At 46.0% G+C, this 122,500-nt stretch overlaps 2 protein-coding genes and 2 long non-coding RNA genes across 47 annotated transcripts in view; 1 reads left to right on the forward strand and 3 right to left on the reverse strand.

Moving 5' to 3' along the window:
* The window catches only part of LOC118389436 (dual specificity calcium/calmodulin-dependent 3',5'-cyclic nucleotide phosphodiesterase 1B-like), a 66,938-nt gene extending 17,989 nt beyond the window's left edge, over positions 1-48,949 (reverse strand). Inside the window, exons 1-6 of the mRNA XM_052526391.1 lie at positions 48,372-48,949; positions 11,166-11,279; positions 6,114-6,299; positions 4,275-4,341; positions 685-801; positions 210-350 (exon numbers count right to left, since the gene is read on the reverse strand). Of these exons, the coding sequence (XP_052382351.1) occupies positions 210-350; positions 685-801; positions 4,275-4,341; positions 6,114-6,299; positions 11,166-11,279; positions 48,372-48,424 (678 nt within the window). The 5' untranslated portion in view covers positions 48,425-48,949. The remainder of the gene's footprint in view (positions 1-209; positions 351-684; positions 802-4,274; positions 4,342-6,113; positions 6,300-11,165; positions 11,280-48,371) is intronic.
* LOC127932076 (uncharacterized) lies at positions 7,049-7,453 on the reverse strand. The gene is made up of 2 exons (XR_008143909.1): positions 7,250-7,453; positions 7,049-7,183 (listed from the first exon to the last, which is right to left on the reverse strand). It is a non-coding gene; the product is annotated as an uncharacterized LOC127932076 (long non-coding RNA).
* Positions 48,950-59,035: 10,086 nt separating the features above from the next.
* On the reverse strand, positions 59,036-117,716 carry nckap1l (NCK associated protein 1 like). The gene is given in 32 exon segments (XM_052526393.1): positions 59,036-59,252; positions 59,418-59,998; positions 60,278-60,370; positions 60,503-60,612; positions 64,999-65,115; positions 65,445-65,538; positions 68,695-68,775; positions 69,053-69,135; positions 69,475-69,568; positions 71,362-71,459; positions 72,620-72,750; positions 75,319-75,537; positions 77,564-77,695; positions 83,437-83,576; positions 84,257-84,376; positions 85,314-85,446; positions 90,226-90,371; positions 94,128-94,186; positions 94,370-94,451; positions 94,816-94,943; positions 96,424-96,544; positions 97,012-97,108; positions 97,352-97,408; positions 97,917-98,073; positions 98,179-98,227; positions 102,989-103,126; positions 104,284-104,374; positions 110,917-111,059; positions 111,376-111,432; positions 116,669-116,761; positions 116,866-116,976; positions 117,544-117,716. Coding segments are annotated over 31 exon segments (3,387 nt in total). The 5' UTR covers positions 117,640-117,716; the 3' UTR covers positions 59,036-59,252; positions 59,418-59,881.
* LOC127932077 (uncharacterized) lies at positions 60,619-62,338 on the forward strand. 44 transcript variants are annotated; one of them, XR_008143954.1, is made up of 6 exons: positions 60,619-60,966; positions 61,075-61,290; positions 61,345-61,506; positions 61,615-61,668; positions 61,723-61,938; positions 61,993-62,338. It is a non-coding gene; the product is annotated as an uncharacterized LOC127932077 (long non-coding RNA). The 44 variants fall into 44 exon arrangements; XR_008143959.1 differs by having other exon boundaries at positions 61,345-61,452; XR_008143931.1 differs by adding an exon at positions 61,032-61,074 and having other exon boundaries at positions 60,619-60,977; positions 61,129-61,398; positions 61,453-61,938.
* Positions 117,717-122,500: the final 4,784 nt, after the last annotated feature.

Below are 122,500 nucleotides of genomic sequence, written 5' to 3' on the forward strand. Positions count from 1 at the left end.
TAAGTCATTTACATTGGATTACAGTAAAAAAAAAATCACATAAATTGGCTTCCTTCATGTCCATCCACTACAGCTCGTGCCTTGACTTTTCCCCCACCACATCACCTGACCTGACAGGCCAACTATGGGCCTATAGACGGGTCAGGAAATGTCCATTTCAAATACAACATTACAGTGATGGTCTGAGTGAAAAAGGTGCTGTACTGTACCACTAGTCCTGTACGGAGGAGCAGACAGTGGAGGGTTTGTGTGACGTCGGCTGCGTGGACACTGCTGTGGTAGGGGTTGTTGTGTTTACTGTAGCCTTTCTCCAGCTTCTCCATGAAGGACATCAGACAGGAGATGGGGATCTGTAATAGGACGCCATATGACATCGAGAGTTCACATGGAGTCGGTCCATTGTGTCTGGTCCCATACTGTATCATCAACCTCTCAAAGTCATCTGTGTCGGAATCTGCTCCCGAGTCGTACTACTTGTGCAAGAATCTTAGAATAATTCCATTTACCTAGGAAAATATGTGTGCTTACTTCAACAGACAAACCATGTGTTTTTTTGGGGGGGCAGCGAGAGAAGTTTGAATTGTTAAAGGCTAATGAAGAATTAAATCTGTACAGAAACTGAAAGAGTTAGTTATGGTAAACTAGTCAAATATAGAGGATGTGCGAAGTGATTAGGGGGCAGACCTTGAATCTGCTGTTGAGTCCGTATCGTGTGACCAGCTCCAGGAACAGGGTCTGTAGTGCGCGGTCATGGCAGACAGTGTTCAGGGCAAACACATCAAAGTTCCACCGGTCGATGTCCTAAAGATGGAGAGGATCGAGACGAACAGAGTCTGATCTCATTATGTCCACGTTGACTTTTTCAAGAATTAGAGACAGTCTGATATTTAAAAAGAAGATGGCTACATTTATTTAACTAGGCAAGTCAATGAAGATCAAATTGTTGTTTTATTTAATTTATTTTACCTTTTATTTTATCTTTATTTTACCTTTATTTAACCAGGCAAGTCAGTTAAGAACACATTCTTATTTTCAATGACGGCCTAGGAACAGTGGGTTAACTGCCTGTTCAGGGGCAGAACGACAGATTTGTACCTTGTCAGCTCAGGGGTTTGAACTTGCAACCTTCCGGTCACAAGTCCAACGGTCTGACCACTAGGCTACCCTGCCGCCCCAATGATGGCCGACCAAGAGGCACAAGGTCTCCTGCTGTGGGATAGCCATTTTACTGCATCATATTGTAGTAAGGTTTGGGTTTCTTGTTCACATGACCAGGACCAGGACAAACTAGTCACATGGTCGGGGAAACTCCTAGCTCTGCTCCCTATGTGGTGCCATATGGGCTTGGGGAAACTCCTGGCTCTGCTCCCTATGTGGTGCCTTATGGGCTTGGGGAAACTCCTGGCTCTGCTCCCTATGTGGCGCCTTATGGGCTTGGGGAAACTCCTGGCTCTGCTCCCTATGTGGTGCCTTATGGGCTTGGGGAAACTCCTGGCTCTGCTCCCTATGTTACATTTACATTTAAGTCATTTAGCAGACGCTCTTATCCAGAGCGACTTACAGTCACATGGTCGGGGGAAACTCCTGGCTCTGCTCCCTATGTGGTGCCATATGGGCTTGGGGAAACTCCTGGCTCTGCTCCCTATGTGGTGCCTTATGGGCTTGGGGAAACTCCTGGCTCTGCTCCCTATGTGGTGCCTTATGGGCTTGGGGAAACTCCTGCCTCTGCTCCCTATGTGGTGCCTTATGTGCTTGGGGAAACTCCTGGCTCTGCTCCCTGTGTGGTGCCCTTGGGGAAACTCCTGGCTCTGCTCCTATGTGGTGCCTTATGGGCTTGGGGAAACTCCTGGCTCTGCTCCCTATGTGGTGCCTTATGGGCTTGGGGAAACTCCTGGCTCTGCTCCCTATGTGGTGCCTTATGGGCTTGGGGAAACTCCTGGCTCTGCTCCCTATGTGGTGCCTTATGGGCTTGGGGAAACTCCTGGCTCTGCTCCCCTATGTGGTGCCTTATGGGCTTGGGGAAACTCCTGGCTCTGCTCCCTATGTGGTGCCTTATGGGCTTGGGGAAACTCCTGGCTCTGCTCCTATGTGGTGTCTTATGGGCTTGGGGAAACTCCTGGCTCTGCTCCCTATGTGGTGCCTTATGGGCTTGGGGAAACTCCTGGCTCTGCTCCCTATGTGGTGCCTTATGGGCTTGGGTAAACTCCTGGCTCTGCTCCCTATGTGGTGTCTTATGGGTTTGGGGAAACTCCTGGCTCTGCTCCCTATGTGGTGCCATATGGGCTTGGGGAAACTCCTGGCTCTGCTCCCTATGTGGTGCCATATGGGCTTGGGGAAACTCCTGGCTCTGCTCCCTATGTGGTGCCTTATGGGCTTGGGGAAACTCCTGGCTCTGCTCCCTATGTGGTGCCTTATGGGCTTGGGGAAACTCCTGGCTCTGCTCCCTATGTAGTGCCTTATGGGCTTGGGGAAACTCCTGGCTCTGCTCCCTATGTTACATTTACATTTAAGTCATTTAGCAGACGCTCTTATCCAGAGCGACTTACAGTCACATGGTCGGGGAAACTCCTGGCTCTGCTCCCTATGTGGTGCCATATGGGCTTGGGGAAACTCCTGGCTCTGCTCCCTATGTGGTGCCTTATGGGCTTGGGGAAACTCCTGGCTCTGCTCCCTATGTGGTGCCTTATGGGCTTGGGGGTTAACTCCTGCCTCTGCTCCCTATGTGGTGCCTTATGTGCTTGGGGAAACTCCTGGCTCTGCTCCCTGTGTGGTGCCCTTGGGGAAACTCCTGGCTCTGCTCCCTATGTGGTGCCTTATGGGCTTGGGGAAACTCCTGGCTCTGCTCCCTATGTGGTGCCTTATGGGCTTGGGGAAACTCCTGGCTCTGCTCCCTATGTGGTGCCTTATGGGCTTGGGGAAACTCCTGGCTCTGCTCCCTATGTGGTGCCTTATGGGCTTGGGGAAACTCCTGGCTCTGCTCCCTATGTGGTGCCTTATGGGCTTGGGGAAACTCCTGGCTCTGCTCCCTATGTGGTGCCTTATGGGCTTGGGGAAACTCCTGGCTCTGCTCCCTATGTGGTGTCTTATGGGCTTGGGGAAACTCCTGGCTCTGCTCCCTATGTGGTGCCTTATGGGCTTGGGAAACTCCTGGCTCTTCTCCCTATGTGGTGCCTTATGGGCTTGGGTAAACTCCTGGCTCTGCTCCCTATGTGGTGTCTTATGGGTTTGGGGAAACTCCTGGCTCTGCTCCCTATGTGGTGCCTTATGGGCTTGGGGAAACTCCTGGCTCTGCTCCCTATGTGGTGCCATATGGGCTTGGGGAAACTCCTGGCTCTGCTCCCTATGTGGTGCCATATGGGCTTGGGGAAACTCCTGGCTCTGCTCCTATGTGGTGCCATATGGGCTTGGGGAAACTCCTGGCTCTGCTCCTATGTGGTGCCATATGGGCTTGGGGAAACTCCTGGCTCTGCTCCCTATGTGGTGCCTTATGGGCTTGGGGAAACTCCTGGCTCTGCTCCTATGTGGTGCCTTATGGGCTTGGGGAAACTCCTGGCTCTGCTCCCTATGTGGTGCCCTTGGGGAAACTCCTGGCTCTGCTCCCTATGTGGTGCCATATGGGCTTGGGAAACTCCTGGCTTTGCTCCCTATGTGGTGCCTTATGGGCTTGGGGAAACTCCTGGCTCTGCTCCCTATGTGGTGTCTTATGGGCTTGGGGAAACTCCTGGCTCTGCTCCCTATGTGGTGCCTTATGGGCTTGGGGAAACTCCTGGCTCTGCTCCCTATGTGGTGCCTTATGGGCTTGGGGAAACTCCTGGCTCTGCTCCCTATGTGGTGCCTTATGGGCTTGGGGAAACTCCTGGCTCTGCTCCCTATGTGGTGTCTTATGGGCTTGGGGAAACTCCTGGCTCTGCTCCCTATGTGGTGCCTTATGGGCTTGGGGAAACTCCTGGCTCTGCTCCCTATGTGGTGCCTTATGGGCTTGGGGAAACTCCTGGCTCTGCTCCCTATGTGGTGCCTTATGGGCTTGGGGAAACTCCTGGCTCTGCTCCCTATGTGATGCCATATGGGCTTGGGGAAAATCCTGGCTCTGCTCCCTATGTGGTGCCTTATGGGCTTGGGGAAACTCCTGGCTCTGCTCCCTATGTGGTGCCTAATTGGCTTAGGGAAACTGACTTGCCTAGTTTAAATAAAGGTTAAATGAAAAAAAAAATGTTTTTAAAAATGTGTTGCCCAATGAAAGACTTATAGACTGATAGTAGATGAGCCGTTGTTACCCGGAGACAGTTAACTACTGCTGCAGGTTGGTCAGGCATGGCAGCAGTGTAGGCCCTTCTGAACATCCTGAAACAACAACACAGTTAACTACTGCTGCAGGTTGGTCAGGCATGGCAGCAGTGTAGGCCCTTCTGAACATCCTGAAACAACAACACAGTTAAGTACCGCTGCAGGTTGGTCAGGCATGGCAGCAGTGTAGGCCCTTCTGAACATCCTGAAACAACAACACAGTTAACTACTGCTGCAGGTTGGTCAGGCATGGCAGCAGTGTAGGCCCTTCTGAACATCCTGAAACAACAACACAGTTAACTACTGCTGCAGGTTGGTCAGGCATGGCAGCAGTGTAGGCCCTTCTGAACATCCTGAAACAACAACACAGTTAACTACTGCTGCAGGTTGGTCAGGCATGGCAGCAGTGTAGGCCCTTCTGAACATCCTGAAACAACAACACAGTTAACTACTGCTGCAGGTTGGTCAGGCATGGCAGCAGTGTAGGCCCTTCTGAACATCCTGAAACAACAACACAGTTAACTACTGCTGCAGGTTGGTCAGGCATGGCAGCAGTGTAGGCCCTTCTGAACATCCTGAAACAACAACACAGTTAACTACTGCTGCAGGTTGGTCAGGCATGGCAGCAGTGTAGGCCCTTCTGAACATCCTGAAACAACAACACAGTTAACTACTGCTGCAGGTTGGTCAGGCATGGCAGCAGTGTAGGCCCTTCTGAACATCCTGAAACAACAACACAGTTAACTACTGCTGCAGGTTGGTCAGGCATGGCAGCAGTGTAGGCCCTTCTGAACATCCTGAAACAACAACACAGTTAACTACTGCTGCAGGTTGGTCAGGCATGGCAGCAGTGTAGGCCCTTCTGAACATCCTGAAACAACAACACAGTTAACTACTGCTGCAGGTTGGTCAGGCATGGCAGCAGTGTAGGCCCTTCTGAACATCCTGAAACAACAACACAGTTAAGTACCGCTGCAGGTTGGTCAGGCATGGCAGCAGTGTAGGCCCTTCTGAACATCCTGAAACAACAACACAGTTAACTACTGCTGCAGGTTGGTCAGGCATGGCAGCAGTGTAGGCCCTTCTGAACATCCTGAAACAACAACACAGTTAACTACTGCTGCAGGTTGGTCAGGCATGGCAGCAGTGTAGGCCCTTCTGAACATCCTGAAACAACAGCACACGGAATGTTTGGCATTGGACAATCTCAGAAGTGAATCTGTCATTTCCTTGTTTCAACCGAATGTGAATAATGCATTCCACTGCTAATGAACCTCGATGAACTTATCCTGACCCTGTGACACACTGTCACGCCCTGACCATAGTTTGCCTTGTACGTTTCTATGTTTTGTTTGGTCAGGGTGTGATCTGAGTGGGCATTCTATGTTGTGTGTCTAGTTTGTCTGTTTCTGTGTTTGGCCTGATATGGTTCTCAATCAGAGGCAGGTGTTAGTCATTGTCTCTGATTGGGAACCATATTTAGGTAGCCTGTTTTGTCATTGTGGGTGGTGGGTGATTGTCTATGTTAGTTGCTTGTGTCAGCACATTTTGGTATATAGCTTCACGGTCGTTTTTCGTTTATTGTTTGGTATTCAGTGTTCAAGTGCTTTCTTTAATTAAAATATCATTTTGGTCCGCTTCTTACTACGATCGTAACACACACACACTTTACAAACCCTATGCACAACTTTATTTAGGAGTTTATTTATTTATTTTCCTTTCTCAGATGAATGAGGAGGACCGTCCTCCTCGACCTCACTGGGTGAGCCTCCTTTGCAGTATATTATAAGTGAACGTCCTCATTGAGGATAATAATGTTTTCCATCTACCTCTCAACGAATATCCCAGCCTGCACTGCGTGGACGATGCTGCGGAACTTTGGTTTGTCGTCGGAGCGGCGGGCAGGGCGGCGGCGGGCCCTCTGAGTGAAGGTTGAAGCCAGCCAATCAGTAACCTCTGTGGGCACGCCATCAGAGTGCAGCTTCTGGAGGTCATCCTCTGCATCCAGACCCGGTCTGAGAGGAGAGAGAACAAATCAGACCCTGTCTGAGAGAGACAGAGAGAGAGAACAAATCAGACCCTGTCTGAGAGGAGACAGAGAGAGAGAACAAATCAGACCCTGTCTGAGAGGGGACAGAGAGAGAGAACAAATCAGACCCTGTCTGAGAGGAGACAGAGAGAGAGAACAAATCAGACCCTGTCTGAGAGGGGACAGAGAGAGAGAACAAATCAGACCCTGTCTGAGAGGGGACAGAGAGAGAGAACAAATCAGACCCTGTCTGAGAGGAGACAGAGAGAGAGAACAAATCAGACCCTGTCTGAGAGGGGACAGAGAGAGAGAACAAATCAGACCCTGTCTGAGAGGGGACAGAGAGAGAGAACAAATCAGACCCTGTCTGAGAGGAGACAGAGAGAGAGAACAAATCAGACCCTGTCTGAGACGGGAGGGAGAGAGAACAAATCAGACCCTGTCTGAGAGGGGACAGAGAGAGAGAACAAATCAGACCCTGTCTGAGACGGGAGGGAGAGAGAACAAATCAGACCCTGTCTGAGAGGGGACAGAGAGAGAGAACGAATCAGACCCTGTCTGAGAGGAGACAGAGAGAGAGAACAAATCAGACCCTGTCTGAGAGGAGACAGAGAGAGAGAACAAATCAGACCCTGTCTGAGAAGGGACAGAGAGAGAGAACAAATCAGACCCTGTCTGAGAGGAGACAGAGAGAGAGAACAAATCATTTATTTAACCAGGTAGGCTAGTTGAGAACACCTTTATTTAACCAGGTAGGCTAGTTGAGAACACCTTTATTTAACCAGGTAGGCTAGTTGAGATCACCTTTATTTAACCAGGTAGGCTAGTTGAGATCACCTTTATTTAACCAGGTAGGCTAGTTGAGATCACCTTTATTTAACCAGGTAGGCTAGTTGAGAACACCTTTATTTAACCAGGTAGGCTAGTTGAGAACACCTTTATTTAACCAGGTAGGCTAGTTGAGATCACCTTTATTTAACCAGGTAGGCTAGTTGAGATCACCTTTATTTAACCAGGTAGGCTAGTTGAGATCACCTTTATTTAACCAGGTAGGCTAGTTGAGAACACCTTTATTTAACCAGGTAGGCTAGTTGAGAACACCTTTATTTAACCAGGTAGGCTAGTTGAGAACACCTTTATTTAACCAGGTAGGCTAGTTGAGAACACCTTTATTTAACCAGGTAGGCTAGTTGAGAACAAGTTCTCATTTGCAACTGCGACCTGGCCAAGATAAACCATAGCAGTGTGAACAGACAACACAGAGTTACACATGGAGTAAACAATTAACAAGTCAATAACACAGTAGAAAAAAACGGGAGTCTATATACAATGTGTGCAAAAGGCATGAGGAGGTAGGCGAATAATTACAATTTTGCAGATTAACACTGGAGTGATAAATGATCAGGTACTATGTGCAGGTAGAGATATTGGTGTGCAAAAGAGCAGAAAAGTAAATAAATAAAAACAGTATGAGCATGAGGTAGGTAAAAATGGGTGGGCGATTTACCGATAGACTATGTACAGCTGCAGCGATCGGTTAGCAGCTCAGATAGCAGATGTTTGAAGTTGGTGAGGGAGATAAACGTCTCCAACTTCAGCGATTTTTGCCATTCGTCCCAGTCACAGGCAGCAGAGAACTGGAAGGAAAGGCGGCCAAATGAGGTGTTGGCTTTAGGGATGATCAGTGAGATACACCTGCTGGAGCGCGTGCTACGGATGGGTGTTGCCATCGTGACCAGTGAACTGAGATAAGGCGGAGCTTTACCTAGCATGGACTTGTAGATGACCTGGAGCCAGTGGGTCTGGCGACTAATATGTAGCGAGGGCCAGCCGACTAGAGCATACAAGTCGCAGTGGTGAGTGGTATAAGGTGCTTTAGTGACAAAACAGATGGCACTGTGATAAACTGCATCCAGTTTGCTGAGTAGAGTGTTGGAAGCAATTTTGTAGATGACATCGCCGAAGTCGAGGATCGGTAGGATAGTCAGTTTTACTAGGGTAAATTTGGCGGCTTGAGTGAAGGAGGCTTTGTTGCGGAATAGAAAGCCGACTCTTGATTTGATTTTCGATTGGAGATGTTTGATATGAGTCTGGAAGGAGAGTTTACAGTCTCGCCAGACACCTAGGTACTTATAGATGTCCACATATTCAAGGTCGGAACCATCCAGGGTGGTGATGCTGGTCAGGCGTGCGGGTGCAGGGAGCGGAATGATTGAAAAGCATGCATTTGGTTTTACTAGCGTTTAAGAGCAGTTGGAGGCCATGGAAGGAGTTTTGTATGGCATTGAAGCTCGTTTGGAGGTTAGATAGCACAGTGTCCAAGGACGGGCCGGAAGTATATAGAATGGTGTCGTCTGCGTAGAGGTGGATCAGGGAATCGCCCACAGCAAGAGCAACATCATTGATATATACAGAGAAAAGAGTCGGCCTGAGAATTGAACTCTGTGGCACCCCCATAGAGACTGCCAGAGGACTGGACAGCACCAGGGAATCAAGGAAGGAATTTGGCAGGTTATCCCAACAATGGGATGCCTTAAATCTGTGGAGACCACAAGGAACTCAAGAATTACGCAACCTTGTGAGCGGGTTTGGTAGCTCATTCTTTTATAATCGGGTAAGTCAGAGGTTTGTGTAGTAGAACTTACGTATCATGAGGTACAATCACACAAAAGTTGCCATGTCATGTAGCTACTATGATGTTGCCATGTTGTGTTGCTACCATGATGTTGTCATGTTGTGTTGCTACCATGCTGTTGTCATGTTGTGTTGCTACCATGCTGTTGTCATGTTGTGTTGCTACCATGTTGTTGTCGTCATGTTGTTGTCATGTTGTTGTCATGTTGTTGTCATGTTGTGTTGCTGCCATGCTGTTGTCATGTTGTTGTCATGTTGTTGTCATGTTGTGTTGTTGTCATGTTGTTGTCATGTTGTGTTGCTACCATGATGTTGTCATGTTTGTTGCTACCATGCTGTTGTCATGTTGTGTTGCTACCATGCTGTTGTCATGTTGTGTTGCTACCATGCTGTTGTCATGTTGTGTTGCTACCATGTTGTTGTCGTCATGTTGTTGTCATGTTGTTGTCATGTTGTTGTCATGTTGTGTTGCTGCCATGCTGTTGTCATGTTGTGTTGCTACCATGCTGTTGTCATGTTGTGTTGCTACCATGTTGTTGTCATGTTGTTGCCATGTTGTTGCCATGTTGTTGTCATGTTGTGTTGCTACCATGTTGTTGTCATGTTGTGTTGCTACCATGTTGTTGTCGTCATGTTGTTGTCATGTTGTTGTCATGTTGTTGTCATGTTGTGTTGCTGCCATGCTGTTGTCATGTTGTGTTGCTACCATGCTGTTGTCATGTTGTGTTGCTACCATGCTGTTGTCATGTTGTGTTGCTACCATGTTGTTGTCATGTTGTTGTCATGTTGTTGCCATGTTGTTGTCATGTTGTGTTGCTGCCATGCTGTTGCCATGTTGTTGCCATGTTGTGTTGCTACCATGTTGTTGTCGTCATGTTGTCGTCATGTTGTTGTCATGTTGTTGTCATGTTGTTGTCATGTTGTGTTGCTGCCATGCTGTTGTCATGTTGTGTTGCTACCATGCTGTTGTCATGTTGTGTTGCTACCATGTTGTTGTCGTCATGTTGTTGTCATGTTGTTGTGTTGCTACCATGTTGTTGTCATGTTGTGTTGCTACCATGTTGTTGTCATGTTGTGTTGCTACCATGCTGTTGTCATGTTGTGTTGCTACCATGTTGTTGTCATGTTGTTGTCATGTTGTTGTCATGTTGTGTTGCTACCATGTTGTTGTCGTCATGTTGTTGTCATGTTGTTGTCATGTTGTGTTGCTACCATGTTGTTGTCATGTTGTGTTGCTACCATGTTGTTGTCATGTTGTTGTCATGTTGTTGTCATGTTGTTGTCATGTTGTGTTGCTACCATGTTGTTGTCATGTTGTGTTGCTACCATGTTGTTGTCATGTTGTTGTCATGTTGTTGTCATGTTGTTGTCATGTTGTGTTGCTACCATGTTGTTGTCATGTTGTTGTCATGTTGTTGTCATGTTGTGTTGCTACCATGTTGTTGTCGTCATGTTGTTGTCATGTTGTTGTCATGTTGTGTTGCTACCATGTTGTTGTCATGTTGTGTTGCTACCATGTTGTTGTCATGTTGTGTTGCTACCATGCTGTTGTCATGTTGTGTTGCTACCATGTTGTTGTCGTCATGTTGTTGTCATGTTGTGTTGCTACCATGTTGTTGTCATGTTGTGTTGCTGCCATGCTGTGTTGTCATGTTGTGTTGCTACCCATGCTGTTGTCATGTTGTGTTGCTGCCATGCTGTGTTGCTGCCATGCTGTGTTGTCATGTTGTGTTGCTACCCATGTTGTTGCCATGTTGTGTTGCTGCCATGCTGTGTTGTCATGTTGTGTTGCTACCATGTTGTTGTCATGTTGTGTTGCTGCCATGCTGTGTTGTCATGTTGTGTTGCTGCCATGCTGTGTTGTCATGTTGTGTTGCTACCCATGTTGTGTTGCTGCCATGCTGTTGTCATGTTGTGTTGCTGCCCATGTTGTTGTCACGTTGGGTTTCTACCATGTTATTTCTACCATTTTGTTGTCATGTTGTGTTGCTGCCATGCTATGTTGTTGCCTTAGGTCTGTCTTTGTGTAGTGTTGTGGTGTCTCTCTGGTTGTGGTGTGTATTTTGTTTTTATTGTTTTTATTTTTCATCCCAGCTCCTGCAGGAGGCCTTTAACCTTTTGGAAGGCCGTCATTGATAAATAAGTATTTGTTCTTCACTGACTTGCCTAGTTAAATAAAGGTTAAATAAAAAATAAAAAATAAAAGTTCGTACTGTACCTGGTCCCATCAATGTAAACTGCCTCCAGTAAGGATGCTGTGTAGTCCAAGTTCTTCTTCAGATCTTCAAAGTTCACGTCTTTCTCCTCCAGTTGTTTGACCATACACCTCAGCCTGGAAAGAGAGTCCCACTTTGAACAAACAGTTTCCACAGTCTTCACAAGCACTTTATGCTATAGGCCTTACGAAGGATTTTGGTCTCATGAATAATACGCTTTTAGAGAATTTTAAATATTGCACACTGCACTTGCTTATTAGTATCAGCTTTGTATCAGCCCTTCGTCAGAGTTTTTAAGCCTTAAAAATGGTTTCATTTAGGAGGAGTGAAGGAAGTCGTTTTGGTGATGAATAACCTTGGTTCCTGTCATAACACAACAGTATTATCAGAAACAAGATCTTCAGCAAGACGGCACTGTGGTCAAAACACAGTCAGGTGTGTGATGGCAGCAATTACTAAGCAATTTCCCCCATAGTTGTATGTTGTGCTTCAATGTTATGAGCTGGCAACTCAGCGCAGATGTTCAGTGACTGCTTTGGCAACAGGCTGAAATGTCTGGGAAACTGCACGAGAGGGAAAACGAGATAGAGACAGAGAGAAAGGGAAAGACAGAAGGAGAGAGAGAGACAGAGAGAAATGGAAAGACAGAAGGAGAGAGAGAGACAGAGAGAAAGGGAAAGACAGAAGGAGAGAGAGAGACAGAGAGAAAGGGAAAGACAGAAGGAGAGAGAGAGACAGAGAGAAAGGGAAAGACAGAAGGAGAGAGAGAGACAGAGAGAAAGGGAAAGAGAAGGAGAGAGAGAGACAGAGAGAAAGGGAAAGACGGAAGGAGAGAGAGAGACAGAGAGAAAGGGAAAGACAGAAGGAGAGAGAGAGACAGAGAGAAAGGGAAAGACAGAAGGAGAGAGAGAGACAGAGAGAAAGGGAAAGACGGAAGGAGAGAGAGAGAGAGAGAGAGAGAGAGAGAGAGAGAGAGAGAGAGAGAGAGAGAGAGAGAGAGAAAGGGAAAGGGAAAAAGAGCGAGATAGTGAAAAAGATAAATCATTTGGAAGCGTTTTAATACAATAGCATGACGTGTGGAGAGGACCAGTGACAAGAGTGCGTAATTAGGCCCACATTTTCCATGACAGTGGTGAACTGCCCAAACTTCCCATCATTGGCGGATACAGCTCCCGCATCCTCTTAAAATGGCATGACCTGCAGAATTAGTTAATTCACTTCAAAGGGTTTAATCGCCCGATTGAGTGCTGATAGAACCCTGATAGAATGCTGATGGAACCCTGATGGAACCCTGATAGAATGCTGATGGAGCGCTCATAGAATGCTAATGGAACCCTGATGGAACCCTGATAGAATGCTGATAGAACCCTGATAGAATTCTGATGGAACCCTGATAGAACCCTGATGGAACCCTGATAGAACCCTGATGGAACCCTGATGGAACCCTGATGGAACCTGGATAGAATGCTGATGGAACCCTGATAAAATGCTGATGGAACCCTGATGGAGCCCTGATAGAATTCTGATGGAACCCTGATAGAACCCTGATGGAACCCTGATAGAACCCTGATGGAACCCTGATGGAACCCTGATGGAACCTGGATAGAATGCTGATGGAACCCTGATAAAATGCTGATGGAACCCTGATAGAATGCTGATGGAGCCCTGATAGAATGCTGATGGATCCCTGATAGAATGCTGATGGAACCCTAATAGACTGCTGATGGAATGGTCACAGAATGCTGATAGAACCCTGATAGAATGCTGATGGAATGCTCACAGAATGCTGATAGAACCCTGATAGAATGCTGTTAGTGCTTCACAGTGATACATAATCGTAAATCAAAACCTTTTCTCTGGTACCAGTTCCTTCACACAGATTCCTAACATGTCAAGTGTTGCACAACATTTCTGAATACAGCTGCTATAATTATGTTATACAGCTGCTATTTCAAGAGTATCAAAAAAACACATGTAGGCTACAGTGTACTGGGATCAAACACAACACAGCCCAGGCTAAAACTACAATCTCCCGAGGGCCTAATACTTTCACAGGAAATTAAATAGACAGGGAAAATCAACAACACTAACTCACATACTATTTCTCCGAGCTCATTTTCCAACCTTAGAACATAAAATACCCCAGAGTAAGCTACACTGCACTTCAAGGGTTCAAAAACCGCCCCTGACATTTGAAAATTGATTTAAAAAGATAGTGATTATCCATTTCTCATTTTTTTTAAAAATGTTTATGGAGGTTCAAGTCCTTGTGGTTAACCATTGAGCTGCCTGCTATACCTTGTAGTTATATATGTTCACCTATGTCTTGCATTATAGTACATTATGTACAGCTCACAAGGCATTATAGTACATTATGTACAGCTCACAAGGCATTATAGTACATTATGTACAGCTCACAAGGCATTATAGTACATTATGTACAGCTCACAAGGCATTATAGTACATTATGTACAGCTCACAAGGCATTATAGTACATTATGTACAGCTCACAAGGCATTATAGTACATTATGTACAGCTCACAAGGCATTATAGATGTACTTGAAATGCATAATGAAGAAGTTATTCACACCGGGACCACAATCATTTCATTTCTAAACACAGTTGTACTGTTAGATAACAAACGAAGATGGTGCCAACTCGATACGAGTGACATGAGTTTTTCAAGTCTTTATTGTCACACGTTGGCGTGGGGGTCTCTGAAAGCTGTAGAGTCATAAAAATAGCAGGAGTTGGAACGCTGTTGCAAAGGACACAACGCTTCCTTGTGAATTTAGAGTCCCGGTAATCTGTCTGATAACTTCTTTGTTATTCAAAGCAGGAAAGAAAATGGAAGAATGGAAGAATGTTTATTGCACCCTCTTTCAGTTTAATCTGTAGTATTCAGGGACCTAATGTCTAGTTGTTACACTAAAAATAACCACATTTTGTCCAACCCTCATTGTTTAAATACAATCAATTATGAATTATCATTATAAAAATGATTAGATATTCGAGGGAAATATTCCAGGGATTTAAGCACATGCCAGGGTTTGAAAGAGATGGTATACCACTGTGTTAACCCAATGACCCCTCTTGCCATTGGCTAACACCTCACCTGCCTCCAACGGATACTGTAAAGCCTGCCTATGTACCCTGATAGTGTAGTAATGCCTGCATTGTGCTGTTATGGTGCTGTTATGGTGCTGTTATGGTATGTTTAGTTAAAAAATAGATAAGTAAAAAAATATATATAATTAAAGAGCTGTTATGCTGTTGTTATGATGCTGTTATGATGCTGTTATGATGCTGTTATGATGCTGTTATGGTGCTGTTATGGTGCTGTTATGATGCTGTTATGATGCTGTTATGATGCTGTTACGATGCTGTTATGGTGCTGTTATGGTGCTGTTGTAGCTGTTATGATGCTGTTATGGTGCTGTTATGGTGCTGTTATTGTGCTGTTATGATGCTGTTATGATGCTGTTATGGTGCTGTTATGATGCTGTTATGATGCTGTTATGATGCTGTTATGGTGCTGTTATTGTGCTGTTATGATGCTGTTATGATGCTGTTATGGTGCTGTTATGATGCTGTTATGATGCTGTTATGATGCTGTTAAGGTGCTGTTATGGTGCTGTTATGATGCTGTTATGGCGCTGTTACGGCGCTGTTACGGTGCTGTTATGATGCTGTTAAACTGGGATATGCTTAACACCCCGGCAGTCCTACAATCTGCTGCGCCTTCTTCACGACGCTGTCAGTGTGAGTGGACCAATTCAGTTTGTCTGTGATGTGTATGCCGAGGAACTTAAAACTTGCTACCCTCTCCACTACTGTTCCATCGATGTGGATAGGGGGTGTTCCCTCTGCTGTTTCCTGAAGTCCACAATCATCTCCTTAGTTTTGTTGACGTTGAGTGTGAGGTTATTTTCCTGACACCACACTCCGAGGGCCCTCACCTCCTCCCTGTAGGCCGTCTCGTCGTTGTTGGTAATCAAGCCTACCACTGTTGTGTCGTCCGCAAACTTGATGATTGAGTTGGGCGTGCGTGGCCACGCAGTCGTGGGTGAACAGGGAGTACAGGAGAGGGCTCAGAATGCACCCTTGTGGGCCCCGTGTTGAGGATCAGCGGGGAGGAGATGTTGTTGCCTACCCTCACCACCTTGGGGCGGCCCGTCAGGAAGTCCAGTACCCAGTTGCACCGGGCGGGGTCGAGACCCAGGGTCTCGAGCTTGATGACGAGCTTGGAGGGTACTATGGTGTTGAATGCCGAGCTGTAGTCGATGAACAGCATTCTCACATAGGTATTCCTCTTGTCCAGGTGGGTTAGGGCAGTGTGCAGTGTGGTTGAGATTGCATCGTCTGTGGACCTATTTGGGCGGTAAGCAAATTGGAGTGGGTCTAGGGTGTCAGGTAGGGTGGAGGTGATATGGTCCTTGACTAGTCTCACAAAGCACTTCATGATGACGGAAGTGAGTGCTACGGGGGCGTTAGTCGTTTCGCTCAGTTACCTTAGCTTTCTTGGGAACAGGAACAATGGTGGCCCTCTTGAAGCATGTGGGAACAGCAGACTGGTATAGGGATTGATTGAATATGTCCGTAAACACACCGGCCAGCTGGTCTGCGCATGCTCTGAGGGCGCGGCTGGGGATGCCGTCTGGGCCTGCAGCCTTGCGAGGGTTAACACGTTTAAATGTCTTACTCACCTCGGCTGCAGTGAAGGAGAGACCGCATGTTTTCGTTGCAGGCCGTGTCAGTGGCACTGTATTGTCCTCAAAGCGGGCAAAAAAGTTATTTAGTACGTGATTGACTGTAGACCCTGCCACATGCCTCTTGTGTCTAAGCTATATTCTTATCGGCAGACTCAGTAGCCACGGTTTTTCTAATGACTGCCTTGCCTGGTTCACCAACTACTTTGCAGACAGAGTTCAGTGTGTCAAATCAGAGGGCATGTTGTCCGGTCCTCTGACAGTCTCTATGGGGGTGCCACAGGGTTCAATTCTCGGGTCGACTCTTTTCTCTGTATATATCAATGATGTTGCTCTTGCTGCGGGCGATTCCCTGATCCACCTCTACGCAGACGACACCATTCTGTATACTTCTGGCCCTTCCTTGGACACTGTGCTATCTAACCTCCAAACGAGCTTCAACGCCATACAACACTCCTTCCGTGGCCTCCAACTGCTCTTAAACGCTAGTAAAACCAAAAGCATGCTTTTCAACCGTTCGCTGCCTGCACCTGCACGCCCGACTAGCATCACCACCCTGGATGGTTCCTACCTAGAATATGTGGACATCTATAAGTACCTAGGTGTCTGGCTAGACTGTAAACTCTCCCTCCAGGCTCATATCAAACATCTCCAATCTAAAATCAAATCTAGAATCGGCTTTCTATTTCGCAAAAAAGCGTCCTTCACTCACGCCGCCAAACTTACCCTAGTAAAACTGACTATCCTACCGATCCTCGACTTCAGCGATGTCATCTACAAAATGGCTTCCCATACTCTACTCAGCAAACTGGATGCAGTTTATCACAGTGCCATCAGCTTTGTTACTAAAGCACCTTATACCACCCACCACTGCGACCTGTATGCTCTAATTGGCTGGCCCTCGCTACATATTCGTCGCCAGACCCACTGGCTCCAGGTCATCTACAAGTCCATGCTAGGTAAAGCTCCGCCTTATCTCAGTTCACTGGTTATGATGGCAACACCCACCCGTAGCACACACTCCAGCAGGTGTATCTCACTGATCATCCCTAAAGCCAACACCTCATTTGGCCGCCTTTCCTTCCAGTTCTCTGCTGCCTGTGACTGGAACGAAGTTGGAGACTTTTATCTCCCTCACCAACTTTAAACATCAACTATCTGAGCAGCTAACCGATCGCTGCAGCTGTACATAGTCCATCAGTAAATAGCCCACCCAATCTACCTACCTCATCCCCATACTGTTTCATTCATTTACTTTTCTGCTCTGTTGCACAACAGTATCTCTACCTGCACATGACCATCGGATCATTAATCACTCCAGTGTTAATCTGCTAAAATTGTAATTATCCACCTACCTCCTCATGCCTTTTGCACACAATGTATATAGACTCTATTTTTCTTTCCACTGTGTTATTGACTTGTTAATTGTTTACTCCGTGTGTAACTCTGTGTTGTTGTTTACTCCATGTGTAACTCTGTGTTGATGTCTGTTCACACTGCTATGCTTTATCATGGCCAGGTCGCAGTTGTAAATGAGAACATGTTCTCAACTAGCCTACCTGGTTAAATAAAGGTGTTCTCAACTAGCCTACCTGGTTAAATAAAGGTGTTCTCAACTAGCCTACCTGGTTAAATAAAGGTGTTCTCAACTAGCCTACCTGGTTAAATAAAGGTGTTCTCAACTAGCCTACCTGGTTAAATAAAGGTGTTCTCAACTAGCCTACCTGGTTAAATAAAGGTGTTCTCAACTAGCCTACCTGGTTAAATAAAGGTGTTCTCAACTAGCCTACCTGGTTAAATAACGGTGTTCTCAACTAGCCTACCTGGTTAAATAAAGGTGAACTAAATAAAAAAATAAAACGATGACATTGTGTTGGTGCTGTTATGATGCTGTTGTGATGCTGTTATGATGCTGTTGTGATGCTGTTATGGTGCTGTTATGATGCTGTTATAGTGCTGTTGTGATGCTGTTATGGTGCTGTTGTGATGCTGTTGTGATGCTGTTGTGATGCTGTTATGGTGCTGTTATGATGCTGTTATAGTGCTGTTGTGATGCTGTTATGGTGCTGTTGTGATGCTGTTGTGATGCTGTTGTGATGCTGTAATGATGCTGTTGTGGTGCTGTTGTGATGCTGTTGTGATGCTGTTGTGATGCTGTTATGGTGCTGTTATGATGCTGTTGGGATGCTGTTGTGATGCTGTTATGCCGTTATGATGCTGATATGATGCTGTCATGGCGTTGTTATGGTGTTTTTATGATGCTGTTACGATGCTTTTATGACTGGCAAGTGTGGACGATAACATCTCGGCCAACAGAGAGAGCTGATTGTGTTAGCGTATGGCCGCGGGCCAAGGACGTGATGGTCCACAGACACCGACGTAAGCACTTAACTCGATGTTTAATCAACGCTGAGTGCGGAGCAGTACGGAGCACTACAGAAAAGCGTGGCTCTAAACTAAACAATCCACATCAACCCTGGCTTTTCACCCAAGAGCATGCATACCGACTGTCAAAATAAACGTCTTACGATCACATTACGAAGTGCAGAACAACCAAGTGTGGAGCAAATAGACAGATGGACGAAGGAAACCAACAAGCAGACACAATTCATGAAACAAAAGCAGTATAGTGTTTCAGTGTTCATGACGTACAGCGAGAGATGTGTTCTCAGAACGAGACGCAACAAATATATTACAGTATGTATCGTAACCTCAGTATGTCACAGTAACCTCAGTATATCACAATAACCTCAGTACACACAGTAACCTCAGTACACACAGTAACCTCAGCATGTCACAGTAACCTCAGCATGTCACAGTAACCTCAGCATGTCACAGTAACCTCAGCATGTCACAGTAACCTCAGCATGTCACAGTAACCTCAGCATGTCACAGTAACCTCAGCATGTCACAGTAACCTCAGCATGTCACAGTAACCTCAGTATGTCACAGTAACCTCAGCATGTCACAGTAACCTCAGTATGTCACAGTAACCTCAGTATGTCACAGTAACCTCAGTACACACAGTAACCTCAGTGCACACAGTAACCTCAGTACACACAGTAACCTCAGTACACACAGTAACCTCAGTAGACACAGTAACCTCAGTACACACAGTAACCTCAGTGCACACAGTAACCTCAGTGCACACAGTAACCTCAGTACACACAGTAACCTCAGTATATCACAGTAACCTCAGTATATCACAGTAACCTCAGTATGTCACAGTAACCTCAGTATGTCACAGTAACCTCAGTACACACAGTAACCTCAGTACACACAGTAACCTCAGTACACACAGTAACCTCAGTACACACAGTAACCTCAGTACACACAGTAACCTCAGTACACACAGTAACCTCAGTATGTCACAGTAACCTCAGTACACACAGTAACCTCAGTATGTCACAGTAACCTCAGTACACACAGTAACCTCAGCATGTCACAGTAACCACAGTGTGTCACAGTAACCTCAGCACACACAGTAACCTCAGCACACACAGTAACCACAGTGTGTCACAGTAACCTCAATACACACAGTAACCTCAGTACACACAGTAACCTCAGTGCACACAGTAACCTCAGTGCACACAGTAACCTCAGTGCACACAGTATCCTCAATACACACAGTAATCTCAGTGCACACAGTAACCTCAGTGCACACAGTAACCTCAGTGCACACAGTAACCTCAGTACACACAATAACCTCAGAACACACAGTAACCTCAGCACACACAGTAACCTCAGTACACACAGTAACCACAGTGTGTCACAGTAACCTCAATACACACAGTAACCTCAGTGCACACAGTAACCTCAGTACACACAGTAACCTCAGTGCACACAGTAACCTCAGTGCACACAGTAACCTCAGTGCACACAGTAACCTCAGTGCACACAGTAACCTCAGTGCACACAGTAACCTCAGTGCACACAGTAACCTCAGTGCACACAGTAACCTCAGTGCACACAGTAACCTCAGTACACACAGTAACCTCAGTACACACAGTAACCTCAGTACACACAGTAACCTCAGTACACACAGTAACCTCAGAACACAGAGTAACCTCAGCACACACAGTAACCTCAGTACACACAGTAACCACAGTGTGTCACAGTAACCTCAATACACACAGTAACCTCAGTGCACACAGTAACCTCAGTGCACACAGTAACCTCAGTGCACACAGTAACCTCAGTGCACACAGTAACCTCAGTGCACACAGTAACCTCAGTGCACACAGTAACCTCAGTAGGTCACAGTAACCTCAGTGCACACAGTAACCTCAGTGCACACAGTAACCTCAGTGCACACAGTAACCTCAGTGCACACAGTAACCTCAGTGCACACAGTAACCTCAGTACACACAGTAACCTCAGTAGGTCACAGTAACCTCAGTAGGTCACAGTAACCACAGTGTGTCACAGTAACCTCAATACACACAGTAACCTCAGTACACAAAGTAACCTCAGAATATCACAGTAACCTCAGTACAATCAGTAACCACAGTGTGTCAAAGTAACCTCAGTGCACACAGTAACCTCAGTGCACACAGTAACCTCAGTAGGTCACAGTAACCTCAGTAGGTCACAGTAACCTCAGTACACACAGTCACCAGAGTGTGTCACAAAAACCTCAGTACACACAGTAACCTCAGTACACATAGTAACCTCAGTGCACACAGTAACCTCAGTACACACAGTAACCACAGTGTGTCAAAGTAACCTCAGTGCACACAGTAACCTCAGTGCACACAGTAACCTCAGTAGGTCACAGTAACCTCAGTAGGTCACAGTAACCTCAGTACACACAGTCACCAGAGTGTGTCACAAAAACCTCAGTACACACAGTAACCTCAGTACACATAGTAACCTCAGTGCACACAGTAACCTCAGTACACACAGTAACCTCAGTACACACAGTAACCACAGTGTGTCAAAGTAACCTCAGTGCACACAGTAACCTCAGTGCACACAGTAACCTCAGTGCACACAGTAACCTCAGTGCACACAGTAACCTCAGTGCACACAGTAACCTCAGTACACACAGTAACCTCAGTGCACACAGTAACCTCAGTACACACAGTAACCTCAGCATGTCACAGTAACCTCAGAATGTCACAGTAACCACAGTGTGTCAACGTAACCTCAGTACACACAGTAACCTCAGTACACATAGTAACCTCAGTGCACACAGTAACCTCAGTGCACACAGTAACCTCAGTGCACACAGTAACCTCAGTAGGTCACAGTAACCTCAGTAGGTCACAGTAACCTCAGTACACACAGTAACCTCAGTCCACATAGTAACCTCAGTGCACACAGTAACCTCAGTACACACAGTAACCACAGTGTGTCACAGTAACCTCAATACACACAGTAACCTTAGTACACACAGTAACCTCAGTACACACAGTAACCTCAGTACACACAGTAACCTCAGTACACACAGTAACCTCAGTACACACAGTAACCTCAGTACACACAGTAACCCCAGTGCACACAGTAACCTTAGTGCACACAGTAACCTGAGTCCACACAGTAACCTCAGTACACACAGTAACCTCAGTACACACAGTAACCTCAGTACACACAGTAACCTCAGTACACACAGTAACCTCAGTGCACACCGTATCCTCAATACACACAATAATCTCAGTGCACACAGTAACCTCAGTGCACACAGTAACCTCAGTGCACACAGTAACCTCAGTGCACACAGTAACCTCAGTACACACAGTAACCTCAGTACACACAGTAACCTCAGTACACACAGTAACCTCAGTATGTCACAGTAACCTCAGTACACACAGTAACCTCAATATCCACAGTAACCTCAGTACACACAGTAACCTCAGTACACACAGTAACCTCAGTGCACACAGTAACCTCAGTGCACACAGTAACCTCAGTGCACACAGTAACCTCAATACACACAGTAACCTAAGTACATACAATAATCTTAGTGCACACAGTAACCTGAGTACACACAGTAACCTCAGTACACACAGTAACCTCAGTACACACAGTAACCTCAATACACACAGTAACCTCAGTACACACAGTAATCACAGTGTGTCACAGTAACCTCAATACACACTGTAACCTCAGTACACACAGTAACCTCAGTACACACAGTAACCTCAGTATACACAGTAACCTCAGTACACACAGTAACCTCAGTATGTCACAGTAACCTCAGTACACACAGTAACCTCAATATCCACAGTAACCTCAGTACACACAGTAACCTCAGTACACACAGTAACCTCAGTATACACAGTAACCTCAGTACACACAGTAACCTCAGTATGTCACAGTAACCTCAGTACACACAGTAACCTCAATATCCACAGTAACCTCAGTACACATAGTAACCTCAGTGCACACAGTAACCTCAGTACACACAGTAACCTCAGTACACACAGTAACCACAGTGTGTCAAAGTAACCTCAGTGCACACAGTAACCTCAGTGCACACAGTAACCTCAGTGCACACAGTAACCTCAGTGCACACAGTAACCTCAGTGCACACAGTAACCTCAGTACACACAGTAACCTCAGCATGTCACAGTAACCTCAGAATGTCACAGTAACCACAGTGTGTCAACGTAACCTCAGTACACACAGTAACCTCAGTACACATAGTAACCTCAGTGCACACAGTAACCTCAGTGCACACAGTAACCTCAGTGCACACCGTATCCTCAGTACACACAGTAACCTCAGTACACACAGTAACCTCAGTGCACACAGTAACCTCAGTACACACAGTAACCACAGTGCACACAGTAACCTCAGTACACACAGTAACCACAGTGTGTCACAGTAACCTCAATACACACAGTAACCTTAGTACACACAGTAACCTCAGTACACACAGTAACCTCAGTACACACAGTAACCTCAGTACACACAGTAACCTCAGTACACGCAGTAACCTCAGTACACACAGTAACCCCAGTGCACACAGTAACCACAGTGTGTCAAAGTAACCTCAGTGCACACAGTAACCTCAGTGCACACAGTAACCTCAGTACACACAGTAACCTCAGTACACACAGTAACCTCAGTACACACAGTAACCTCAGTGCACACAGTAAACTCAGTGCACACCGTATCCTCAATACACACAATAATCTCAGTGCACACAGTAACCTCAGTGCACACAGTAACCTCAGTGCACACAGTAACCTCAGTGCACACAGTAACCTCAGTACACACAGTAACCTCAGTACACACAGTAACCTCAGTACACACAGTAACCTCAGTATGTCACAGTAAACTCAGTACACACAGTAACCTCAATATCCACAGTAACCTCAGTACACACAGTAACCTCAGTACACACAGTAACCTCAGTGCACACAGTAACCTCAGTGCACACAGTAACCTCAGTACACACAGTAACCTCAATACACACAGTAACCTAAGTACATACAATAATCTTAGTGCACACAGTAACCTGAGTACACACAGTAACCTCAGTACACACAGTAACCTCAGTACACACAGTAACCTCAATACACACAGTAACCTCAGTACACACAGTAATCACAGTGTGTCACAGTAACCTCAATACACACTGTAACCTCAGTACACACAGTAACCTCAGTACACACAGTAACCTCAGTATACACAGTAACCTCAGTACACACAGTAACCTCAGTATGTCACAGTAACCTCAGTACACACAGTAACCTCAATATCCACAGTAACCTCAGTACACACAGTAACCTCAGTACACACAGTAACCTCAGTGCACAAAGTAACCTCAGTGCACACAGTAACCTCAGTACACACAGTAGCCTCAGTACACACAGTAACCTCAGTACACACTGTAACCACAGTGTGTCACAGTAACCTCAATACACACAGTAACCTCAGTACACACAGTAACCTCAGTACACACAGTAAACACAGTATACACAGTAACCTTAGCACACACAGTAACCTCAGTACACACAGGAACCTCAGTATGTCCACAGTAACCTCAGTATGTCACAGTAACCTCAGAATGTCACAGTAACCTCAGAATGTCACAGTAACCTCAGAACACACAGTAACCTCAGTACACACAGTAACCAAAGTGTGTCAATGTAACCTCAGTGCACACAGTAACCTCAGTGCACACAGTAACCTCAATACACACAGTAACCTAAGTACACACAGTAACCTCAGTACACACAGTAACCACAGGGTGTCACAATAACCTCAGTACACACAGTAACCTCAGTACACACAGTAACCTCAGCACACACAGTAACCACAGTACACATAGTAACCTCAGTACACACAGTAAGTCACAGTAACCTCAATACACACAGTAACCTCAGTACACACAGTAACCTCAGTACACACAATAACCTCAGTACACACAGTAACCTCAGCATGTCACAGTAACCTCAGTGCACACAGTAACCTCAGTGCACACAGTAACCTCAGTACACACAGTAACCTCAGTACACACAGTAACCTCAGTACACACAGTAACCACAGTGTGTCAAAGTAACCTCAGTGCACACAGTAACCTCGGTGCACACAATGACCTCAGTACACACAGTAACCTCAGCATGTCACAGTAACCTCAGTGCACACAGTAACCTCAGTGCACACAGTAACCTCAGTACACACAGTAACCTCAGTACACACAGTAACCTCAGTACACACAGTAACCACAGTGTGTCAAAGTAACCTCAGTGCACACAGTAACCTCGGTGCACACAGTAACCTCAGTACACACAATAACCTCAGTACACACAGTAACCTCAGCATGTCACAGTAACCTCAGTGCACACAGTAACCTCAGTGCACACAGTAACCTCAGTACACACAGTAACCTCAGTACACACAGTAACCTCAGTACACACAGTAACCACAGTGTGTCAAAGTAACCTCAGTGCACACAGTAACCTCAGTGCACACAGTAACCTCAGTACACACAATAACCTCAGTACACACAGTAACCTCAGCATGTCACAGTAACCTCAGTGCACACAGTAACCTCAGTGCACACAGTAACCTCAGTACACACAGTAACCTCAGTACACACAGTAACCTCAGTACACACAGTAACCACAGTGTGTCAAAGTAACCTCAGTGCACACAGTAACCTGAGTCCACACAGTCACCCCAGTACACACAGTAACCTCAGCAAACACAGTAACCTCAGTACACATAGTAACCTCAGTACACATAGTAACAGTAACCTCAATACACACAGTAACCTCAGTACACACAGTAACCTCAGTATACACAGTAACCTCAGTACACACAGTAACCTCAGTACACACAGTAACCTCAGCATGTCACAGTAACCTCAGTGCACACAGTAACCTCAGTGCACACAGTAACCTCAGTGCACACAGTAACCTCAGAACACACAGTAACCTCAGAACACACAGTAACCTCAGTACACACAGTAAACACAGTGTGTCAGAGTAACCTCAGTACAAACAGTAACCTCAGTTCACACAGTACCCTCAGTACACACAGTAACCTCAGTACACACAGTAACCTCAGTACACACAGTAACCTCAGTACGCATAGTAACCTCAGTGCACACAGTAACCTCAGTGCACACCGTATCCTCAATACACACAATAATCTCAGTGCACACAGTAACCTCAGTGCACACAGTAACCTCAGTGCACACAGTAACCTCAGTGCACACAGTAACCTCAGTACACACAGTAACCTCAGTACGCATAGTAACCTCAGTGCACACAGTAACCTCAGTGCACACAGTAACCTCAGTACACACAGTAACCTCAGTACACACAGTAACCTCAGTACATACAGTAAACACAGTGTGTTAAAGTAACCTCAGTGCACACAGTAACCTCAGTACACACAGTAAACTCAGTGTGTCAGAGTAACCTCAGAACAAACAGTAACCTCAGTTCACAAAGTACCCTCAGTACACACAGTAACCTCAGTACATACAGTAAACACAGTGTGTTAAAGTAACCTCAGAACACACAGTAACCTCAGTACACACAGTAAACACAGTGTGTCAGAGTAACCTTAGTACAAACAGTAACCTCAGTTCACACAGTACCCTCAATACACACAATAATCTCAGTGCACACAGTAACCTCAGTACACACAGTAACCTCAGTACACACAGTAACCTCAGTACACACAGTAACCTCAGTACACACAATAATCTCAGTGCACACAGTAACCTCAGTGCACACAGTAACCTCAGTGCACACAGTAACCTCAGTGCACACAGTAACCTCAGTGCACACAGTAACCTCAGTGCACACAGTAACCTCAGTGCACACAGTAACCTCAGTGCACACAGTAACCTCAGTGCACACAGTAACCTCAGTGCACAAAGTAACCTCAGTGCACACAGTAACCTCAGTGCACACAGTAACCTCAGTGCACACAGTAAACTCAGTACACACAGTAACCTCAGTAGGTCACAGTAACCTCAGTAGGTCACAGTAACCTCAGTACACACAGTAACCTCAGTATGTCACAGTAACCTCAGTATGTCACAGTAACCTCAGAATGTCACATTAACCTTAGTATGTCACAGTAACCTCAGTACACACAGTAACCTCAGTACACACAGTAACCTCGGTGCACACAGTAACCTCAGTACACACAATAACCTCAGTACACACAGTAACCTCAGCATGTCACAGTAACCTCAGTGCACACAGTAACCTCAGTGCACACAGTAACCTCAGTACACACAGTAACCTCAGTACACACAGCAACCTCAGTACACACAGTAACCACAGTGTGTCAAAGTAACCTCAGTGCACACAGTAACCTCAGTGCACACAGTAACCTCAGTACACACAATAACCTCAGTACACACAGTAACCTCAGCATGTCACAGTAACCTCAGTGCACACAGTAACCTCAGTGCACACAGTAACCTCAGTACACACAGTAACCTCAGTACACACAGTAACCTCAGTACACACAGTAACCACAGTGTGTCAAAGTAACCTCAGTGCACACAGTAACCTGAGTCCACACAGTCACCTCAGTACACACAGTAACCTCAGCAAACACAGTAACCGCAGTACACATAGTAACCTCAGTACACATAGTAAGTCACAGTAACCTCAATACACACAGTAACCTCAGTACACACAGTAACCTCAGTACACACAGTAACCTCAGTACACACAATAACCTCAGTACACACAGTAACCTCAGCATGTCACAGTAACCTCAGTGCACACAGTAACCTCAGTACACACAGTAACCTCAGTACACACAGTAACCACAGTACACACAGTGTCACAATAACCTCAGTACACACAGTAACCTCAGTACACACAGTAACCTCAGCACACACAGTAACCACAGTCACATAGTAACCTCAGTACACACAGTAACCTAACAGTAACCTCAATACACACAGTAACCTCAGTACACACAGTAACCTCAGTACACACAATAACCTCAGTACACACAGTAACCTCAGCATGTCACAGTAACCTCAGTGCACACAGTAACCTCAGTGCACACAGTAACCTCAGTACACACAGTAACCACAGTGTGTCAAAGTAACCTCAGTGCACACAGTAACCTCAGTGCACACAATAACCTCAGTACACACAGTAACCTCAGCATGTCACAGTAACCTCAGTGCACACAGTAACCTCAGTGCACACAGTAACCTCAGTACACACAGTAACCTCAGTACACACAGTAACCTCAGTACACACAGTAACCACAGTGTGTCAAAGTAACCTCAGTGCACACAGTAACCTCGGTGCACACAGTAACCTCAGTACACACAGTAACCTCAGTACACACAGTAACCTCAGCATGTCACAGTAACCTCAGTGCACACAGTAACCTCAGTGCACACAGTAACCTCAGTACACACAGTAACCTCAGTACACACAGTAACCTCAGTACACACAGTAACCACAGTGTGTCAAAGTAACCTCAGTGCACACAGTAACCTCAGTGCACACAGTAACCTCAGTACACACAATAACCTCAGTACACAGTAACCTCAGCATGTCACAGTAACCTCAGTGCACACAGTAACCTCAGTGCACACAGTAACCTCAGTACACACAGTAACCTCAGTACACACAGTAACCTCAGTACACACAGTAACCACAGTGTGTCAAAGTAACCTCAGTGCACACAGTAACCTGAGTCCACACAGTCACCTCAGTACACACAGTAACCTCAGTACACACAGTAACCTCAGTACACACAGTAACCTCAGTACACACAGTAACCTCAGTACACACAGTAACCTCAGCATGTCACAGTAACCTCAGTGCACACAGTAACCTCAGTACACACAGTAACCTCAGTACACACAGTAACCACAGGGTGTCACAATAACCTCAGTACACACAGTAACCTCAGTACACACAGTAACCTACACAGTAACCTCAGTACACATAGTAAGTTACAGTAACCTCAATACACACAGTAACCTCAGTACACACAGTAACCTCAGTACACACAGTAACCTCAGTACACACAATAACCTCAGTACACACAGTAACCTCAGTGCACACAGTAACCTCAGTGCACACAGTAACCTCAGTACACACAGTAACCTCAGGACACAGTAACCACAGGGTGTCACACAGTAACCTCAGTACACACAGTAACCTCAGTACACACAGTAACCTCAGTGCACACAGTAACCACAGTACACATAGTAACCTCAGTACACACAGTAAGTCACAGTAACCTCAATACACACAGTAACCTCAGTACACAGTAACCTCAGTACACACAATAACCTCAGTACACACAGTAACCTCAGCATGTCACAGTAACCTCAGTCACAGTAACCTCAGTGCACACAGTAACCTCAGTGCACACAGTAACCTCAGTACACACAGTAACCTCAGTACACACAGTAACCTCAGTACACACAGTAACCTCAGTGTGTCACAGTAACCTCAGTGCACACAGTAACCTCAGTGCACACAATAACCTCAGTACACACAGTAACCTCAGCATGTCACAGTAACCTCAGTGCACACAGTAACCTCAGTGCACACAGTAACCTCAGTACACACAGTAACCTCAGTACACACAGTAACCTCAGTACACACAGTAACCACAGTGTGTCAAAGTAACCTCAGTGCACACAGTAACCTCAGTGCACACAGTAACCTCAGTACACACAATAACCTCAGTACACACAGTAACCTCAGCATGTCACAGTAACCTCAGTGCACACAGTAACCTCAGTGCACACAGTAACCTCAGTACACACAGTAACCTCAGTACACACAGTAACCTCAGTACACACAGTAACCACAGTGTGTCAAAGTAACCTCAGTGCACACAGTAACCTGAGTCCACACAGTCACCTCAGTACACACAGTAACCTCAGCAAACACAGTAACCGCAGTACACATAGTAACCTCAGTACACATAGTAAGTCACAGTAACCTCAATACACACAGTAACCTCAGTACACACAGTAACCTCAGTACACACAGTAACCTCAGTACACACAATAACCTCAGTACACACAGTAACCTCAGCATGTCACAGTAACCTCAGTGCACACAGTAACCTCAGTGCACACAGTAACCTCAGTGCACACAGTAACCTCAGTACACACAGTAACCTCAGTACACACAGTAACCTCAGTACATACAGTAAACACAGTGTGTTAAAGTAACCTCAGTGCACACAGTAACCTCAGAACACACAGTAACCTCAGAACACACAGTAACCTCAGTACACACAGTAAACACAGTGTGTCAGAGTAACCTCAGTACAAACAGTAACCTCAGTTCACACAGTACCCTCAGTACACACAGTAACCTCAGTACACACAGTAACCTCAGTACACACAGTAACCTCAGTACGCATAGTAACCTCAGTGCACACAGTAACCTCAGTGCACACCGTATCCTCAATACACACAATAATCTCAGTGCACACAGTAACCTCAGTGCACACAGTAACCTCAGTGCACACAGTAACCTCAGTGCACACAGTAACCTCAGTACACACAGTAACCTCAGTACGCATAGTAACCTCAGTGCACACAGTAACCTCAGTGCACACAGTAACCTCAGTGCACACAGTAACCTCAGTACACACAGTAACCTCAGTACACACAGTAACCTCAGTACATACAGTAAACACAGTGTGTTAAAGTAACCTCAGTGCACACAGTAACCTCAGTACACACAGTAAACTCAGTGTGTCAGAGTAACCTCAGAACAAACAGTAACCTCAGTTCACAAAGTACCCTCAGTACACACAGTAACCTCAGTACATACAGTAAACACAGTGTGTTAAAGTAACCTCAGAACACACAGTAACCTCAGTACACACAGTAAACACAGTGTGTCAGAGTAACTTTAGTACAAACAGTAACCTCAGTTCACACAGTACCCTCAGTACACACAGTAACCTCAGTACACACAGTAACCTCAGTACACACAGTAACCTCAGTACGCATAGTAACCTCAGTGCACACAGTAACCTCAGTACACACAGTAACCTCAGTACACACAGTAACCTCAGTACACACAGTAACCTCAGTACACACAATAATCTCAGTGCACACAGTAACCTCAGTGCACACAGTAACCTCAGTGCACACAGTAACCTCAGTGCACACAGTAACCTCAGTACACACAGTAACCTCAGTGCACACCGTATCCTCAATACACACAATAATCTCAGTGCACACAGTAACCTCAGTACACACAGTAACCTCAGTGCACAAAGTAACCTCAGTGCACACAGTAACCTCAGTGCACACAGTAACCTCAGTGCACACAGTAAACTCAGTACACACAGTAACCTCAGTAGGTCACAGTAACCTCAGTAGGTCACAGTAACCTCAGTACACACAGTAACCTCAGTATGTCACAGTAACCTCAGTATGTCACAGTAACCTCAGAATGTCACATTAACCTCAGTATGTCACAGTAACCTCAGTACACACAGTAACCTCAGTACACACAGTAACCTCAATATGTCACAGTAACCTCAGCATGTCACAGTAACCTCAGTACACACAGTAACCTCAGTACACACAGTAACCTCAGCATGTCACAGTAACCTCAGTGCACACAGTAACCTCAGTACACACAGTAACCTCAGTACACACAGTAACCTCAGTACACACAGTAACCTCAGTACACACAGTAACCACAGTGTGTCAAAGTAACCTCAGTGCACACAGTAACCTCAGTGCACACAGTAACCTCAGTACACACAATAACCTCAGTACACACAGTAACCTCAGCATGTCACAGTAACCTCAGTGCACACAGTAACCTCAGTGCACACAGTAACCTCAGTACACACAGTAACCTCAGTACACACAGTAACCTCAGTACACACAGTAACCACAGTGTGTCAAAGTAACCTCAGTGCACACAGTAACCTGAGTCCACACAGTCACCTCAGTACACACAGTAACCTCAGCAAACACAGTAACCGCAGTACACATAGTAACCTCAGTACACATAGTAAGTTACAGTAACCTCAGTGCACACAGTAACCTCAGTGCACACAGTAACCTCAGTGCACACAGTAACCTCAGTACACACAGTAACCTCAGTACACACAGTAACCTCAGTACACACAGTAACCTGTGTTAAAGTAACCTCAGTGCACACAGTAACCTCAGTACACACAGTAACCTCAGTACACACAGTAACCACAGTGTGTCACAGTAACCTCAGTACAAACAGTAACCTCAGTTCACACAGTACCCTCAGTACACACAGTAACCTCAGTACACACAGTAACCTCAGTACACACAGTAACCTCAGTACACACAGTAACCTCAGTGCACACAGTAACCTCAGTGCACACCGTAACCTCAGTCAATAACACACACAGTAACCTCAGTGCACACAGTAACCTCAGTGCACACAGTAACCTCAGTGCACACAGTAACCTCAGTACACACAGTAACCTCAGTAACATAGTAACTCAGTACACACAGTAACCTCAGTGCACACAGTAACCTCAGTGCACACAGTAACCTCAGTGCACAGAGTAACCTCAGTGCACACAGTAACCTCAGTACACACAGTAACCTCAGTACACACAGTAACCTCAGTACACACAGTAAACACAGTGTGTTAAAGTAACCTCAGTGCACACAGTAACCTCAGTACACACAGTAAACTCAGTGTGTCAGAGTAACCTCAGTACAAACAGTAACCTCAGTTCACACAGTACCCTCAGTACACAGTAACCTCAGTACACACAGTAACCTCAGTACGCACAGTACCCTCAGTACACAGTAACCTCAGAACAAACAGTAACCTCAGTTCACACAGTACCCTCAGTACACACAGTAACCTCAGTACATACAGTAAACACAGTGTGTTAAAGTAACCTCAGAACACACAGTAACCTCAGTACACACAGTAAACACAGTGTGTCAGAGTAACTTTAGTACAAACAGTAACCTCAGTTCACACAGTACCCTCAGTACACACAGTAACCTCAGTACACACATAACCTCAGTACACACAGTAACCTCAGTACGCATAGTAACATCAGTGCACACAGTAACCTCAGTACACACAGTAACCTCAGTACACACAGTAACCTCAGTACACACAGTAACCTCAGTACACACAGTAACCTCAGTACACACAACCTCAGTGCACACAGTAACCTCAGTGCACACAGTAACCTCAGTACACACAGTAACCTCAGTGCACACAGTAACCTCAGTGCACACAGTAAACTCAGTGCACACCGTATCCTCAATACGCACAATAATCTCAGTGCACACAGTAACCTCAGTGCACACAGTAACCTCAGTGCACACAGTAACCTCAGTGCACACAGTACCCTCAGTACACACAGTAACCTCAGTACACACAGTATCCTGAGTACACACAGTAACCTCAGTAGGTCACAGTAACCTCAGTAGGTCACAGTAACCTCAGTACACACAGTAACCTCAGTACACACAGTAACCTCAATATGTCACAGTAACCTCAGCATGTCACAGTAACCTCAGTACACACAGTAACCTCAGTACACACAGTAACCTCAGAACACACAGTAACCTCAGTACACACAGTAACCTCAGTACACACAGTAACCTCAGTACACACAGTAACCTCAGTATGTCACAGTAACCTCAGCATGTCACAGTAACCTCAGTTCACACAGTACCCTCAGTACACACAGTAACCTCAGTACACACAGTAACCCCAGTACACACAGTAACCCCAGTACACACAGTAACCTCAGTACACACAGTATCCTGAGTACACACAGTATCCTCAGTAGGTCACAGTAACCTCAGTAGGTCACAGTAACCTCAGTACACACAGTAACCTCAGTACACACAGTAACCTCAGTACGCATAGTAACCTCAGTGCACACAGTAACCTCGGTGAACACAGTAACCTCAGTACACACAGTAACCTCAGTACGCATAGTAACCTCAGTGCACACAGTAACCTCAGTGCACACAGTAACCTCAGTGCACACAGTAACCTCAGTACACACAGTAACCTCAGTACACACAGTAACCTCAGTACATACAGTAAACACAGTGTGTTAAAGTAACCTCAGTGCACACAGTAACCTCAGTACACACAGTAAACACAGTGTGTTAAAATAACCTCAGAACACACAGTAACCTCAGTACACACAGTAAACACAGTGTGTCAGAGTAACCTCAGTACAAACAGTAACCTCAGTTCACACAGTACCCTCAGTACACACAGTAACCTCAGTACACACAGTAACCTCAGTACACACAGTAACCTCAGTACGCATAGTAACCTCAGTGCACACAGTAACCTCAGTACACACAGTAACCTCAGTACACACAGTAACCTCAGTACACACAGTAACCTCAGTACACACAGTAATCAGTGCACACAGTAACCTCAGTGCACACAGTAACCTCAGTGCACACAGTAAACTCAGTACACACAGTAACCTCAGTGCACACCGTATCCTCAATACACACAATAATCTCAGTGCACACAGTAACCTCAGTGCACACAGTAACCTCAGTGCACACAGTAACCTCAGTGCACACAGTAACCTCAGTGCACACAGTAACCTCAGTAGGTCACAGTAACCTCAGTAGGTCACAGTAACCTCAGTATGTCACAGTAACCTCAGTATGTCACAGTAACCTCAGTACACACAGTAACCTCAGTACACACAGTAACCTCAGTATGTCACAGTAACGTCAGCATGTCACAGTAACCTCAGTACACACAGTAACCTCAGTACACACAGTAACCTCAGAACACACAGTAACCTCAGTACACACAGTAACCTCAGTACACACAGTAACCTCAGTACACACAGTAACCTCAGTATGTCACAGTAACCTCAGCATGTCACAGTAACCTCAGTTCACACAGTACCCTCAGTACACACAGTAACCTCAGTACACACAGTAACCCCAGTACACACAGTAACCCCAGTACACACAGTAACCTCAGTACACACAGTATCCTGAGTACACACAGTAACCTCAGTAGGTCACAGTAACCTCAGTAGGTCACAGTAACCTCAGTACACACAGTAACCTCAGTACACACAGTAACCTCAGTACACACAGTAACCACAGTGTGTCAGAGTAACCTCAATACACACAGTAACCTCAGTACACACAGTAACCTCAGTACACACAGTAACCTCAGTACACACAGTAACCTCAGTACACACAGTAACCTCAGTACACACAGTAACCTCAGTATGTCACAGTAACCTCAGTACACACAGTAACCTCAGTATGTCACAGTAACCTCAGCATGTCACAGTAACCTCAGTACACACAGTAACCTCAGAACACACAGTAACCTCAGTACACACAGTAAACACAGTGTGTCAGAGTAACCTCAGTACAAACAGTAACCTCAGTTCACACAGTACCCTCAGTACACACAGTAACCTCAGTACACACAGTATCCTGAGTACACACAGTAACCTCAGTAGGTCACAGTAACCTCAGTAGGTCACAGTAACCTCAGTACACACAGTAACCTCAGTACACACAGTAACCTTAGCATGGCACAGTAACCTCAGTACACACAGTGACCTCAATACACACAGTAACCTGAGTACACACAGTAACCTCAGTACACACAGTAACCTCAGTACACACAGTAACCTCAGCACACACAGTAACCTCAGCACACACAGTAACCTCAGTACACATAGTAACCTCAGTACACACAGTAACCACAGTGTGTCACAGTAACCTCAATACACACAGTAACCTCAGTACACACAGTAACCTCAGTACACACAGTAACCTCAGTACACACAATAACCTCAGTACACACAGTAACCTCAGTACACATAGTAACCTCAGTACACACAGTAACCACAGTGTGTCACAGTAACCTCAATACACACAGTAACCTCAGTACATACAATAACCTCAGTACACACAGTAACCAAAGTGTGTCACAGTAACCTCAATACACACAGTAACCTCAGTACACACAGTAACCTCAGTGCACACAGTAACCTCAATACACACAGTAACCTCAGTACACACAGTAACCTCAGTACACACAGTAACCTCAGTACACACAGTAACCTCAGTGCACACAGTAACCTCAGTGCACACAGTAAACTCAGTGCACACCGTATCCTCAATACGCACAATAATCTCAGTGCACACAGTAACCTCAGTGCACACAGTAACCTCAGTGCACACAGTAACCTCAGTGCACACAGTAACCTCAGTGCACACAGTAACCTCAGTACACACAGTAACCTCAGTACACACAGTAAACTCAGTACACACAGTAACCTCAGTAGGTCACAGTAACCTCAGTACACACAGTAACCTCAGTGCACACAGTAACCTCAGTGCACACAGTAACCTCAGTACACACAGTAACCTCAGTACACACAGTAAACTCAGTACACACAGTAACCTCAGTAGGTCACAGTAACCTCAGTACACACAGTAACCTCAGTGCACACAGTAACCTCAGTGCACACAGTAACCTCAGTACACACAGTAACCTCAGTACACACAGTAACCTCAGTACACACAGTAACCTCAGTACACACAGTAACCTCAGTACACACAGTAACCTCAGTACACACAGTAAACTCAGTGCACACAGTAACCTCAGTACACAGAGTAACCTCAGTGCACACAGTAACCTCAGTGCACACAGTAAACTCAGTACACACAGTAACCAGAGTGTGTCACAATAACCTCAGTACACACAGTAACCTCAGTACACACAGTAACCTCAGTACACACAGTAACCTCAGTACACACAGTAACCTCAATACACACAGTAACCTCAGTACACACAGTAACCTCAGTACACACAGTAACCTCAGTACACAGAGTAACCTCAGTGCACACAGTAACCTCAGTGCACACAGTAACCTCAGTGCACACAGTAACCTCAGTGCACACAGTAAACTCAGTACACACAGTAACCTCAGTAGGTCACAGTAACCTCAGTACACACAGTAACCTCAGTGCACACAGTAACCTCAGTGCACACAGTAACCTCAGTGCACACCGTATCCTCAATACGCACAATAATCTCAGTGCACACAGTAACCTCAGTGCACACAGTAACCTCAGTGCACACAGTAACCTCAGTGCACACAGTAACCTCAGTGCACACAGTAACCTCAGTACACACAGTAACCTCAGTACACACAGTAACCTCAGTACACACAGTAAACTCAGTACACACAGTAACCTCAGTAGGTCACAGTAACCTCAGTACACACAGTAACCTCAGTGCACACAGTAACCTCAGTGCACACAGTAACCTCAGTACACACAGTAACCTCAGTACACACAGTAACCTCAGCACACACAGTAACCTCAGTACACACAGTAACCTCAGTATGTCACAGTAACCTCAGTACACACAGTAACCTCAGCACTCACAGTAACCTCAGCACACACAGTAACCTCAGCACACACAGTAACCTCAGCACACACAGTAACCTCAGTATGTCATAGTAACCTCAGTATGTCACAGTAACCTCAGTACACACAGTAACCTCAGTACACACAGTAACCTCAGTACACACAGTAACCTCAGTACACACAGTAACCTCAGTACACACAGTAACCTCAGTAGCTCACAGTAACCTCAGTACACACAGTAACCTCAGTACACACAGTAACCTCAGTGCACACAGTAACCTCAGTGCACACAGTAACCTCAGTACACACAGTAACCTCAGTACACACAGTAAACTCAGTACACACAGTAACCTCAGTAGGTCACAGTAACCTCAGTACACACAGTAACCAGAGTGTGTCACAATAACCTCAGTATACACAGTAACCTCAGTACACACAGTAACCTCAGTACACACAGTAACCTCAGCATTCACAGTAACCTCAGCACACACAGTAACCTCAGCACACACAGTAACCTCAGTATGTCACAGTAACCTCAGTATGTCACAGTAACCTCAGTACACACAGTAACCTCAGTACACACAGTAACCTCAGGACACACAGTAACCTCAGTACACACAGTAACCTCAGTACACACAGTAACCTCAGCACACACAGTAACCTCAGCACACACAGTAACTTCAGCATGTCATAGTTACCTCAGTACACACAGTAACCTCAGTACACACAGTAACCTCAGTACACACAGTAACCTCAGTACACACAGTAACGTCAGTACACACAGTAACGTCAGTACACACATTAACCTCAGTACACACAGTAACCTCAGTACACACAGTAACTTCAGTACACACAGTAACCTCAGTACACACAGTAACCTCAGTACACACAGTAACCTCAGTACACACAGTAACGTCAGTACACACAGTAACGTCAGTACACACATTAACCTCAGTACACACAGTAATCTCAGTACACAAAGTAACCTCAGTGCACACAGTAACCTCAATACACACAGTAACCTAAGTACAAACAATAATCTTAGTACACACAGTAACCTGAGTACACACAGTAACCTCAGTACACACAATAACCTCAGTACACACAGTAACCTCAGTGCACACAGTAACCTCAGTGCACACAGTAACCTCAGTGCACACTGTAACCTCAGTAGGTCACAGTAACCTCAGTACACACAGTAACCTCAGTACACACAGTAACCTCAGTACACACAGTAACCTCAGTACACACAGTAACCTCAGTACATACACAGTAACCTCAGTGCACACAGTAACCTCAGTGCACACAGTAACCTCAGTGCACACTGTAACCTCAGTAGGTCACAGTAACCTCAGTACACACAGTAACCAGAGTGTGTCACAATAACCTCAGTATACACAGTAACCTTAGTACACACAGTAACCTCAGTACACACAGTAACCTCAGTACACACAGTAACCTCAGTACATACACAGTAACCTCAGCACTCATAGTAACCTCAGCACTCATAGTAACCTCAGCACTCATAGTAACCTCAGCACACACAGTAACCTCAGTACACACAGTAACCTCAGCACACACAGTAACCTCAGTATGTCACAGTAACCTCAGTATGTCACAGTAACCTCAGTACACAGTTACCTCAGTACACACAGTAACCACAGTACACACAGTAACCTCAGTACAGGTCACAGTAACCTCAGTACACACAGTAACCTCAGTACACACAGTAACCTCAGCACACACAGTAACCTCAGTATGTCACAGTAACCTCAGTATGTCACAGTAACCTCAGTACACAGTTACCTCAGTACACACAGTAACCACAGTACACACAGTAACCTCAGTATGTCACAGTAACCTCAGTATGTCACAGTACCCTCAGTATGTCACAGTAATCTCAGCACACACAGTAACCTTAGTACACACAGTAACCTCAGTACACACAGTAACCTCAGCAGGTCACAGCAAACTCAGTACACACAGTAACCTCAGTGTGTCACAGCAACCTCAGTACACACAGTAACCTCAGTACACACAGTAACCTCAGTACACACAGTAACCTCAGTACACACAGTAACCTCAATACACACAGTAACCTCAGTACACACAGTAACCTCAGTACACACAGTAACCTCAGTACACACAGTAACCTCAGTACACACAGTAACCTCAGTACACACAGTAACCTCACACACACAGTAACGTCAGTACACACATAACATCAGTACACACAGTAACCTCAGTACACACAGTAACCTCAGTACACACAGTAACCTCAGTACACACAGTAACCTCAGTACACACAGTAACCTCAGTACACACAGTAACCTCAGTACACACAGTAACCTCAGTACACACAGTAACCTCAGTACACACAGTAACCTCAGTACACACAGTAACCTCAGTACACACAGTAACCTCAGTACACACAGTAACCTCAGTACACACAGTAACCTCAGTACACACAGTAACCTCAGTACACACAGTAACCTCAGTACACACATTAACCTCAGTACACACAGTAACCTCAGTACACAAAGTAACCTCAGTAACACACAGTAACCTCAATACACACAGTAACCTAAGTACAAACAGTAATCTCAGTACACACAGTAACCTCAGTACACACAGTAACCTCAGTACACACAATAACCTCAGTACACACAGTAACCTCAGTGCACACAGTAACCTCAGTGCACACAGTAACCTCAGTGCACACTGTAACCTCAGTAGGTCACAGTAACCTCAGTACACACAGTAACCTCAGTACACACACAGTAACCTCAGTACACAGTAACCTCAGTACACACAGTAACCTCAGTATGTCACAGTAACCTCAGTATGTCACAGTAACCTCAGTACACAGTTACCTCAGTACACACAGTAACCACAGTACACACAGTAACCTCAGCACACACAGTAACCAGTGTGTCACACAGTAACCTCAGTACACACAGTAACCTCAGTACACACAGTAACCTCAGTACACACAGTAACCTCAGTACACACAGTAACCTCAGTACACACAGTAACCTCAGCACTCATAGTAACCTCAGCACTCACAGTAACCTCAGCACACACAGTAACCTCAGCACACACAGTAACCTCAGTACACACAGTAACCTCAGTACACACAGTAACCTCAGTACACACAGTAACCTCAGTACACACAGTAACCTCAGTACACAGTAACCTCAGTACACACAGTAACCTCAGTACACAGTAACCTCAGTACACACAGTAACCTCAGTACACACAGTAACCTCAGTACACACAGTAACCTCAGCATGTCACAGTAACCTCAGCATGTCACAGTAACCTCAGCATGTCACAGTAACCTCAGTACACAGTAACCTCAGTACACACAGTAACCTCAGTACACACAGTAACCTCAGTATGTCACAGTAACCTCAGTAACCCTCAGTATGTCACAGTAATCTCAGCACACACAGTAACCTCAGTACACACAGTAACCTCAGTACACACAGTGACCTCAGCAGGTCACAGCAAACTCAGTACACACAGTAACCTCAGTGTGTCACAGCAACCTCAGTACACACAGTAACCTCAGTGCACACAGTAACCTCAGTACACACAGTAACCTCAGTACACACAGTAACCTCAGTACACACAGTAACCTCAGTACACACAGTAACCTCAATACACACAGTAACCTCAGTACACACAGTAACCTCAGTACACAGTAACGTCAGTACACACAGTAACCTCAGTACACACATTAACATCAGTACACACAGTAACCTCAGTACACACAGTAACTTCAGTACACACAGTAACTTCAGTACACACAGTAACCTCAGTACACACAGTAACCTCAGTACACACAGTAACCTCAGTACACACAGTAACGTCAGTACACACATTAACCTCAGTACACACAGTAACCTCAGTACACACAGTAACCACAGTACACACAGTAACCACAGTGTGTCACAGTAACCTCAGCATGTCACAGTAACGTCAGTACACACAGTAACCTCAGTACACAGTAACCTCAGTACACACAGTAACCTCAGTACACACAGTAACCTCAGTACACACAGTAACCTCAGTACACACAGTAACCTCAGTACACACAGTAACCTCAGTACACACAGTAACCTCAGTACACACAGTAACCTCAGTACACACAGTAACCTCAGTACACACAGTAACCTCAGCATGTCACAGTAACCTCAGCATGTCACAGTAACCTCAGCATGTCACAGTAACCTCAGTACACACAGTAACCTCAGTACACACAGTAACCTCAGTACACACAGTAACCTCAGTACACAGTTACCTCAGCACACACAGTAACCACAGTACACACAGTAACCTCAGCATGTCACAGTAACCTCAGTGTGTCACAGTACCCTCAGTATGTCACAGTAACCTCAGTACACACAGTAACCTCAGTACACACAGTAACCTCAGTACACACAGTAACCTCAGTACAAACAGTAACCTCAGCACACACAGTAACCTCAGTACACACAGTAACCTCAGTACACACAGTAACCTCAGCATTTCACAGTGACCTCAGCATGTCACAGTGGCCTCAGCATGTCACAGTAACCTCAGTACACACAGTAACCTCAGTAGGTCACAGTAACCTCAGTACACACAGTAACCTCATACACACAGTAACCTCATACACACAGTAACCTCAGTACACACAGTAATCTCAGCATGTCACAGTAATCTCAGCATGTCACAGTAACCTCAGCATGTCACAGTAACCTCAGTACACACAGTAACCTCAGTACACACAGTAACCTCAGTACACACAGTAACCTCAGTACACACAGTAACCTCAGTACACACAGTAACGTCAGTACACACAGTAACGTCAGTACACACAGTAACGTCAGTACACACATTAACCTCAGTACACACAGTAACCTCAGTACACACATTCACCTCAGTACACACAGTAACTTCAGTACACACAGTAACCTCAGTACACACAGTAACCTCAGTACACACAGTAACGTCAGTACACACAGTAACGTCAGTACACACATTAACCTCAGTACACACAGTAACCTCAGTACACACAGTAACCTCAGTACACACAGTAACCTCAGTACACACATTCACCTCAGTACACACAGTAACCACAGTACACACAGTAACCTCAGCATGTCACAGTAACGTCAGTACACACAGTAACCTCAGTACACAGAGTAACCTCAGTACACACAGTAACCTCAGTACACACAGTAATCTCAGTACACACAGTAACCTCAGTACACACAGTAACCTCAGTACACACAGTAACCTCAGTACACACAGTAACCTCAGTACACACAGTAACCTCAGTACACACAGTAACCTCAGCATGTCACAGTAACCTCAGCATGTCACAGTAACCTCAGTACACACAGTTACCTCAGCATGTCACAGTAACCTCAGCATGTCACAGTAACCTCAGTACACACAGTAACCTCAGTACACACAGTAACCTCAGTACACACAGTAACCTCAGTACACAGTTACCTCAGTACACACAGTAACCACAGTACGCACAGTAACCTCAGTAAACACAGTAACCTCAGCATGTCATAGTAACCTCAGCATGTCACAGTAACCTCAGCATGTCACAGTAACCTCAGTACACACAGTTACCTCAGCACACACAGTAAACTCAGCATGTCAAAGTAAACTCAGCATGTCACAGTAACCTCAGTACACACAGTTACCTCAGCACACACAGTAAACTCAGCATGTCACAGTAAACTCAACATGTCACAGTAACCTCAGCACACACAGTAACCTCAGCACACACAGTAACCTCAGCATGTCACAGTAACCTCAGTACACACAGTAACCTCAGCACACACAGTAACCTCAGCACACACAGTAACCTCAGTACACACAGTAACCTCAACAGGTCACAGCAACCTCAGTACACACAGTAACCTCAGTGTGTCACAGCAACCTCAGTACACACAGTAACCTCAGTGCACACAGTAACCTCAGTACACACAGTAACCTCAGTACACACAGTAACCTCAGTACACACAGTAACCTCAGTACACAGTAACCTCAGTACACACAGTAACCTCAGTACACACAGTAACCTCAGTACACACAGTAACCTCAGCATGTCACAGTAACCTCAGTACACACAGTAACCTCAGTAGGTCACAGTAACCTCAGTACACACAGTAATCTCAGCATGTCACAGTAATCTCAGCATGTCACAGTAACCTCAGCATGTCACAGTAACCTCAGTACACAGAGTAACCTCAGTACACACAGTAACCTCAGTACACACAGTAACCTCAGTACACACATTAACCTCAGTACACACAGTAACCTCAGTACACACAGTAACCTCAGCATGTCACAGTAACCTCAGTACACACAGTAACCTCAGCATGTCACAGTAACCTCAGCATGTCACAGTAACCTCAGTACACACAGTAACCTCAGTACACACAGTAACCTCAGTACACACAGTAACCTCAGTACACACAGTGACCTTAGTACACACAGTAACCTCAGTACACACAGTAACCTCAGCATGTCACAGTAACCTCAGCATGTCACAGTAACCTCAGCATGTCACAGTAACCTCAGCACACACAGTAACCTCAGCACACACAGTAAACTCAGCATGTCACAGTAACCTCAGCACACACAGTAACCTCAGCACACACAGTAACCTCAGTACACACAGTAACCTCAGCAGGTCACAGCAACCTCAGTACACACAGTAACCTCAGTGTGTCACAGCAACCTCAGTACACACAGTAACCTCAGTGCACACAGTAACCTCAGTACACACAGTAACCTCAGTACACACAGTAACCTCACACACAGTAACCTCAGTACACACAGTAACCTCAGTACACACAGTAACCTCAGTACACACAGTAACCTCAGCAGGTCACAGCAACCTCAGTACACACAGTAACCTCAGTGTGTCACAGCAACCTCAGTACACACAGTAACCTCAGTGCACACAGTAACCTCAGTACACACAGTAACCTCAGTACACACAGTAACCTCAGTACACACAGTAACCTCAATACACACAGTAACCTCAGTACACACAGTAACCTCAGTACAAACAGTAACCTCAGTACACACAGTAACCTCAATACACACAGTAACCTCATACACACAGTAATCTCAGCATGTCACAGTAACCTCAGTAGGTCACAGTAACCTCAGTACACACAGTAACCTCAGTACACACAGTAACCTCAGTACACACAGTAACCTCAGTACACACAGTAACCTCAGTACACACAGTAACCTCATACACACAGTAACCTCATACACACAGTAACCTCATACACACAGTAACCTCATACACACAGTAACCTCATACACACAGTAACCTCATACACACAGTAACCTCAGTACACACAGTAACCTCAGTACACACAGTAACCTCAGTACACACAGTAACCTCAGCATGTCACAGTAACCTCAGCATGTCACAGTAACCTCAGTACACACAGTAACCTCAGTACACACAGTAACCTCAGTACACACAGTAACCTCAGTACACACATTAACCTCAGTACACACAGTAACCTCAGTACACACAGTAACCTCAGCATGTCACAGTAACCTCAGTACACACAGTAACCTCAGCATGTCACAGTAACCTCAGCATGTCACAGTAACCTCAGTACACACAGTAACCTCAGTACACACAGTAACCTCAGTACACACAGTAACCTCAGTACACACAGTAACCTCAGTACACACAGTAACCTCAGTACACACAGTAACCTCAGTACACACAGTAACCTCAGCATGTCACAGTAACCTCAGCATGTCACAGTAACCTCAGCATGTCACAGTAACCTCAGTACACACAGTTACCTCAGCACACACAGTAAACTCAGCATGTCACAGTAAACTCAGCATGTCACAGTAACCTCAGCACACACAGTAAACTCAGCATGTCACAGTAACCTCAGCATGTCACAGTAAACTCAGCATGTCACAGTAACCTCAGCACACACAGTAAACTCAGCATGTCACAGTAAACTCAGCATGTCACAGTAAACTCAGCATGTCACAGTAACCTCAGCACACACAGTAACCTCAGCACACACAGTAACCTCAGTACACACAGTAACCTCAGCAGGTCACAGCAACCTCAGTACACACAGTAACCTCAGTGTGTCACAGCAACCTCAGTACACACAGTAACCTCAGTGCACACAGTAACCTCAGTACACACAGTAACCTCAGTACACACAGTAACCTCAATACACACAGTAACCTCAGTACACACAGTAACCTCAGTACACACAGTAACCTCAGTACACACAGTAACCTCAGCAGGTCACAGCAACCTCAGTACACACAGTAACCTCAGTGTGTCACAGCAACCTCAGTACACACAGTAACCTCAGTGCACACAGTAACCTCAGTACACACAGTAACCTCAGTACACACAGTAACCTCAGTACACACAGTAACCTCAATACACACAGTAACCTCAGTACACACAGTAACCTCAGTACAAACAGTAACCTCAGTACACACAGTAACCTCAATACACACAGTAACCTCAGTACACACAGTAACCTCAGCATGTCACAGTAATCTCAGCATGTCACAGTAACCTCAGTACACACAGTAACCTCAGGACAAACAGTAACCTCAGTACACACAGTAACCTCAGCATTTCACAGTGACCTCAGTATGTCACAGTAACCTCAGTACACACAGTAACCTCAGTACACACAGTAACCTCAGCATGTCACAGTAACCTCAGCATGTCACAGTAACCTCAGTACACACAGTAACCTCAGCACACACAGTAACCTCAGTACACACAGTAACCTCAGTACACACAGTAACCTCAGCATGTCACAGTAACCTCAGCATGTCACAGTAACCTCAGTACACACAGTTACCTCAGCACACACAGTAAACTCAGCATGTCACAGTAAACTCAGCATGTCACAGTAACCTCAGCACACACAGTAAACTCAGCATGTCACAGTAAACTCAGCATGTCACAGTAACCTCAGCACACACAGTAACCTCAGCACACACAGTAACCTCAGTACACACAGTAACCTCAGCAGGTCACAGCAACCTCAGTACACACAGTAACCTCAGTGTGTCACAGCAACCTCAGTACACACAGTAACCTCAGTGCACACAGTAACCTCAGTACACACAGTAACCTCAGTACACACAGTAACCTCAGTACACACAGTAACCTCAATACACACAGTAACCTCAGTACACACAGTAACCTCAGTACACACAGTAACCTCAATACACACAGTAACCTCAGTACACACAGTAACCTCAGTACAAACAGTAACCTCAGTACACACAGTAACCTCAATACACACAGTAACCTCATACACACAGTAATCTCAGCATGTCACAGTGGCCTCAGTAGGTCACAGTAACCTCAGTACACACAGTAACCTCATACACACAGTAACCTCATACACACAGTAACCTCATACACACAGTAACCTCATACACACAGTAACCTCATACACACAGTAACCTCAGTACACACAGTAATCTCAGCATGTCACAGTAATCTCAGCATGTCACAGTAACCTCAGCATGTCACAGTAACCTCAGTACACAGAGTAACCTCAGTACACACAGTAACCTCAGTACACACAGTAACCTCAGTACACACAGTAACCTCAGCATGTCACAGTAACCTCAGCATGTCACAGTAACCTCAGTACACACAGTAACCTCAGTACACACAGTAACCTCAGTACACACAGTAACCTCAATACACACAGTAACCTCAGCATGTCACAGTAACCTCAGTACACACAGTAACCTCAGCATGTCACAGTAACCTCAGTACACACAGTAACCTCAGCATGTCACAGTAACCTCAGTACACACAGTAACCTCAGTAGGTCACAGTAACCTCAGTACACACAGTAACCTCATACACACAGTAACCTCATACACACAGTAACCTCAGTACACACAGTAATCTCAGCATGTCACAGTAATCTCAGCATGTCACAGTAACCTCAGCATGTCACAGTAACCTCAGTACACAGAGTAACCTCAGTACACACAGTAACCTCAGTACACACAGTAACCTCAGTACACACAGTAACCTCAGCATGTCACAGTAACCTCAGCATGTCACAGTAACCTCAGCATGTCACAGTAATCTCAGCATGTCACAGTAACCTCAGTACACACAGTAACCTCAGTACACACAGTAACCTCAGTACACACAGTAACCTCAGTACACACAGTAACCTCAGTACACACAGTAACCTCAGCATGTCACAGTAACCTCAGCATGTCACAGTAACCTCAGTACACACAGTAACCTCAGCATGTCACAGTAACCTCAGTACACACAGTAACCTCAGTACACACAGTAACCTCAGTACACACAGTAACCTCAGTACACACAGTAACCTCAGGACAAACAGTAACCTCAGTACACACAGTAACCTCAGCATTTCACAGTGACCTCAGTATGTCACAGTAACCTCGGTACACACAGTAACCTCAGTACACACAGTAACCTCAATACACACAGTAACCTCAGTACACACAGTAACCTCAGTACAAACAGTAACCTCAGTACACACAGTAACCTCAGCATTTCACAGTGACCTCAGCATGTCACAGTGGCCTCAGCATGTCACAGTAACCTCAGTACACACAGTAACCTCATACACACAGTAACCTCAGTACACACAGTAACCTCAGTACACACAGTAACTCAGCATGTCACAGTAATCTCAGCATGTCACAGTAACCTCAGCATGTCACAGTAACCTCAGTACACAGAGTAACCTCAGTACACACAGTAACCTCAGTACACACAGTAACCTCAGCATGTCACAGTAATCTCAGCATGTCACAGTAACCTCAGTACACACAGTAACCTCAGTACACACAGTAACCTCAGTACACACAGTAACCTCAGTACACACAGTAACCTCAGCATGTCACAGTAACCTCAGCATGTCACAGTAACCTCAGTACACACAGTAACCTCAGCATGTCACAGTAACCTCAGTACACACAGTAACCTCAGTACACACAGTAACCTCAGCATGTCACAGTAACCTCAGTACACACAGTAATCTCAGCATGTCACAGTAACCTCAGTACACACAGTAACCTCAGCATGTCACAGTAACCTCAGTACACACAGTAACCTCAGTACACACAGTAACCTCAGCATGTCACAGTAACCTCAGTACACACAGTAACCTCAGCATGTCACAGTAACCTCAGTACACACAGTAATCTCAGCATGTCACAGTAACCTCAGTACACACAGTAATCTCAGCATGTCACAGTAACCTCAGTACACACAGTAACCTCAGCATGTCACAGTAATCTCAGCATGTCACAGTAATCTCAGCATGTCACAGTAACCTCAGTAAACACAGTAACCTCAGCATGTCACAGTAACCTCAGCATGTCACAGTAACCTCAGCATGTCACAGTAACCTCAGTACACACAGTAACCTCAGCATGTCACAGTAATCTCAGCATGTCACAGTAATCTCAGCATGTCACAATACCCTCCTAAATCCTACCTTATCACAAACAGGAAATGTTTACACTTTTTAATGAAGTTTGGAAATTCATTACCACTTCTCCCATCCTGTTCCCATTTCCCAGAGTGCCTTTCTCTTACCTGGAGATAGGCATCTGGAGGTGTTTCTTCCTCACTCTCACCAGCTCAGCCATCCACCCCACGGTCACAGTAAGGCAAAACCCTTACAGACCCACAGTTTGACACTGCCTGCACAACCCAATGGTTCTGTCCTTTACAATCCTAAGCACTGAGCTCAGGCGTAGTGACACAAAGCACAGAGAGAGAGACAGAGAGAGAGACACAGAGAGATAGAGAGAGAGAGAGAGAGAGAGAGAGAGAGAGAGAGAGAGAGAGAGAGAGAGAGAGAGAGAGAGAGAGAGAGTACACTCTCCTGAGAATATCTAGATAGTAAAAAGTCTCTCAGATAGCCTACTGTTCAACGGAACCACCCAAAGTTCTCTGTCCCGAGAAACACTTCTGGTACACCCCAGCCTGCGTAGCACCCATCTGGGGGAACCTAACTGAACTGTGATAGGTCTAGGCCAACGTATGTAAGTTATGTGAAGGAAGCAGGGTTAGAGAGAGGGAGAGAGAGAGGGATGGGGGGAAGGAGAGAGAGAGAGCGCGAGAGAAAGAGATGGGGGAAGGAGAGAGAGTTGAGAGAGAGAGTTGAGAGAGCGAGTGGGAGAGAGAGAGAGAGCGAGATGGGGGGAAGGAGAGAGAGTTGAGATAGAGAGTTGAGAGAGCGAGTGGGAGAGAGAGAGAGAGCGAGATGGGGGGAAGGAGAGAGAGAGTAAAATAGAGAACCGAGCCAACTTCACTGATGGGGTGTTGACTGCTATGCTTTCAAGGCAGTGTGTGTACTCTAAATCCCAATGAGAATTTTCCACTGGCAGAGCACTGACCAAAGTCTTTTTCACTACAGGACCTGTAGTGACCAAACCAAAATAAACCAATATAAACTGTCCTCCAAAGCCACCCACAACAATTCAAACTGCTATTCGATTACCCGGAAAAACAATCGACCGTTACATGTCAAATGAAAACATACAACGATAACCTGAGGCTTCATGTTACATTACAACACAGTACAGCAGTTTCTTTGAATTCTGCACATTTCTCATAACAACGTCAACATCCCAGGTGTGGAGGCTGAAACTACTCTTCCAGTATAGTGGAATCTTCAAATCAAAGAGATTCTAGTCATTTACCGAGATCCGAAAATAAATTAAATTCACGTTTTTAAACTTGAGTGCTGCTGTGGAATACATACATCATGTATTTCTTCAATTAATGATAATTTTATAGCTGTGGGGATGTGAGAGCTACCGGGCAACGTCACCGGGGAAACATCCAGTCTGAGTGACTTCCCCTGGTTGCTTGTCTTTCTTGGTGGCTGGGTCACTCCCATGCTCCTTGACGTGCCTCTTCAATTCACAGTGCATGACTGCATTTAATGTTGAGGGTTGATTTCCTCAAGTCGATCACATTAAAAAGCTTTTTTTGGGTTGTTTTTCTATTGGAGAAATGACATTGTGACATACGATGCGTCTAAGGAAAGTGTGAAACACCAAAAATACACGTTGAAGTCGATTTACAGGTTTCAACATCTGTCTGGGATATTATATATCTATTTTTTTTTACTTTCAAAGCAATTTCAATTAGTTGTTTATTATACGTTTTGACGTGTAACCTAAAATGATTTACATGTTGGCATCAGGGTGGTCGGGAAATTATCACCATCGCAAAAGGGAAAAAGTTTTAAATACGATCATTCATCTTTATTTTCCCGCTGGATAAAATGACTTTAGTAGAAGTAGTAGCAACAACAACAAACGGCAGAGTGGGAGGAGTCTTCCAGTGTTGGTTAGCCAAGGCTTCTCAGTGTCTCAAGGCTTCTCAGGCTTCTCAAGGCTTCTCAGGCTTCTCAGGCTTCTCAGTGTCTCAAGGCTTCTCAGTGTCTCAAGGCTTCTCAGGCTTCTCAGGCTTCTCAGTGTCTCAAGGCTTCTCAGTGTCTCAAGGCTTCTCAGGCTTCTCAGGCTTCTCAGTGTCTCAAGGCTTCTCAGTGTCTCAAGGCTTCTCAGGCTTATCAGTGTCTCAAGGCTTCTCAGGCTTATCAGTGTCTCAAGGCTTCTCAGTGTCTCAAAGCTTCTCAGTGTCTCAAGGCTTCTCAGGCTTCTCAGTGTCTCAAGGCTTCTCGGTGTCTCAAGGCTTCTCAGGCTTCTCAGTGTCTCAAGGCTTCTCAGTGTCTCAAGGCTTCTCAGTGTCATCTGATTTCATTTAGAATGTTAGATCTGATTTCATAGCGGCTGCGTTACATCCTCCACACGTAGTCCAAATTAAACATGATTGATCTCACTTCATAATGATTGGCACGACATCCTCTTCATCTAGTCTGAAAGACTGTTGGATATCCTCCTCAACACGTTTGATTTAAACACGATTGATTTGATTTCATACTGACTGCATAGCATCCTCTTCCTCTAGTCTGAAATAAACATGTTAGTGAGGGCCTGTCCACTCCCTTCATCCCCCAGAGTGAGTGCCCCCCCTCTCAGAGCAGACATAATTCACTGATATTTACTTTTACTGGAGAGAGACTTGATTTCATATCTCTATAAATCCCAGAGGCATGGGAACATTTGTTCCAAGTTTTAAAATGTTATGAGGATTTAGCATTTCCAGTGATGCACTGGGCCGCACGCACTACCCTCTGTAGTGCCTTGCGGTCAGAGGCCGAGCAATTGCCATACCAGGCGGTGATGCAACCAGTCAGGATGCTCTCGATGTTGCAGCTGTAGAACGTTTTGAGGATCTCAGGACCCATGCCAAATCGTTTTAGTTTCCTGAGGGAGAATAGGCTTTGTCGTGCCCTCTTCACGACTGTCTTGGTGTGTTTGGACTAGAGGTCGACCGATTAATCGGAATGGCCGAGTAATTAGGGCCGATTTTAAGTTTTCATAAGAATCGGAAATCGATATTTTTGGACATCGATTTGGCCAATTTTTTTTTTTAGACCTTTATTCAACTAGGCAAGTCAACACATTCTTATTTTCAATGACAGCCAAGGAACAGTGGGTTAACTGCCTTGTTCAGGAGCAGAACAACAGACCAACGCCCTGCCACCTCCTCCCATTGCACTCCACGAGGAGCCTGCCTGTTACGTGAATGCAGTAAGAAGCCAAGGTAAGTTGCTAGCTAGCATTAGACTTATCTTATAAAAACAATCAATCAATCAATCATAATGACTAGTTAACTACACATGGTTGATGATATTACTAGTTTATCTAGCGTTGCATGTAATCAATGCAGTGCGCATTTGCCGGAAAAAGGAGTGTAGTTGCTCCGACGTGTAGCTAACCATAAACATCAATACACAGAGGTATATTTTTTTAAACCTGCATATTTAGCTAAAAGAAATCCAGGTTGGCAGGCAATATTAACCAGGTGAAATTGTGTCACTTTTCTTGCATTCATTGCACGCAGAGTCAGAGTATATACGATAATAATAAACGTTTTGTTTTCTAAATTATAGTTTCCGGATTTGACCATATTAATGACCAAAGGCTCGTATTTCTCTGTGTTATTATGTTATAATTAAGTCTATGTTTTGATAGAGCAGTCTGACTGAGCGATGGTAGGCAGCAGCAGGCTCGTAAGCATTAATTCAAACAGCACTTTCGTGCGTTTTGCCAGCAGCTCTTCATTGCGCTTCAAGCATTGCGCTGTTTATGACTTCAAGCCTATCAACTCCGGAGATTAGGCTGGTGTAACCGATGTGAAATGTCTAGCTAGTTAGCCGGGGGGGGGGGCGCGCTAATAGCGTTTTAAACGTCACTTGCTCTGAGACTTGGAGTAATTGTTCCACATACTCTGCATGGGTAACGCTGCTTCGAGGGTGGCTGTTGTCAATGTGTTCCTCGTTCGAGCCCAGGTAGGAGCGAGGAGAGGGACGGAAGCTATACTGTTACACTGGCAATACTAAAGTGCCTATAAGAACATCCAATAGTCAAAAGGTATATGAAATACCAATGGTATAGAGAGAAATATCCTATAAATACTATATTAACTACAACCTAAAACCTCTTACCTGAGAATATTGATGTCTCATGTTAAAAGGATCCACCAGCTTTCATATGTTCTCATGTTCTGAGCAAGGAATTTAAACGTAAAATTATTTTCATGGCACATATTGCACTTTTACTTTCTTCTCCAACACTTTGTTTTTGCATTATTTAAACCAAATTGAACATGTTTCATTATTTATTTGATGCTAAATTGATTTTTATTGATATATTATATTAAGTTCAAATAAGTGTTCATTCAGTATTGTTGTAATTGTCATAAAAAAATATATAGATATTTTTAATAATCGGACGTTTCGGCGTTGAAATATCATAATCGGTCGACCTCTAGTTTGGACCATTCTAGTTTGTTGGTGATGTGGACGCCAAGGAACTTGAAGCTCTCAACCTACTCCACTACAGCCTCGTCGATGAGAATGGGGGCGTGCCTGGTCCTCCTTTTCCTGTAGTCCACAATCATCTCCTTAGTCTTGGTTACGTTGAGGGATAGGTTGTTATTCTGGCACCACCTGGAAAGGTCTCTGACCTTCTCCCTATAGGCTGTCTGCAAACTTAATGATGGTGTCGGAGTCATGCCTGGCCATGCTGTCGTGGGTGAACAGGGAATACAGGAGGGGACTGAGCACGCACCCCTGGGGAGCTCCAGTGTTGAGGATCAGCGTGGCAGATATGTTGCTACCTACCCTCACCACCTGGGGGCGGCCCGTCAGGAAGTCCAGGATCCAGTTGCAGAGGGAGGTATTTAGTCCGAGGATCCTTAGCTTAGTGATGAACTTTGAGGGCACTATGGTGTTGAACGCTGAGCTGTAGTCAATGAATAGCATTCTCACATAGGTGTTCCTTTTGTCCAGGTGGGAAAGGGCAGTGTGGAGTCATCTGTGAAATCTGTTTGGGCGGTATGCAAATTGGAGAGGGTCTAGGGTTTCTGGGATAATGGTGATGATGTGAGCCATTACCAACCTTTCAAAGCACTTTATGGCTACGGACGTGAGTGTTACGGGTCTATAGTCATTTACGCAGGTTGCCTTTGTGTTCTTGGGCACAGTGGTCTGCATGAAACATGTTGGTATTACAGACTCAATCAGGGACATCTTGAAAATGTCAGTAAAGACACCTGGCAGTTGGCCAGCACATGCCCGTAGCACACATCCTAGTAATCCATCTGGCCCCGCAGCCTTGTGTATGTTGACCTGTTTAAATGTCTTACTCACGTCGGCTACGAAGAGCGTGATCACACAGTTGTCCGGAACAGATATGCTCTCATGCCTGCCTCAGTGTTGCTTGCCTCGAGGCGAGAGAAAGAGAAACTGTAATGTAGTTCTTTGTGGATCTATAGCACATTAAAGCTATTTCTATCTTTCTCTCTCTCTCTATTTAATATGTCAACTACCGCCTACGGTCTTTCTCTGCCCAGGAACTGACCTCAGAGCAGACATAATTCATTGAATATTTACTCTTACTGGAGAGAGACCTGATTTCATATTTTTTTTTATTTTTTATTTTTTATTTCATATCTCTATAAATCCCAGAGACATGGGAACATTTAGTCCCAGTATAAAAATGTTGTGAGGATTTTGCATTTTCAGGAGCATCTAAAAGTAACTTACTAAATTATCTCATCTTATATTTGAACATGATTCACCAACCGATTATAAATTAGGAACTTTTATTATCTTAGCTTACATTATCCAGTGTGAAACATACAACCTAGTCTCATGCAACCGTCAATGCTAGAAGCAAAGGTTAATTAACTTTCCACTGTAGTTATTTTACAACTACTACTCTGTCTACAACCGTGAAACTGTAACGTACTTCTATGTGGATCTATAGCACATTACTGGTGTGTATTCGGTTCTTACTGTTTGAACGTGGCCTTCCATGATGTCACCTCCTCCAGGAGGGGTGGCAGGGTAGCCTAGTGGTTAGAGCGTGTGTGTGTGTGTACACATAGGTCCAGTGGCTTGGAGATCTGCAGCTCTCAGCAGATTACCAACTCTGTCACCAACACTACAAGCTGTGGTCCTTTATGTAAGCCCATTGTCTCACCAGTACTTGTCATCAGTACCACTGTGGAGTACAGTAGGATGTTTCCTAAACAAGACACACAGGGAGCTGGGACGAGGCCTCAGGAGGGAGCTGGGACGAGGCCTCAGGAGGGAGCTGGGACGAGGCCTCAGGAGGGAGCTGGGACAAGGCCTGAGGACGAGGCATCAGAGATCTGGGAAAAGGCCTCAAGGTCATTCACCAACTGATCTTAGATTTGGAATATAAATCCAATAATAAATGGACCATCAGACCTAGACTAAAATATCAAGAGCCTAAGATGCTGATTTAAATGGTTTGAACATCCACATCTGTTCACACTTGACTGGTGTCCAGACACAATGAGTGAGCTTTGAAATATCTGTAATCTGATTGTGATCCGGTGATCTGATTGTGATCCGGTGATCTGATTGTGATCCTGTGATCTGATTGTGATCCTGTGATCTGATTGTGATCCTGTGATCTGATTGTGATCCTGTGATCTGATTGTGATCCGGTGATCTGATTGTGATCCGGTGATCTGATTGTGATCCGGTGATCTGATTGTGATCCTGTGATCTGATTGTGATCCGGTGATCTGATTGTGATCCGGTGACCTGATTGTGATCCGGTGATCTGATTGTGATCCGGTGATCTGATTGTGATCCGGTGATCTGATTGTGATCCTGTGATCTGATTGTGATCCGGTGATCTGATTGTGATCCGGTGATCTGATTGTGATCCTGTGATCTGATTGTGATCCGGTGATCTGATTGTGATCCTGTGATCTGATTGTGATCCGGTGATCTGATTGTGATCCTGTGATCTGATTGTGATCCGGTGATCTGATTGTGATCCTGTGATCTGATTGTGATCCGGTGATCTGATTGTGATCCTGTGATCTGATTGTGATCCTGTGATCTGATTGTGATCCTGTGATCTGATTGTGATCCGGTGATCTGATTGTGATCCTGTGATCTGATTGTGATCCTGTGATCTGATTGTGATCCGGTGATCTGATTGTGATCACAATCAGATCACAGATATTTCAATAATCTACACATGTGTAAAAATGTGGACGATTTCATGACAAAGGTTGAATGTTAGCACCAGGTATGAACAAGGCTAAAGTGGTATTATAATTGTGCAAAATAGTGAGGAGCTGTTCAGTCACTTAGTTCGCCATCTCTCACTGCACTCCATCACGTGAGGTGTTCCTATCTACAGAGGTGTTCCTATCTACCGAGGTATGAGGTGTTCCTATCTACAGAGGTGTTCCTATCTACTGAGGTGTGAGGTGTTCCTATCTACCGAGGTGTTCCTATCTACCGAGGTGTTCCTATCTACCGGGGTGTTCCTATCTACCGAGGTGTTCCTACCTACCGGGGTATGAGGTGTTCCTATCTACCGGGGTGTTCCTACCTACCGGGGTGTTCCTATCTACCGAGGTGTTCCTACCTACCGGGGTGTTCCTACCTACCGGGGTGTTCCTATCTACTGGGGTGTTCCTACCTACCGGGGTGTTCCTATCTACCGAGGTGTTCCTATCTACCGAGGTGTTCCTATCTACCGGGGTGTTCCTATCTACCGGGGTGTTCCTATCTACCGAGGTGTTCCTATCTACCGAGGTGTTCCTATCTACCGGGGTGTTCCTATCTACCGGGGTGTTCCTACCTACCGGGGTGTTCCTATCTACCGGGGTGTTCCTATCTACCGGGGTGTTCCTATCTACCGGGGTGTTCCTATCTACCGAGGTGTTCCTACCTACCGGGGTGTTCCTATCTACCGGGGTGTTCCTATCTACCGGGGTGTTCCTATCTACCGAGGTGTTCCTATCTACCGAGGTGTTCCTATCTACCGGGGTGTTCCTATCTACCGGGGTGTTCCTATCTACCGGGGTGTTCCTATCTACCGGGGTGTTCCTATCTACCGGGGTGTTCCTATCTACCGGGGTGTTCCTATCTACCGGGGTGTTCCTATCTACCGGGGTGTTCCTACCTACTGGGGTATGAGGTGTTCCTATCTACCGGGGTGTTCCTATCTACCGGGGTGTTCCTATCTACCGGGGTGTTCCTATCTACCGGGGTGTTCCTATCTACCGGGGTGTTCCTATCTACCGGGGTGTTCCTACCTACCGGGGTGTTCCTACCTACCGGGGTGTTCCTATCTACCGGGGTGTTCCTATCTACCGGGGTGTTCCTATCTACCGAGGTGTTCCTACCTACCGGGGTGTTCCTATCTACCGGGGTGTTCCTATCTACCGGGGTGTTCCTATCTACCGGGGTGTTCCTACCTACTGGGGTATGAGGTGTTCCTATCTACCGGGGTGTTCCTATCTACCGAGGTGTTCCTACCTACCGGGGTGTTCCTATCTACCGGGGTGTTCCTATCTACCGAGGTGTTCCTACCTACCGGGGTGTTCCTATCTACCGGGGTGTTCCTATCTACCGAGGTGTTCCTACCTACCGGGGTGTTCCTATCTACCGGGGTGTTCCTATCTACTGGGGTGTTCCTATCTACCGAGGTGTTCCTACCTACCGGGGTGTTCCTATCTACCGGGGTGTTCCTATCTACCGGGGTGTTCCTATCTACCGGGGTGTTCCTATCTACCGGGGTGTTCCTACCTACCGGGGTGTTCCTATCTACCGGGGTGTTCCTATCTACCGGGGTGTTCCTATCTACCGAGGTGTTCCTATCTACCGGGGTGTTCCTATCTACCGGGGTGTTCCTACCTACTGGGGTGTTCCTATCTACCGGGGTGTTCCTACCTACCGGGGTGTTCCTACCTACTGGGGTATGAGGTGTTCCTATCTACCGGGGTGTTCCTATCTACCGGGGTGTTCCTATCTACCGGGGTGTTCCTATCTACTGGGGTGTTCCTACCTACTGGGGTATGAGGTGTTCCTATCTACCGGGGTGTTCCTATCTACCGGGGTGTTCCTATCTACCGGGGTGTTCCTATCTACTGGGGTGTTCCTATCTACCGGGGTGTTCCTACCTACTGGGGTATGAGGTGTTCCTATCTACCGGGGTGTTCCTATCTACCGGGGTGTTCCTATCTACCGGGGTGTTCCTATCTACCGGGGTGTTCCTATCTACCGGGGTGTTCCTATCTACCGGGGTGTTCCTATCTACCGGGGTGTTCCTACCTACTGGGGTATGAGGTGTTCCTACCTACCGAGGTGTTCCTATCTACCGGGGTGTTCCTACCTACTGGGGTGTTCCTATCTACCGGGGTGTTCCTATCTACCGGGGTGTTCCTACCTACCGAGGTGTTCCTACCTACTGGGGTGTTCCTATCTACTGGGGTGTTCCTATCTACCGGGGTGTTCCTATCTACCGGGGTGTTCCTATCTACTGGGGTGTTCCTATCTACCGGGGTGTTCCTATCTACCGGGGTGTTCCTATCTACTGGGGTGTTCCTATCTACCGGGGTGTTCCTACCTACTGGGGTGTTCCTATCTACCGGGGTGTTCCTATCTACTGGGGTGTTCCTATCTACTGGGGTGTTCCTATCTACCGGGGTGTTCCTACCTACTGGGGTGTTCCTATCTACCGAGGTGTTCCTATCTACTGGGGTGTTCCTATCTACTGGGGTGTTCCTATCTACCGGGGTGTTCCTATCTACTGGGGTGTTCCTATCTACCGAGGTGTTCCTATCTACCGGGGTGTTCCTATCTACCGGGGTGTTCCTATCTACCGGGGTGTTCCTACCTACTGGGGTATGAGGTGTTCCTATCTACTGGGGTGTTCCTATCTACCGGGGTGTTCCTATCTACTGGGGTGTTCCTACCTACTGGGGTGTTCCTATCTACTGGGGTGTTCCTATCTACTGGGGTGTTCCTATCTACCGGGGTGTTCCTACCTACTGGGGTGTTCCTACCTACCGAGGTGTTCCTATCTACCGGGGTGTTCCTACCTACCGGGGTGTTCCTACCTACCGGGGTGTTCCTATCTACCGGGGTGTTCCTATCTACCGGGGTGTTCCTACCTACCGGGGTGTTCCTACCTACCGGGGTGTTCCTACCTACCGGGGTGTTCCTATCTACCGGGGTGTTCCTATCTACCGGGGTGTTCCTACCTACCGGGGTGTTCCTACCTACCGGGGTGTTCCTACCTACCGGGTGTTCCTACCTACCGGGGTGTTCCTATCTACCGGGGTGTTCCTATCTACCGGGGTGTTCCTATCTACCGAGGTGTTCCTATCTACCGGGGTGTTCCTATCTACCGAGGTGTTCCTACCTACTGGGGTGTTCCTATCTACCGGGGTGTTCCTATCTACCGGGGTGTTCCTACCTACCGGGGTGTTCCTACCTACCGGGGTGTTCCTACCTACCGGGGTGTTCCTACCTACCGGGGTGTTCCTACCTACCGGGGTGTTCCTATCTACCGGGGTGTTCCTATCTACCGGGGTGTTCCTATCTACCGGGGTGTTCCTACCTACTGGGGTGTTCCTATCTACCGGGGTGTTCCTACCTACCGGGGTGTTCCTACCTACTGGGGTGTTCCTATCTACCCAGGTGTGTGTAATGTGCATGTTGTTATTGTCTTTTACTGTAAACACACATTTAAATAAATATCCGTAAGCTGTATTCATAGACAATGGGAGTAAGTATTGTATTTTTTCCAAGATCTCTCCAAAAAAACGATTGGACATGTTCTTTCATAAACCCTTTAATAATGGCTAAATAAAGGTTATATTTTTTCTGAAGGTTTACAAAGCCACATATATTGTGTTAGCTGTGCATAAGTAACAAATCAATCAATCATTATTATTATTATTTATAAATCACATTTTACATCATCAGTTGTCACAAAATCCTTTTCACAGTAATCCAACGTTGACCCCACAGAGCTTTTACAGTAACACGACCTAGACCCTACAGAGCTTTTACAGTAACACGACCTAGACCCTACAGAGCTTTTACAGTAACACGACCTAGACCCCACAGAGCTTTTACAGTAACACGACCTAGACCCCACAGAGCTTTTACAGTAACACGACCTAGACCCCACAGAGCTTTTACAGTAACACGACCTAGACCCTACAGAGCAGAAGGCAGTGTTTGGCGACGTCAGAGACCAGAGCCTGGATTCAGTCTGAAACTGTGCTATATAGCAGGCCTGACGAACACGGTTAACATTGCCTTTGAAAGCCACACTGTCTACAAAAGCGAGCGGCTTGAATCCCAACCTAGAAGAGGTTTATATCGGATACTCAGTGCATCCGGCCCAGTGTAATGATAGAGGCCTTGTGGACCTCTCTGTAGACGTTCCTCAGCAGTGTGTGTGTGTGTGTGTGTGTGTGTGTGTGTGTGTGTGTGTGTGTGTGTGTGTGTGTGTGTGTGTGTGTGTGTGTGTGTGTGTGTGTGTGTGTGTGTGTGTGTGTGTGTGTGTGTGTGTGTGTGTGTGTGTGTGCGTGCGTGCGTGCGTGCGTGCGTGCGTGCGTGCGTGCGTGCGTGTGTGTGTGTGTGTGTGCGTGTGTGTGTGTGTGTGTGTGTGTTAGCCCAGTGTAATGATATAGTTCTTGTAGACCTCTCTGTAGGCGTTCCTCAGCAGGACATAAGGGAAACAGCTCTCCAACATGTCCTGGCTCAGGAACGGAGACGCCTCCACAATCTGTAGAGGAGGTAGGTGGCCAATCAGGTGAAGAGAATACATTATACATGTATCGAACATTTAAAAAAGGTTAAGTGTACAGTATACATGATTTTTGACCAGAGTCAGACGTTTTTCTCCTGACCATGTGACCTGACAGGGGAAAACGTCTGGGACCTTGTTATGAGTGGCTCCGTAATCCTTGTCAAAGCCAGAACAATCCACAAGGACCTAGTTATGGCCCCCTGACATTTTCAACATTACAATAAGTAGAAATACTGTAGGAAGACCTGAGCCTACCATGTGCAGGAGAAGGTAGATGGAGTCTCTGTTCTTGCCGTCCACCCTATTCTCTACATTCTGCCCCAGCTGGAGCAGGGTGGAAGACGCAACCTAGATGAACAAGATCACCTTTAGCAGTAGGAATAGATCTACAACTACAGGACAACTGTTTAAAAATCAGATGAAAATATCCTGTGTCAACATGACCTCTTTAGAGACATTGCATCCAGGTTGATCACGTACCAGAAGGAACTCCTTAAGGTGCTGCTCTATGTTCTTGCTCTCGACGGTGAACATGGCTGCGGACAGCTGGTTGACGGCCGTGGCCAGACAGTGGATGTTGTTGTGGTGCCCTGCGGTCAATCAATCAATGAATTAGTTGAGTGACGGCAGTGGCCAGACAGTGGATGTTGTTGTGGTTCCCTGCGGTCAATCAATCAAAGCAGAAACCAGAGCCACACAGAAGAATACCAAACTAAATGAAAAGACACCACTTTTTTAAAAATTACATTTACAGGAACAGTCAACTCCCTAGACCGTAGGAGGTGTCCTTTAGGTCCAGCACTGCCAATAACAGTCAACTCCCTAGACCGTAGGAGGTGTCCTTTAGGTCCAGCACTGACAATAACAGACAACTCCCTAGACCGTAGGAGGTGTCCTTTAGGTCCAGCACTGCCAATAACAGTCAACTCCCTAGACCGTAGGAGGTGTCCTTTAGGTCCAGCACTGCCAATAACAGTCAACGCCCTAGACCGTAGGAGGAGTCCTTTAGGTCCAGCACTGACAATAACAGTCAACTCCCTAGACCGTAGGAGGTGTCCTTTAGGTCCAGCACTGCCAATAACAGACAACTCCCTAGACCGTAGGAGGTGTCCTTTAGGTCCAGCACTGCCAATAACAGTCAACTCCCTAGACCGTAGGAGGTGTCCTTTAGGTCCAGCACTGCCAATAACAGACAACTCCCTAGACCGTAGGAGGTGTCCTTTAGGTCCAGCACTGCCAATAACAGTCAACTCCCTAGACCGTAGGAGGTGTCCTTTAGGTCCAGCACTGACAATAACAGTCAACTCCCTAGACCGTAGGAGGTGTCCTTTAGGTCCAGCACTGCCAATAACAGTCAACTCCCTAGACCGTAGGAGGTGTCCTTTAGGTCCAGCACTGACAATAACAGTCAACTCCCTAGACCGTAGGAGGTGTCCTTTAGGTCCAGCACTGCCAATAACAGTCAACTCCCTAGACCGTAGGAGGTGTCCTTTAGGTCCAGCACTGCCAATAACAGACAACTCCCTAGACCGTAGGAGGTGTCCTTTAGGTCCAGCACTGCCAATAACAGACAACTCCCTAGACCGTAGGAGGTGTCCTTTAGGTCCAGCACTGACAATAACAGTCAACTCCCTAGACCGTAGGAGGTGTCCTTTAGGTCCAGCACTGACAATAACAGACAACTCCCTAGACCGTAGGAGGTGTCCTTTAGGTCCAGCACTGCCAATAACAGTCAACTCCCTAGACCGTAGGAGGTGTCCTTTAGGTCCAGCACTGCCAATAACAGTCAACTCCCTAGACCGTAGGAGGTGTCCTTTAGGTCCAGCACTGCCAATAACAGACAACTCCCTAGACCGTAGGAGGTGTCCTTTAGGTCCAGCACTGCCAATAACAGTCAACTCCCTAGACCGTAGGAGGTGTCCTTTAGGTCCAGCACTGACAATAACAGACAACTCCCTAGACCGTAGGAGGTGTCCTTTAGGTCCAGCACTGACAATAACAGACAACTCCCTAGACCGTAGGAGGTGTCCTTTAGGTCCAGCACTGCCAATAACAGTCAACTCCCTAGACCGTAGGAGGTGTCCTTTAGGTCCAGCACTGCCAATAACAAAAGAAGGTGGCCACACGTTCTATAGCTCCGATGTAACAACAACAATGCTACTGACACTTTTGACGGAATCCTGTCTCCATCAGGGTTTCTGAATCCATTTTATTCCAGGTCCATGTTTAAAACGCAGACAGAGAAAAACCTGAACGCCATCTCTGATGTCACCATCTCTGATGTCACCATCTCTCTGACTTTGCTCCACGGTTGTTATTTGATGCTCTTAGGAGTTCTCCATCCGGCTCTGTGCCAACTCAATGAGACTCATTTTATGGAAAGTCTATGCTGTCTGACACAATCACTATGGGGCAGCAGGTGGCCTAGTGGTTAGAGCATTGGACTAGCAAACGTAAAGGTTGCAAGATCGAATCCCCCGAGCTGAGAAGGTACAAATCTGTTGTTCTGCCCTGAACAAGGCAGTTAACCGTTCCTAGGCCGTCAATGAAAATTAGAATTTGTTCTTAACTGACTTGCCTAATTAAATACAAGTAAAAAAATAAATAAAATAGAAACACGACAGCATCCCAAATAGCACCTTATTCCCTATATAGTGCACTTGGGACCTGGTCTAAAGTAGTGCACTTCCTTATGGGCTCTGGTCAAAAGTAGTGCACTTCCCCATGGGCCCTGGTCTAAAGTAGGGCACTTCCTTATGGGCTCTGGTCAAAAGTAGTGCACTTCCTTATGGGCTCTGGTCAAAAGTAGTGCACTTCCTTATGGGCTCTGGTCAAAAGTAGTGCACTTCCTTATGGGCCCTGGTCAAAAGTAGGGCACTTCCTTATGGGCTCTGGTCAAAAGTAGTGCACTTCCTTATGGGCCCTGGTCAAAAGTAGTGCACTTCCTTATGGGCCCTGGTCAAAAGTAGTGCACTTCCTTATGGGCTCTGGTCAAAAGTATCTTGGCCATGTTCTGTCATAATCTCCACCCGGCACAGCCAGAAGAGGACTGGCCACCCCACATAGCCCGGTTCCTCTCTAGGTTTCTTCCTAGGTTTTGGCCTTTCTAAGGAGTTTTTCCTAGCCACCGTGCTTCTACACCTGCATTGCTTGCTGTTTGGGGTTTTAGGCTGGGTTTCTGTACAGCACTTTGAGATATCAGCTGATGTACGAAGGGCTATATAAATAAATTTGATTTGATTTGATTTGATGTACGAAGGGCTATATAAATACATTTGATTTGATTTGATTTGATGTACGAAGGGCTATATAAATAAATTTGATTTGATTTGATTTGATGTGCGAAGGGCTATATAAATACATTTGATTTGATTTGAAAAGTAGTGCACTTCCCCATGGGCTCTGGTCAAAAGTAGTGCACTTCCTTGTGCGCTCTGGTCAAAAGTAGTGCACTATTGGGGATAGGGTGTAATTTGGGACGCTACCCAGAGTCCTTGGTAAAAAAACAAGTCTTTCATTCGTCAACCTGTCTGAGTTAAGGTCAATAGGGAATTAGAAGTATTCCAAGGTGTCACAGTGATGACTGTGATGATGTCACTGGTACACTGGCGTGACTAGTGTCCATGGAATGTCAACCACATTGAACCAGTTAGCATAACTGTGGCAAATTCCACTTGTGTCGAATTTCACTTTAGTCGTGCATTGACGTCGATGGGAGATGAGGTGGAAATGTTACTTGTGATTCACAACCTGAAAGATTCAAAAATGAGTCAGTGACTATTGTGTGTGTCTTTCCTAATCAGTTAGAAGTTAAGCATACAGCTGGATCTACACTAGTGCTGAGCGACTACAGCTTTTTGAGGTTGGATCAGTTTCGGTTTGAGTATTAAAAATGCTGGATTGAATGCTGTAAGTCCCATGATGGTAGTGACCGCCCATTACTGTTTATGACTTATTTTTAACCTTTATTTACTCACATCACGTTACTAAAATATTTTAGTTGTTGTGTATTTTACATTTGTTTTATTTGATGACTTTATTATTTCATTCCAAGTCATCATCTCGTCTCTATAGACCTGCTGCCTGACAAAAAAAAACACTATTTTAGTAGTTCTTCAAAGTAACTAAGGCATACTTTTATGACTGCTGAATACCAACTATCAATCCCTTAGATCATGTGTTTTCAGGTAGAGATACCTCACAAAGCTACAGCTGCTCTCTATGTCCCCTCATAATCACGCATTCATTTTGGTTAATCGCTTAGCACTAATCTACACACAACAGATGGCATGAGAAGGGGCAGCTGTTGCTATTGTAACATGGACCCAATGAGGATCCAGAAGAACACATGAACATGTAAATCAGACATGGACTCAACTCCACATTGGAGCAGATTTCGAGATCTGGAAAGAAAAACATTTTAAAATGCAGTTTTTTTTTTGTTGGAGTGAACATACAACCCTGCTTGAATAATTTCTCCAAGGGTTAAATGAAGCAATAAGGCACGAGGGGGTGTGGTATATGGCCAATATACCACGGCTAAGGGCTGTTCTAAATCGCAACGCATCTCAGAGTGCTGGATAGAGCCATTAGCCCTGGTATATTGGCCATATATCACAAACCCAAGAGGTGCCTTATTGCTATTTTAAACTGGTTACTAAAGTAATTAGAGCAGTAAAAAATACATGCTTTGTCATACCGATGGTATACGGTCTCATATACCGAGGCTGTCAGCCAATCAACAGTCAGGGCTGGAACCAAACAGTTTATAATACAGATTATTTGATGAAATTAACATCCTGTCGAATGTAGGAGGAGTTGGGGTCCAGGTTCAGAGAAGGCAGAGACACAATGTAATGTTGTTGGTTTTGCGCTGAACTAAATGTATCACTAGGGTTATTGTGACCGTATGTTCAACAGGGAGCGAAGAGGGACATCTATGTACATTTACCACAAGTCAATAACCCAGTCCTTACCACCATAATGTCTGCTGTAGTAGGAGTTGGGATCCAAAGCCAGGATGGGCAGAGACACGGCGATGTAAACCAGGAGAAGGCAGGTTAGCTTGTACTCCTCATCAACAGATGAGTTATCTGAAGAGTAGAACTCATTTTTAGCAAACTTTCCTTTAAAAAAAATGTCTTCTTCTAAACTCTAGAAAACGTTAATAGGAAAAAAACCAAAAGGAAAGTTGAAAGACATGCATTAATAGGTTAAATATATTTTCATTTGTTTAACTTTTTAGCCAATTGGAGTCCAGCTATATAAAGGGGAGGATAGGTTGTGGAATCCTTCTGTTTTGTCATAAAGATATATTGTACAAAACCAATAAAGTGGTCCTTCGAGCCGGATAGTGACAATTGTCTTGGAACATGACCAGTGTAATAAAACGGACATCCCCACCAGAGACTATTGTATTTACCTGCACGCATACTAGCGACGGCTGTCACCAAAGCAGGGTCGATGTCACAAGTCAGTCCTGCTGCAGACGCCAGCTCAAACACCGTCAGGGTTACCTGCATCAAGTAAAACAAGATGTCTTCAACCATTTTTAATCTTAAAGATGCCTTCATTTACTTATTTGGCTGATCAGTTCTTTTCAGCTTCTAGCTGAGCAACAAAAAAAAGCCTCCATTAAGTGAATATTTCTTAAACTGAAACTATAAAAGCATTGGTTAACTACGGTTCCCTCTTTCTGTAGCAAGGGGGGTCAGAATGTTTCCATTGAGGTGGTTATTTTAGTTGAGAGGTTGCAGACCAGACAGACATGATGTGTCTCTTTCAGGGAGGTCAGCTTGCCTCTGCTTGGTGCCTGGTGCTGCTGACGTCTTAGGGCTCATCCTGAACCAGGCTGTGGCATGTTATGTTTTCTCTGCACACGTGGGTTCAAATCATGTTTGAAATCTTTCAAATACTTTAAGTATTTGTTTTAGCCTGCTTGGAGTGCCAGGTTGGCATGGTTTGACTTCTCTATTGGTTTCCATAGCACTATACAAACTCAAACCAGCACAGATAAAGTATTTTTAAATGATTTCCAATAGTATTTACACCCGGGTCTGGGATGTCTGGTTTGTATGTCCTACTCTCACGCTCAGGGGAAAGACATAAGCAGGCCAGGGGGCTTTCCACAGTCAGAGACAACTCATAAAATACGCCTTCTCCTGTTCCACTGCTCTACTGCTCTCTACTCCTCTCTACTGCTCTCTACTCCTCTCTACTCCTCTCTACCCCTCTCTACCCCTCTCTACTGCTCTCTACCCCTCTCTACCCCTCTCTACTGCTCTCTACTCCTCTCTACTCCTCTCTACCCCTCTCTACTGCTCTCTACTCCTCTCTACTCCTCTCTACTCCTCTCTACCCCTCTCTACTGCTCTCTACCCCTCTCTACTGCTCTCTACCCCTCTCTACCCCTCTCTACCCTTCTCGACTCCTCTCTACCCCTCTCTACCCCTCTCTACTCCTCTCTACCCCTCTCTACTCCTCTTTACTGCTCTCTACTGCTCTCCACCGCTCTCTACTGCTCTCCACCGCTCTCTACCCCTCTCCACCGCTCTCTACCCGTCTCCACCGCTCTCTACCCCTCTCCACCGCTCTCTACCCCTCTCCACCGCTCTCTACCCCTCTCCACCGCTCTCTACCCCTCTCTACTGCTCTCTACCGCTCTCTACTGCTCTCTACCCCTCTCTACTGCTCTCTACCCCTCTCTACTGCTCTCTACCCCTCTCTACTCCTCTCTACCGCTCTCGACTGCTCTCTACTGCTCTCTACCCCTCTCGACTCCTCTCTACTCCTCTCTACTCCTTTCTACTGCTCTAAATAACACTGTAATTCAAGTTATCGTATGAACGGTTGTTTTTTTGGTAATGATCCTTTCCTACCCTATACTCTCCTACCCTACCCTATCCTACCCCATCCTATCCTATCATACCCTGTCCTGCCATTCCCTATTCTATCCTACCTGGTTTTCACCCTACCCTGTCATGCGATCCCTATCCTACCATATCCGATTCCACCCTATAACATACCCTATCATCCTACCCTATAATATCCTACCCTATCCTATTCCACCCTACCCTTTCCTATACTACCCTATAATGCCGTATCCTATCCAACCCTATTGTGTCTTATGCTACCCTATCCTATCCTTATTATACCCTACTCTATCCAACCTACTCTACCCTATACAACCCTACTGTGTCCTATCATACACCACCCTACCCTAACCTACTCTACCCTATACAACCCTACTGTATCCTATCATACACCACCCTACCCTAACCTACTCTACCCTATACAACCCTACTGTATCCTATCATACACCACCCTACCTTATACAACCCTACTGTATCCTATCATACACCACCCTACCCTATACAACCCTACTGTGTCCTATCATACACCACCCTACCCTAACCTACTCTACCCTATACAACCCTACTGTATCCTATCATACACCACCCTACCCTATACAACCCTACTGTGTCCTATCATACACCACCCTACCCTAACCTACTCTACCCTATACAACCCTACTGTGTCCTATCATACACCACCCTACCCTAACCTACTCTACCCTATACAACCCTACTGTATCCTATCATACGCCACCCTACCTTATACAACCCTACTGTATCCTATCATACGCCACCCTACCCTAACCTACTCTACCCTATTCTATCCTATCGGGCGCTACCCTATCCGAATCTACCCTATAATGTACCCTATCAATCCTACACTATCATACCCTATCCTACCCTATCATATCCAACCCTACCCTACGCTATCCTATCCTACACTACCCTAACTAACCCTACCTTACCATATCCTACCCTACACTACCCTACCCTACCATACAATATCCTATCCAACTCAACCCTACGCTATCCTATCCTATTGTATCCTACCCTATAATACCGTATTCTATCCTCCCCAACCCAAACCTCCCATATCCTACCCTAAACTATTCGACCTTAACCTACCCCATCATGCACTACCCTATCAAATACTATCATACCCTATCCAACTCTACCCTACGCTATCCTATCCCACCCTATAATACAGTATCCTATACTACCCTATCCCACACTACCATTTCCTACCCTACCCTATCCCACCCTACTCCATCCTACCTAAACCCAGAATATCATCGCTACCCTATCCGAATCTACCCTATAACGTACCTATCAACCCTACCCTATCCCACCCTACCCTACGCTACCCTATCATATCCAACCCTATACTACCCTAATCAACCCTACCATATCCTACCCTAATTTACCGTCTACCATACCATATCCTACCCTACCCTCCCCTATCCTATCCCTATTGTATCATATCCTATAATACCGTATCCTATCCTGTTCTATCCTACCCTATTCAACCCTACCGTATCCTACCCTGAACAACCCTATCCTAATCTACCCTATCCAACCCTACTGTGTCCTACATATCATACCCTACCCTATAAAACCCTACCCTATTCTATCTTACCCAACTATGTCTTCCCTTCCCTATCCCACCCTACTCTATCCTACCTTATCCTACCATACCATACCATACCATATCCTACCCTATCCAACCCTCCCCTACTCTACCCAACCCACCATACTCTGTACTATTCTTTACTCTCAGATTATATTCAATTTTCCAAACCTAAGCAAAACACGCTGTACCTTGATGTCTGTGTCAGGGGAGACCATATCCCTTAGGCTCTCAATGGGCCCCATCAGGTAGGGGCAATGCTTCTGCATGATCTGATAACAGAGAACAGAGGGATTATTAGGTACCCTATGACAGGTACCCTATGACAGGATATTAATATTTTATTTGAAGCCTCGACCATAAGGGCGACAGATGTCATAAACAGTCGTGGCAGCTGGTGTCAACTCATGCCAACTGACTTCACAATGTTATAACATGACACAAACAATACACAACAACAACAACAACAACAACAGCCTTATTACCCAAAAGAGGGGAATGACATTAAATTCTCCATTCAGTATATTATAAGTGGTAGTGTGTCCTCACATCTTCCAGTGTGTTCTGTGCCATGGCTCTAAAGGACAGGATCACTCCGATGATGGTCATCCTCTTCAGGACGTTCTCTCCCGCTGGACAGGTTAAACACGAGAGATTAAAGCTACGTTCATACAATCTATTATCCTTTTTAGTATCATGAGGCACGGCACCGAGATGTTTGACATCTCTGAAATCGTGTCAGTTGGAGAAGCTCCAGTTATATACACACTGCACAGATCTAACAGGATCAGACGGGATTCAGTCCCCCTCGAGGTATTCCACATCACCTTTCACATCATCAACGGATATTCTGTTTGTCTTCTCATCTTTCTCCTGTTCCCCCTGCAGCTCACTTGGCACTCTTCCCTGGAGGTTAGTGTGTGTGTGTGTGCGTGCGCAGGTGTGTGTGTGTATATATCTGCATGTGTTACCAGGCAGTCTCTTCTGGAGGTTAGCCATGGCCTCGGGTTTGTCAAAGTTAGCTCTCATTTGAACTAGCACGTCCATGTTCTCTATCACCAGTTTCTGGAGGAGAGGAGAGGAGAGGAGAGGAGAGGAGAGGAGAGGAGAGGAGAGGAGAGGAGAGGAGAGGAGGAGAGGGGAGAGGAGAGGAGAGGAGAGGAGAGGAGAGGAGAGGAGAGGAGAGGAGAGGAGAGGAGAGGAGAGGAGAGGAGAGATAGGGAAAAGAGAAGCGAAGAGAAGAGAAGAGCAGAGGAAAAATAGAAAATAGATGGATAGAGTTGTGAGATACTGTCAAACTACCAGGTTATGAGTGCAATCAGAGTTAATGTCAAGTTCAATCTTAATGTCAACTTTCTACCATTTACTATAGGAGCTGTAATGACACGTTGACCAGGAGACATTCTCTCTTTCAGACAATATGTTGATTTAACCTTTATTTAAGCAGGGACAAATTAGATATTTTTTTAATATAAATTAAAATAAGGGATATGCAGGTCACAATGATCTTCATCTCCTGTTGGACTGTGTGGGGGAGAGTATGAGTTCATCTCCTGTTGGACTGTGTGGGGGAGAGTATGAGTTCATCTCCTGTTGGACTGTGTGGGGGAGAGTATGAGTTCATCTCCTGTTGGACTGTGTGGGGGAGAGTAAGAGTTCATCTCCTGTTGGACTGTGTGGGGGAGAGTAAGAGTTCATCTCCTGTTGGACTGTGTGGGGGAGAGTATGAGTTCATCTCCTGTTGGACTGTGTGGGGGAGAGTAAGAGTTAATCTCCTGTTGGACTGTGTGGGGGAGAGTAAGAGTTCATCTCCTGTTGGACTGTGTGGGGGAGAGTATGAGTTCATCTCCTGTTGGACTGTGTGGGGGAGAGTAAGAGTTCATCTCCTGTTGGACTGTGTGGGGGAGAGTAAGAGTTCATCTCCTGTTGGACTGTGTGGGGGAGAGTATGAGTTCATCTCCTGTTGGACTGTGTGGGGGAGAGTATGAGTTCATCTCCTGTTGGACTGTGTGGGGGAGAGTATGAGTTCATCTCCTGTTGGACTGTGTGGGGAGAGTATGAGTTCATCTCCTGTTGGACTGTGTGGGGGAGAGTATGAGTTCATCTCCTGTTGGACTGTGTGGGGGAGAGTAAGAGTTCATCTCCTGTTGGACTGTGTGGGGGAGAGTATGAGTTCATCTCCTGTTGGACTGTGTGGGGGAGAGTATGAGTTCATCTCCTGTTGGACTGTGTGGGGAGAGTATGAGTTCATCTCCTGTTGGACTGTGTGGGGAGAGTATGAGTTCATCTCCTGTTGGACTGTGTGGGGAGAGTAAGAGTTCATCTCCTGTTGGACTGTGTGGGGAGAGTATGAGTTCATCTCCTGTTGGACTGTGTGGGGGAGAGTATGAGTTCATCTCCTGTTGGACTGTGTGGGGGAGAGTATGAGTTCATCTCCTGTTGGACTGTGTGGGGGAGAGTATGAGTTCATCTCCTGTTGGACTGTGTGGGGGAGAGTATGAGTTCATCTCCTGTTGGACTGTGTGGGGGAGAGTATGAGTTCATCTCCTGTTGGACTGTGTGGGGGAGAGTATGAGTTCATCTCCTGTTGGACTGTGTGGGGGAGAGTATGAGTTCATCTCCTGTTGGACTGTGTGGGGGAGAGTATGAGTTCATCTCCTGTTGGACTGTGTGGGGGAGAGTATGAGTTCATCTCCTGTTGGACTGTGTGGGGGAGAGTAAGAGTTCATCTCCTGTTGGACTGTGTGGGGGAGAGTAAGAGCGACTTCATAGTTCAACAGCGGCAGATCAGAGACAGACCGCCAGCCAGCCCTCTGAGAGATATGAGCCGTCTGTAATTGTTTGAAGCTTAATCCTACCTTGAGTTCTCCGACTTGTGAGGTGATGTGCCACATCAGGTTCTCACTGAGAAACTTGAGACCGTACGGACCAATCAGCTCGGCCAGGGCCTGCATCTCTGGGCAGATTAGGGATGAAGGGGAGAATATGGATGTGTGGTTTAGAATGTAGTTGTCACACCCTGATCTGTTTCACCTGTCCCTGTGATTGTCTCCACCCCCTCCAGGTGTTGCTTATTTTCCCCAGTCTATTTATCTCTGTGTTTCCTGTCTCTCTGTGGCAGTTCGTCTTGTATGTTTAGTGAAGTCAACCAGCGTGTTTTTCATCGTACTCTGTCTTCCTGGTTCTGACTACTGCCTGACTCTGGACTACTTTCCCACCTGCCTGATCATCCTACCTGCCCTGACCTTGAATCTGCCTGTCCTTCGGTACATATTGGACTCTGAACTGGTTTTGACCTTTTGCCTGTACACGACCATTCTCTTGCCTACCCCTTTTTGGATGAATAAACATTGTAAGACTCCAACCATCTGCCTCCTGTGTCTGCATCTGGGTCTCGCCTTGATAGTAGTTTAGACTGTAGTTTAGGCTACATGACCCGAGGGCTACAGCACCCGAGGGCTACAGCACCCGAGGGCTACAGCACCCGAGGGCTACAGCACAGAGCTAGGTGGACAGGGCAGAGCTAGGTGGACGGGGCGGAGCTAGGTGGACGGGACGGAGCTAGGTGGACGGGACGGAGGTAGGTGGAGCTAGGTGGAGAGGGTGGTGATAGGTGGTGCTAGGTGGAGAGGGTGGTGCTAGGTGGAGAGGGTGGAGGTAGGTGGAGAGGGTGGTGCTAGGTGGAGAGGGTGGTACTAGGTGGAGAGGGTGGTTGCTAGGTGGAGAGGGTGGTGCTAGGTGGAGAGGGTGGAGCTAGGTGGAGCTAGGTGGAGAGGGTGGTGGAGAGGATGGCGGTAGGTGAAGAGGGTGGTGCTAGGTGGAGAGGGTGGAGGTAGGTGGAGAGGGTGGAGGTAGGTGGAGAGGGTGGTGCTAGGTGGAGAGGGTGGTTCTAGGTGGAGAGGGTGGTGCTAGGTGGAGAGGGTGGTGCTAGGTGGAGAGGGTGGAGGTAGGTGGAGAGGGTGGTGCTAGGTGGAGAGGGTGGAGGTAGGTGGAGAGGGTGGAGGTAGGTGGAAAGGGTGGAGGTAGGTGGAGAGGGTGGAGGTAGGGGGTGCTAGGTGAAGAGGGTAGAGGTGTATTTAGAGGTCACCAGGCTACCCTACTGCAGACAGGTCTCACCTGAGATATCAGAGTACTCCTCTGCTCTGAAACTCTGCTCGTTCTCGATGGTCTGGTTGACGAAGCAGTGCATTGCAGGGCAGTGAACGATCAGGTTGCTGCTGGCCTGACGCAGAAGGCCCTCTAGGTACCTGTGGAGAGGCAGACGTAATATCCTCTTCCTAATTCATTCAAATGCACAACATAGGTGCTAACAGTTGCTGATGAACATCTATAACTACATGCATGTAGCAGTGCAGTGACAGAGGAAACGGTTCAGCGAGTGATATAATGTCTGTTACCCTGGAGACGTCAGAGATGAAGTCACAGAAGGGTTGTCAGTTCAAATCCTAAACTCAGCAAAAAAAAGAAAAGTCCCTTTTTCAGGACCCTGTCTTTAAAAGACAATAAGTAAAAATCTAAATAACTTCACAGCTCTTCATTGTAAAGGGTTTAAACACTGTTTCTCATGCTTATTGTAATGGGTTTAAACACTGTTTCCCATGCTTATTGTAATGGGTTTAAACACTGTTTCCCATGCTTATTGTAATGGGTTTAAACACTGTTTCTCATGCTTATTGTAATGGGTTTAAACACTGTTTCTCATGCTTATTGTAATGGGTTTAAACACTGTTTCCCATGCTTATTGTAATGGGTTTAAACACTGTTTCCCATGCTTATTGTAATGGGTTTAAACACTGTTTCCCATGCTTATTGTAATGGGTTTAAACACTGTTTCCCATGCTTATTGTAATGGGTTTAAACACTGTTTCCCATGCTTATTGTAATGGGTTTAAACACTGTTTCCCATGCTTATTGTAATGGGTTTAAACACTGTTTCTCATGCTTATTGTAAAGGGTTTAAACACTGTTTCTCATGCTTATTGTAATGGGTTTAAACACTGTTTCTCATGCTTATTGTAATGGGTTTAAACACTGTTTCTCATGCTTATTGTAATGGGTTTAAACACTGTTTCCCATGCTTGTTGTAATGGGTTTAAACACTGTTTCCCATGCTTGTTGTAAAGGGTTTAAACACTGTTTCCCATGCTTATTGTAATGGGTTTAAACACTGTTTCCCATGCTTATTGTAATGGGTTTAAACACTGTTTCCCATGCTTATTGTAATGGGTTTAAACACTGTTTCCCATGCTTATTGTAATGGGTTTAAACACTGTTTCCCATGCTTATTGTAATGGGTTTAAACACTGTTTCTCATGCTTATTGTAAAGGGTTTAAACACTGTTTCTCATGCTTATTGTAATGGGTTTAAACACTGTTTCTCATGCTTATTGTAATGGGTTTAAACACTGTTTCTCATGCTTATTGTAATGGGTTTAAACACTGTTTCCCATGCTTGTTGTAAAGGGTTTAAACACTGTTTCTCATGCTTCTTCAATGAACCATAAACAATTAATGAACATGCACCTGTGGAACGGTCGTTAAAACACTAACAGCTTACAGACGGTAGGCAATTAAGGTCACAGTTATGAAAACTTAGGACACTAAAGAGGCCTTTCTACTGACTCTGAAAATCACCAAAAGAAAGATGCCCAGGGTGCAATGTCCGTACTGTGAGATGCCTAAGACAGCGCTACAGGACGGACAGCTGATCGTCCTCACAGTGGCAGACCACTTGTAACAACACCTGCACAGGATTGGTACATCTGAACATCATACCTGCGGGACAGGTACAGGATGGCAACAAAAACTGCCCAAATTACACCAGGAATGAACAGTTCAGACTGTTCGCAATAGGCTGAGAGAGGCCGACTGATGGCTTGTAGGCCTGTTGTAGTAAGGCGTGTCCTCACCAGACAAACGTCACCTATGGGCACAAACCCACTGTTGCTGGACCAGACAGGACTGGCAAAAAGTGCTCTTCACTGACGAGTTGCGGTTTTGTCTCATCGGTGATGGTCAGATTTGTGTTTATAGTTGAAGGAATGAGCGTTACACCGAGGCCTGTACTCTGGAGCGGGATCGATTGGAGGTGGAGGGTCCATCATGGTCTGGGGCGGTGTGTCTCACCATCATCGGTCTGAACTTGTTGTCATTGCAGGCAATCTCAACACTGTGCGTTACAGGGAAGACATCCTCCTCCCTCATGTGGTACCCTTCCTGCAGGCTCATCCTGACCCTTCAGCATGACAATACCACCAGCCATACTGCTCGTTCTGTGCATGTCTTCCTGCAAGGCAGGAATGTCAGTGTTCTGCCATGGCCAGCGAAGAGCTCGGATCTCAATCCCATTGAGCACGTCTGGGATCTGTTTAATCGGAGGGTGACGGCTAAGGCCTTTCCCCCCAGAAATGACCAGGAACTTGCAGGAGCCTTGGTGGAAGAGTGAGGTAACATCTCACAGCAAGAACTGGCAAATCTGGTGCAGTCCATGAGGAGGAGATGCACTGCAGTACTTAATGCAGCTGGTGGCCACACCAGATACTGACTGTTACTTTTGATTTTAACCCCCTTCCTTTGTTCAGGGAAACAATATTAAATTTCTGTTAGTCACTTGTCTGTGGAACTTGTTCAGTTTATGTCTCAGTTGTTGAGTCTTGTTATGTTCATACAAATATTTTACACATGTTTAGTTTGCTGAATATAAAACCCAGTTGACAGTGAGAGGACGTTTCTTTTTTTTGCTGAGTTTATTTCTGGTAATAGTGGGAGTGGGACATGAAATAGTAATTGGAGGACTGCTGCTGGTATCACGTTACCAGTTGGTATACAGCGTGGTGATGGTCTGTCCTCCATATGAGTCCAGTGGCTGTGTCTGCTGCAGTAGGACATTCTTGACCAGCCTAGTGACGTCCAGACTGAGGTAACGTGACAGGGTGTGCAGGCTGGCTGTGTAGGCCCGAATCCCGGCCAGGAGGTCAGACGGACGTCCTATTTCCTGGGTGGTCTGGTTGTAATGGGCCATTCTCACGATGATCCTGGAACATTACACACACACACACACACAGACACACAAACTAACGTCATGGAATCAGACAGGGCTACATGGCATGGCAGGCTGAATGAATAACAGTCAGGCTCAACGAACCATGTAATGATTATTCTGTCTCTCTCGGTCTCTGTCTCTCTTCAAGGGGCTTTATTGGCATGGGAAACATATGTTAACATTGCCAAAGCAAGTGAGGTAGATAATATATAAAAGTGAAATAAACAATAAAAATTAAGAAGTAAACTTTACACTCTCTGTCTCTCTCTATCCCTCTCCTCAACCCCCCCCCCCACCCCCGCGCTATATTTAATTAATTGATCAATTACACTGAAACGGAAGCAGAACATGCACACAGATCATTATGGTGCATGCTTGGTTCATTTTGAAATAGCAACCTACTGTAGCTGTAATTGTCTGAACTCCTGACCTCTGTAATATATAGTTCAGTAAAGTATCTGCCATGTTGTCATGTTGTGTTGCTACCATGTTGTTGTCATGTTGTTGTCATGTTGTTGTCATGTTGTGTTGCTACCCGTGTTGTTGTCATGTTGTGTTGCTACCATGTTGTTGTCATGTTGTGTTGCTACCATGTTGTTGTCATGTTGTTGTCATGTTGTGTTGCTACCATGTTGTTGTCATGTTGTTGTCATGTTGTGTTGCTACCATGTTGTTGTCATGTTGTTGTCATGTTGTGTTGCTACCATGTTGTTTTCATGTTGTTGTCATGTTGTGTTGCTACCATGTTGTTGTCATGTTGTTGTCATGTTGTGTTGCTACCATGTTGTTTTCATGTTGTGTTGCTACCATGTTGTTTTCATGTTGTGTTGCTACCATGTTGTTGTCATGTTGTTGTCATGTTGTGTTGCTACCATGTTGTTGTCATGTTGTTGTCATGTTGTGTTGCTACCATGTTGTTGTCATGTTGTTGTCATGTTGTGTTGCTACCATGTTGTTGTCATGTTGTTGTCATGTTGTGTTGCTACCATGTTGTTTTCATGTTGTTGTCATGTTGTGTTGCTACCATGTTGTTGTCATGTTGGTGTCATGTTGTGTTGCTACCATGTTGTTGTCATGTTGTTGTCATGTTGTGTTGCTACCATGTTGTTGTCATGTTGTTGTCATGTTGTGTTGCTACCATGTTGTTGTCATGTTGGTGTCATGTTGTGTTGCTACCATGTTGTTTTCATGTTGTTGTCATGTTGTGTTGCTACCATGTTGTTGTCATGTTGTTGTCATGTTGTGTTGCTACCATGTTGTTTTCATGTTGTTGTCATGTTGTGTTGCTACCATGTTGTTGTCATGTTGTTGTCATGTTGTGTTGCTACCATGTTGTCATGTTGTGTTGCTACCCATGTTGTTGTCATGTTGTGTTGCTACCATGTTGTCATGTTGTGTTGCTACCATGTTGTTTTCATGTTGTTGTCATGTTGCTACCATGTTGTTGTCATGTTGTTGTCATGTTGTGTTGCTACCATGTTGTCATGTTGTGTTGCTACCCATGTTGTTGTCATGTTGTGTTGCTACCATGTTGTCATGTTGGGTCTTCAATCATGTTGTGTTTCTACCATGTTGTCATGTTGTGTTGCTACCATGTTGTCATGTTGTGTTGCTACCATGTTGTCATGTTGTGTTGCTACCATGCTGTCATGTTGTGTTGCTACCATGTTGTGTTGTCATGTGTTGCTACCTTGCTATGTTGTTGTCTTAGGTCTATCTTTATATAGTGTTGTCTCTCTCGTTGTGATGTATTTTGGCCTATATTTTTTAATCGCAGCCCGTCTCTGCAGGAGGTCATTGTAAATAAGAATTGGTTCTCCACTTGACGTGCCTAGTTAAATAAATGTCAAATAAAAATACAAATCTTCTCTGCATTATAAACGGTCTCATGTTTTGCTTAAACAGAGAAATTGAGATTTAGGTGATTTAGTTGGAGAAAAGGATTTAACCATCCAATATGATAAAGCAATAGATATTAAGACAGAGATCATGTTATGGGCAAAAGGTGCTTGGCCTACTTGGTGAGGCGTGTCTCCAAGTGAGATATGAGGAACTCTGCAGGAGTGACGATGTGGTTGAACACTGTGAAGTCACTGCTCCCACTGAATGAGGAGCACAGCTCAGTCAGAGTCAGATGCAGCTTGTCCATACTGGAAGGGAATGAGAAGGAAGGGAGAGAGAGGGAGAGAGAGAGAGAGAGGGAGAGAGAAATAGAGAGCGAGAGAGAGAGAAAGAGAGAGAAATTCGACATACCAATTAGGATCTGGCTAAAAATACTTGAAGCAGTTATAGAAACCATTTCCCTTTATGGTTGTGAGGTCTGGGGTCCGCTCACCAACCAAGAATTCACAAAATTGAGTCTCTGCAAAAACATCCTCAGTGTACAACGTAGAACACCAAATAATGCATGCAGAGCAGAATGAGGCCGATACCCACTAATTATCAAGATCCAGTAAAGAGACGTTAAATTCTACAACCACCTAAAAGGAAGCAATTCCCAAATATTCCATAACAAAACCATCACCTACAGAGATATGAACCTGGACAAGAGTCCCCTAAGCAAGCTGGTCCTGGGGCTCTGTTCACAAACACAAACACACCCTACAGAGAGATGAACCTGGAGAAGAGTCCCCTAAGCAAGCTGGTCCTTGGGCTCTGTTCACAAACACAAACACACCCTACAGAGAGATGAACCTGGAGAAGAGTCCCCTAAGCAAGCTGGTCCTGGGGCTCTGTTCACAAACACAAACACACCCCACAGAGAGATGAACCTGGAGAAGAGTCCCCTAAGCAAGCTGGTCCTGGGGCTCTGTTCACAAACACAAACACACCCCACAGAGAGATGAACTTGGAGAAGAGTCCCCTAAGCAAGCTGGTCCTGGGGCTCTGTTCACAAACACACCCCACAGGGCCATACAAATAGGACAGCAAATCAATTAGGCCCAAACAAACTATTTAAAAATATATATAATTACTTGACACATTGGAAAGAATTAAGAAAAAAACTGAGCAAACTAGAATGCTATTTGGCCCTAAACAGAGAGTACACAGCGGCAGAATACCTGTCCACTGTGACTGACCCAAAATTAAGGAAAGCTTTGACAATGTACAGACTCATTGAGCATAGCCTTGCTGTTGAGAAAGGACGCAAAATGAGGTGGAAACTGAGCTGCACTTCCTAACCTTCCTGCCAAATGTATGATCAGAGAGACACACAGACCCACAAATAATTTTATAAACTCTCAAATACCACAGTGTGCCATCACAGCAGCAAGATGTGTGACCTGTTGCCACAAGAAAAGGGCAACCAGTGAAGAACAAACACCATTGTAAATACAACCCATATTTATTCATCCTCCCTTTTTATACATTTTGTACATTTACTAATTCCACATATGTCATTCGCAATGTCTTTATTATTTTGTTAACTTAAATAGAGAGAGCGGCATTTGTGGAGCGATGGGTAACGATGCTTCGAGGGTGACTGTTGTTGCTGTGTGCAGAGGGTCCCTGGTTTGCGCCCAGGTATGGGCGAGGGAACAGTCTAAAGTTATACTGTTACATTGGTAAATGTAAATGAGACTTTAGAAATTGTTAGTCTACTTTTCTTTAAAAATTAAAACCCATGAAATATCCAATCAATCGACAAAACACTTCAAATGTCAGAGGAGACTTGTCGCTGCATGGTGGTAGTTCCCCAAATGAGTGATTTAACTGAACATTATTCGGTTTGGAGGAGAGATGAATGGAAGTCAAACGGAATGGAAGAGTAGGGTGAAGAAGGAATGGATGAATGAACAGAATGATGGATGAATAGAGGGATGGATGGATGAATGAAAAGAATGATGAATGAATAGAGGGATGGATGAATGAAAAGAATGATGGATTAATAGAGGGATGGATGGATGGATGGATGGATGAATGGATGGATGGATGAATGAAAAGAATGATGGATTAATAGAGGGATGGATGGATGGATGGATGGATGGATGGATGGATGGATGAATGAAAAGAATGATGGATGAATAGAGGGATGGATGGATGGATGAATGAAAAGAATGATGGATGAATAGAGGGATGGATGGATGAAAAGAATGAAAAGAATAATGGATGAATGGATGGATGGATGGATGGATGAATGAAAAGAATGATGGATGAATAGAGGGATGGATGGATGAATGAAAACAATGATGGATTAATAGAGGGATGGATGGATGGATGAATGAAAAGAATGATGGATGAATAGAGGGATGGATGGATGAATGAAAACAATGATGGATTAATAGAGGGATGGATGGATGGATGAATGAAAAGAATGATGGATTAATAGAGGGATGGATGGATGAATGAAAAGAATGATGGATTAATAGAGGGATGGATGGATGGATGAATGAAAAGAATGATGGATTAATAGAGGGATGGATGGATGAATGGATGAATGAAAATAATGATGGATGAATAGAGGGATGGATGGATGAATGAAAAGAATGATGGATTAATAGAGGGATGGATGGATGGATGAAAAGAATGATGAATAATAGAGGGATGGATGGATGAATGAAAAGAATGATGGATTAATAGAGGGATGGATGGATGATGGATGAAAAAAGAATGATGGATTAATAGAGGGATGGATGGATGAATGAAAACAATGATGGATTAATAGAGGGATGGATGGATGAAATGAAAAGAATGATGGATTAATAGAGGGGATGGATGGATGGATGAATGAAAAGAATGATGGATGAATAGAGGGATGGATGGATGAATGAAAAGAATGATGGATGAATAGAGGGATGGATGGATGAATGAAAATAATGATGGATTAATAGAGGGATGGATGGATGAATGAATGAAAAGAATGATGGATGAATAGAGGGATGGATGGATGAATGAAAACAATGATGGATTAATAGAGGGATGGATGGATGGATGAATGAAAAGAATGATGGATGAATAGAGGGATGGATGGATGAATGAAAACAATGATGGATTAATAGAGGGATGGATGGATGGATGAATGAATGAAAAGAATGATGGATTAATAGAGGGATGGATGGATGGATGAATGAAAAGAATGATGGATTAATAGAGGATGGATGGATGGATGGATGAATGAAAAGAATGATGGATTAATAGAGGGATGGATGGATGGATGAATGAAAAGAATGATGGATGAATAGAGGGATGGATGGATGAATGAAAAGAATGATGAATGAATAGAGGGATGGATGGATGAATGGATGAATGAAAAGAATGATGGATTAATAGAGGGATGGATGGATGGATGGATGAATGAAAAGAATGATGGATTAATAGAGGGATGGATGGATGAATGAAAATAATAATGGATGAATAGAGGGATGGATGGATGAATGAAAAGAATGATGGATGAATAGATGGATGGATGGATGAATGAAAATAATGATGGATTAATAGAGGGATGGATGGATGGATGAAGGAATGAAAAGAATGATGGATGAATAGAGGGATGGATGGATGAATGAAAATGAATGATGGATGAAACAGGGATGGATGGATGAAAAAAAAGAATGATGAATGAATAGAGGGATGGATGAATGGATGGATGGATGGATGGATGAATGAAAAGAATGATGGATGAATAGTCCTGCAGGGATGGATGGATGAATAAACTGAATGATGCATGAATAGATCTTTGGATGGATGAATGGATCAATAGAAAACTATGATGGATGAATAGAGGGATGGATGGATGAATGAAAAGAATGATGGATGAATAGAGGGATGGATGAAAAGAATGATGAATAAAACGGGACAGGTGGACTAAAAAGTAACAATACAATAACGAGACTATATACAGGGGGTATCAGTACCAAGTCAGTGTGTGGGGGGTACAGGTTAGTCGAGGTCATTTGTACATGTAGGTAGGGGTAAAGGGACAATGCAATAGTTAATAAACAGCGAGTAGCAGCAGTGTAAAAAACAAAGGGGATGATAGTCACATACACTACTGTTACTGTTTATTAATAGATCCTGTTGCCTTGTCACTTTATCCCTATATGCACATATCTACCTCAATTACCTCATAGTCCTGCACATGGACTCAGTACTGGACTCTATATACTGTACCCTATATCATCTACTGCATCTTTATGTGACCATACATCTGTATCACTAGCTACTATGCCACCATTGTTTACATACATCTGCTAACATTACTCATCTCATATGTATATACTGTGACCAATAACATCTACTGTATCTTGCATGCCGTTCTGTGACCATCACATCATTCATATATCTTTATGTGACCATATTCTTTATCCATTTGACCATTAACATCTGTAACCAGTAGTTTTGACCATTGTTTAGGTTAGATTACTTGTTGACCATTACTGCATTGTCGGAAATAGAAGTACAACATTTCAACCACTGACCATTAACATCTGCTAACCATGTGACCAATATGTGACCATTAACATCTGCTAACCAATGGGTATGTGACCATTAACATCTGCTAACCATGTGACCATTAACATCTGCTAACCATGTGTATGTGACCAATAACATCTGCTAACCATGTGACCATAACATCTGCTAACCACGTGACCAATAACATCTGCTAACCACGTGACCAATAACATCTAACCATGATGTGACCAATAACATCTGGTAACCAATGTGATGTGACCATTAACATCTGCTAACCATGTGTGACCATTAACATCTGCTAACCATGTGACCAATAACATCTGCTAACCATGTGACCAATATGTGACCATTAACATCTGCTAACCATGTGACCAATAACATCTGCTAACCATGTGACCAATAACATCTACCATGTGACCACCATGTGTATGTGACCAATAACATCTGCTAACCATGTGTATGTGACCAATAACATCTGCTAACCATGTGACCATTAACATCTGCTAACCATGTGACCATTAACATCTGCTAACCATGTGACCATTAACATCTGCTAACCATGTGACCAATAACATCTGCTAACCATGTGACCAATAACATCTGCTAACCAATGTGACCAATAACATCTGCTAACCATGTGACCAATAACATCTGCTAACCATGTGACCAATAACATCTGCTAACCATGTGACCATTAACATCTGCTAACCATGTGACCAATAACATCTGCTAACCATGTGACCAATAACATATGCTAACCATGTGACCAATAACATCTGCTAACCATGTGACCAATAACATCTGCTAACCATGTGACCAATAACATCTGCTAACCATGTGACCAATAACATCTGCTAACCATGTGACCAATAACATCTGCTAACCAATGTGTATGTGACAAATACATTTGATTTGATTTGTTTTCCCCATGTTATTGTTTCTTATTGTCTATTTATTACTTTACATTTAACATTTACATTTAAGTCATTTAGCAGACGCTCTTATCCAGAGCGACTTACAAATTGGTGCATTCACCTTATGACATCCAGTGGAACAGCCACTTTACAATAGTGCATCTAGATCTTTTAAGGGGGTGAGAAGGATTACTTTATCCTATCCTATCCTAGGTATTCCTTAAAGAGGTGGGGTTTCAGGTGTCTCCGGAAGGTGGTGATTGACTCCGCTGTCCTGGCGTCGTGAGGGAGTTTGTTCCACCATTGGGGGGCCAGAGCAGCGAACAGTTTTGACTGGGCTGAGCGGGAACTGTACTTCCTCAGTGGTAGGGAGGCGAGCAGGCCAGAGGTGGATGAACGCAGTGCCCTTGTTTACTTGTGTTATGTTTGTCTATTATTTTCTCTCTGTATTGTTGGGAAGTCAGCATTTCACTGTTAGTCTACACCTGTTGTTTCTGAAGCACAGTGAAAATAACATTTAGATTTGAATGGAGGAACAGGGAGGAAGGGTATAGAGCACTGACTTGGTGACGATGGCACGGTCCTTCCTCTGACTCTCTGTTCCAGGTTTCTCTCTCTGCGCGTCTCCTTTTTTCTGCGTCTGTTTCTTCTGCTTCTTATTGCGAGCTGCACTTATGGTCTGGCCACAGTGTTTGGGCAACAGCTAATAGGAAACATGATTAAGAGGACCACAGTGAATAAACATTTTCCGTTAAAGCGTATTCTACATTGCATTGTGAGTGACTTTACCTTCGTCTGCTTCAGCTCGTCAGGAGTCTAAATTAAAATAAACACCCTCATAATGTTTTCCACCAGAGAGAAAACAGTCTCCCATTGAACAGTCTCCCAGATCCATTTAGTATCTTTATTTGGCGTCTGTAGTGACTACAGGAGTGTTATAAATATAATTTAAAACTACTGTCGATTGACTGCATCAGTCTTATAGTTAATTAGTTGTGTGACCTGTACACTTCCCCCAGATTCCTGGTGATCATATCTCTCTCACACACACACACACACACACACACACACACACACACACACACACACACACACACACACACACACACACACACACACACACACACACACACCTGGCCATCGACACACACACACACACACCTGGCCACACACACACACACACACACACACACACACACACACACACACACACACACACCTGGCCATTGCATATCTCACACACACACACACACACACACACACACACACACACACACACACACACACACACACACACACACACACACACACACACACACACACACACACACACACACCTGGTCATCGAGGTTGCATATCTCACACACACACACACACACACACCTGGTCATTGAGGTTGCACTGTTCGCTACAGATCTCTAAGATGACAGAGCTGGTCTGTTTGGCGATCTCCTCCAGGAAGGTCACACACAGACGCAGACTCCTCTTCTCAACAGCCTCCGTCTAGACACAGACAAGACAAGACAAGACACAGACAATATACAAGACACAGAGTTATCCCAACACTAAATCACTGATACTCAGAGAGAGTTTGTATTTGTGTTTCTAAGGTTGATGGAGATGTTTTACTCACTGGTTAAATTATTAGGGCCAGGAGTTTTTCCTGACCCTACCTGGAAACACTGGGTCAAACTACACAGAACAGGTTCATGGAAAAACTCCTGGCCCTAATTCTGAAAAATATCAATATCAACCTTGATATTTTTCAGAATTAGGGCCAGGAGTTTTTCTATGAACCTGTTCTGGGTAGTTATATATATATATTTATATACATACGATGTGATTTCCTGGATTTTTGTATTAGATTCCGTCTCTCACAGTTGAAGTGTACATATGATAAAACGTACAGACCTCTACGTGCTTTGTAAGTAGGAAAACCTGCAAAATCAGCAGTGTATCAAATACTTGTTCTCCCCACTGTATGTATGTATGTATGTATGTATGTATGTATGTATGTATGTATGTATGTATGTATGTATGTATGTATGTATGTATGTATGTATGTATGTATGTATGTATGTATGTATGTATGTATGTATGTATGTATGTATGTATGTATGTATGTATGTATGTATGTATGTATGTATGTATGTATGTATGTATGTATGTATGTATGTATGTATGTATGTATGTATGTATGTATGTATGTATGTATGTGTGTGTGTGTGTGTGTGTGTGTGTGTGTGTATGTATGTATGTATGTATGTATGTATGTATGTATGGAATAGTACAGCTGAATTGAAATAACCTTGATGTTTAAATATACCATAAGTGGAATATATATATTCTACTTATGATTTAACCTATTCCAGTAGTATATGCTTTAACCTATTCCAGTAGTATATAGTAGATTTAGTTCCGATAGTGTCTGGGTACTGACCTCTTCTGGACAGAGCGGATGGACAGCCTGGTTGAAGTGGGAGCAGACCAGAGGGAAAGACATGAGGTAGCGCTGCATAGAAACCTCCTCGCTGCTCTGAGAGAACATCTTCTCAAACACCCGCGGGTAGAAGCTGGATTACGAACACAGTCATATTTCATTAGGAGTGAAGGGTTAACACACACACACACACACACACACCATGTGGTCTACGAAGGGAACAGGGTGCCATTTTGGATGCAACAATGGTATTACATATATTAGTTCCAGTCTTCATTGGCCCAGAAGTTGTTTTAGGGGCGGAGCTAGAAGACATTTTCCCACTGAATTCATCAATGATAAGAGTTGTTCTGTTCTTTTAATACATGTGTGGGCCCCAGCACCTAGAACAGGGTTCCCCAAAAGGCTGCCCGCGGGTGATATTTGTGTGTGTGTGTGTGTGTGTGTGTGTGTGTGTGTGTGTGTGTGTGTGTGTGTGTGTGTGTGTGTGTGTGTGTGGTGTGTGTGTGTGTGTGTGTGTGTGTGTGTGTGTGTGTGTGTGTGTGTCTGGTGTGTGTGTGTGTGTGTGTGTGTGTGTGTGTGTGTGTGTGTGTGTGTGTGTGGTGTGTGTGTGTGTGTGTGTGTGTGTGTGTGTGTGTGTGTGTGTGTGTCTGTGTGTGTGTGTGTGTGTGTGTGTGTCTATCTCAGTACCAGTCAAAAGTACTACATGATTCCATACGTGTTATTTCATAGTTTTGATGTCTTCACTATTAGTAGAAAATAGTAAAAATAAAGAAAAAGCCTTGAATGAGTAGGTGTGGTACTGTACACACACACACACACACACACACACACACACACACACACACACACACACACAAAAGTATACACACACACACTTGTCACACATCTCATTCCAAAATCACAGGTTGGTCTATACTTTCCACTTTCACACAGCCTCCATTCTTCAGGCTTTCCAAAATGTTGGATATGGACACCTCCATTCTTCTCAAACATCTCATTGCCAAAATCATTCAGGTTGGTCTATACTTTCCACCTATAACAGCCTCCATTCTTCTGGGAAGGCTTTCCACTAGATGTTGGAACATTGCTGCTATAACAGCCTCCAGTCTTCTGGGAAGGCTTTCCACTAGATGTTGGAACATTGCTGCTATAACAGCCTCCATTCTTCTGGGAAGGCTTTCTACTAGATGTTGGAACATTGCTGCTATAACAGCCTCCATTCCTCTGGGAAGGCTTTCCACTAGATGTTGGAACATTGCTGCTATAACAGCCTCCACTCTTCTGGGAAGGCTGTCCTCTAGATGTTGGAACATTGCTGCTATAACAGCCTCCACTCTTCTGGGAAGGCTGTCCTCTAGATGTTGGAACATTGCTGCTATAACAGCCTCCACTCTTCTGGGAAGGCTGTCCTCTAGATGTTGGAACATTGCTGCTATAACAGCCTCCACTCTTCTGGGAAGGCTGTCCTCTAGATGTTGGAACATTGCTGCGGGGACTTGCTTCCATTCAGCCAGTGAGGTCGGGAACTGATGTTGGGTGATTAGGCCTGGCTCTCAGTCGGTGTTCCAATTCATCCCAAAGGTGTTCGATGGGGTTGAGGCCAGTCAAGTCCACACCGATCTTGACAAACCATTTCTGTATGGACCTCGATTTTGTCATGTTGAAACAGGAAAGCATTAAGATTTCTCCTCCAACAAACGTTACAGTTGGCACTATGCATCCTGGTATCCGATAAACCCAGATTAATCTGTCGGACTGCAAGATGGTGCAGTGTGATTCATCACTCCAGAGAAAGGTTTTCCACAGCTCCAGAGTCCAATGGAGGGGAGCTTTAAACCACTCTAGCCAATGCTTGGCTTTGCGCAGGGCGATCTTAGTCCATGGAAACCCATTTCATGAAGCTCTCGACAAACAGTTCTTGTGCTGACGTTGCTCCCAGAGGTGGCTTGGAAGGCGGTGGTGAGTGTTGCAACCGAGGACAGACCATTTTTACCGCCTTCGCGCTTCAGCACTCGGCGGTCCAGTTCTGTGAGCTTGCGTGGCCTACCACTTCACAGCTGACCTCTTGTTGATCCTAGACATTTCCACTTCACAATAACAGCACTTACAGTTGACCGGGGCAGCTCTAGCAGGATAGAAATTTGACAAACTGACTTTTTGAAAAGGTGGCATCTTATGATGGTGCCACGTTGAAAGTCACTGAGCTCTTCAGTAAGGCCGTTCTACTGCCAGAGTTTGAATACCGGAGAGTGCATGTCTGTGTGCTCAATTTTATACACCTGTCAGTAACAGGCTGGGCTGAAATAGCCGCATCCTCCAAGTTGAAGGGGTGTCCACATACTTTTGTGAATGAATATATGTATATATATATAACATTTATGTTCTTGGACATTGAAGACTGTAAAATCCCCAGGTAATGAGCTCAAAGTGATTTCAATTTAGGAAATCTATTCCCAAGTATTTTCATGCATAAACAGAGAGGCATGTGTTAACGTATTGGGGATTGGAGACCCCTGCCATAGACCCTATTGGAGACCCCTGCCATAGACCCTATTGGAGACCCCTGCCATAGACCCTATTGGGGACCCCTGCCATAGACCCTATTGGGGACCCGTGCCATAGACCCTATTGGGGACCCCTGCCATAGACCCCCCCTGCTGGGGACCCCTGCCATAGACCCTATTGGGGACCCCTGCCATAGACCCCACTGGGGACCCCTGCCATAGACCCTATTGGGGACCCCTGCCATAGACCCCACTGGGGACCCCTGCCATAGACCCTATTGGGGACCCCTGCCATAGACCCTATTGGAGACCCCTGCCATAGACCCTGGGGACCCCTGCCATAGACCCCACTGGGGACCCCTGCCATAGACCCTATTGGAGACCCCTGCCCCCTGCCATAGACCCTATTGGAGACCCCTGCCATAGACCCTACTGGGGACCCCCCCTGCCATAGACCCTATTGGGGACCCCTGCCATAGACCCTATTGGGGACCCCTGCCATAGACCCTATTGGGGACCCCTGCCATAGACCCCACTGGGGACCCCTGCCATAGACCCTATTGGAGACCCCTGCCATAGACCCTATTGGAGACCCCTGCCATAGACCCTATTGGGGACCCCTGCCATAGACCCTATTGGAGACCCCTGCCATAGACCCTATTGGGGACCCCTGCCATAGACCCTATTGGGGACCCCTGCCATAGACCCTATTGGGGACCCCTGCCATAGACCCTATTGGGGACCCCTGCCATAGACCCTATTGGGGACCCCTGCCATAGACCCTATTGGAGACCCCTGCCATAGACCCCACTGGGGACCCCTGCCATAGACCCTATTGGGGACCCCTGCCATAGACCCTATTGGGGACCCCTGCCATAGACCCTATTGGGGACCCCTGCCATAGACCCTATTGGAGACCCCTGCCATAGACCCTATTGGAGACCCTGCCATAGACCCCACTGGGGACCCCTGCCATAGACCCTATTGGGGACCCCTGCCATAGACCCTATTGGGGAGACCCCTGCCATAGACCCTATTGGAGACCCCTGCCATAGACCCTATTGGGGACCCCTGCCATAGACCCCACTGGGGACCCCTGCCATAGACCCTATTGGGGACCCCTGCCATAGACCCTATTGGAGACCCCTGCCATAGACCCTATTGGAGACCCCTGCCATAGACCCTATTGGGGACCCCTGCCATAGACCCTATTGGGGACCCCCATAGCCATACCCCTGACCCTATTGGGGACCCCTGCCATAGACCCCACTGGGGACCCCTGCCATAGACCCTATTGGAGACCCCTGCCATAGACCCTATTGGAGACCCCTGCCATAGACCCTATTGGAGACCCCTGCCATAGACCCTATTGGGGACCCCTGCCATAGACCCTATTGGGGACCCATGCCATAGACCCTATTGGGGACCCCTGCCATAGACCCTATTGGGGACCCCTGCCATAGACCCTGCCATTGGAGACCCCCCTGCCATAGACCCTATTGGAGACCCCTGCCATAGACCCCACTGGGGACCCCTGCCATAGACCCTATTGGGGACCCCTGCCATAGACCCTATTGGGGACCCCTGCCATAGACCCTATTGGAGACCCCTGCCATAGACCCTATTGGAGACCCCTGCCATAGACCCTATTGGAGACCCCTGCCATAGACCCTATTGGGGACCCCTGCCATAGACCCTATTGGGGACCCCTGCCATAGACCCTATTGGAGACCCCTGCCATAGACCCTATTGGGGACCCCTGCCATAGACCCTATTGGGGACCCCTGCCATAGACCCTATTGGAGACCCCTGCCATAGACCCACTGGGGGTAGCCATAGACCCTAGAGGGGACCCCAGCGCCATAGACCCTATTGGAGGACCCCTGCCATAGACCCTAGGGGCCATAGGGTTTATTGGGGACCCCTGCGACCCTAGTGGGGACCCCTGCCATAGCCCCACTGGGGACCCCTGCCACTGGGGACCAGAGGGGGACCCCTGCCATAGTGGGGGACCCCTGCCATAGACCCTATTGGGGACCCCTGCCATAGACCCTATTGGAGACCCCTGCCATAGAGGGGGACCCCTGTAGGGTTTATTGGGGACCCCTGCCATAGAGGGGAGCCCTGCCTAGACCCCACTGGGCCCCTGCCATAGAGGGGGAGACCCCTGCCTAGACCCTATTGGGGACCCCTGCCAAGAGGGGACCCCTGCCATAGAGGTATTCAAACTTTCCCAGCCATAGAAACCTTTTTTTTTCTCCACCAGAGACCCTTTCCCCCTGCAATTCCCCCATGACCCCTGCCATAGAGGGGACCCCTGCAACCCTTAGACCCCTGCCATAATACCACTGGACCCCACTGGAGGATGGGTTTTTTCTATGGGGCCCATGGGGGAGCAGACTGACCAGAGAATGGAGAGATCTGAGGTTTCGTGAAGCATCTCCTGCACGTTGTCCAACATCTTGGTGTGGAATTGGGTCATGTTCATCACTTTAGCCAGGTCTGGGTATTCCTTGAGGGAGAGTGGGGCCTTGGACACACTGGTGTAGGCCTGTAACATGAGACAGCACAGGCATCTTGATACACTGGAACAGTGTAGGCTTATAACATGGAACAGTGTGTTTACAGTGTAGGCTTATAACATGGAACAGTGTGTTTACAGTGTAGGCTTATAACATGGAACCCCTGCCATAGACCCTATTATAAGACCCTATGGAACAGTGGGTTTAGACCCTAGTGGGGCCCCTATAACATGGAACAGTGTGTTTACAGTGTAGGCTTATAACATGGAACAGTGTGTTCCAGTGGGGCTTATAACATGGAACCCCTGTAGACCCTTTGGGGAGTGTAGGCCCTATAACCCCTGCCATGGAACAGTGTGGACCCCTGCAGTGACCCTATTGGGGACCCCTATAACCCTATGGAACCCCTGTGTTTACCCTAGTGGAGACCCTATAACATGGGGACAGTGCCATAGATAACCCATGGAAGACAGTGGGTTTAGACCCTAGTGGAGGCCCCTATAACCCTATGGAACCCCTGCCATAGTTTACAGTGTAGGCCCCTGATAGACCCTATGGAACCCCTGTGTTCACAGTGGAGACCCCTAGGCCCCTATAACATGGAACAGTGTGTTTACCCTGTAGGCCCCTATAACCCTATTGGAACCCCTGTGTTTACCCTAGTGGGGACCCCTATAACCCTATTGGAACAGTGTAGGCTCATAACATTGAACAGTGTAGGCTGCCATAACCCTATTGAACAGTGTAGGCTCATAACATTGAACAGTGTAGGCTTATAACATTGAACAGTGTAGGCTCCATAACATTGAACAGTGTAGGCTCATAACATTGAACAGTGTAGGACTCCATAACCCCTGAACAGTGTAGGCCCCTGCCATAGACCCTATTGAACCCTGTGTAGGGACCCCTCATAACATTGAACAGTGTGTTTACAGTGGGGCTTATAACATGGAACAGTGTGTTTAGTGTAGGCTTATAACATGGGGACCCCTGCCATAGACCCCACTGGGGACTTATAACATGGAACAGTGTAGACCCCATAACATGGAACCTAGTGGAGACTTATAACCCTATGGAACAGTGTGCCACAGACCCTAGGGGACTTATAACCCTATGGAACCCCTGTAGACCACAGTGTGGAGACCCCTATAACATGGAACAGTGTGTTTACAGTGTAGGCTTATAACATGGAACAGTGTGTTTACAGTAGACCCTAGGGGGATAACATAGAAACAGTGTGTTCACAGTGTAGGCCCCTATAACATGGAACAGTGTAGGCTTATAACATGGAACAGTGTGTTTACACCCCTGTAGACTTATAACATGGGGGAACAGTGTGTTTACAGTGACCCTATTGGGGACATGGAACAGTGTGTTTACAGTGTAGGCTTATAACATGGAACAGTGTAGTTTGGGGACAGTGGGGCCCCTGCCATAACATGGAACAGTGTAGACCCACAGCCATAGGCTTTGGGGACCCCTGCCATAACATGGAACAGTGTAGTTTGGGGACAGTGTAGGCTCATAACATGGAACAGTGTGTTCATAGTGTAGGCCCCTTATAACATGGAACAGTGTGTTTACAGTGTAGGCTTATAACATGGAACAGTGTGTTCCCTATTGGGGAGTGTAGGCTTATAACATGGAACAGTGTGTTCACAGTGTAGGCCCCTATAACATGGAACAGTGTATTATAACATGGAACAGTGTGTTCATAACATGGAACAGTTGTCAGTGTAGGCTTATAACATGGAACAGTGTGTTTACAGTGTAGGCTTAAAACATTGAACAGTGTAGGCTTACAACATGGAACAGTGTAGGCTTATAACATGGAACAGTGTGTTCACAGTGTAGGCTTATAACATGGAACAGTGTGTTTACAGTGTAGGCTTATAACATGGAAGCAGTGTGTTTACAGTGTAGGCTTAGAGGGGTGGAACAGTGTGTTTACAGTGTAGGCTTAGAACATGGAACAGTGTGTTTACAGTGTAGGCTTATAACATGGAACAGTGTGTTTACAGTGTAGGCTTATAACATGGAACAGTGTGTTCCTAGAGTGTAGGCTTATAACATGGAACAGTGTGTTTACAGTGTAGGCTTTATAACATGGAACAGTGTGTTTACAGTGTAGGCTTATAACATGGAACAGTGTGTTTATAACAACAGTTTACAGTGTAGGCTTAACATAACATGGAACAGTGTGTTTACAGTGTAGGCTTATAACATGGAACAGTGTGTTTACAGTGTAGGCTTATAACATGGAACAGTGTGTTCACAGTGTAGGCTTATAACATGGAACAACTGTTTTTACAGTGTAGGCTTATAACATGGAACAGTGTGTTTACAGTGGGCTTATAACATTGAACAGTGTGTTTACAGTGTGAGGTTTATAACATGGAACAGTGTGTTTACAGTGTAGGCTTATAACATGGAACAGTGTGTTTACAGTGTAGGCTTATAACATGGAACAGTGTGTTTACAGTGTAGGCTTATAACATGGAACAGTGTGTTTACAGTGTAGGCTTATAACATGGAACAGTGTGTTTACAGTGTAGGCTTATAACATGGAACAGTGTGTTTACAGTGTAGGCTTATAACATGGAACAGTGTGTTTACAGTGTAGGCTTATAACATGGAACAGTGTGTTCACAGTGTAGGCTTATAACATGGAACAGTGTGTTTACAGTGTAGGCTTATAACATGGAACAGTGTGTTCACAGTGTAGGCTCATAACATGGAACAGTGTGTTTACAGTGTTCACAACATGGAACAGTGTGTTTACAGTGTAGGCTTATAACATGGAACAGTGTAGGCTTATAACATGAACAGTGTGTTTACAGTGTAGGCTTATAACATGGAACAGTGTGTTTACAGTGTAGGCTTATAACATGGAACAGTGTGTTTACAGTGTAGGCTTATAACATGGAACAGTGTGTTTACAGTGTAGGCTCAGTGTAGGCTCATAACATGGAACAGTGTGTTTACAGTGTAGGCTCATAACATGGAACAGTGTGTTTACAGTGTAGGCTTATAACATGGAACAGTGTAGGCTTATAACATGGAACAGTGTGTTTACAGTGTAGGCTTATAACATGGAACAGTGTGTTTACAGTGTAGGCTTATAACATGGAACAGTGTGTTTACAGTGTAGGCTTATAACATGGAACAGTGTGTTTACAGTGTAGGCTTATAACATGGAACAGTGTGTTTACAGTGTAGGCTCATAACATGGAACAGTGTGTTTACAGTGTAGGCTCATAACATGGAACAGTGTGTTTACAGTGTAGGCTTATAACATTGAACAGTGTAGGCTTATAACATGGAACAGTGTGTTTACAGTGTAGGCTTATAACATGGAACAGTGTGTTTACAGTGTAGGCTTATAACATGGAACAGTGTGTTAACAACAGTGTAGGCTTATAACATGGAACAGTGTGTTTACAGTGTAGGCTTATAACATGGAACAGTGTAGTTTAACATTGACAGTGTAGGCTTATAACATGGAACAGTGTGTTCACAGTGTAGGCTTATAACATGGAACAGTGTGTTTACAGTGAACAGTGTAGGCTTATAACATGGAACAGTGTGTTTAGATGTAAAGGCTTATAACATGGAACAGTGTAATCTTATAACATGGAACAGTGTGTTCACAGTGTAGGCTTATAACATGGAACAGTGTGTTCACAGTGTAGGCTTATAACATGGAACAGTGTGTTTACAGTGTAGGCTTATAACATGGAACAGTGTGTGGTAGATGTAAAGTATTTCTAGGGTAAGTGCCATACCTGTAATCTTAACCAGTCCAGTCTCAGAGCCCTGAAGTCAAACTCCTCTCCGTTTTCCACTGTTGAGGGACATTTTATCTTTATTTAACCAGGCAAGTCAGTTAAGAACAAATTCTTATTCACAATGACGGCCTAGGAACAGTGGGTTAACTGCCTTGTTCAGGGACAGGATGACAGATTGTTACAGATTGTAGGACCTTGCAGTAGATATGAAATCTAGATTTCAGATACATTTTATTTACCTTGCTTGATAGTCAGTGCAGACAGGGTTGAGACAAATGATGTCATCAGGACTGATTCCTCTTCTGGACAGACGTACATATTCTACAGGACAGAATAGTCAAAACAGTAATAGAAGCAACGTCCTCTGGGATAAATGCTTTCTTAGACTAAAAACAACATATACAGTATGATGATAAGTCACAATTATTTTGGTCCGCTCTGAAATAATAAAAGGCCCAAGAGTAGATCCTTGAGGCATACCACATTGTATTGTGTCTCTATTCAATTCAAGTTTCAAACAGTAAGCCCCCCCCACCCCCCCCACCCCCCGCAGCGTGCCCTGGAGGTAATGGCATCCTGGTCTTTGGTGGAGATTAGGGAAAGAACATCCTGGACTTGAGATGACATAATGGCAGGAGACAAGAGCCCCCCCATCCCCCCCCCCCGCCCCCCCGCCCCCCAGTACCTGCATGGTGTCGTTGAGGAGCAGAGCATCAAACTGGGCCAGGTACTGGACATGGTAGCGTTGCACCACACGGCTGTACTTTGTCATCAGGGTCCTCAACCTCTCCATGTAGAACAGGAGTTCAGCATCTGAGCATCAAACTGGGCTAGTGACTACTGGACATACAACTATACAGTACATAAACAACTACTGGCTGTACAACTCATACAGTACATATGAACATGTAAAACTAGTGAACTAGGAGTATCAGCCATCTGCTACTGTATCAACAGTACAACTACAGTATAAAACTAGTGACTACTGTATCAACAGTACAACTATACAGTACATAAACTAGTGACTACTGTATCAACAGTACAACTATACAGTACATAAACTAGTGACTACTGTATCAACAGTAAAACTATACAGTACATAAACTAGTGACTACTGTATCAACAGTACAACTATACAGTACATAAACTAGTGACTACTGTATCAACAGTAAAACTATACAGTACATAAACTAGTGACTACTGTATCAACAGTACAACTATACAGTACATATGAACATGTAAAACTAGTGACTACTGTATCAACAGTAAAACTATACAGTACATAAACTAGTGACTACTGTATCAACAGTAGAACTATACAGTACATAAACTAGTGACTACTGTGTCAACAGTAAAACTATACAGTACATAAACTAGTGACTACTGTGTCAACAGTAGGAATATATAGTACAGAAACACATGACTACTGTGTCAACAGTACAACTTTCTTGTTTTTTAACAGCCAGATACAGTAGCTGTTGTATAAGCTTCTTCTCCATTGTTTAGCTGTGTGACTTGAATGCTAATATTAGGTGCATCTTGCAAAACTTTAATGTACAGGAGAGCCACTTGAAACAAACATATTCTTCATGCATTCTGCTCAGCATGCTAATATGGTACTGTATATATTTATGGCTGATATTGGAGATTGATAGAAAGTGGCATGGCAGGAGGGTCTGCTGTGGTTAGAGGGTCTGCTGTGGTTAGAGGGTCTGCTGTGGTTAGAGGGTCTGCTGTGGTGAGAGGGTCTGCTGTGGTGAGAGGGTCTGCTGTGGTTAGAGGGTCTGCTGTGGTTAGAGGGTCTGCTGTGGTGAGAGGGTCTGTGGTGAGAGGGTCTGTGTGGTGAGAGGGTCTGCTGTGGTGAGAGGGTGGTGAGAGGGTCTGCTGTGGTTAGAGGGTCTGCTGTGGTTAGAGGGTCTGCTGTGGTGAGAGGGTCTGCTGTGGTGAGAGGGTCTGCTGTGGTTAGAGGGTCTGCTGTGGTTAGAGGGTCTGCTGTGGTTAGAGGGTCTGCTGTGGTTAGAGGGTCTGCTGTGGTTAGAGGGTCTGCTGTGGTTAGAGGGTCTGCTGTGGTGAGAGGGTCTGCTGTGGTGAGAGGGTCTGCTGTGGTGAGAGGGTCTGCTGTGGTTAGAGGGTCTGCTGTGGTTAGAGGGTCTGCTGTGGTTAGAGGGTCTGCTGTGGTGAGAGGGTCTGCTGTGGTGAGAGGGTCTGCTATGGTGAGAGGGTCTGCTGTGGTTAGAGGGTCTGCTATGGTTAGAGGGTCTGCTGTGGTGAGAGGGTCTGATGTGTGTCTAACTTCAAACGTACGAGTCTACGTAGTCCTCTGGAGTCTTGGTCTTGGGAATATTCTCTGAATATCTGACGAGCCACAGGACCTCGTCACGGGAAAACGACAGAGCCATGAACACAAACAACACCTTAGGGATGGATTGACATTAAGAGAAAAAAAAGACAAATATTTAGCAAAAGACACATCACTGTTTGACCATATTCATGTACTGAACATGGAGAGCTCTGAAATAAAAACACATAGCAGATTGTCTGTTTAGTATTGTATAGAACGAGAGGTCAATGCAAGTAATGTAATGTAATACATCTCTGATGATAGTGTCCAAACATACAGGGAAGCTGAACATGCAATAGATTGGCACTATTAGCCAGATGAACTAAATTTTTTATTTTACCTTTATTTAACTAGGCACGTCAGTTAAGAACAAATTCTTATTTTCAATGACAGCCTAGGAACAGTGGGTTAACTGCCTGTTCAGGGGCAGAATGACAGATTTGTACTTTGTCAGCTCGGGGGTTTGAACTTGCAACCTTCCGGTTACTCGTCCAATGCTCTCACCACTAGGCTACGCTGCCGCCCCAAGAGGTTATGTACCTTGGGTCCCAGAAGTCCAGGTTCATCCTCCAGGACTTTGACCAGCTCCTTCAAGGCGTTCCTCAGGAAACCTCTCCTCTCTCTGTGCATGGCTCCACTGACATACATATGACAACACACATAGTTATCTATATTCTTGACTTTAACTGTTAATCATATGGTGGCCATGGTTGCTGGTTCAAATCCGTCTCGAAGGACCATGAAAAAGAGTGCTACTTGCTGTTGACGTTAAATGGGAGACCATTCAACCAATTGGTGGCGCTATCTGAAGCAGGTCCATCCTTTCAGGCTCAGTTTGAGTTAAAAAATAAATGGTTTTATACACAAACAGATAACTCACCTGTTGACCATAACATGCTCGCGACATTCTTTGATATCGGCGATACGCTTACTGTACCTGTCACAATGAAACAAGGAAGAGCTATCAGTAAGATTATACTTCAGTACGGTACACGTTACCAGACAGGGCCTCTCCCAACAGCATCTTAGCACCACCATCATAATTCAATTAAAACCTATGTAGGAGCATTGTTAAACATGCTAAAATATGCTAACCAGCAATGTTTTTTTGTTGTCTACAAGAGCATTGGGAACCAGGGTATGGAACATTGGAAAACCAGGGCTCAGAACATTGGGAAACAGGGCCCAGAACATTGGGAACCAGGGCCCGGAACATTGGGAACCAGGGCCCGGAACATTGGGAACCAGGGCCCGGAACATTGGGAACCAGGGCCCGGAACATTGGGAACCAGGGCCCGGAACATTGGTAACTAGGGTATGGAACATTGGTAACCAGGGCCCAGAACATTGGGAACCAGGGCCCAGAACATTGGGAACTAGAATCAGCTTGACACCCAGTCCAATCACTGTGAGGACAGAGTATAAATGTCATAATAATGTCGTACCCTTTCAGGCCATCGAAGTAGTCCTCTGTGATCTTATGGATGTTGATTGTCTCATCCCTGATGATGGTGAGATAAAGGCCGCTGCGGAGGGCCATCTTCCACAGCTCCTGAGATGACTGGTTGGTGTTCAGACTGCTATGACACAGCAGGTAACCCACTGAAGGAGAGGAGAGATCAACATGAATAGAGTGCAACCACTGAAGTCTTTTTGTTTTTCAGAAGGTAGCCTAGACCGAGTCTGAAGATAATAACTAGCACTCACGAAGGATCCATCGCTCCATCACCTCTAAGGACAAGTACTCACAGGCCATCTGTGGGGAAACACAAGTTAGTCATTTAATTAGTTAATATTAAGTCATCAATAGTCGTCTCTGATTATTTTACAGATGTCCTGTGAATTATTGTACTTTATGATAACACAAGACATGCTGACGTTCACATGTGGCTGTTACAGGTTCACACGCTAACTTCTCCGAAAGGGATTTATATCCAGACACAATACTCAATACAAAATATAGTGCCATCATATTAGCTATACACTGTGTGCTTGGGCAGTGGTCTCTGTTTCTTGGCTGAAGTTTTGAATCCCACATGAAGAGAACCACGGGGCACAGAGACTAACACAGAACACTATGGTACAAAGACGACAGTGGCTGCTTTTGAAATCAGCAGACGGGACATTCTAGGGAGGGGGGAGAGAGGAGGAGAGGACAGAAGAGGAAAATAAAATAGAAAAAGTGAAGAGAAGAGAAGATAAGAAAACAGAAGATAAGAGATGAAGAGAAAAGAAAAAACAGATTAGAGTAGAAAAGGGGAAAGGACAAAAGTCTCACAGTGTCACAGCTGGCAGCAGGTCCAAAGGAGAGGAGAAGACGGGGGGAGGGAGAGGAGGGGGAGAGAGGGGGAGAGAGGGCAGTCTCACGGTGTCACAGCAGGCAGGGTCCAAAGGAGAGGAGAGGAGGGAGAGGAGAGGAGAGGAGAGGAGAGGAGAGGTCTCAGAGTGAGCTGGCAGCAGGTCAAGGAGAGGAGAGGAGAGGAGGAGAGGAGAGGAGAGGAGGGAGAGGAGAGGACGGGGGGGAGAGGAGAGGAGAGGGGGAGAGGAGAGGGGGGGAGAGGGGAGAGAGGGCAGTCTCACGGTGTCACAGCAGGCAGGGTCCAAAGGAGAGGAGAGGAGAGGAGAGGAGAGGAGAGGAGAGGAGAGGGAGAGGAGAGGAGAGGAGAGGAGAGGAGAGGAGAGGAGAGGACGGGGAGAGAGGAGAGGAGAGGACGGGGGAGGAGAGGAGAGGAGAGGGACAGAAGAGGAAAATAAAATAGAAAAAGTGAAGAGAAGAGAAGATAAGAAAACAGAAGATAAGAGATGAAGAGAAAAGAAAAAACAGATTAGAGTAGAAAAGGGGAAAGGACAAAAGTCTCACAGTGTCACAGGGCTGGCAAAGGAGAGCAGGTCCAAAGGAGAGGAGAAGACGGGGAGGAGAGGAGAGGGGGAGAGGGGGAGAGAGGGCAGTCTCACGGTGTCACAGCTGGCAGCAGGTCCAGAGGAGAGGAGAAGACGGGGGAGGAGAGGAGAGGGAGGAGAGGAGGGGGAGAGAGGGCAGTCTCACGGTGTCACAGCAGGCAGGGTCCAAAGGAGAGGAGAACGGGGGAGGAGAGGAGAGGAGAGGAGAGAGGAGAGGAGAGGGGGAGAGGGGGAGAGAGGGCAGTCTCACGGTGTCACAGCAGGCAGGGTCCAAAGGAGAGGAGAGGAGAGGAGAGGAGAGGAGAGGAGAGGAGAGGAGAGGAGAGGAGAGGAGAGGAGAGGAGAGGAGAGGAGGGGAGGAGAGGAGAGGGGAGAGAGGGCAGTCTCACGGTGTCACAGCAGGCAGGGCCCAAAGGAGAGGAGAAGAGGAGAGGGAGAGGAGAGGAGAGGAGAGGAGAGGAGAGGAGAGGAGAGGAGAGAGGAGAGGGGGTGAGAGGGCAGTCTCACGGTGTCACAGCAGGCAGGGCCCAAAGGAGAGGAGAAGAGAGAGGAGAGGAGAGGAGAGGAGAGGAGAGGAGAGGAGAGGAGGGAGAGGAGAGGAGAGGAGAGGAGAGGAGAGAGGGCAGTCTCACGGTGTCACAGCAGGCAGGGCCCAAAGGAGGAGCAGAGGAGAGGAGAGAGAGAGGAGAGGAGAGGAGAGGAGAGGAGAGGAGAGGAGAGGAGAGGAGAGGAGAGGAGAGGAGAGGGGAGAGAGGGCAGTCTCACGGTGTCACAGCAGGCAGGGCCCAAAGGAGAGGAGAAGAGGAGAGGAGAGGGGGAGAGGAGAGGAGAGGAGAGGAGAGGAGAGGAGAGGAGAGGAGAGGGGGTGAGAGGGCAGTCTCACGGTGTCACAGAGGCAGGGCCCAAAGGAGAGGAGAGAGAGGAGAGGAGAGGAGAGGAGAGGAGAGGAGAGGAGAGAGGGAGAGGGAGAGAGAGGGCAGTCTCACGGTGTCACAGCAGGCAGGGCCCAAAGGAGAGGAGAAGAGAAGAGGGGAGAGAGGAGAGGAGAGGAGAGGAGAGAGAGGAGAGGAGAGGAGGAGGAGAGGAGAGGAGAGGAGAGGAGAGGGGGAGAGAGGGGAGAGAGGGTCAGCAGGCAGGGCCCAAAGGAGAGGGGAGAGGAGAAGAGGAGAGGAGAGGAGAGGAGAGGAGAGGAGAGGAGAGGGGAGAGAGGGCAGTCTCACGGTGTCACAGCAGGCAGGGCCCAAAGGAGAGGAGAAGAGAAGAGGGGGAGAGGAGAGGAGAGGAGAGGAGAGGAGAGGAGAGAGGAGAGGAGAGGAGAGGAGAGGAGGAGAGGAGGAGGAGAGGAGGGCAGTCTCACAGTGTCACAGCAGGCAGGGTCCAAAGGAGAGGAGAAGAGAAGAGGGGAGAGGAGAGATGAGGGGATAGAGGGGAGAGGAGAAGGGGGAGAGGAGAGGAGAGGAGGAGAGAGGAGAGAGAGGAGAGGAGAGGGGGAGAGAGGAGAGGAGAAGAGAAGAGGGGGAGGAGAGGGAGAGGAGAGGAGAGGGAGAGGAGAGGAGAGGAGAGGAGAGGAGAGGGAGAGGAGGGAGAGGAGGGCAGTCTCACAGTGACAGCAGGCAGGGTCCAAAGGAGAGGAGAAGAGAAGAGGGGGAGAGAGAGAGGGGAGAGAGGAGAGGAGAGGAGAGGAGAGATGAGGAGGAGGAGAGATGAGGAGAGAGGAGAAGAGGGGAGAGAGGAGAGGAGAGATGAGGGGAGAGGAGAGGGGAGAGAGGAGAGGAGAGATGAGGGGAGAGAGAGGAGAGAGAGAAGAGGGGGAGAGGAGAGGAGAGAAGAGGGGGAGAGGAGAGATGAGGGGGAGAGAGGGGAGGAGAGAGGAGAGGAGAGGGGAGAGAGAGAAGAGGGGGAGAGGACAGGAGAGGGGGAGAGAAGAGGAGAGATGAGGGGAGAGGAGAGGAGATATGAGGGGGAGAGAGAGGAGGAGAGATGGGGGAGAGAGGAGGAGAGGAGAGATGAGGGGAGAGGAGAGGGGAGAGAGGAGAAAAGAGATGAGGGGAGAGAGAGAGAGGAGAGGGGAGAAGAGGAGAGAGGGGGAGAGAGGAGAGATGAGGGGGAGAGAAGAGAAGAGGAGAGGAGAGGAGAGGAGAGGAGAGAAGAGGGGAGAGAGGAGAGGGAGAGAGAAGAGAGGGGAGAGGAGAGGAGAGAGGGGAGAGAGGAGAGAAGAGGGGGGGGGAGAGAGAAGAGATGAGGGGGAGAAGGAGGGAGAGATGAGGAGAGAGAGAGGGAGGAGAGATGAGGAGAGAGAGGGGGAGAGAGAGAAGAGAAAAAGAGGGAGAGAGAAGAGAAAAAGAGGGCGAGAGAGAGGAGAGGAGAGAAGAGAAGAGGGGGAGAGGAGAGGAGAGAAGAGAAGAGGGAAGAGGGGGAGAGAGAGATGAGGAGAGAGAGAATAGGGAGAGAGAAGAGAAAAAGAGGGAGAGAGAGGAGAGGAGAGAAGAGAAGAGGGGGAGAGGAGAGGAGAGAAGAGAAGAGGGGGAGGGAGAGGAGAGAGAAGAGGGGGAGAGAGGAGAGGAGAGAAGAGGGGAGAGAGAGGAGAGAAGAGGGGGAGAGAGAAGAGAAGAGGGGGAGAGAGAGGAGAGAAGAGGGAGAGAGAGGGGAGAGGAGAGAAGAGAAAAAGAGGGAGAGAGAAGAGAAAAACAGGGAGAGAGAAGAGAAAAACAGGGAGAGAGAAGAGAAAAACAGGGAGAGAGAAGAGAAAAACAGGGAGAGAGAGGAGAGAGAAGGGGGGGAGAGAGGAGATGAGAGAAGAGGGGGAGAGAGGAGAGGAGAGAAGAGGGGGAGAGAGAGGAGAAGAGAAAAAGAGGGAGAGAGAAGAGAAAAAGAGGGAGAGAGAAGTGAAAAAGAGGGAGAGAGAGGAGAGGAGAGGAGAGAAGAAGAGGGAGAGGAGAGGAGAGAAGAGAAGAGGGGGAGAGGAGAGAAGAGAAGAGGGGGAGAGAAGAGGAGAGATGCGAGAAGAGGGGGAGAGAGGAGACGAGAGAAGATGGGGAGAGAGGAGACGAGAGAAGAGAGAAGAGGAGAGACGAGAGAAGAGGGGGAGAGAGGAGAGGAGAGAAGAGGGGGAAGAGAGAGGAGAGAAGAGGGGGAAGAGAGAGGAGAGAAGAGGGGGAGAGAGAGGAGAGAAGAGGGGAGAGAGAGGCGAGAAGAGGGGGAGAGAGAGGCGAGAAGAGGGGGAGAGAGAGGGGAGAAGAGGGGGAGAGAGAGGAGAGGAGATGAGATGAGGAGAGGAGATGAGGAGAGGAGAGGAGAGGTGAGGAGAGAGAGGAGATGAGGAGAGGAGGAGATGAGTAGAGAGAGGAGAGGGGAGAAAGGAGAGGAGAAGAGAGAAGAGAAAAAGAGGGAGAGAGAGAAGAGAAAAAGAGGGAGAGAGAAGAGAAAAAGAGGGAGAGAGAAGAGAAAAACAGGGAGGGAGAGAAGAGAAAGAGGGAGAGAGAAGAGAAAAACAGGGAGAGAGAGGAGAGGGGAGAGGGGGAGAGAGGCGAGAAAAAGAGGGAGAGAGAGGAGAGGGGGAGAGGAGAGAAGATGGGAAGAGAGAAGAGAAGAAGAGGGGGAGAGAGGGCAGTCTCACGGTGTCGCAGCAGGCAGGGTCCAGCATGGAGGCAGGTGCCCTGAGGAGACTGAGGAGCTGAGCGCTGCGCCACTGTTCTGCGGGAAGGTTCCTCCTGGGGTACAACATCTGTAGGGACAGGAGGGCCTCCGTCACACCCTGGGAAGAGAGGGGGAAGGAGGGAGAGGGTGGGAGCGAGAGAGGGAGAGCTCCGTGATAGAGTTATAAAGCCGAATAGCAGTCAAAATCATGATCACCATTGGTTTTCAGGAATAATGACCCACTCTAACATTTACAGTCGTGTTCAATATACAGGTAACATTACCCTAGAAAATATACAATCGTGAATATACCCTAGTGCAGTGGTCACCACCCGGTTGATCTTCAAGCCAACAGTAAAGGCTGTGTTATAAAGGCTTGTGTTGTAAATGCGCTTTATTCAGAAGCCCTGTGCATCCGGTAAACACAGTGTTGCCATTGTGAACCATTTCAATTCGTCTGAGAAGACAAAACTCCGCCTACCTGGTGAACAAGGAGATCTGTGGCTAAATCGAGTTTGCCTACTGCGCTGGCCAATCGGATAGCTGAAATCACCGTGCTTACAGAACTTCCACGAACCCGGCCACAGCGGTGTTTGATACTAGCCTACGTAAGATTTTATAACGTTTTAAAACCCCTGACCACAGAGAGACTGTCAAATGATACAGCAAAGCGTTATTGTAAAAAATAATAATAATAATAATAATAATAATTCAGCACTGTCAACACTGTCTTTATTCAACATTATTACTAAACATAAAACGTACTTCTCTCTACTTCCAGTCCCACTGCAGCTGTAATGAATGAGTAGCCAAGTGTATCGTCAGCCCCGCGTGTTTAAATATTACTGGCAGCTCATCATGTCTATTTTAATATCGAGGAGTATTTACTTTCTCTGGTCAAAGGAACAACATGAATTGTGCCTGAGGCAGATTCGGTGCGACTTGAGTTTCCCCATCAGGTGGAAGACCGTGTCCCCCCTCTCTCTGGTCAGTCTCACCAGAGGAAATGAAGGAGAGAGCGGGGACGGTGAGAGGCGGATCCTCTGCCGTTTTCTCCCTCCCTGCGCTAAGACTAATGCTGAGTTCAGAACAACTGAGAACTCAGAAATCTATGACTTCCGATTTCAGTGCGTTCAAGACAACATCTAAAAGTACATTCTTTTTAAACGAGATCCGACTGGGATTTTTTTTTATTTTTACGGTCATCCAACTCGGAATCTCTGGCATCTTTGTGAATATGTGAATTGAATATGTTAATATGCAATTGACAATTACCTTAGTGTGAGGGCCGAATTCCTCAGTCAATTTCTTAATGGGCTGTTCATACTCCATAAACATCTGAGCCAGGCGCGGGTACGCAGGGTCACTGGAGGATCAATCAATCAAACAATCAATCATGACTTCGTCAAATCAACCACACATTCATACATGTATACACATCCACTGTCATGTACAGGACCAACTCATGCCAACATCAATATCATGTGGTGCCCCTGTCATGTAAAGGACCAACTCATGCCAACATCAATATCATGTGGGGCCCCTGCCATGTACAGGACCAACTCATGCCAACATCAATATCATGTGGGGCCCCTGTCATGTAAAGGACCAACTCATGCCAACATCAATATCATGTGGTGCCCCTGTCATGTACAGGACCAACTCATGCCAACATCAATATCATGTGGTGACCCTGTCATGTAAAGGACCAACTCATGCCAACATCAATATAATGTGGTGCCCCTGTCATGTAAAGGACCAACTCATGCCAACATCAATATCATGTGGTGCCCCTGTCATGTACAGGACCAACTCATGCCAACATCAATATCATGTGGTGCCCTGTCATGTACAGGACCAACTCATGCCAACATCAATATCATGTGGTGCCCCTGTCATGTACAGGACCAACTCATGCCAACATCAATATCATGTGGTGCCCCTGTCATGTACAGGACCAACTCATGCCAACATCAATATCATGTGGTGCCCCTGTCATGTACAGGACCAACTCATGCCAACATCCATATCATGTGGGGCCCCTGTCATGTAAAGGACCAACTCATGCCAACATCAATATCATGTGGTGCCCCTGTCATGTACAGGACCAACTCATGCCAACATCAATATCATGTGGTGCCCCTGTCATGTACAGGACCAACTCATGCCAACATCAATATCATGTGGTGCCCCTGTCATGTAAAGGACCAACTCATGCCAACATCAATATCATGTGGTGCCCCTGTCATGTAAAGGACCAACTCATGCCAACATCAATATCATGTGGTGCCCCTGTCATGTACAGGACCAACTCATGCCAACATCAATATCATGTGGTGACCCTGTCATGTAAAGGACCAACTCATGCCAACATCAATATCATGTGGTGCCCCTGTCATGTAAAGGACCAACTCATGCCAACATCAATATCATGTGGTGCCCCTGTCATGTACAGGACCAACTCATGCCAACATCAATATCATGTGGTGCCCCTGTCATGTACAGGACCAACTCATGCCAACATCAATATCATGTGGTGCCCCTGTCATGTACAGGACCAACTCATGCCAACATCAATATCATGTGGGGCCCCTGTCATGTACAGGACCAACTCATGCCAACATCAATATCATGTGGGGCCCCTGTCATGTAAAGGACCAACTCATGCCAACATCAATATCATGTGGTGCCCCTGTCATGTAAAGGACCAACTCATGCCAACATCAATATCATGTGGGGCCCCTGCCATGTACAGGACCAACTCATGCCAACATCAATATCATGTGGTGCCCCTGTCATGTACAGGACCAACTCATGCCAACATCAATATCATGTGGTGCCCCTGTCATGTACAGGACCAACTCATGCCAACATCAATATCATGTGGTGCCCCTGTCATGTACAGGACCAACTCATGCCAACATCAATATCATGTGGTGCCCCTGTCATGTAAAGGACCAACTCATGCCAACATCAATATCATGTGGTGCCCCTGTCATGTACAGGACCAACTCATGCCAACATCAATATCATGTGGTGCCCCTGTCATGTACAGGACCAACTCATGCCAACATCAATATCATGTGGTGCCCCTGTCATGTAAGGACCAACTCATGCCAACATCAATATCATGTGGGCCCCTGTCATGTAAAGGACCAACTCATGCCAACATCAATATCATGTTGTGCCCCTGTCATGTAAAGGACCAACTCATGCCAACATCAATATCATGTGGGGCCCCTGTCATGTACAGGACCAACTCATGCCAACATCAATATCATGTGGGGCCCCTGTCATGTACAGGACCAACTCATGCCAACATCAATATCATGTGGTGCCCCTGTCATGTACAGGACCAACTCATGCCAACATCAATATCATGTGGGGCCCCTGTCATGTAAAGGACCAACTCATGCCAACATCAATATCATGTGGTGCCCCTGTCATGTAAAGGACCAACTCATGCCAACATCAATATCATGTGGTGCCCCTGTCATGTACAGGACCAACTCATGCCAACATCAATATCATGTGGTGCCCCTGTCATGTACAGGACCAACTCATGCCAACATCAATATCATGTGGTGCCCCTGTCATGTACAGGACCAACTCATGCCAACATCAATATCATGTGGGGCCCCTGTCATGTAAGGACCAACTCATGCCAACATCAATATCATGTGGGGCCCCTGTCATGTAAAGGACCAACTCATGCCAACATCAATATCATGTGGGGCCCCTGTCATGTACAGGACCAACTCATGCCAACATCAATATCATGTGGTGCCCCTGTCATGTACAGGACCAACTCATGCCAACATCAATATCATGTGGGGCCCCTGTCATGTACAGGACCAACTCATGCCAACATCAATATCATGTGGGGCCCCTGTCATGTACAGGACCAACTCATGCCAACATCAATATCATGTGGTGCCCCTGTCATGTACAGGACCAACTCATGCCAACATCAATATCATGTGGGGCCCCTGTCATGTACAGGACCAACTCATGCCAACATCAATATCATGTGGGGCCCCTGTCATGTACAGGACCAACTCATGCCAACATCAATATCATGTGGTGCCCCTGTCATGTACAGGACCAACTCATGCCAACATCAATATCATGTGGTGCCCCTGTCATGTACAGGACCAACTCATGCCAACATCAATATCATGTGGGGCCCCTGTCATGTAAAGGACCAACTCATGCCAACATCAATATCATGTGGTGCCCCTGTCATGTACAGGACCAACTCATGCCAACATCAATATCATGTGGGGCCCCTGTCATGTACAGGACCAACTCATGCCAACATCAATATCATGTGGTGCCCCTGTCATGTACAGGACCAACTCATGCCAACATCAATATCATGTGGTGCCCCTGTCATGTACAGGACCAACTCATGCCAACATCAATATCATGTGGTGCCCCTGTCATGTACAGGACCAACTCATGCCAACATCAATATCATGTGGTGCCCCTGTCATGTACAGGACCAACTCATGCCAACATCAATATCATGTGGTGCCCCTGTCATGTACAGGACCAACTCATGCCAACATCAATATCATGTGGGGCCCCTGTCATGTACAGGACCAACTCATGCCAACATCAATATCATGTGGGGCCCCTGTCATGTACAGGACCAACTCATGCCAACATCAATATCATGTGGTGCCCCTGTCATGTACAGGACCAACTCATGCCAACATCAATATCATGTGGGGCCCCTGTCATGTACAGGACCAACTCATGCCAACATCAATATCATGTGGTGCCCCTGTCATGTACAGGACCAACTCATGCCAACATCAATATCATGTGGTGCCCCTGTCATGTACAGGACCAACTCATGCCAACATCAATATCATGTGGGCCCCTGTCATGTACAGGACCAACTCATGCCAACATCAATATCATGTGGTGCCCCTGTCATGTACAGGACCAACTCATGCCAACATCAATATCATGTGGGGCCCCTGTCATGTACAGGACCAACTCATGCCAACATCAATATCATGTGGTGCCCCTGTCATGTACAGGACCAACTCATGCCAACATCAATATCATGTGGGGCCCCTGTCATGTACAGGACCAACTCATGCCAACATCAATATCATGTGGGGCCCCTGTCATGTACAGGACCAACTCATGCCAACATCAATATCATGTGGGGCCCCTGTCATGTAAAGGACCAACTCATGCCAACATCAATATCATGTGGGGCCCCTGTCATGTAAAGGACCAACTCATGCCAACATCAATATCATGTGGTGCCCCTGTCATGTACAGGACCAACTCATGCCAACATCAATATCATGTGGGGCCCCTGTCATGTACAGGACCAACTCATGCCAACATCAATATCATGTGGTGCCCCTGTCATGTACAGGACCAACTCATGCCAACATCAATATCATGTGGGGCCCCTGTCATGTACAGGACCAACTCATGCCAACATCAATATCATGTGGGGCCCCTGTCATGTACAGGACCAACTCATGCCAACATCAATATCATGTGGGGCCCCTGTCATGTACAGGACCAACTCATGCCAACATCAATATCATGTGGGGCCCCTGTCATGTACAGGACCAACTCATGCCAACATCAATATCATGTGGTGCCCCTGTCATGTACAGGACCAACTCATGCCAACATCAATATCATGTGGGGCCCCTGTCATGTAACAGGACCAACTCATGCCAACATCAATATCATGTGGGTGCCCCTGTCATGTAACAGGACCAACTCATGCCAACATCAATATCATGGGAACAGTGGGGCCCCTGTCATGTACAGGACCAACTCATGCCAACATCAATATCATGTTCAGGTGCCCCTGTCATGTAACAGGACCAACTCATGCCAACATCAATATCATGTGGTGCCCCTGTCATGTACAGGACCAACTCATGCCAACATCAATATCATGTGGTGCCCCTGTCATGTACAGGACCAACTCATGCCAACATCAATATCATGTGGGGCCCCTCCATAACTGACTATCTTCTTTCTCGGCCACAAAAAAAAAAAAATCAGATTCACCATCCTTTCAAGTGTCATTCATTTTCACTGTTGGGAGCTGTATTTTTTAAAATTTATTTAACCTTTATTTAACTAGGAAAGTCAGTTAAGAACAAATTCTTATTTTCAATGACAGCCTAGGAACAGTGGGTTAACTGCCTTGTTCAGGGGAACGGTGGGTTAACTGCCTTGTTCAGGGGAACGGTGGGTTAACTGCCTTGTTCAGGGGAACGGTGGGTTAACTGCCTTGTTCAGGGGAACGGTGGGTTAACTGCCTTGTTCAGGGGAACGGTGGGTTAACTGCCTTGCTCAGGGGAACGGTGGGTTAACTGCCTTGTTCAGGGGTGGGTTAACGCCTTGTGGGTTAACTGCCTTGCTCAGGGGAACGGTGGGTTAACTGCCTTGTTCAGGGAACAGTGGGTTAACTGCCTTGTTCAGGGGAACGGTGGGTTAACTGCCTTGTTCAGGGGAACGGTGGGTTAACTGCCTTGTTCAGGGGAACGGTGGGTTAACTGCCTTGTTCAGGGGAACGGTGGGTTAACTGCCTTGTTCAGGGAACGGTGGGTTAACTGCCTTGTTCAGGGGAACGGTGGGTTAACTGCCTTGCTCAGGGGAACGGTGGGTTAACTGCCTTGTTCAGGGGAACGGTGGGTTAACTGCCTTGCTTAACTGCCTTGTTCAGGGGAACGGTGGGTTAACTGCCTTGTTCAGGGAACGGTGGGTTAACTGCCTTGTTCAGGGGAACGGTGGGTTAACTGCCTTGTTCAGGGGAACGGTGGGTTAACTGCCTTGTTCAGGGGAACGGTGGGTTAACTGCCTTGTTCAGGGGAACAGTGGGTTAACTGCCTTGTTCAGGGGAACGGTGGGTTAACTGCCTTGTTCAGGGGAACAGTGGGTTAACTGCCTTGTTCAGGGGAACGGTGGGTTAACTGCCTTGTTCAGGGGAACGGTGGGTTAACTGCCTTGTTCAGGGGAACGGTGGGTTAACTGCCTTGTTCAGGGGAACGGTGGGTTAACTGCCTTGCTCAGGGGAACAGTGGGTTAACTGCCTTGCTCAGGGGAACAGTGGGTTAACTGCCTTGCTCAGGGGAACGGTGGGTTAACTGCCTTGTTCAGGGGCAGAACGACAGATGTTTTACCTTGTCAGTTCGGGGATTCCCCTTCTAAACTCCAGTGGCTCTCTATCTTCTATTTTAGAGATTATTATGAAGTGACTGGAGGAAAATGACTCTTTGTTTCCTGTCTGTACAGTATTTCCCTCCTCCTCTGTGCCTTTGATCAAGATAAACGTCTTCTTTTCCATTTTAGCTATATAAATAAATATGGTGTGAAATGGGAGGACTGAAAATGTAATTGTACTGTTATGCACTCTGGGAAATGAATGGAAGGATGTGTTGTTATTGGCAATTAAAAAGCTATTAATTATGGGTAATCATCTTTGCGATGCTTGGCTATATTGATAGCTACAGAGGATTTAAGTTGTTGTGACTGGATGTTGCCCAGCCGTACTGCAGCTAATACCATCCTTTGATGAATGATGAAAACATCAGGTTTTCTATCATAAAAGGACATTTAAATGCCATCTTTCATTGGACGAGTGGGAAAAGCCTGCGTCAGCTAATTTCTGTCGTAAATTTAATTTAAGAGTGAAATGAGTGTGCAGTGTGAGTAATGTGATCCGGTTAGGTATTTTACACGTGAAAATGAATTAATTTGTTGTGTCTGTTCAGATGAAATGTCAATGAAAGACGTATTGAACACGACCTCAGTCATTTTCAATGAGGATTGTTTCCATTTCAATTTGAATTCCCGAATCACTTCCTTAAATTAAAACTGTATTCGAAAGGTTGATAGACGTATAACTGGCCCCACCTGCTGCCATTGGACATCTCGTGAGCACAGTTGTACATGCCCACCAGGACCTTCTTGTCTTCGACGCGTGAAAGCATGACGATGACAGATATATATGTGATGATCAGCTCCAGGTAGTTCTTGGTGAAATCAAAGTTCACCGCCTGATGAATGAATGAATAAATTAATGTACGAATAAATTAATGAATAAATGAATGCATGAATAAATAAACGAATGCATAATTAAATGAATGCATACATGAATAAATGAATGTATAATCAAATGAATGCATGTACGAATAAATGAATGCATGATTACATTAATAAATACATGACATGTTTTTAAATTAATGATTCAGGTTAAACAAGTAGGTTAACACGATAACATATAAATGAACTGTATGTTGTGATACTTACAGTGGCCCTAGGGGGCAAAGTAGATACCCTATCCTATCTACTAGTGTGGGATGCTGTACTCACAATGTTGAAGAAGCACTGGCAGGCATCAATTGTATTCAGCAGTTCATAAACATGATCCTGAAAAAAAAAAAAAAAGTTAATCTGTGGTCAGAACACAGGCTCGGTACAGCCAGGTAAGACGTCACATAACGCAGTGGGTTGATGTGTTCGTGTTGCTGTGTAACAGTACAGACGTCACATAACGCAGTGGGTTGATGTGTTTGTGTTGCTGTGTAACAGTACAGACGTCACATAACGCAGTGGGTTGATGTGTTCGTGTTGCTGTGTAACAGTACAGACGTCACGTAACGCAGTGGGTTGATGTGTTCGTGTTGCTCTGTAACAGTACAGACGTCACATAACGCAGTGGGTTGATGTGTTCGCGTTGCTCTGTAACAGTACAGACATCACGTAACGCAGTGGGTTGATGTGTTCGCGTTGCTCTGTAACAGTACAGACGTCACGTAACGCAGTGGGTTGATGTGTTCGCGTTGCTCTGTAACAGTACAGACGTCACATAACGCAGTGGGTTGATGTGTTCGCGTTGCTCTGTAACAGTACACACGTCACATAACGCAGTGGGTTGATGTGTTCGCGTTGCTCTGTAACAGTACACACGTCACGTAACGCAGTGGGTTGATGTGTTCGCGTTGCTCTGTAACAGTACAGACGTCACGTAACGCAGTGGGTTGATGTGTTCGCGTTGCTCTGTAACAGTACAGACGTCACATAACGCAGTGGGTTGATGTGTTGATGTGTTCGCGTTGCTCTGTAACAGTACAGACGTCACGTAACGCAGTGGGTTGATGTGTTCGCGTTGCTCTGTAACAGTACAGACGTCACGTAACGCAGTGGGTTGATGTGTTCGCGTTGCTCTGTAACAGTACAGACGTCACGTAACGCAGTGGGTTGATGTGTTCGTTGCTCTGTAACAGTACAGACGTCACATAACGCAGTGGGTTGATGTGTTCGCGTTGCTCTGTAACAGTACAGACGTCACATAACGCAGTGGGTTGATGTGTTCGCGTTGCTCTGTAACAGTACAGACGTCACATAACGCAGTGGGTTGATGTGTTCGTGTTGCTCTGTAACAGTACAGACGTCACATAACGCAGTGGGTTGATGTGTTCGTGTTGCTCTGTAACAGTACAGACGTCACATAACGCAGTGGGTTGATGTGTTCCTGTTGCTCTGTAACAGTACAGACGTCACATAACGCAGTGGGTTGATGTGTTCCTGTTGCTCTGTAACAGTACAGACGTCACATAACGCAGTGGGTTGATGTGTTCGTGTTGCCCTGTAACAGTACAGACGTCACGTAACGCAGTGGCTTGATGTGTTCGTGTTGCTCTGTAACAGTACAGACGTCACGTAACGCAGTGGCTTGATGTGTTCGTGTTGCTCTGTAACAGTACAGACGTCACATAACGCAGTGGGTTGATGTGTTCGTGTTGCTCTGTAACAGTACAGACGTCACATAACGCAGTGGGTTGATGTGTTGGTGTTTCTCTGTAACAGTACAGACGTCACGTAACGCAGTGGGTTGATGTGTTCGTGTTGCTCTGTAACAGTACAGACGTCACGTAACGCAGTGGGTTGATGTGTTCGCGTTGCTCTGTAACAGTACAGACGTCACGTAACGCAGTGGGTTGATGTGTTCGCGTTGCTCTGTAACAGTACAGACGTCACGTAACGCAGTGGTTTGATGTGTTCGCGTTGCTCTGTAACAGTACAGACGTCACGTAACGCAGTGGGTTGATGTGTTCGTGTTGCTCTGTAACAGTACAGACGTCACGTAACGCAGTGGGTTGATGTGTTCGCGTTGCTCTGTAACAGTACAGACGTCACGTAACGCAGTGGGTTGATGTGTTCGCGTTGCTCTGTAACGGTACAGACGTCACGTAACGCAGTGGGTTGATGTGTTCGCGTTGCTCTGTAACGGTACAGACGTCACGTAACGCAGTGGGTTGATGTGTTCGCGTTGCTCTGTAACGGTACAGACGTCACATAACGCAGTGGGTTGATGTGTTCCTGTTGCTCTGTAACAGTACAGACGTCACATAACGCAGTGGGTTGATGTGTTCGTGTTGCTCTGTAACAGTACAGACGTCACATAACGCAGTGGGTTGATGTGTTCCTGTTGCTCTGTAACAGTACAGACGTCACATAACGCAGTGGGTTGATGTGTTCCTGTTGCTCTGTAACAGTACAGACGTCACATAACGCAGTGGGTTGATGTGTTCGCGTTGCTCTGTAACAGTACAGACGTCACATAACGCAGTGGGTTGATGTGTTCGCGTTGCTCTGTAACAGTACAGACGTCACATAACGCAGTGGGTTGATGTGTTCGTGTTGCTCTGTAACAGTACAGACGTCACATAACGCAGTGGGTTGATGTGTTCGTGTTGCTCTGTAACAGTACAGACGTCACATAACGCAGTGGGTTGATGTGTTCGTGTTGCTCTGTAACAGTACAGACGTCACATAACGCAGTGGGTTGATGTGTTCGTGTTGCTCTGTAACAGTACAGACGTCACATAACGCAGTGGGTTGATGTGTTCGTGTTGCTCTGTAACAGTACAGACGTCACATAACGCAGTGGGTTGATGTGTTCGTGTTGCTCTGTAACAGTACAGACGTCACATAACGCAGTGGGTTGATGTGTTCGTGTTGCTCTGTAACAGTACAGACGTCACATAACGCAGTGGGTTGATGTGTTCGTGTTGCTCTGTAACAGTACAGACGTCACATAACGCAGTGGGTTGATGTGTTCGTGTTGCTCTGTAACAGTACAGACGTCACGTAACGCAGTGGGTTGATGTGTTCGTGTTGCTCTGTAACAGTACAGACGTCACATAACGCAGTGGGTTGATGTGTTCGTGTTGCTCTGTAACAGTACAGACGTCACATAACGCAGTGGGTTGATGTGTTCGCGTTGCTCTGTAACAGTACAGACGTCACATAACGCAGTGGGTTGATGTGTTCGCGTTGCTCTGTAACAGTACAGACGTCACGTAACGCAGTGGGGGTTGATGTGTTCGTGTTGCTCTGTAACAGTACAGACGTCACGTAACGCAGTGGGTTGATGTGTTCGCGTTGCTCTGTAACAGTACAGACGTCACGTAACGCAGTGGGTTGATGTGTTCGCGTTGCTCTGTAACAGTACAGACGTCACGTAACGCAGTGGGTTGATGTGTTCGCGTTGCTCTGTAACAGTACAGACGTCACGTAACGCAGTGGGTTGATGTGTTCGCGTTGCTCTGTAACAGTACAGACGTCACGTAACGCAGTGGGTTGATGTGTTCGCGTTGCTCTGTAACAGTACAGACGTCACATAACGCAGTGGGTTGATGTGTTCGCGTTGCTCTGTAACAGTACAGACGTCACGTAACGCAGTGGGTTGATGTGTTCGTGTTGCTCTGTAACAGTACAGACGTCACATAACGCAGTGGGTTGATGTGTTCGTGTTGCTCTGTAACAGTACAGACGTCACATAACGCAGTGGGTTGATGTGTTCGCGTTGCTCTGTAACAGTACAGACGTCACGTAACGCAGTGGGTTGATGTGTTCGCGTTGCTCTGTAACAGTACAGACGTCACATAACGCAGTGGGTTGATGTGTTCGCGTTGCTCTGTAACAGTACAGACGTCACATAACGCAGTGGGTTGATGTGTTCGTGTTGCTCTGTAACAGTACAGACGTCACATAACGCAGTGGGTTGATGTGTTCGTGTTGCTCTGTAACAGTACAGACGTCACATAACGCAGTGGGTTGATGTGTTCGTGTTGCTCTGTAACAGTACAGACGTCACGTAACGCAGTGGGTTGATGTGTTCGTGTTGCTCTGTAACAGTACAGACGTCACATAACGCAGTGGGTTGATGTGTTCGTGTTGCTCTGTAACAGTACAGACGTCACATAACGCAGTGGGTTGATGTGTTCGCGTTGCTCTGTAACAGTACAGACGTCACATAACGCAGTGGGTTGATGTGTTCGCGTTGCTCTGTAACAGTACAGACGTCACGTAACGCAGTGGGTTGATGTGTTCGCGTTGCTCTGTAACAGTACAGACGTCACATAACGCAGTGGGTTGATGTGTTCGCGTTGCTCTGTAACAGTACAGACGTCACATAACGCAGTGGGTTGATGTGTTCGCGTTGCTCTGTAACAGTACAGACGTCACATAACGCAGTGGGTTGATGTGTTCGCGTTGCTCTGTAACAGTACAGACGTCACATAACGCAGTGGGTTGATGTGTTCGCGTTGCTCTGTAACAGTACAGACGTCACATAACGCAGTGGGTTGATGTGTTCGCGTTGCTCTGTAACAGTACAGACGTCACATAACGCAGTGGGTTGATGTGTTCGTGTTGCTCTGTAACAGTACAGACGTCACGTAACGCAGTGGGTTGATGTGTTCCTGTTGCTCTGTAACAGTACAGACGTCACATAACGCAGTGGGTTGATGTGTTCGCGTTGCTCTGTAACAGTACAGGCGTCACGTAACGCAGTGGGTTGATGTGTTCGTGTTGCTCTGTAACAGTACAGACGTCACATAACGCAGTGGGTTGATGTGTTCGTGTTGCTCTGTAACAGTACAGACGTCACGTAACGCAGTGGGTTGATGTGTTCGTGTTGCTCTGTAACAGTACAGACGTCACGTAACGCAGTGGGTTGATGTGTTCGTGTTGCTCTGTAACAGTACAGACAGCTCCATGGAATAAACACCTGCAATTCATGACTATCCTCATGGGACCATTATAAATAATACAGACTCCTTTTAGAAATGCCACAGCCCATCCAAAGAAATTGAGGCAAACATCTGAGTGTGTTATTTCTTGTATCAGCATTTTGAATATATTTGAACATGTTCTATTCTGGAATTGGATGATATACTGATGTGTATAGTTTTATGTGTATTATCATCACAGTCATGAACCCCCCCCTACAGTCCACTACTGTGACTGTCATCACACATAATGAATAAAGGCACAGGACACACTTCCCTTTGTACAACAACACATCTCGATTTGACTTCCCTTAAAATATATATATTACTTCATTCGGAGGAGAGAAAAAAAATTATAGTCACTTTATATGTTAATTCTGTTCGGATAACTGTAGTTTTGTGCTTTGAATATCAAATGTTGTATGGAACAGTGTTTCCTGAGCCAATTCCACACATTCCAGAACTAGAGTGCCTGATTCAACTAACGAAGGGCTTGATGATTAGTTGACCTGCAATACATGAAATAAGTGGACCTGGCTGGGGGGCCTGGAGGAGAGATTGGGAAACTGTGATCTGGAAAGACTCACCCTGAACTCCATAACGTCTATGAAGGAGTCATAGTAGCTGGAAATGGCCGCCATCACCTCAGACTTGTGTTTCTGGATGCCTACCAGATACTGCTGCTTTCATTCATGACATATCACATTAGACACGTTTTACAGATGGTCGTTAGGGTGTTTTATTTGATTCAGAATGAAGGGGTGGATTGAGGGCTGCTACTTACACTATTTCCCCTGAAGTCGATGTTGGGGAACTTCTTATTGATGTATTTGACAGATGCTTCCATGGTCTTGTCTGTCAGGTATTGTGGCCGAAGCTTGGGATCCAAGCACGTCTGGAACAGAACCGGCTAGGGGTTAAGGGTCAATTACATTTTCATCCACTCAATTCAGGAAATGAACTATTGAATTTAGTATAATCTATTTTATTTATTTTTTTTGCCTCCTGACATGGATTATGGGCCTAATAAGTTATTTATGGGGCCTGAAAAGTTCGGTTGTGTTTTTGTTTAAAAGTGAGACCAATATTTTGACAAACGTAGTTAGCAGATCTGTGCTGAGGCTTTGTGAGTGTGTCGTAGCAGGAGTCTGAGTGGATGCAGATCAGTCTGGTTTCCTGTGTGAACTTCCTCTTCAAGGCAAGCTGACACTCAGAAAATGTATATTCTTTCCGCAGCAGCCACCAAGCTAACTATAATTGAGAGATTTAGAACATTCTAGAATGTTAATGATGGATCTGGATGTCTCATCCCAGTGTTTCCATCCACACGGTTCTCCATCACAAACAGGGCAGAAAGCTGTGAATGTATCAGGAGAAAAACCTGTGTCTTTCCTTCGAGTTCCGTTTTTTGTTTTTCAAGTGTCGCCATTCTCCTTAACAGATCTCCCTCCTCCTCTCTCACCTTCTTAATGTAGTTCATACGCAGCAGCACCCCTGTCCCTCTGTCGTTGAGGATGGTGAGCTTCTCAGCTAGCTTCTGTTGGTAAGCCATGGCCATGATGCTCCTCTCCCCCCCCTACTGTTACAGCCCTGGTCTGTCTCCTCTCCTTCAGATCAGGAAACAGTCTGTGACAGCCAGACTCAAAGACAAGTGCACCCAGCCACACCCTGTCACCCTGCTGTCACGTGATTGGTGGAGCTATACTAAATAACAGAACTGGAGTTGTGGATTTCCTGTCAGTGTGACAGTTAAGCCAACCGTTACACTTGTGTGTATTTTCACATGTCAAACAGAGTTGGTAGTCGTTTACTGTAATGGTCCAATCAGGAGAGAGGATATGGTCCTCTATTTGAAGGATACTATAAGCACTTTATTGCACATGCATAACAAGTACATAGGCATTATCTCAACAAATCACCTATTTGGCTCAGGTGGTAGAGCATGGCGCGTTCAACGTCAGGGTTCTGGGTTCGATTCCCATGAAAATGTATACACTACTGAAAGTTGCTCTGGATAAGAGCATCTGCTAAATGATGTAAATGTCCGAAGGATCTGCCAAAAATGACATACCCAAATGTAACTGCCTGTAGCTCTGGCATTGAAGCAAGGATACGCATATTCTGGATGTCATTTGAAAAGGAAACACTTGGAAGTTTCTGGAAATGTGAAAGGAATGTAGGAGAATATATAACACATTAGATCTGGTTAAAGAAAAAACAAAAGGAAAAAAAAACTGAAGGAAAGGAAAAAAATGGTTTTATTCATCTTCTACCGTCAGCATTTCCAAGAGAAAGGCCATAATGTATTATTCCAGACCAGGCGCTGATCCAATGAACCATTGAATTTCTCGGAAAAAAAGATTGTATTAAGACCGCCCAAATGTGCCTAATTGATTTTTAACTTTAAGTTCATAGCTATTAACTCTCCTGAAACAATAGCATGCCATTATTTAACTGTATTAGCTACCGTAAATTTGACAGTGCAGTTAGATTAGCAAGAATTTAAGCTTCCTGCCAATATCAGATAAGTCTATGTCCTGGGAAATGTTCGGGGGGGGGACACACCGATCCTGTAGAGGTTTTCATTAACAACACTGCAAGTTAGTGAGTGAATGGTGAGAATAGACCAGAGAGCAGTGTTCCATCAGTCTCCATTAGATGGCAGCCTATACCAGCTTGTGGCGGAGCTAAATATCATGCTGCAATATAGGCTGGTTTTGACACACGGAGATGAAGCCTAACTATTCTGTTCCTGGACTCAATATAGAATCTCCCCTCAAAGTACTTTTTTTGTCCAAGAATATATAGGCTTAACCTAGCCTGGTCCAAGATGTGTTTGTGCTGTCTTGCCATTGTATGTTAACTGTCACATGGACTTGGTAAGACAGTAAAAACAGATTTAGGGCCAGGCTAGACTTACCTTGGGTCTGAGACATAGTCTTCGCTCCAAAAAACTAACTATCTATATAAAGCCCTTTTTTACATAAGAAGGTGTCACAACGTCCTTATACAGAAACCCATTCTAAAAACCCAAAGAACAAGCAACTCAGAAACCCCCTTGGCTAGGAAAAACTCCCTAGAATGGCAGGAACCTAGAAAAAAACCTAGAGAGGAACTAGGCTCTGAGGGGTGGCCAGTCCTCTTCTGGCTAGCACGGGTAGAGAGGAACCAGGCTCTGAGGGGTGGCCAGTCCTCTTCTGGCTGGCACGGGTAGAGAGGAACCAGGCTCTGAGGGGTGGCCAGTCCACTACTGGCTGGCACGGGTAGAGAGGAACCAGGCTCTGAGGGGTGGCCAGTCCTCTTCTGGCTGGCTCGGGTAGAGAGGAACCAGGCTCTGAGGGGTGGCCAGTCCTCTTCTGGCTGTGCTGGGTAGAAAGGAACCAGGCTCTGAGGGGTGGCCAGTCCTCTTCTGGCTGGCACGGGTACAGAGGAACCAGGCTCTGAGGGGTGGCCAGTCCTCTTCTGGCTGTGCTGGGTAGAAAGGAACCAGGCTCTGAGGGGTGGCCAGTCCTCTTCTGGCTGTGCTGGGTAGAAAGGAACCAGGCTCTGAGGGGTGGCCAGTCCTCTTCTGGCTGTGCTGGGTAGAAAGGAACCAGGCTCTGAGGGGTGGCCAGTCCTCTTCTGGCTGTGCTGGGTAGAAAGGAACCAGGCTCTGAGTCCTCTTCTGGTGGCCCAGGCTCCTGAGAGGTGGCTCCTCTTCTGGCTGTGCTGGGTAGAAAGGAACCAGGCTCTGAGGGGTGGCCAGTCCTCTTCTGGCTGTGCTGGGTAGAAAGGAACCAGGCTCTGAGGGGTGGCCAGTCCTCTTCTGGCTGTGCTGGGTAGAAAGGAACCAGGCTCTGAGGGGTGGCCAGTCCTCTTCTGGCTGTGCTGGGTAGAAAGGAACCAGGCTCTGAGGGGTGGCCAGTCCTCTTCTGGCTGTGCTGGGTAGAAAGGAACCAGGCTCTGAGGGGTGGCCAGTCCTCTTCTAGCTGTGCCGGGTGGAGATTATAACCGTACATGGCCATTAAGGCCAGATTGTTCTTCAAGATGTTCAAACGTTCTTAGATGACCAGCAGGGTCAAATAATAATAATCACAGTGGTTGTAGAGGGTGCAACAGGTCAGCACCTCGGGAGTAAATGGAAAATAATTACTTCAATACTTAGTGATTTGACAGCCCAATTCAAATAAGTTTATATATTTTGACAGTTATGGGACAGACAATAGAAAATGTGTTTCTAGATTTTTGCCTGGAACCACAAGGTCTTCATTAACAGACTAACTAACCACTCTGAGATACAGTACTAACAGCACTGAGATACAGTACTAACAGCACTGAGATACAGTACTAACAGCACTGAGATACAGTACTAACAGCTCTGAGATACAGTACTAACAGCACTGAGATACAGTACTAACAGCACTGAGATGCAGTACTAACAGCACTGAGATACAGTACTAACAGCACTGAGATACAGTACTAACAGCACTGAGATACAGTACTAACAGCACTGAGATACAGTACTAACAGCACTGAGATACAGTACTAACAGCACTGAGATACAGTACTAACAGCACTGAGATACAGTACTAACAGCACTGAGATACAGTACTAACAGCACTGAGATACAGTACTAACAGCACTGAGATGCAGTACTAACAGCACTGAGATACAGTACTAACAGCACTGAGATACAGTACTAACAGCACTGAGATACAGTACTAACAGCACTGAGATACAGTACTAACAGCACTGAGATACAGTACTAACAGCACTGAGATACAGTACTAACAGCACTGAGATACAGTACTAACAGCTCTGAGATACAGTACTAACAGCACTGAGATACAGTACTAACAGCACTGAGATACAGTACTAACAGCTCTGAGATACAGTACTAACAGCACTGAGATACAGTACTAACAGCTCTGAGATACAGTACTAACAGCTCTGAGATACAGTACTAACAGCTCTGAGATACAGTACTAACAGCACTGAGATACAGTACTAACAGCTCTGAGATACAGTACTAACAGCACTGAGATACAGTACTAACAGCTCTGAGATACAGTACTAACAGCACTGAGATACAGTTGGGTTGTGATCGGTGGGTGAGGCTGGGAGATGGGTTGTGATCGGTGGGTGAGGCTGGGAGATGGGTTGTGATTGGTGGGTGACACTGGGAGATGGGTTGTGATTGGTGGGTGAGGCTGGGAGATGGGTTGTGATTGGTGGGTCCTCTTTTCTCCTTCTTCTTTGACTTGTCCCGTATTTTGCTGTATAATAACAGTCCTGTATCTGGGATCTCCTCTGTTCTCAGTGAGTTTCGGGCCGTGACATCTTGTCGCTTGTCGGAGGGTAATTATTAGCGATGTACCTGCTTCTACATATGGAGACGATGAAAGAGAACACATTCTGTTGGATGTTAGTTTTGAGTCACAACAAAAAGACAACATAAAGCTTGAGCAAAAGAGTGAGAATGAATTTATACACATAAAACAAAGAAAACAAGAGGGGGACAGAAATAACAATTACTGGCAAAGGAAAACCTTTCAACTTAGTTTCTCTCTTTTCATTATTGCTACCTCATATCCACTTTCCTCCACGATACTCCCTCAGGGATCCAAGTGGAACTGACAGTGGAATGTAGAAACTGGGAGGGAGTGAGGGGGTTATGAGAGAACCAAGTAGAGAGAGGGAAAGAATAAGAGAGAGAGAAGAGAAGGAATTCATTTTTATTGTTTATTTAACTTTTGTATATTATCTACTTCACTTGCTTTGGCAATGTTAACACTTTTCCCATGCCAATAAAGCCCCTTGAATTGAATTGAATTGAATTGAATTGAAAGAGAGAAGGTAGAGACCGAGACAGAGGGAGAGAGATAGATCAAAACACAGAGAGAGAGATTAATTAACCTGCAGTCCTATAATATATATATATATATATTCCTATATATCTTCCTATAATATGCATCTCTTCCCATAAGTCTCAGATGTTTCAGTGTTCAGGCTGTGTTCACTGTGAGGTGATAGAGACTCCGAGGTGGAGGGAGATGTTATGGAGACAGGTCAGGGGCAAGCAGAGCTCTGCTCGTTTAGCCAACAGAATGTCCAATGGTACCAACCACCCAGCTGACAGGGCAGGGTGGCAAGAGATCTGCAAATATGCCAGCATGGCAGAGCATCACAGGACCAGGCGGAAAGGGGGAGGGACAGAGCCAGCAGGGGGAGATGGAGGAGGAACAGGGACAGGGGGAGAGGGGGGAGGGACAGGGACAGTGGGAGAGGGAGGAGGAACAGGGAGAGGGAGGAGGAACAGGGACAGGGGGAGAGGGGAGGAACAGGGAGAGGGAGGAGGAACAGGGACAGGGGGAGAGGGGGTGGGACAGTGGGAGAGAGGGGGGGACAGTGGGAGAGAGGGGGGACAGGGGGAGAGTGGG

The sequence above is a fragment of the Oncorhynchus keta genome, chromosome 10 (assembly GCF_023373465.1).
Source record: "Oncorhynchus keta strain PuntledgeMale-10-30-2019 chromosome 10, Oket_V2, whole genome shotgun sequence".
NCBI lineage: Eukaryota > Metazoa > Chordata > Actinopteri > Salmoniformes > Salmonidae > Oncorhynchus > Oncorhynchus keta.